This window comes from Camelus bactrianus, chromosome 9 (genome assembly GCF_048773025.1).
Source record: "Camelus bactrianus isolate YW-2024 breed Bactrian camel chromosome 9, ASM4877302v1, whole genome shotgun sequence".
Classification (NCBI taxonomy): Eukaryota; Metazoa; Chordata; class Mammalia; order Artiodactyla; family Camelidae; genus Camelus; species Camelus bactrianus.
In genome coordinates, this window is record NC_133547.1 from 16,872,490 (window position 1) to 16,994,385 (window position 121,896).

Genomic DNA, 121,896 nt, shown 5'->3' on the forward strand with positions numbered 1-121,896 from the left:
CCCGATCTCCGCCTGCGACCTCAGAGGCCACAGCACCTTCTCCGTGTCTCCCAGTCAGTTGAGGTGGCCTCATCTCCTTGAGCCAGGCTGGACTGTTTGGGGACTTCGCCAAAGACCCGAATTCTAGTCTACTGAGCCCCGACTCTGACTTGTGGCCAGGCACCTATGGATGAAAGTTGCCAGACCCAGTCCAGAGTCCAGCTGGGCAGAGGGCTGAGGAAGGTGGGGTTTTGAGCAGAACCCCTTCTAGGACCCTCACAAGGCATTGGGGCCCCGCTGGATAAGGGTTAGGGGCTCCAGAGTCTTCACCCCGACCCTGTCTCCCCAAACTTTTGATGGTGGGAACTTAAGAGTCCCTTGACCCCTCAGAGGGGATCCTGGACACAGCCCCCACCCTCCTAGAGCTATACGTCACACCCCACCATCAGTCACACCCCACCATCAGCGTCTGGAAGCCAAGGAGGCATCAGAAAGGCTTTGCCCTTGGGGCCTGCCTCTTGCTCCATACTCTTCTGTACTATCCCTGGGGCCTTCTACCTGTAGAATGGACCCAACCTCCACCCCTCTCCCCGCACACACGCACTTGCAGTCTGTGCCATGATTTAAGGAGGATGGAAGCCCTGGCGCACAGTGGGTCTCAATACACAGACGGCTATTATTTTTGCTAGCTTCCTAGTCTCCTTGTGGGGAGGGACAGTCTTGTCTTTGAGCTCTGCTCCCCACCCCACCCCTAGAAAGGGATGTAACTCAGGCAGCAGGAGGGCCCTCTTCCTAGGCATTCTTTGGTCAGGGAAATTCTTCCTAGGCCTGCCCCAAGTCCTCGTCTTCCTTCCAGGCTAGGGTTGGAGAGTAGGGGGGCGCTGGGGGAGTTCCCTTTAAGGAAGGTGGGGGAGGGGGCTGCCGGCCGGCCCTCCTTCCGTCCCTCCCTGGCCTCCGCCGGCCGGGGCTCAGGGCCCGGGCCCCGCGCCAGCGCATGCGCCCGCCTGTGGGCGCTGTCCCAGCTGCGAGGGCGGCGCGCATCGACAGCCGGACGGACAGACGGACTGGCGGCCGGTCGGACAGACGGGCAGCGCAGGGAGCCGGGACGCGGTGGGACAGCGACATGACCGGCCACATGCAGCAGCCGAGCGGGCGCGGGAACCCCGGCCCTGCGCCCTTGTCTTCCCCTGGCCCGGGCCCCGGCCCCGGCGCCAGCGCCTCGGAGCGGGTGGCGCTCAAGAAGGAGATCGGGCTGGTGAGCGCCTGCACGATCATCATCGGTGAGCGGGTGCCTGGGGCGGTAGGGCCGAAAGCGCACAGCGGCTCAGAAGGAGGGGCACCCATTTTGGGGCGCTCTTACCGGTCTGCGACGGTGGGACATGGAATAGGGGATGCCCTGCCCTTCCCCTCCCAGAGCACCTGTGGTGTCTCCCCTTGCACAGCAGCCACAGGGCTTCTTGTTTTCACCTCCCCATGTGCCCCGAAGTTTTGCGCTTGAGGGAGGTGCGGGTCCCATCCACCGCTAGAATCCTCGTCCTGCCCGTACTTTGTCACGGACTTCTGCTAGGCAATTACCCTCAGTTTTCTCACCTATAAAATGGAGATGACTTGTGGTCCTGCCTTGAGTGCAGGAGCCTTGCAGGTGTCGGTCAGGGCTTATCAAGCTGAACCGTGCTAAGGTCCCAAGTTCTAGGCCTTGTGGCTCAAGCTGAGTTTCTATTGTGTGCAGGGTCCAGGTGCCAAGCAGTGTGGGTAGTTCATTCTTCGAAAGCAAGAGAGACTGTGGGTAGACTGCACAGGTAGAGCCAACCCAGAGGGGATATCGGTTGGAAATATATAATTAGTGCAGAGTTTGGCAGCAGGACCCTGGGGGAGGAGGCGGAGCAGCCAGTGACTGGGGGAGGCTGAGTTGCGGTGGGCAGACCCAGCCTGCAGACAGGCCAACTGCTTCCTGGGCTGAGATCCCAACAGGCACTTGCATCCTCTCACTCTACCGCCCAGCTTCCCAACCTGAGAATGAGTCCGTGTGTCCTGGCCCCATATGGAGACGTCTGGGTAGGCAGAGGGTTCAGGGGACAGTGAGAACTGTGGTGGGATTTTCCTCCTTCTGTCCCAAGTTGTTGGCACTGACTCCTCAGAAACTGGGAACCCCAGACTTGTGCCTGTGTTCACACCGGGTGCCTCAGAGACCCACCTGGGAGGGGTCTCTTCCATCCCCTGTGTCCCAGAAGACACGGGCTGGAAGAATGAACAGCAGGGGTCTTGACTGCTCTCACTTCCCCAGCCAATGGGAGCTGCTTATGCATCCGCTGCCCCCACCCATCCTTAGACCCTTGGAGCTGGAGAATGTTGAGGGCTCAGGAAGGCAGACTAGGGTCTTCACCTCTTCCTCCTCTGCGCCCCCTACCAGGCGCTCTTGAGCCAAGGCTGGGGTCTGGCTCTTGGCCATCTCCTGCACCCACACTAAGAATTGCCCCAGAACACACCTGCCGTGCAGGCACCTCCCTGTCTCACCCAGTTGCACCTGGAATGGGACTTCCTAGGAGCTGGTCTTGATCTGGCCTGGAGAGCTTCTTGGCCTAGAGTGCCCCTGCTTGACCGCTGGGAGGAAGGGCTGGTTCCAGGGATTTGGCCAGGGTACTGGGGTTAGCTCTTTGTCCTGGCCTACACCCTCTCCAGGAGCTGTGCCCCAGGAAGGGGAAGCCCACACATCATGGATGGGCCATGAGGTCAAGAAGCTGACCATGTCTGGTGCCAGCTACAGTGCCTGGCAGGTGCAAGGAGAGATGTGGCTCTTCCTGGGCTGCCTCAGCTAAACCCACCATCCTTGAGCTGTATCCTCTTCTGCCTCCTTCACACATCCCATCCCCTTTGGGTCAGGCAGAAGCTCCTGGCTCCTCTCTCCTCCAAAGATGGCCTGGTGGTGATGGCAGGAGTGGAGGAGGCTAATTCTGCAAGAATTTTTATGCACAGCCCAGTTCTACCCTTACAGCTCCTCCAACTTTCAGGCTATTCTTTCTGCTCCAGATCCACTGCCCCCTTGGCCTCAGGCCTTGAAGATTGAGCTGGGGTTAAGGGTGACTTGGCCAAGGGTAGCAGACTCAGGAACAAAACTCAGATGACCTGACTCCAGCCCAGATCACTCAGGTCTGATAACCCTGCTTGGGGAGCAGCCTGGACTGGGCAGGAGACAGACAAGGAGCAAATGGACCTGGACCAGGAGGTGGCAGATGAGGGAGTTGCCGTTATGGGCTGCATCACTGCACTGCCCTCCCCACCCGATGGCCTGAAGGCCCCCACCTTCTCCCTATCCACTATTCTGGGGACCCTGCCTCCCACATCTTACCCCACCTTCATGCCTTAAGGAGCCTGGTCAAAGCAAAAAGTGTCTGCAACGTGTCATATTTTAGCTTTGAAAGTCTTGAGAACTTCATAATCTTTCTTGTTTGATAGCAGCTACTATCCGTTATTTCCAAAACTTCCAAATAGACCCTCCCATATCCTATAATTCTCTCCCCTTGTACCCCCTGCCCTGTCCCAGGCTGAGGAATAGGGCTCTCAGGAATGGAATGACATAAAAGGGCTTTGGGCTGGAATAAGACTGCACCTAAAACGTGTTTAGGACAGCACCCACTGGCCACAACAAGCACAACTGGGGCCAGGGGTTGGGGGGCGGCCAAGGAGATGGGCCAGCCTGGAGGAAAAAGAGCCATCTGGGGCAGGAGCTGTGCAACACATCACCACATCCAACACTATTCAGAAAAACACCCATTATTATGTTATGAAAACATCTTCTCCCTTTATTTCATTTGATTGCCCGCCTTGAGAGATGGAAATTTTTATATGCATTTTACAGATGTAGAAACTGAGGTCTGGCGTTAAATGACGCTGCTGCAAGTGGTGGGCTCAGGGTTGGGAACAAGAATGGGACTCATCTCCCAGTCCAGTGCCCTTCCTCACACTGCTCCGACGCAGGGCAAGATTGGGACCAGATTCAGAGCCCATGGTGTGGGGAAGGTTGGGGGTTGAGCTGGGAGATCAGTCAACCAGGATTTGCTGAGCTCTTCACTCTACTGTGGATGGATGAACGAACAGATGGGCAGAGAAATCACCCCTGACTCCCCCGCCTCCACCCAGTGCTGTAGGTACAGGGTCTCTTGTCCTGAATCCAGGACCTCAACCACCTCCCTCCCCGATCCACACCCAAGGAAGGGATGTGCCCAGCTCCAGCAGAGTGAGAATCACCTGGGTCTGCTGACCAGGCTGTCCTGTCCTCCACTCTCTCCCTGTGACTCAAATATCCAGCCCGTGTTTATGGATTAGGCTCAAGTATGTTCTCAGATTCAGGGGTCAGCTTCATGAACCCCATCTCCTTAGAAGCCAATCCCTGCTCATCCATCCATGGCCAAGCCCCTCCATTGTCTCCAGGACTGAAAATGTTGGGCTCCTCAGAGGATAGCCCCCTCCAGAATCCCAGTCCATCCTCACCGAGACCCTGAGGGGACATAAAACCACACAGGAGCTTGTCTGTGCCTCACCCTAGCCCCCATTTACAGATGAGGAAACTGGGGGCCTGAGGCTGCAACCAGCCCAGGGTAAAACTGGACATGCTCTGGGACACCTTTGAGGGTCAAGGCAGCTCCGGCTACAGGGGCAGGGCCTGCCAGCACTGGTCACACTCATTCATCTGTTTAACAGTTAGATCCTGGACAGTGCTGGGCACTGTTCTAGGTGCTGGAGACCCAACAGGGAACAAGACAAAAAAATCCCTGTCCTCCTGGAGCTGACATTCCAGCATGGAAGCAAAGAGCAAACAAGATGATGGGGTAATGATAAGTGCTGAGCTGAGGAAATTAAGTGGGGAAGGATTGTAGGTGGGTGAGTCCGGAGTAGAATGGGGTCCAGTCTGTGTGCGCCTTGCGGCCACGGTAAGAACTTTACCTTTTTTCCTGTGTGAGATGGGAGCCTGGGGAGGGCTTTGAGCAAAAGAGGGATGGGGTGGCATGGGATAGCATGGCATGGCATGGGATGGGATGGCCTGGGGCTCACTGGGGAGAAGAGGCTGTGGGCAGCAGGGACAGAAGCTGGAAGCGCATCAGGAGGGTACCTGAGTCACCTGGTTAAGAAACACTGGTGGTTCAGAGCAGAGCGGCAGCAGCGGAGATGCTGAGAGGAGGTTCAGTCCTGGGTGTGTTTGGAAGATGGAGCCAAAGGATTGTGATGAGCTGGTGCAAGGTGTGGGAGAAATAGAGGAGTCCGAGGTGACAGCAGGTTGGGGTCTGAGCAGCTGGGAGCATGGTTTGTCATTAATTGACCTGGGAAGACTGTGAGAGGGGCAGGTCCAGGGGAGAGAGTTCTACACTTCTGCCCATCTGTCTCTCAAAGGGTAAGTGGCTTAGGCCAAAAGTGTACACTGGCCAGTTGGCAGTTCCAGGCGTGTCCTGGAAATGTCCCCACTCACCTCCCTGGAGTTTTGCCAAAACCTCAGTGGGCACTTCCATCCGCCCAGAGAGGTGCCGGACACGTGCTCACTGTAAGGACACTGTGCTGGGAGGCACAGGCTTCACCCAGAGCAATAGCAAGGCCCTCACAGCCGGGCTGTGGGTGCTGACCCCAGGGCAATGAGGCTTCACGGGTTCAGGTCTCCCAAGGCCAGCGTGGGTGGCCTGGAGTGTCTCCAAGATAGATGACAATAGTGAGATCCATGAACACTTCCTGGGGCCTCCGATGTGCCAGGCGGAGTGGGAACAGGCCCACATCATGGTAAAATCATCCCATTTTACAGATAAGAAGACTCAGGGAAGCGAAGTACCCTGTCCACAGCGCTCCCACCATGAGGGATCTGGGATTCAAACCCAGATCTGGGGGTCCTCAACTAGTAATCACCCCTGCCCATGGCTTCAGGGGCCTTGGGACTTACCAAAGGGAACTTGGAGCTCTTTCCCCAAGGCCCCGTGTGTCATATCCTGGTGCAGAGGTGCTGGGACTCGTTGCCCAGAGTGAGGGATGGAGGCCTGGCCCACGGCCAGCCCCTGATCAGACCCAGGAGCCCCAGAGCTGCTCTCCGTCAGGCCAGCAGGCCAGTGTGGCAGGAGGAGGCCCCAACAAGGCCACGCTCGCTGAAGAGGCAGGCGTAGGCCAGGCGCGTGTAAGAAGACCTAAGCCCCAGGGGTTCCCTGTCCTTTCGGGCGGGGTCAGACCTCTCGTCTCAGCAGGGCAGGGCACAGACCCTGCCCTCTGGGAATTCAAGGCCCACCCAGGACGGCAAATAATAGAATCACTTCCTGGCTGTGCTCCAGACACCATGGGAAAGGAGCAGGGTCCAGGCGACAGGGGTCAGTGTGAGAGATCAGGGAGGGCTTCCTGGGGGTGGAGTTGCTTCTGGGAGGCCAGTGAGCTGGGGAGAGACCTGCCACAGTGGAGGACAGAGGACCCTGAGCAGCTTGTTTCCTCGGGCCCCAAGCAGATGTGCAGGATGCGTCCATCCTGCCCAGCGGTGCGTCTGCCAAAGTCAGTGCTGCACGAGCCCTCTGCTGCCCCCTAGCCCGGTGGCCCCACCTGACAGGAGGGGAAACTGAGGCCCAGAAGGGCAGCACAGGCCTGAGGTAACACTGTGGGTTCCTGAAAGTGGTTGTGCCAGCGGCCTGACCCGGCAGGACCTCCCTGACCCCTCCCCAAATCAGACTCTGCACATGCCTCACACACACGGAGGGCAGCTGGCCCTTTCCACCAACATGACGTCCGCAGTCCACCCCTGCGACCTCCACGGTCGGCCGCTGCCTCCCAGAAATAGGTCAGCACGCACCGCTGCAGCCGGGGGAAACAATGGCCCTTTCTTCGTTCCTCCCTGGAGCTGGGTAAGCCCCATCAGGCCAAACATCTTAATGTGATAAAAAACCACCCAGCGTGGGCCGAGCGAAGAGGGGCAGGAGGACACTGGAGGGGGGCCCCGTGGTGGAGGGACTCACATCCTCACCCACCTGCCCTGGAGCTCCGGCCATGCCCGGGACCTGCAGGGACCACCGAGCAGCGGTCCCATTGAGTAGATGAGAACGTGGAGGCTGTCCAGCCTGCTGTCCGTCAGACACCAGGTCAGACACCAGTCCAGGTGCTCAGAGGTCTCTCCCGGCCCCTCTCACGTTCTGTAGTTTCTGCCCTTCCTCCCCTTCCTCCAGAGCAGGATCCCCTGAGGGCTGGGCTTGTCCACTGCTGTTCCCTAATAGGGCAGAACTGACTTCTGGGCCTGAACGTGAGAACTGAGAAGGCAGGCCTGAGCCCACCACCACCAGGGGGGAGGGGCGGGCACCCCTTACCGCTCCATGGTCCCTTCTCCCCACCTCCTGTAATCATTCAGTTCTGGAGGCGCCCTCCCCTGTCCTCCTCCCTGCCCTGCACCCCTCACCCAGGCCCATGGCCCCTTTTGCTCCTTGCAGAGCCCCATCCAGCCCACATGGTGCCGAGAGCATTCAGTGGGCCTCTTGGGGTTTTCTGCCACCTTCCTGCACAAACCTGGGGCAGATGCTGGAGGTTGTCCAGGCCTGGAGGAGGAGGCTCCCGGGGGCCTCAGAGACACCTGCTGGCACACGTGTTCCTCGGAGCCACGTGGAGAGAAGTCCTGCACTATAGCCTGAGGCCGTGTGTCCAAAACAATAGTGATGCCCGCCCCCGGCCCATCCCCCAGATCCCAGCATCCGAGTCTCCAGCCGTGAACACAGACTAGTGATGCGGCCCTTTCAGAGCCCAGCCTCAGAGGACAAGGTGCCAGGTGTGGCTTCCCTGAGGGCTACACCCATGCGGCCCTGTCAGGCCGAATTGTGCAGTGGTGGGGTCCCCACAGGGTGGGTGGGTCAGGGCCCTGGATGCCCCCAGCTCCCTCCGAGGCCACCCAGCCCCCCGCTGGCTTCCAACCTCCCTAGCTTTTGGCAAAACCCACTCCACCAGGTCCTGAGAACAGAAGCTCTGCTGCCGGATAGAGCAAACTCAAAGGCTCTTTAGAAACCCAATAGCCCACCCAGGCTCTGGGCCCCATGGTAGATGAGAGCAGCCCCTCTCCCCCTGGAAGCAAGCTGAGGGCACCGCTTACCTCTGGGGGCTGGGAGACAGGAGTTCTTTCGTCCTTATCTGGATGTATTTAGGGCTCCTGGGATGTGACTGGAAAACCAAGTGGGGCATCGTGGCCGTCCAGACTGGAAATCTGTGTCGGCCGGGGGTGGGGGTAGGGGTAGCACCATGGACAAGGAGTGCATGCAGATGGGTGACCACAGCTGTGCCCTCGTCCAGACCCGCCTGTGGGCCTGGCAGGTGGAGCAGACAGGCTCTGCCCTGATGGACGTGCACTCCCCACCTGGCCCTGGCAGGTGGGGCAATCTGGTTGAGGGACCGAGCCCCAGCTGCCAGCAGTGTTCCTTTTTCATTCATGTGGCCTGGGGGGTGCTGGAATTATTTCCTCTTGGGCAGGCTGTGACCCAAATCACCAGTGATGTGACCTGATTCACTTGCACAGATGATGAGATCCAGGTAACCCAGAACATTGCCCTTTCTGCCCTTACTGTCAGGACTAAGTGGGAGCTCAGCGTTTGGCTCAACCTGGGAAACTGCCCTGCAGCCCACAGCTTGCATCTGAGCATTTCCTATTGTTCTGTTTCAAGACCTATGAGCCAGTGGAGCACCCCACACAGACACCCATCTTCCCAAGACTCAGAGTCAGCCCAGCGGCAGGCCAGGCCTTCTGCGACCCATGACCCTGCAGATTCCACTTGTGCCCAAGCCTCAGAAGCCAGCCACCCCCTCCGCTCCTCCCCACAGTTCCCTGCCTTGGGAGGACTAAGTGAAGACTGCTGCCCTCGCTTCACAGATGAGAACATCAGTCCTTCACATCAAGACACTGGTGCCTCTTTGGGCCTCAGGCCATTCACTCATCCAGTTATTTGCTGAACAGATGTGTATTGAGCACCTACTATGTGCCGGAGGCGCCAGGTGAGGTTGCAGATGGTACACACAGAATCACACAGAGATGCAAAATACATCTGGATACAACTGTGGATGAGCTGAGGCTTCCCATAGAGTATCTCTCTGAATCCTCACAATAACCCTATTGCACAGACGGGACTCGAGAAGTGACCTGAGCAGGGAGAGATCCCCCTTGTCTTCTGAGCCCCAGCTGGGGTTTCTCATCATCGTCCTGGGATTTGAGCAGTGACTCCGGTTTGCAGCCAGTGGGCTATCCCCAGGGGAGAGGCATCTCTGGACCACCCAAGAATCTTGTCAGCCTGCCATCGTCCATCCATCCCTTCCGTGACAATCGCTAAGGAGCCCCCAGCCCTGAAAATGCATCAGTTCCTCTCCCTTACCCCACTGGCCCTTGCCCAGGACTCAAAACATTTTAACGGTGCCAGGAAACGAGGTCTCTTCAGAGTCTGTGTCTGCAGCCTGGTTCCTTGGCCAGGATGGAGGCTAGGAGGCAGGCGAGGGGTTCTTTCATAGGGAAAGAGGAGATGGAAGATAAAGAAATAAAGTACAGAGCAGGGCCTGGGGAACCACGGGGCTGTGAATGGGAGGAGAAACCTTACTGGCATGATCAAGGAAGTCTTCATGGAGGAGGTGCCAGTCCCCAAACCACTCCATGAGTTTGGACGTTGGCCAATAGGAGAGTGGCAAGAGAGTGTCATGGCCAAGGTCTTGCTTTTTAAGTGGCCAGCTCTGGCCTGCAGGCTGGGAAGAAGACAGGCGCCTGGAGGCTAACAAGACAGGAGGCCTTGGCCAGGAGCAAGGGGCTGGGCCCTGGGCGGGGTAGATGCCCTGGGGAGATGCATGGGAGTGACTGCCACTTGGCCATCGCTTGTGCTTACCCCACCTCATGGGAGTAAGTAGGGGGCAGAGGAACTCAGAATAGGACCTGGCTCTGGCAGGGGAGCCTGGCTGGATGGACAGGTTCCAGTCCCCAATCCAAGGACTGGGGAGGGGAGATGAGGAGCCCAGAAGGGAACCTGCAGAGTTTGAGGGCCCGTGACATCCACATGCCTGCAGGACCACCTTCTCTTATCCTCCAAGGAGCGGCCCGGGCTCCCCTCCTCACTGTAGCATCCAGAGCTGCACAGAGAAGGCTGGCCTGCTAGGGGCATCCCAGACCTGATGCCTCCCCATCTCTCCCCCCACCGCAGGGAACATCATCGGCTCGGGCATCTTCATCTCCCCCAAGGGGGTCCTGGAGCACTCGGGCTCCGTGGGTCTGGCCCTCTTCGTCTGGGTCCTGGGTGGGGGCGTCACTGCCCTGGGCTCCCTCTGCTATGCGGAGCTGGGAGTTGCCATCCCCAAGTCTGGCGGGGACTACGCCTATGTGACCGAGATCTTCGGGGGCCTGGCTGGGTGAGTGTGGGACACTGGCAGCTGGGGTGGCGGGGACAGTCTCTCCAGAATGGATGGCCAGCTGGGCCCTGGATCTCAGTGTCCTCTTCTGCTTCTCATATCCCATGGAGGTCATGGAGGGGTGGCAATGGAGGGAAGAGGGGGTGCTAGGCAGCCTTCCTAGGCCAGGGTGGGTGGGGCCAATGCTGGACACTCCAGCTGGTCCCTTGACCTCTCTGTGCTTCCTTTTAAATGGAGCTCCTCTAAGCCCCACTCACCACCTCAGTGCCTGTGGGTGGGGAGGGCCTTACTGCTGAAACCTCTAGATAATGCCAGCATCCCCAGCAAGGACACCTTGATGCTAGTGAACCACAGACAGGGTGGGGGCCATGATATTCCTAGCAACACCTTGTCAGAGCTCCCCCTTAAATAGCTCCCCAGTGTCCCTTTATTCACCATGAACATTAGCTGAGCACCTACTGGGTGCTGAGGGCCAGGATGCCATGATAAAAAGATCCCTCCCTCTCCTCAAGTTGCTTACGGTGCAGAAGGGAAATAAGCCCGCAAATGATATGAAGACCTAGAGGACCCTTGCTTTGAATGTACACGAGAGGCGTCGGCCCAGCAGCCAAGAGAACGGGGCGCCCACCACCCAGAGAAAGCTCCCAGGAAAAGACCACATTTGTGTCAAGGCTTGGAGGAAGGGTGGGGTTTTCTTGGCTGACCAGTGAGGTGGGGGAGCACGTAGAGGGTGGTGGCCTGGGGGGCCTGGGTGGTGGTCTGCTGTGGCCAGAGGTGAGATCAGATCCGTCATGGACGCCAGGGCTTGGGGGGGATGGGGCAGCCTGCGGGTGGGCGGAGGGGCATCAAAGCCATCGTAGCCATTCAGCCTGGGCATGCCGAGGGCCTGAGCAAAGGCACAGGGAGAGTCCAGAATCACTGAGGAGTCTTAATCAGGAGGCCATGGTAGCCGGAGTGGCATGAGGGCAGATTTGGAGAGACTCCACAGAGGCCGGTTCTTGGGCTAGGGAGGGGGAGATCTGGGGCTGGGGTTTGCCACCTCATCCAGGAGATGCTCAGTTAAGCCTGGAGTCAGACATCTGGAGCACAGAGGAAGAGTCTAGGCTGAAGTTTTCAAAGTTTAGTTTTCAGGTGGTCAGGGGCCTTTACCCAGGCAGCTGTGGATGGGGCCCTGGCAGGGCATGCACACCCCTTTGGGTGTGTCCAAGGGTGTTCTCCTCTGGGAAGAGGGTCCTCCAAAGGGCCTGGAACCCAAGAAAGCAGAAGGATCATGCTGTGCAGCTGGAGAGAATATTTGAGAGGATGGGAGGAGAGGAGGGCCCAAGACCCACACCAGGGGCACTCAGCATCCAGGGTGGGCAGAGGAACGCACCCAGTAGGGGAGGAGGGCCATGGAGCTAAGATGTCCCAGAAGCCAAGGGGGTGTGATGTGCAAAGCAAGGGGTGGGAATTAGGGCTACAGAGCAGTGGGGAGGACCAAGAGGAAGCCCCAGAAGTTGCTGGTGTCTCTGGATGAGGCAGTCCCCACCCTCAAGGTGGGATGGACAGGGGGCTAAGACCACCCCCATGGACAGGAGCTCCCCTGGGTACAGACAGAGCCCCCAAGAACAGACAGGGCCTAATTCCCACACGGGTGCCCTGCAGGGTGAGATTCTGGCAGAAGGGAGGTAAACCCCTTCTACCCCGGCCAGGGCTCTTTGTAGGGTACAGTCCGCTGTACAGTAAAGGGATCACGGCTCAGAGTCGGCCATGTGCAGCCACAGGGCTTTGCTGAGAACTATGGCTGGAGCCATGACTGGAGGTCCTGGGACAGCCCACCCCAGCTCAGGAACAGTCTGTGGCCGGGGACTAGGTAACCATTAGGAAACCAGTTGGTTCCCAAGTCTCTCTTGACGCCTCCCCAAGGGCAGCCCATAGCTGTTTAACTGTGTTGAACACCGTCTCTGTTGAAACAGTTCATAAATAAAACAGAGACCCGACACGGTCAGCTCTGCCTCCTTGGACCAAAGCCGGCATCCGGTGCCCTGCCAGCCCTGGGTGCCAGGGCCCTGGGGCGCAGCCCCACTTCACACACCTAGGTTGGCTCGGCCGGGAGGGCACCAGGAGGCCTGCGCCACTCGGGCCCTTGCTCATTCCAGCTTCCTGCTGCTCTGGAGCGCCGTCCTCATCATGTACCCCACCAGCCTGGCCGTCATCTCCATGACCTTCTCCAACTACGTGCTGCAGCCCGTGTTCCCCAACTGCATCCCCCCTGCCGCTGCCTCCCGTGCACTCTCCATGGCCTGCCTGAGTGAGTGCCCAGCGGAGGCCCAGGCTGGGCCTCTGTCCCCAGAGCAGCCAGACTGCCCGGCCCACCTTGCTCCCTGCTCCTATTGCGAGGGGGGTCTTTGATGGGGGGGGTGTCACTCCAGCAGCTAGTCCCTGCAAGGTTGGCCTCAGGGGTTGGACTTCTGGCACTGTGGCTGCTTCAGGGGACGCCGTCCTCCTGCAGCCCAGGCCAGATTTGGCTGTGGCCCCCTGTGGGGGTGCTTGGCCTCAGAAGCCCACCCACCCACCCACTCTTCCTCCCCAGTGCTGCTGACGTGGGTGAACAGCTCAAGTGTGCGCTGGGCCACGCACATCCAGGACGTGTTCACCGGCGGGAAGCTGCTGGCCCTGTCGCTCATCATTGGCGTGGGCTTTGTCCAGATCTTCCAAGGTAGGGCCAGGGCAGGGCTGGGCACACGGCCGGGGAGAGGACACTGACCCCTGACCTCTGGACCCCCAGGACACTTCGAGGAGCTGAGGCCCAGCAATGCTTTCGACTTCTGGATGACGCCGTCCGTGGGTCACCTGGCCCTAGCCTTCCTCCAGGGCTCCTTTGCCTTCAGCGGCTGGAACTTCCTTAACTACGTCACAGAGGAGCTAGTGGATCCTCGAAAGTGAGGGGGGCACCCGGCCTGGCCCTGGGAAGGGGTGGGGCAAGGCAATGGGCGAGGCAGCCTCCTCACACAGACTGGCTATCACCAGTGGCTGGTCTGGTCATCTGCCTGACCACACTGCTACCCCCCAGGGACGGCTCTGGAAAGGCAGCCGGGATGCTTGTGTTCCAGCCTGGCCCTGCTCTGTGTGGCTGTGGATGAGTCACGGCTCCTTGCTGGGCCTCAGAAACACTGAGTATCATTGACCTGCTGTAAATGGATCCAGCTATTTGCATTTGGCCAAAAATTATACATGTGCACACAACATGGTCCCTACAATGAAGCCAACTGCCCTGGCTGATGGTCAGCCAGGACCTTGACAGTGAACAGTTGCAGCTGGGGCCAGGGCTGAGGGAACTCCTAGGGAGCCCTGATCCGGGGACTCAGCTCTAAGGGCACTTTGGGGATTTTCAAGGCTGATTTTCACTGTAGGCAACGTTCTTTTCACATGCAGACATTAGACCTGCCTCCCAGGGTATGAGTAGCCCCTCCCTCAACTGCCCTTCCTCCCTCCAGCTTATGCCCATGCTGGGCTGGGGAGTGGGGTGGTGACAGACAGCAGCCCTGTGCTCTTCCCTCCCCCAAGGCCCCCAGCAGACACAGGAGATAGAAAGCTGCTCCCAGTGCTGGATCCCCTGCTGCCCTCCACCCCGAGGCCCCAGCCCCCAAATCCCCCAAGGGCCGATGCCGACTCCCTCCATCACTGTCCCCAGGAACCTACCTCGTGCTATCTTCATCTCCATCCCGCTGGTGACCTTCGTGTACGCCTTCACCAACATCGCCTACTTCACTGCCATGTCCCCCCAGGAGCTGCTGGCCTCGAACGCAGTGGCAGTGGTAAGTGGGGCCCTGCTTGGTCCCCAGCTCCTGAGTGACCCCTGCCCCACCTCATGCACCACCTCTCTTCTGTGCCCACCCAGACCTTCGGGGAGAAGCTGCTGGGCTACTTTTCGTGGATCATGCCCGTCTCCGTGGCACTTTCCACTTTCGGAGGGATCAATGGCTACCTGTTCACCTCCTCCAGGTGACTGGACTGGGGAGAGGGTGGTCCAGGCAGGGCAAGGCAGGTGCCCTGGGGCACGCAAGCAGTGCTGGGGCCAAAGGAAGTGAAATCCTGCCAGGTGAGCCCACCTGAGCTGGGACAATGAACTCCTCGGTAACAGATGTCCCAATTCTGAGGAATAGAAAGCAAGAGAGAGGCAGGTTAGATGACAGGAGGAACTGCCCAGTGGGGCTGCTGCGGCCTGGAGCAGGGGGTCAGAGGTGACAGCTCAAGAGGGCCATCATGTCTAGAGCTGAGATCAGGATCTGGCCAGCGGGGATGCCCAAAGCCGGGCTCATGGGCCCATCCATCTCTGCCCCCACTCCCCAGATTGTGCTTCTCTGGAGCCCGAGAAGGGCACCTGCCTAGCCTACTGGCCATGATCCACGTCAGACACTGCACCCCTATCCCTGCCCTCCTCGTCTGTGTAAGCTGGGGGACCCAGGCTGGCAGGGAGGGGAGCCCGACCACCCAGCAATGCGGTAATAGCAGGGATGAGGCCTGGCCCTCATAGGCAGCCCACGGAGGGCGTGGGAGGGCCGGGCTCTCCCACCTCCTGGCCCGAGCGGGCAGGCCCCGGGCACCTGCAGGGCTGACGGGAGTGGGTGGGAGGCCAGCCCTCAGCCCGGTCCTCTCCCAGTGCGGGGCCACAGCGGTCATCATGCTTGTGGGAGACACGTACACGCTGATCAACTACGTGTCCTTCATCAACTACCTCTGCTACGGCGTCACCGTCCTGGGCCTGCTCGTGCTGCGTTGGAGGCGGCCAGCCCTCCCCAGGCCCATCAAGGTGAGGCCCGGGGAGACCCGGCCAGCCCACCCGCCAGAAACAGTCAGGGCCGCCCCTTCACCCGTTTGGGCACAGAGGGCGGCGATGGCAGCTACAGGGAGGGCAGCTTTGCGGTGCGCCAGGCCCTGCTCTGTGTGCACTGACGAACTTAGTCCTTAATGCAGCCCCACGAGGCGGGTGCTGTGAATCCTCCCAGTTCACAGCCCGGAAATGAGGCTAAGACCCTTGCTTGCAGTCACTCTGGGCTCCACGAGCCCACCCAAAACAGAAGGCCCAAGACCGAGCTAAAAGAAAAGTCCTCCCATTGGCATGTAAATCCTTGGACTGGAGAAGGGCTCAGTGCCTGAGATAGGAAACATCAAAAAAAAAAAAAAAATTTACCTTCAGCCAAGTGCAAGCAGCAAGCCCACGTACAGTCGTTCCGTGGGGCTCAGAGCCACTGAAATCGACAAACCCTCAACAATTTGGACAGCTGGCCAGCCACATGGGGCTGCTGGCAGAAGGGGATCCCTCAGGCCTCAGCTGGGGGTGGGAAGCGCCTCGGACCCTGGGGTGGGGGTGCAGGAGAGCCGAGGGTCCTGCACCATCGGCGCTGCCGCTCGCCGTCCCCCAGGTGAACCTGCTCGTCCCCATCGCGTACTTGGTCTTCTGGGCGTTCCTGCTAGTCTTCAGCTTCATCTCGGAGCCCATGGTGTGCGGGGTCGGCGTCATCATCATCCTCACGGGGGTGCCCATTTTCTTCCTGGGAGTGTTCTGGAGAAGCAAACCAAAGTGTGTGCACAGACTCACAGGTGAAACAGGCAGCTCCCCAAGGGGCGGGGCCTGGAGATGGGACCTTCTCAGGGGGCTCACCCTAGAGCAGGGTCTCCCGGCAGCTGTGGTGGCCACACAGGGCCCAGTTGCCACCAAATGTCTCCTCCTGGAGTGGCCCACATGTCCAGGTCCCACATGCAGGGGAAGCAGCTCCCTGAGGACCCCTGTCCCACAGGGTCAGACCCCAAGGTCCATCTGTCGGTCTGTCTGTCTGTCCTCAGAGTCAATGACACGCTGGGGCCAGGAGCTGTGTTTCGTGGTCTACCCCCAGGGCTCCCCTGAGGAGGAGAACGGCCCCTGCCAGCCCTCCCCACTGCCCGCCACGGACAAGCCCTTGAAGACACAATGAGACATTTGTGGAGCCCGAAGCAGCTGTTTCTGTTTACATGTTGTTTATTAAGGAGGTGTTTTTGCAAAAAAAAAAAAAAAAAAAATTTCCTGGAAAAAAAGAGAGCTGACTCTTAGAGGCCTGTGGTAAGGACGCCCTGAAGATGTGGACGGGGTCCCCTGTCCTCGCCGCCCTGCTAGCTTTTCCTGAAAAGGTCTGTGAATAAAACAGGGCTGGTGGTGCACCTGTCTCAGGTGAGTCCCTGGTGGGCACCACTCGGTGGGGGGCACGGCACGCACAGAGCTGGCTGGAGGAGGGGGCCTGACCAGCTCGGGAGGAGACCCTTGGCATTTGGGGGTTTCTGTCCCTTGAACCAAGCACTCCCGAAGGGACATGGACGATGGGGAAGTAGCTGGGTATGCCCCGCCCTCCCCTCCTCCCAAGGCCTGCAACACCAGCTCAGCTACTCAGGAGAGCCCAGGATCCGGGGTTCCTGCTAGAGCTGCCTTTCTTCCCATAAATCCCCTCAGAGTGTTAGGACTTCAAAGTCCACAGCCTCACTCTGGTTTATAGGTGGGGAAACTGAGGCTTTGAGACAGGATGGGATGGATTTGACTGCTGTCCGTTGGTGCTTCGGTCTCTGTCCCCTGAGAAAGCGTCAAGCAACACCTTCTGGAGTTCTCAGGTCCTGCAGGAGACCCCATGGGCTTCCTCTACGCTGTGCCCACATCTCCAGCCCTGCCTTACTACGCAGATTGACCGCTCCACCAGAGGGCAAAGGGCATCAGCCCAGCTAGGCCATGCTGACACCACAGGCATGAGGTTGGTGGCAGAAGCCTCCTGGCCCAGCTCCTCCGGGGCCTCCTGGGCGGATGGAGGAGGGAGGGCGCAGTGCCACCAGAGCACCCACCACAGACTAGGTCTGGCATGCCCATGGCCCATTCAGTCTGGGTACAACTCTGGTGCCCTACACGGTGAATGAAGGGAGAAGCCACAGAACACACTTCAGTCCTACCTGGCCCTCCTGCTTCTCTGGAAAAGATTCCCAGAATGGAGTCCAGGGACGTAGAAGCAAGCCCCAGGGTGCCTGTGTGCACGGGGGCCCCGCAGAGGGGCTGGTCACCCCGCCCTCTCCCCCTGTTCACCCCCACCCAACCAAGGGGCCGGGGTGCTGATGCTGGGCTTCTGGGTGAGCCTCCCAGTAAGAAAGAAGGACACAAAGGCAGGGTAGAAACGACTGTGTATTCCCTGGTTACAAAGCGGGGCTGTGGCAGTCACCAGCGTGTCCAGCGGGTCAGCAGACCAGCAGGGCTTCGTCGTCACTGGCCTCCAACATTGGGGAGCAAGGTGGTGGGGGGCTCCTGCAGACACCCAGTGGCTCTGGTGGGTGGGGGCCCAGGGTGCTGCTGGCAGTGGGGGCTGGGGGATGAGGGTCCTGGGCAGAGCAGGACTCCCGAGGTGTGTCCACAGGGGCTATGTTGTCCACCAGAGGGGCCCTGCTGGCCTTTCTGTCCTTGTCCACTGGCCTGCACTCTGGGTCCCGCAGGCCCGAAGGGGGCCGCACAGAAGGCCCCACTTCTGATGCATGGCTAGAGGTGCTGGAGGGCCCATCCCCAGCTGCCCCTGGGCTGCCTGTGTCCGTAAGGGGTGCCGGGGGGTCTGGGGCGGCCCCCGCTGCAGGCTGGAGGAGCCCGTCACCCAGCACCGTCTGTGAGGTGCGTGCAGCTGTCAGCAGTGGGATCTGTCCCCGTGGTGCCCGTGGCCGGTGAAAGAGCCGGTTCCAGAGGCGGCCGAGGCGGCGGCGGGAGGGCCCGCGGCGGGAGGCGTGCCGGCGCATCTGTCGCCGCATGGCCGTGCGAAGGTTCTGTAGCACCGAGGCCTGGAGGGTGGGGCGGTGGCTGAGGGGGCAGAGGTCAGCACGACCCCCAAGGGACCAGATACCCCAAGAGACCAACCTGTCCCCTCCCCTGGCCATAGCCTCCCATGTCACCCCATCCAGGCCTCATCTCCCACCTCGACCTCTGGACCAGCCTGGCCACAGGCTCTCCAACCCAGCCTCTCAGCCTCCCCATCTAGGGCGTTCTCTGAGGTCCAGCCAGGGGATGGCCTCACTCCCTCTGGCTCACCTGGGACGCACTGTAGACAGGAAAGTCCTCCACGGGCGGAATGAGGCCCTGTGCGATGAGCTGCCCATAGGATGGTGGTGCCTCCCGCCGCACAAACTCAGCCTCCAGGCGTGTCATCTGGGTCTCAAAGGCCCTGAAAGCAAGGGCAGAAGGGCAGCATGGCAGGGTTGCCAGGACCCCACACCTCCAGCCTCCCACTGGGGCGGATGCAGGGGCTCGGAAGCAGGATGTGGGACCCCGCCCTTCCATCTGGACATCCTGAGGTGCCCAGACCCTGGTGTGCACAAGAGAAGCCCCGTGTGGATGGGCCGTGCCACAGTTTCCAAACCCACTGCTGTAGGAACAGTGAGCCCTGGGCCTCCCTCCAGCGACTTGTAGAAAGCGAGGCTCTGGCCTTGACCCCAGGCCCGTCCGCCCACCTGTACTCCTGGGTGCGCAGTGAGTAGAGCTTGAAGGCACAGCCCAGGGCGATGACGAGCAGCAGGCCGCAGACCAGGCTGCCGATGAGCGCGGCAGTGATGACCTTGCGGGGCACAGCCGCCAGGCAGCCGTGCTCATCGCTGCCATCCTGGCAGTCCTCCTGGCCATCACAGCGCCACGTCTCAAAGATGCACAAATTGGTGCCACAGTGGAAGGTGCCCGGCTGGCAGGAGAAGCAGTTCTTCTCGTCGGCGCCATCAGGGCAGCTTTTCTGGTTGTTGCAGCGGTCGGCGGGTGTGTAGCACAGGCCACTGCCACCCTCACAGGGGTACTGGTCGGGGGGGCAGGCAGGGCAGCCCTGTTCGTCCCGGCCGCTGGCGCAGTGCCACCAGCCATCGCAGCGCTGCGGCTCAGAGAAGCAGCCCTGCTCGCCTGTGTCTGCCACGTCACCCTCACTGCTGCTCCCGCACGGCTGCTCCCATGGGAGGCAATAGCCCTTCACCTGGTAGGTGGCGTTGAAGCCGTGGCCAGCGCTGCGGGCGCGGGCGTGGTAGGCCACGGTGAGGCGGCCCTGGGCGGCCTCAAGGCTCACGGGCCGGTGGTTGCTGCGGTAGGAGAGCGTCTGCAGCAGGCGGTCCCCGCGCTCGCCCAGGCCCTCGTACACCTGCACGTAGTCGTCGTAGCCCAGCCGCAGCTCCAGCTGCAGCAGCACGCGCCGCGGGTCCTGCGTGTCCACCAGCCACGTGCAGTGAAGGTCCGAGGGCCCGCGGGCCGCGCCGAACAGGTCCGGGGAGGCGAAGGAGCCGTAGAAGCTGCCCAGCCGCCGGCCGCAGGCCAGGTCGGGGCAGCCGGCCTCGTCGGAGCCATCGCCACAGTCCTGTGTGCCATCGCAGCGCCGCTCGGCCGGCAGGCAGCGCGTGGAGCGCGCCCCACTGCAGGGGAAGGTGCCCCCGGGGCACAGGCTGCCCGGGGGCTCAGAGGCAGGCGCCGAGCAGTTGCCTTCATCCGAGCCGTCCCCGCACTCGTCCACGGTGTTGCACTGCCACGGGCCGGGCAGGCACTTGCCATTGTCACAGCGGAACTCGTCAGCCTGGCAGGATGCCTGGCCCAGCTTCCCTGTGGGGTGACGTGCGTGATGGAGACAGTCAGGGGAGAGCAGAGCCGCCCTCCAGCGCAGGGCCTGGGGCCAGCTGCGGGCGGGTGGTTCCCCCATACCAATGGGGCCTCTGCAGGGCCCAGGGAGAGGCAGGACCCAAGGAGAAGGGCCCCTGGACTCTCCATGGCCACCTGAGGTGCAGAGACCCCTCGAATGCCAGGGTGGGCTCAGTTCCTGACCAGAGCCAGGGGTAAGCCATGAACCTCTCACTCTGGCCAAGACTATGAAGTGAGGTCAGTGACCTCGAGGGACTCCAAGTCACCCTGAGGCAGCAACCAGACCAGTCCCTGTCCCAATACTGGGCTCCACCTGACAGGTGTGCTGGGGGAGACCCTGCAGGGAATGGGCCAGTGAAGTGTGCTGCCCAGCCCCTTGGGAGCCCAGGTGCTCACACTGAGGCGCCCTGCCCACCCTGCCGCTGGCATCACCTCGGATATACGAGAGCCGAAAGCCCTGGGCCTGGCCAGAGCTGGAGGCATCGGAGTGGAAGAAGATCCAGACGTGGTCCCGGGCGGAGATGAAGGCAGGCGGGATGGCGGAGCCGCAGAGCCGGAAGGCCTCCTGGCGGGGCGGGGCTGCTGGGCCCAGCATGAGCCAGTCCAGGGAGCACTGGTGAGACTCCTCCACATCAAAGTTGCGGAAGCTGAGGGGGCGGAGAGGACCGCAGATGTGGGTAGGCAGGCGGGGCCCACATGACCAGGGACTGGCAGGAACCTTCAAGGCTAAGCTCATGGCAAGGACGGCTAGCCCCACTGTCCCTCCTCTCCTCCACTCTCAGCCACTCCGTGGGCCCCGCAGGGGTCCGAGGGTGGCTCCATGAAGAATCAGGACAACATGGACAGCCTGGGACACATGAGCCCCAGGACAGCTCTACGAAGGCCTTCCCTCATCCCTTTTCACCCTCTGTCAGCACATGCATGGCGCCTGCACCCCAAAGCCAAAGTGGAGGGGGTGTCAGAGCCCCATCGTAGGCAATTCCCTCCCCTGACTCTCTCCCCTGAAGGGCGAGGCCCAAGGGTCCAGACCCCGGCCACGCTGGCTCTGCTGGGAAGGACCAGGCACAAACTCCCAGGCCTGTGCACTGAGGGGAGCCATGCACATGGGGCGGGCTTAGGCCAGGGCGGGGCGGCAGCTTGTCACCTGGAGAGAAACACTGGCCCTGGACCCCCTGGCCCAGGCTGTGGGATGAGCAGGCCACAGGTCTGTGGAGTAGGAAGGTCCTAGAAGTTCCCAGGAAGGGTGGAGTCTTTGAAGAGACTTCTAGTGGCCACGGGACACTGAAGGTGCCCGTTAAATCCCTGTGCTTTGGGGCTGTGGAGTGACTGGGGGCTTCTGGGCTTTGGCATTTAAGAGAGTGACTTCCCAGCCAACAATCCCCATGACCATTCCAGTCCAGGGGTCCAGCCTCAGCTCCATCATCTGATCACCTCACCCCGTTTCTCTCTGCACATCCCCGCAGCTCCAGCACCTGGGCTCCTGCCTGGTCCCCTCTCCTGCCGAGACTGCCCCAAGGCCCCTGGGGAAACCCTGCTCTGGGTTCGGTGCTAGCCTGGCCTCGAGCCACCCCTGCAGGACAGACAGGACACCTGCGCCTCCTCAGAGACAGCTGGACCATGCCCATCAGTCCCCAGGGCTCCCCTCCCTGGCAGGCCTGAGGTGACAGACAGCCCCACAAGCCCGTGAGAGAGGCCCAGGGCAGGACGAGGCCCAGGTCTGGGCAGCCAGCCACAGAGGCCCCCACGCACATGCTCACATTTACACAACTCACACATGTTCACACGCAGACTCATGCACATGCTCCACACATGAACTGCACGCACACATGCTCCCACGTGCCCTCCACACCTACCCAGACGTGGGCTCGCACATGCACCATCACATTCACACACACACACATTCAGCAGGTGGAGGCCCACATCAGTCCCCTCTGACACCCCCAGGGCTCCCATACCTGATGGTGATCATGTCCCCTCGGTCGCCCTGAATGTACCAGCTGCAGTTGGTGCCCGGAGGGTAGTTGAGGGGCCAGGCAGGGCTGTAGATGACACCGCGTCGCTCTGTGTGCTGCTCCAGTTTCCCGCTGCAGGCGGCTGTCAGGAGAGGAGGCTGAGACAGGCTGGCCTCACCTTTGAGTGGAAGGCAGGTGAGGGAGTGGGGCCCCTGAGCCCCCCACAGCTTGAGCACAGGCCTTCCCCAGGGTGGGATCACGAATGGCCAAGGGCAAGGCCACAACTCGAGACTTCATGGAAGTGATGCGTATGGAGGGAGTGCAAGGAGGCCCCACATGGACACAGGGCAGCTCACCCTGTGCCCCAGAGTCTAGGTCTTATCCCCCATCCTGGGCAGGGCTGGGAGCGAGCCCACTAACCTCCCTTGGCACCTCGCAGGTGCGGCCTCTTGGCCTCAATTCAGTGGAGAATTCTGCAGCCATAGACCCGTTGGCCCCACACAGGTAGTCCCACTGTGGTTCCCCGTCTGTCCCCCTCCTCCCACCCCAGGGCTGGCCAGATGCAGCCCCAGAGGGGAGGCGCTTTGCTAACCCAACACATATTTACTGAGGACCTACTATGTGGCAAGCATGCTAGTAAGACAGGCAAAAACCCCGCTCTGTGGAGCCTGCAGGCCGGGGAGGGAGCAGACATTCTGCAGATTATAAAACAGGCCTGGACAAGAGGGGCCGAAGTCCTATTGTGGCTGGAAACGCAGGCTGGGTCTGATTGAACCTTGTGTGGCATTTGGGTTTTATCTTGAGTGTAAGTGGGAAGCCACCAGGGTTGGATGTCATAACCAGATGAGGAAACAGAGGCTCAGAGAGGGTAAGTGAGCTGCCCATGGCCACACAGAAGGTAAATGGCAGAGTCAGGACCCACCCTGGTCCTCTAGCGGGCTCGGCTCCTCACTGCCAGCCATGAGTCAATGCAGTGATGAAGTGTAGACCGTACACTGTGGTCAGGGACGAATACAGAGCATCATGCCAGCCAGCACAGGTGACCAGGCCATGCTTAACCCACTTCATTACACGTGCCCTCTGCTTCCCAGCTGAGGCCACCCAGCCTGAAGGTGACAAACCCTGCCCCGGTGTGCCCTGGCCTTCCCAGGACCAGGCAAGGCCCTGCACTTAGCTGCAGCCACCCCTCACAGCCCCTGCACCCCTCCACCACACTTCATCTGATCTTCATGATAGACTGGCACAAGCAGAGCCCATTATACAGACGGAGAAACTGAGGCTCGGGGAGACAAACGATGACTTTTGCCGAACCCAGTGATTCCACCTCCTCACTCTCCAGCTGTCTGGTCCCCTCCACTGTTGCCCTGGAAGAAGGGGTCTCTCTCTGCTGATTCACAAGACTCTTTGGAACCTCAAAGGGCTTGGCTGCGTAAAGGAGAGTGAAAGTCCTCCGGCTGCCTCCTAAGCTCTCAGGACTGTGCCCGTGGAGGTCTGGGTGATCCAACACTGTGACTAATGGTGACTTAACCCCCAGTAATGGCTCACAGGAGCATCAGAGGACTAGAAAAGAAACACCCACCCACCCCCGACCCTTTTAAAGCAAGGCTGACCACCCTCCGGTCACCATCAGAGCCTCAGCAGTCCCAGGTCAGCGAGGCTCCAGCCAGGCCTGTCCACTTGGCACTCACTGCGGCCTGGGAGGCCAGTCTCCCCGAGCCTCAGCCTTCTCGCAGCCCAGGAAGGTAAGGACTACACAGAGTGGCGGCCAGGGGCCTGAGCAATGTGTTCCCTCTGACAGGTGAGGCCACTGGCTCTTGTGGGCCTCACAGAGACCCTGGGTGCTGACCTGGGGACACCCTGGGAGGAGTGAGGTTGTGAAACCCAAAAGAGGCTTCTCCTCCCACGAGGTGCTGGGTGGGAGGTGCGCAGGCATGGCTGGGAGCACATCTGCCCCCCACATCAAGTCTCTAAAGCAAATGCTAAACCTGGAACCAGAGGTTCCATCAGCCAGTGTGAGAGTCAGCCCCGGTCCCCCTGTACCCTTGGCCGCAGAACAGGGCCTGGGGCAAAGCCATACCTACTGTGGCCTGGAGGCTTTCCCTACTGGACAGAGCACTCACGGAGGCCAGGTTTCTCTCCACACTGGCTGGGGAAAGCCATGCCCACGATAACCTGTGTCTGGCCCTTCTTTCACGAGTAGGGACGCCTGTCTCCCTGGACCACCAACCTAGTCAGGAGCAGACGACTGGACAGCCCCGCTCTGTCTCTCAACAAAGCCCCTGACAACACGTCCCCCCGAACAGCCTCACCCTTGAGCGCCCCAGAAATTCCCACATAGGGGGCAGCAATGTCAGGCAGTCACTCTTCACTCTTCTCCCATTTGCCCACTTAACCTTGATAACCACAGTCTCTGCAGCCACCAGCCTGGTCCAGGCAGAGTGACCTTGGAGCAGGAGGGAGGCCGGGGTCTTAGTAAGGAACTGGGAGCTCTGGGCAGGGCCTCTGACCGGATGCTGCTTGGCTGTGGGCCTGGAGGACATCACCAGCTCAGACAACCAGCCCCAGGCCTCTCTAGGATGGCAGGCCTCACCCCGACTCCAACATCACCCCAGGCCCCAGGCACAGACGGGGGAAAGGGCCTCATGAATCCAGTCCTGGAGTCCACACTGCCAGATACACCGTTGCACCCTAGGCCTCACCTTGCCCATCAGTGAAATGAAGTCAGTAGGGGGCTGCTTGTCTCAGAGGGTGGCTGGGAAGTCTGGGAAGTGGCAGTCTCCAGGCAGACATTCATGCACTGGGGTGAGTTGAGGGGTATGCCTGTGGGAGGTTAGGGTAGTGATGGGGTGATGATGGCAGGCAGTGAGGGGAGCTGGGACACACTGTGGGGGAGTCAGACAGACTGATCTTAATTAGAGGCGATCTGTGTTCACTCAGACAGAAGATTCCTTGGCCCTTGGGTCAAGGTGGCCAGTTCAAGGGGACAAGTGATGATGACATTTTTCGACCAGCATCCTTCTGGTCCAAAGAGTCACCCAAGCGAGGCCTGAGGGAGCACAGAGTGCAGATCTGGTCTCCAGAGATTATCAGTACTCCAGACAACCTGCCTGGTGTGACCGATGGCAGGGAGCTGGGAGCCCCGCCCAAAGCTCTTGTGTGAAGCTGCCAGGTGAGCTGAGAACACCCTGAAGACTCTGGCCAGGCTCACCTCCCGGGCCACGGTGGCTGCGGGGCAGGGCCGAGTCCCGGTTGCAGGAGGTGGGTCATGTGACCCAGTGAGTGCCTGACAACCTGGGGCAGGATGGGGCTGAGAGGCAAAAACCTGTGAGTTCCTTGGGCAGCCCAGCTGGGCCCTCCCAAGGGTCCGAGTCCAGTGAGGGCTGGGAAGGGGCAGGCGAGACAGTTTTGATCCAGGCTCTTCACAGCAGGAGTCGCGGGGGGAGCCCTGCAACTGCAGAGTCACGGAGCTTTGTGTCCCGGGAGGCACCCCCTGGCCACCCAAAGCTGGTCTCCTCTTCTCTGAGCAATGCTAGAGGGGTCAGACCCTGGCAGCCCCAGACCACCACCAGTGGCCACTCAGGCTGTGCCTGCAGCTCGGGACACCAGGGGGCGCCATGCACAGGCAACCTGGACCCTGCTGGCAGCCAAAGACCTGCATGGACCTGGATGGCTGTGCTTTTCTCCCCGGCTCTAGGAGTGGACCTTGTCCCTGGAGATCTCTTTTCTAAACCTGGGGCAGATATGTTTGGAGTCACGTGCCCACCCACCACACCAGTAGGAGGGCTGGCCTGGGGCTCACGTTTGTAAGAACTGACACCCCCATGTTTCCTCCCTCTCTGCTTCTGCCCCCACCCATGGCCACAGACACCTGACCCAGGTGAGGCCAGTCAGTCTTCTCCTGGAAATTGGAATGGGGGGACTGGGTGGTTAGCTGAGGGAGCCGGATGCCAGGCAGGGCTGGGGCTGGCTCAGTGCTGAGCAAGGCAGGGCCCTGGGCCAGTGGAGTCAGCAGAGGCGGCCAGGCTGCCGGAAGCAGGAGCTGGTGGGCAGGGAGAATCGGAAGGGAGACTGGGGATGCGTCTGAGACAGGCCCATGAGAGCAGCTTCTGCAGACCCCGGGCCTACCCATCCCAGGGACCCCAGCCAGCAGAGATCCAGCTCCCTGAGCCAGCTTCGGTGGGTTTCTGCTGCAAGATGAGCTCTGAGCAGAACTAGAAATCTTAGGTACAAAGTCCTGCCAACTCTGCAGCTCAGCAGACATCAGACAAGTCCAAGGCCCCTAGACTGGGGACTGCACATCCGCCCCCGCTCACAAGGCCCTTCACAGCTGTCTCCTGGAGGCACCAAGGGCCACAGGGGCCTAGGCCTATGCATTTGCCAATCCCTGGCACCACCCTCAACAAAGGGCAAATGCCCCTAATGGCCTCAGCTGCCCACCCACTCCGGAAGTCTTTGCTGTGTCCGGCACTAGGCCCAAACACAAAGATGGCTGGCGGATAGACGGACCCACTCTGACAGGCAGGAGGCAGTGGTGGAGTTCTGTGTTTTCTTAGATCCCATGTGTTTGTTTGGCATCTACTAATCACAGGGCCAAACTGTCGGCCAAAGTGTTTACCTCCCTCCTGCAAACCAGCTTGCCTGGAACTGGCCTTTCCTGGGCAGACCGGCTGGTCCAAGGCTGAGCCCCCACCCACTTTCTTATCTAACTCACACACACGCCAACATTTCGTCCCAGGGCCAAGTACCCGGCACCTAGACACCACCCCTATAGCCCAGAGCCCTCCGGAATTATTTAAACTAGCCAATCCTAAGCTGTCTCCCCTGCCCTGCTTTCTTTCCCACCCAAACTCCAATCAAGGCTCTGGCCTAGGCCTTCTCCTCACTCCTGCATCTGCCTGACAAACCTGGTATTTCCCCTGTGGTCCTGTGTGGCATGGTGTGTTCCCTCCCACAAAGACACATAAACAACAAATTCCTCCGTCAATGGCTTTGGCCTCTCTGTGTTGTCACTCAGCCATTATCTTTATAAACTAAATCCCAGGTCTAATTTTAAAGCAGGCAGGCATCTCATGGTGCCCCTATGGCCCTCTGGGAACCCCACCGCCTACAGGAAGCACAGTCTGTCAATTGTGTGGGCTGTGACAGTTTGCTAGTGGTATTAGGCCACCATGTGCCAATGCTGTGCTGAGCACCTAACCCCATTTGCTCACTTAGCCTTAACAACCAGGCTTTGGGGTAGGTCCTGTTATTGCACCCATTTTACAGAAGAGGAAACTGAGACTCAGAGAGGTGTAAGTGTGCCCAATGTCAAACAGCTCCTTTGTGATAAAGAAAAGATGCCCAAGGACTGTGGTAGAAAGAGGCCAGGTGACCTCAGGGGTGGAGCCAGGATCCTGAAGGCTAGTACTCAGAGGTCACTAAACTAGAAGGTCAGGGAGGAAGGAGAGAAGCATCTTACTCACCTAAAGCAGGAACCGCACTGCTGAGCCGCCCGGTGAGAACAATATTCACTGTGAGAGACACAAAGAGGGTTCAGTGGAGCAGGGGATAGTGGTGTAGGGGAGCAGGATGGCTCTTGAGATCCAGGCTCCTGGGGCCCATGACAACACATCCCAAACTCCAAGCAAGTTCTCTTCATCTCTGAGGGTAAGGCCCAGAGCACTGCCACAGAGACTTTTGCTCCCACCCGAGATCTGCTGGATGAGCAGAAGCAAGAACCCCAGAGGATCTTAGGACCCACTCTGAACAGCCACAGCCAAAGAGAGCAGGGCGCAAGCCTGGCTGCCCCAGACATCTCCTGCCACTCCCCAGGCCTGGGAATTCTAACTCACTTGGGAGGGGCTGTGTTTCTGTCTCCTCTCAGGCTTGGGAACCTCCGGCCTGAACCATCCTTCAGAAAGAGGCCCTTGCTCAACCCCATCTTGTAGAGCTTCCTCTTTCTGAAGGGCCTTGCCAGCCAGAGAGGGTGGGAAACAGTTCTGGTTACCCCCATTTTACAGGCACTCACAGCTAGGAGGGTTCAAGGTCCTCCTAACTGTGCCATGCTGACCTTGAGAAAGGAGGCAAAGAAGTTGCCCACCACCCACATCTTTCAAGTACCCACCACCGTGGGATTTGCCCTTTGCTTTCACCTACTGCTTTCCTGCAGGAGTTATGGGAGCAGACAGAGGATATGGACAACCCCAACTTCCCAGGGTTTAGGGGAACATCAAGGATGCCAAGGAAAGCAGAGAGCATCTCTGCAGGGGTCGGCCCTCACCTGGTGAGGAAGCAAGGCCAGCTGCCCTCTGGCAGGACACCCATGCTTCATCTGGGCAGGGAGGGCCTTGGGGAAGCCAAAGGGCCTGCCCCCTGCCCTGCTCCCCCTGGGAAGCCCAGCACCCAGCAGCACATGACCACTGACGGATTGGGAAGTGGGCACTTACTGAGACCGGCTCACATAGCCAAGACATAGGCCTCCCCAAGCTCCCTGATTCTTAAGGGCAGAGGAGGGTGCAGCCTAAAACAAACAGGCATCTTTTTAACTTGGTCATTTCAGGGGCTTCAACAAACCTTTTGGGGTTACAGAGCCTTCACTGATGACACCATAGGGTGTCCCCTAATGACCCCGGGCTTAGATAATGGCCTCCCTCCTTCATCATGGTAAATAAAGGAGCCATGTGGCTTGAGGATTTAACTCCTTCCTTCCCCTCTCTCCCACATAGGGCCTTGGAAAGGTGGACAGCAAAACTCCTGGGTAGGGCTAGAGGGGTGCCAGGGCTGGACGGGTCCCGGGGCCATCCATCCCTCTCGCACACCACCCTGGGCTAATGAGGCCTGCCCTGCTGGGTCTGAGAAGACACAAAGAAAAGACAGAAGTCTTTCTAGCAGCCCCCTCCTGCTGGGCATCCAGATCCGGCTCCTGCTAGCACCCGCCCCCACCCCAATTCCGGGCAGGAAATAGTTCCTTCTTCTTCAGGGGGTGGCCGGCCCCAGCCCCGCCGGCCTCGCCTTTGTCCGCAGCTCCGGAGGCCCGGATCCCCCATCGCCGCCAGGCTAAGCGCGGGCAGGCCAGACGGAAAACCACGGCTTGCCAACCCCAGGCGCCCGCACAACGGGCCACCCTGCGTACCGCTCACCCGGGTTGCCGGGCGCTGCTCCGAGCCGGGTGGGAGTCGGGGCTCCGCGGCCGGAGTCGCCCTCCCAGGCCTAAGACCCCAACAGGCCGGGGTTGTGGGAGCCTCCGTCTCTGCGGCCTCCGGCGGGAGCCCGCGCAATGCCCGCACCAGGAGCCCCCGCCGCAACCAGAGGAGCAGGGCGGGCCGGGGTCCGGCCAAGGCGCGGCGTGGAGCTGCGAGGCAGAGGACCAGACCCCTCCGGGTCCGAGCGGCCCACTCACCCAGGCAGACGACGGCGAGCTGCGCCCGGGCGCCCGGCGCCCCCTCCGGCCCAGCAAACGCCCTCTTCTCCATGCCGGGGCCGGCCGCCCGCGGGCGCCGCCTCCTGCCCCACGCCTGCGGCTCGGGCTCCGGCTCCGGCTCGGGGTCGGGCTCCCGCGGCGGCTGCGGCCAGTGTGCGGGCGGCGGCTCCGGTGGCGTCTTTGTGAGGCGGCGGTGCAGGCCCGCAGCGCGTGCGGGGCCACATCGGCCGCGGCGTCACGGGCCTCGCGGGGGCTCAGCGGCGGCCGCCAGGGAGGACCCCCGCCCGCCGCTGCCCCGGCGCCCTAGGCGCCGCGGCGCCGCCGCCGGCCTGTGCCCCGGGGCCCCCGGCGCGCCCATGCCCCGCGCTGCGCCCAGCCCGCCCGGCCCCGGCGCCCCCCAGCCGCCCCGCGCTGCGCCCAGCCCGCCGGGCCCGTGCCGCCGGTGGAGCGTCCGCGGGTCTGTGGGTCCTCCCGCCCGGTCCCTCGCCCGCCCGAGCCCGGAGGCCGCGCCGCGCCAGCCACGTGACGCGCCCGCCGAGCCGCAGTGGCGCTGGCAGGGCGTGTGCGGGCGGCAGGGGCGGGCCGGGGGCGCGCGCCCCGCCTCGGGTGCTGGACAGCTCCGCGCAGGCGGCCCCGGGCCAGTACGCGCCCTTCTGCCCCTGAGCCTGGCTCTCCAGGCGGGCCTCCTCCCAGCCCGCGACCCGTTCTCTCCCGGAGCCGGCTGTGCTGGGAAGGGAGGGGAGGGAGGATGAGTACAAGGTGGCCGAGAGAGGGGCTACGCAAGGCTTCTGAGGGGACTCGAGGACAGGACAGTGCGTGATGGCACAGGGCTAACGCTTGTGTTCTGCGTGAGGTTCCTGCCCCTCCGATCTGCCCTGCTGGTTTGCCACAGCCCAAGTAGCCCTGCCATGTCCCTGAGAAGAATCTCTCTAAGCGGTCAAGGCCTGTGAGGGGACACTGGTGACCACTCTAAGAGGCTTCTAGAAACCCACACTTCCCAGGGACCTCTGAGCGCACCCAGTCATCCTGACCAGCACTGGGAAATGGAGAGGAGGCCTGTTTTCCAAGCTTGGGGCCCCTGTCTGGGAGAGCTATCAGCCAAGGGGCTGGGCCCAGTAGAAACAGAATGGCTGAGGATGCCATTTAGGGTCAAGTAGGGCCAACCCTCCTTCCTTGAGACTGATGTGACATCAAAGGTCCCTAAAGGTTCCCTGGCATGGAGGCTTGTTATGGCCTGCCTGCCTGCCTGCCTGCCCTGAGCTGAGGCTCAGGACCCCTCTCCAAACCCCTCTACCCCTTGATTTTCCCTGTCTAGGAGAGAAGGCAGAGAGAAACTAAAATTACATTAGTGGGCACTGTAGACAGAGTAATGCAACTAACTCACTTTCACTGTGCAGGCTGACTGGATTTTAATTAAAAATTTGGGGAAAAAAACATCTTTTAGCTTTTCTGGCCTCCCTTGTTCTCTCTCTTCTAATTCCTCTGGTGATTTTTCCAAAGCAGGCTTCTTGAGAAATGTATTAAAGGATTTAAAAATCAAATAACAAGAGAAATGACTCATTTATGGTAAAGATCACTAGCATACTATAATTTGGTTTCAGAATATCCTCAGGCTGCTGACTGCCCTTGTAATGGGCGTTTATGCTTGGCAAAAATGTTCAGCAGAGGTAGGGGCACTGACAGGGAGGGTCTGAGGTTTTCTTTCCTTTTGAGGATGCCTTCTACTTCAATGTGTGTTTTGCAATCTACATAAGGAATCCGGCATTGAGACCAATGCCCTGAGGAATCTTATTGGAGCCTGTGGCAAAAGGCAAAATGTGAGCTCCTATATTACACTTATCAAAATATCCTCCAGTATGTCAAACCAAGTGGGAAAACATGACTATATATAAAGCTCCACATTGCCCAATCTGTTCACATCCCATTGTCAACCCTCATAAACCCGTGTGGCAAGGAACAGACATCTGAGCTACCCAGGAATCTCAGGCTGGTAAGAAGACACAACTTCTCCCATTGTCCAGTAGTGCAAGGCCATGAAACAAACAACCTAATTTGATTTCAACTTTTGATAATTTGTTCAGCATGGATTTTTTTCCCACTTATTTAGATTTTTTTTTTTTTTTTTTTTTTTTTTTTTAGTATGACTTATCTTGATTACTGAGTTTGGGGGCACAAACTTAGTCCATATTGAGACTTTAGCTGATACCCCTTTTTGGTTTAGTCTCACGGTGGTCTAGTGCCCTCCAGAGGCTGCAACCCCTGGGAGTAGCGGGGCTGCTCATTAGTGGTTCCCAGCATATCCCTGGCCCAGTCCTCTCCCCCAACCTGTCTCACCACTTCTAGAGCAGATCCTGGCAGCCCAGTCTGTGCTTCAGGACCCCCTGGCTGCAGTCACCAGATACTCCCCACCCCTGCAACTTAACAAACATCCCACCTTGTCTTGGTTGTATTCAGGAGGTTTCTGTCCCTCACAATGCAAAATCTTCCAACTAGTGTAGAATTTAGTTCTGGGAAGACGGTGATGTAAGTAACAGACCCTGAGAATGTGCAGACTGGCTAGGGCAGATGAGGGAGTAGCGGGGTGGAGGGACTCAGGCAGGGGATAAAGTCCTCCTGGCAGGAAGCTGGCCTTCCAAGTTAAGAGGAGGCAAAGCTGCTGTCACTTATACATGTCTCGTGAGATTCAGACTGTGGGACACTACGGCCTTCAGCCACCTGCTCCCAGAGTGAGAAGAAGAGGGCACACAGAGAGGAGAGGGAGGGAGAGAGGAGCTGTTCCACATAAAATCCCCGTCTGTAACAATCAGGTCACCGCCAAGGCCCACTCACCAACATGCAGGCACACACTCAAGCCCACTTTTATCCAATTAGTTGCTGGATACTATAGAGAGGACACCAAGTTGGAGGGTAATTATCTTCCTTGATCTCAAATAGTTAGAATTCCTTTGTGGATCGAAGGCCACATGTGGCTTTGGCAAATAAAACTGAAAAAGGCCTTTTGACCACCTGCTCTAAGTTTTCTGCAGGTACCTTCTCTGCAGGGGCAAACCCTTCATTGTCCTTATACCTCCCACTCTGTAGTCTGCACCTTCCTGGTGTGACCAGCTCAGTTCATGGCCACATCATTTACTAAGCCAGTCATTTCTACTCCAATCCCCCCATGCCAATCCATCACTAAGTCCTGATAGCTAGTCCCTACAATGTGTCTCAAATGTGCCCACTTCTCCTCATTACCATGGCCACCTCCCTGGACCCAGCCACCATCTCTTCTTTCTTGGACCTTCACAGAAGCTTCCTACATGGTCCTCTGCTTCTCAATCAACAGCTCACATTTTTTAACATGCAAAGTGAACCATGCCCCCCAGCAGAAAATGTTCCAGAACAGACTTCAAAGTTGTTAACCTAAGCTTTGTAGTCCTGTGGGACTAGCCCTGCCTACCATCCTCACCAAGCCCCCACCCTCCATCCAACTCACTCTGGCCTCTTCCTCCACTCTTCCCAGAGCTAATTCCTATGCTTTGTTCTTGGCTAGGAGAACAGCCGGAGGGCATTTGGAGAGATGTCCTCAGCCCTGTGAGCAGCTCCTCCATTATATGGAAGTACTGACTGATTCCCAGGTGTCTGGGGCCCCCTTGGAGAGAAGTTCTCGAAGTACGCAAGGCCAGCCACTTACTCAAGCCAGTGGTGCAAGGATAGTTCTATCTGCATCTAAGAAAAAATCTTTCCTTGGGCAGAAACCATCCTTGGATGCTTTATAGGACCCCTCTGGGACCCAGCAGAGGTGCCTCACAGATCAGTGCCTTCTATATGGCTATTTGCACTCATATACATTAAAATGCATGTTTCTCCAAATATATGCATGTGTATGCATGACTGGGACATTATGCTGTACACCAGAAATTGACACATTGTAATTGATGGTAGCTCAATCAATCAATCAATAAAAATAAAGATCTTACAATGTACAAATTCTGACTCAGAATTCCTACTTTTTTAGAAATTAATTCAGGGAACATAAATCAGTTGTGTAATAAAAAAAAATCCGTGTTTCTCAAATGACATTTTAAAATCTCAGCCATTTAGGTAGAAACTAACATGAAAACCTGCAACCATGGGATTTCTGAACGGCAGCTAATGTTGTACAACTCTGAAAGAAGATGGTGGAAGGACAGGACAGGAGGAAAGAAGAGAAAAAATAGCTTTAAAGGAAGGGAGTTAAGGTTTATTTGCATTAAAAATACTAAAAATATCAAAACCACCATGAGGTACCACTTTACATCCATTAGGATGGCTATAATAGAAAGAAGAAAAGAAAGAGAAAGAAAACAACAAGTGTTGGTGAGAATGTGGAGAAATTGGAACCCTTGTGCATTGCTGATGGGAATGTAAAATGGTGCAGCTGCTGTGGGAAATACTTTGGCAGTTTCTCAAAAAGTTAAATATAGAACTACCATATGACCCAGCCATTCCACCTCTGGTTATACACCCAAAAGAACTGAGAGCAGGAACTCCAGGAGATGCTTGTACACTCATGTTCACGGCAGCATTATTCATAATAATCAACAGGGAGAAACAATATAAATGTCCATCAATAAATGAATAGGTAAACAAAATGTAATCTCTATAAAGAGATATAGAGATATTTAATGGAATGTTACTCAGCCTTAAAAAGGAAGGACATTCTGACACATGCTTCAACCTCCAGAATGTTATGTTGAGTGAAATAAGCCAGTCACAAAAGGACAAATACTGTGTGATTCCACTTATATGAGGGACCTAGAGTCACTGGATTCATACAGACAGAAAGTAGAAAGGTGGTTGCCAAGGGCTAGGGGAAGGGACCAATAGGGAGTCATGGATTAACAGGTACTGAGTTTCAGGCTGGGAAAATGAAAGAGTTCTGGAAATGGATGTTGGTGGATGGTTGCACAACAATGAGAATGGACTTCATGCCACTGAACTATACACTTAAACATGCTTAAAATGGTAAATTTTGTGTCATATGTAGTTTGCCACAATTAAAAAAATATTCTAAACATAAACTGGCAAAATTCAGGATTGTGACCATATTGCCACCTGAGCTCTGTGGGGTGAAGCGGCCAGTCTGAGTGGCAGCTTGGATTTAGTGCTGCTTTCTAGTATCTCTGCCATCCCAGAACCTTGGTCTGCCTGCCAGGGGTGGTGGAGGAAGAACAAAGCTGGGAGCCGAGCACGGGCTCTGCCCGGTGTGATCCCAGTGACCCGGCCCTACCGCATCCACAGGCACATCCCGTGATGGACTCGGCGTGGCCAAGCCCATCCAGTCACAGACACTCTCCAAGCCATTGCTGGTTCTTACAACTTTAATAGACCAGCAGCAGTAAAACCATTTCACCTTCAGTATTGAGCAGTAACTTTCAAATTACAAGTCTGGAATGGTGATAGTAAGTACGTCATAAAAGCACCATTCCAAAAACAGAGAGGAAAAAAAAAGGCTTTTACTGTAATAAAAATGTTAGTGCCAGGTCACCCTCTTGGTTTACATAACCCTCTCCACAGTAATTTGGAGTGATGACTGCGGTCCAATTTTCAATCAAAAAGCTCCCCTCAGCCTTGCTGAACCACTGAAAACTGCCCTGAAATAATAATCATTTGGATATTGATTTGGGGGAGAATCAATCCAATTCAGTCCACCTCACTGAATTATTAATGGAGCAAAGTACATCAGAACCCTGCGGTGGGTTTACAGATACTGTGTGTTCTTTAACTCTGTTGCTGCCACTGGGATAAAGGTGGCAGGTTGAGAGAGCCTGAGTCCAGGGGCACATGTGCAGACCTGGGAAACCCAAGGCAGGAGAATGGATTATGAAAGCCATGGGGACAAGCCCTCACATCCGAAGTGCCTCCTTCACAGTCAAGTGATCAGAGAGGTGAGGCCAAGCTCACTCCCGGCACACGTGGGAGAGGAAAGCAGCCGGCTGAGGGGCTCCAGGTGGCTCCGAGGGAGGTCCCATGCCCCTGCTAGAGCTCCTAGGACCCCTGGGGGGACACATGGTGAGACTAGCGCCATGCTACCCATTCACCAGGGCTCGAAGGGCCCTTCCTCTACCATGGTGGACAGCGAGCCTTTACTGTGCACTTAATGGTTGTATTTTTTTAATTTTTTTAAATATATATTTTTATTGAAGTATAGTCATTTTTCAATGTTGTGTCAATTTCTGGTGTACAGCACAATACTTCAGTCTTACTTGAACATACATATATTCATTTTCATATTCTCTTTCGCCATAAGTTACTACAAGATATTGAATATAGTTCTCTGTGCTATACAGTAGAAACTTGTTATTTATCTATTTTACATGTATTAGTATTTGCAAATCTCAAACTCCCAATTTAATGGTTGTATTCAACTCATTCTTATTTATGTCTGCTTCAAAAAGACATGTTATATCGTCACCTTGAATGGAAATCCAGACCTCTAGTCATAACTGGGTAAACATAAGCACGACCCAGTGCACATTTTGTTGCCCGCATCCCTGCCTTTTCTGTCTCTGTCTCTCTGTTAATCTCCACCAGGGAGAGTTAGGAAGTAGTCTAGGGTGTTCAAGGCACCATAGCTTCCAAGTGGAGACTTTCTCCTCAACTGAATGAGAAATGCTGAAGGAGAACTGGGGTGAGAGTAGCATCCTGGTATCCATCAGTAGTATTTATGGCAAGATGCGACGGCCCTGATGCAGACCACCCCTGTTCCTCTGGGAGTCACCCCATGCAGCCCACAGGCAGGAAGGCCGGCATAATTAAGCACAGAGGCTTTGGAGTCAACTTGTGGAAGATTCAGCCTGGCTCCCCTCCACTCCCTGTGTGAGCAGGTTTAATTTGTATGCACCCTGGTTTCCTCATCTGTAAATTGGACCACGACCTACTTCACTAAGACATGGTAAGAGCTAAAAGCATTAATACCTGTAAGGCACTTATTGCAGACTCAGTACACAGTAAACACTGGGTGAATACTAGCCATTATCCAACTGCTCCCTTTCAGGAAGAACTCCTATTCAGTCTTCAGAACCCAGGCCAGCTATCCTCTCTCTGCTCTCCAAGAGGAAGATAAAACTTTCTCCCACCTCACTGCTTCTTCTGTACCTTGAAAGGGTACAGCAAAGGGTCCAAAGGGATCCAGCCAGGTCTTCAAGATGGGTGCCTGGAGGTATGGTTTCCGAGCAAAAGGGAGCAGGGTAAACGCTGAAGCATGTCGCCAGATTGTACCTGGAAGGTGGGATGTAAAAAGTGCTCATTTGCTTAGCAACTTGGGATTATCACCAGCCTTTATATATTTTCTTATGTGGCTGAGGAAAAACAACTCGCCACTTCAATTTGCATTTATTCGACTGAACATCTATTCAGATGTTTCTTTTGGCCATTTGCCTTTCTTCTTTTGTGAATTGCCTATTCCTACCTTTCGCGAGTTTTTTCAAGGGGGAATAAGAGTATTCGGAGATAGAGAGGTATGTAGGCTACCTTTAGGAAGAAGACCAAGTAAAATTGTGCCTCCGTAAGCCTCTCAGAAGGGCACATTTGTCAACACAATGAACGTGCTTCAAAATTCCTTCTTTAGCAGGTTTCCAGGATATTTTATTCCTTCAATATGTGAAACATTAGCATCACAGCAGCCGAAGTAATCAGTGCCAAGAAGTTATAGGTCTCCTTCCAGCTCCTAAATCTCAGATGACAAAGAAAAATAGCAAGTTTTCTGGCATTGAAAATACACGTTTACACTCTCAGGTGGCTGAGGCCAAGTGCAACTTAACGCCACCCCTGGCACCCAGTGACTGGAGGTCACCGAGATCCGTGGGGCTGGTTTTTGTCCACTTGAATCCCCATACTGTCCACAAAGGAAATTGTGCAAAAAATAAGGGAATAATGTGGTTTTTAAAATATTTTTTATTGAAGTACAGTCAGTTTACAATGTTGTGTCAATTTCTGGTGTACAGCACAATGCTTCAGTCACACAGGAACATACACACATTCATTCTCATATTCTTCTTCACCATAAGTTACTATAAGATATTGAATATAGTTCCCTGTGCTATACAGTATAAGCTTGTTGTTTATCTATTTCACATATATTAGTTAGTATCTGCAAATCTCAAACTCCCAATTTATCCCTTTCCATTCCCTTCCCCTGTTGGTAACCATTTCTATGTCTGTGAATCTGTTTCTGTTTTGTAAATAAGTTCATTTGTCTTTTTTTTTCTTTTTTTAGATTCCACATATAAGTGATATCATATGGTATTTTTCTTTCTCTGTCTGGCTTACTTCACTTAGAATGACAATCTCCAGGTCCATCCATGTTGCTGCAAATGGCATTATTTTATTCTTTTTTATGGCTGAGTAGTATTTCATCGTATAAATATACCACTGCTTCTTTATCCAGTCATCTGTCAATGGGCATTTAGGTTGTTTCTATGTCTTGGCTATTGTAAATAGTGCTGCAATGAACACTGAGGTACATGTGTCTTTTTGAATTAAGGTTCCCTCTGGATATATGCCCAAGAGTGGGAGTGCTGGATCATATGGTAAGTCTATTTTTAGTTTTTTGAGGAATCTCCATACTGTTTTCCATAACAGCTGCACCAACCTACATTCCCACTAATCCAGCAACATATTAAAAGGATAATGCATCACAACTAAAATGGAATGCAAGGTTGATTCAACACTGGAATATCAATGTATGTAATTTGTCAAAAATCCATAGATCTCTGTACACCACAAAGAGTAAATTTTATTGTATACAGATTTTTAGAAATCACCCAGAATGTCAGCCAAATCCAAGCTAAAATGAGCACTGTGACATGTGAATCTGCTTACAAATGGACAGTTAACCACACTGAAACTGATGAGGAAGAAAGGAGCTAAGACAGTGTATTAACTAGAGACTATAAGACTAAAGGAAAAAAGAACTGTATGTAAACTATGCTCTAGTTGGCAGATTTGTTTCTTAAACAGATACAGGCTGAGTTCTGAAACCATTTTACATGTATAGTAGAGTTGAAAAATTAAGTAAATGTATTGGAGATAGAGAGAGACAGATTTTTCATTGACTGAGAAAGACGTTACAAAAAAAGCCAAAAAAGGGGGGATGGGAGGAATGCTAGAATGAACACTGTAGTATTGGATTGGAGTCAGAAATATCAGTATGAACTTGTGTTAAAGTATGTGCACTGGCAGAAAATAGGTATGTGTATATGCATCTTTAGAATTTCCTTAGCTCTGCCTGCTGAGAGGGCCCAGAAGCAGTGACACCTCAGTAGCAATGAGCACACCCAGCGCCCAGACTTTGGTTTCTAAACACTGTTCTCTAATATAGGGAACTAAGGGTCCTTGGAGAAGAGGCTGATTCCAAGGATGGAACAGAAAGTACACAGATGAGCTTGCAAAGCCAGAAAATAATAAAGAATACTGTATGGTATCCACCCCCAAATCCATAATCTCAGTCCAATTATGAGAAAACATCAGACAAATCTGAATTGAGGGACATTCCACAAAATACCTGGCCAGTACTCTTCAAAAGCATCAAAGTTATGAAGACTGAGGAACTGTCACTTACTGGAAGAGACTAAGGAGATGGCAGATTACACACTGTGTGGGATCCCTGGTTGGATCCTGGAACCAAAAACGGACCTTAGTGCAAAACTAGGGAAATCTGAATATAGTCTGCAGTTTAGTTAATGGTGTTGCACCAACATGAATTCCTTTGTTTTGATAAACACACCATAATTATATAATGTGTTACTATTGGGGATATGACAGCAGAGTACATGGGAACTCTGTACTATTTTTGCAACTCTTCTGTAAATCTAAAATTCTTTCAAAATAAAAAAAAAATTTTTAACTACAAAGGGAAACCACTACATACTTATGGGAAAGGTTAAAATAAAAACATTGGTGGCACCAAGTGCTGGTGACATGGCAGAGTTTGAACTTGAATTCTCATACATTGCTGATAGGAATGCAAAATGGTATAGGCATTATGGAAAAGAGTGCAGTTTCCTATAAAGATAAGCATGCAGTTCCCTATGACCCCAGTTCTACATGCAGGTGTTTACCCTAGAGAAGTGAAACGTTACCTTCACATGAAGCTGTACTTGAATATTTATAGCAACTTTATTCATAATGGCCCCAAAATAGAAATAACCCAAATCTCCTTCAACAAGATAAACAAAACGTAGTATGTTCAGACAATGGAATGTCACTTAGCAGAAAACCAGGAACAAACTATTGATACACACAACAATGTGGGCGAAGGAAACCAGACTGAAAAGGCTGCATACTGTATGATTCCATTTATATGACACTCTCTAACAGGCAAAACTCTAGGGTTTGAGAGCAGATCAGTGGTTTCCAGACGCTGGGATCTGTGGAGGGGTTAACAACTAAGGGGTTAACTACAAGGGATATTTGGGGGGTGGTGAAACTTCTTGATCATGATTATGGTGGGAGTTACATGACTTTATGCATTGGTTAAAAATTCAAAACCATACACCAAAAATATGCAAATTATTATTTAATTATATATAAATTATGGTTAAATTTTAAAATTTCACTTAGTCCAGTATATATAAAGTCAAAGTCCTCATTCAAGTCTCCTCCTCATCTTTGCAGAGGTAACCACTGAAATGAATTTAATATGTATCCTTCAGACCCTAAAAAAATTTTTTTACATATGTCTATGTGTATGTGCCCTAGTAAATGTAACATTTGCGTTTGGGTTCATTTTTTAAGCATAATAAACACTGTCACACTGCATGTATCTTCTTTCCTCTGATTTTTTTTCCCCCCCTTCAGAAGGCATCCTGAGTCATTCAGGAGCAGTGGTGACGTGTCTCCAAGACCACAAGGGGACACGGTGGGATGCGCCCACCCAGCCCTCCCTCCTTTCCTCCCGGTGACAGCATCTCTAGTTGTCTCTGGGTCCTCACGGCCCTTGTGCCCAGACCAGGGGGTGAGTGGAGTGATCACCCCCAGTCTCAGGGACCAGCCTGTGTGTGACCCAGAACTGCACCAATCATTGTACATTTTATATCCCTGCCCCTGGTCTCAGACCTCACACCCAGGGAAAGGCCTGAGGTTCAACTCTGGCTCAAGAGGCCCCCTGAAGAGTTTGGGGCCCTGGAAACTCTACTCTGAGCTGGCGGGGCAACGGGATGTCCATCTGGAGCTGCAGACACCTAACTCCCCGTCCGCCTGGACTGGAGGCAACCTCAACAGAAGCAGAGCCAAGGGATGGAGAAAGAGCAGGTCCTGAGGCATTAGGGAGAGCCTGGCCCCCCCCCCCACCAGAAGCCAGCACCACCCTAGGACTTCCTAAGGTCAGGAGCCAACAGAGGTTTCTTTTTCTTTAGTGGAAGGAGTCGTCCAGGCACCCTCTGCTGAGCCCAGGACCAGGTGTTTACTGCAGGTCACCGGCTCCCACCTGAGAGGTCACCTCCCTTCCCATCAGGGATTTGGTCCTGTGAGCGGCCGCACAGGCTGCCCTGGTGCCCTCCGTGTGCCTGGACACCCTTTCCTTCTGTTGGACCTGCCTCCAAAAGTCACTGATGAAAATGCCAGGAGACAAAACCCAGCCAGCAGTGCATCCTTAGTTCACACCCACTTTACCTGCTGGAATCCTTTGGCCCCTTTGTCAAACACTGCTACCTGCATTTGCGTGTTCTGTGCCACCATGATGCATGTTCAGCGTTTTGGTGGTGGATGTAGTTTTAAAGACTTACGCTACTATTTTTAAATTGTTGCAAAAATTATAAATTATAAGATGCGACAATAAACGTGGTTGGTTGTGAATATAAAATCCAGCATTCTCTCAAAATTACTGGGAGAAATTGGGCATGTTTACATAGCTACTAGATCACTACCACTAATTACAAACTTATTCATTTTAGAAAAAGAATATGAAAAGAAATATATGTACATGTGTAACTGAAACATGATGCTGTATGCCAGAAATTGACACAACACTGTAAACAACTATACTTCAATTAAAAAACAATTTGTTCATTTTAGAATGTAAGGAAAAACAACTATAATAATCATAATCGCAGGTCTCTTCATTTGTTTACCTCCAATCTCATTGTGAAATGCTGTGATCTAGAATAAATTCTTAGCTCCATCATATTTTATACACCTAGAAAACGTGGCCTAGAAATATTTGTTAGATGAAATGGATTTATGTAATTATATTTCTGCACTGTAAGTTATGGCGATTCAAACAAAAATTCAAACTGTTGTGCATTCAAAAGAGCTTTGGGTTTCACTGAAAGAGGGAAATCAGGGGTGCAAGTCCCATCCTGAAACTGTTCAGCCGGGCCTTCTCCAGGGCTTGATTCTCACAGGTGTGGATTTACTGAGAGTCACTGGCTTGGCAGCCAACCCAGGGGTCCGCCCCCACCCACAAGGACACCCTTAGCTGTGTGCCCTTGGGGTGGACCCCCAGAAGCTCTGCTGAGGCATTCAGCAGCAGAGGGCTTCATCCGGCCTCCAGCACTCTCCTTAAAGCAAGGTTCCCAAGCTCCCTGATGCAACTCAGTCCCAGATGCACACAGGCACCCAGCTCATCTGCCCCACACAGCGGACAAGCACAGCTAGTGGCTGCCTTAGTACCATTTTATTGTTTAAAATAATGGCTTGCAACAGCCTTCTAAGAAGCCACTCTCAGTTCAGAGGGAGGTGACAGAGCATCTCAGGGGGTGCAGACCAGTAAGGAACCAAAACACGAGAGCTGGAAACCAGTCCACCCTAATTCCTCATTCCCCATCTTAATGGCCCACCAGCGTGAATTAAGTGACCCTCCCCAACCTTTGAACCTCATGTTTACAGCGCCCAGAGCACACAGTGAATCATCCTATACCTACTAGACACTCCATGTTTTCTAAGTTAACTTTTGATGAGTTTTTGTATCAAAGTATGATCTAGTTAATTATAAGAAATAGAATGTGGTATGAACCGTGTTTCCATATTAGTTAACTATTAAAGTAAATAATAAAATCTTATAAATATCATTTGTACAAATAAATTCAACATTACAGTTTGATTTATAAAAATAACCACATGAATGAACAGAGATGGGGTGAGGGAAATTGATGACTAATTTTGTCAAAGAGGAAAGGGCAGGGGAGGGGTAAATTAGGAGTTTGGGATTAACAGCTATACATTATTATATATAAAACAGATAAACAACAAGGACCTACTGCTTACCACAAGGAACTATATTTAACTTCTTGTAATAACATAGAAAAGAATCTGAAAAGAAAAAATATATATGTATGTATACGTATAACTGAATTGCTTTGCTGTATACCTGAAACTAACATTGTAAATCACTTACACTTCAATAAAAAAATAAAATTTAAAAAATATATACCTTCTTTTGATTCATGTAACAGCCACAGCCAACCCAAGAACACTGCAGAGAGGTAAATGAGAATATAAGGAATTTAGGGGCACCTACCTGGGAAGACTTTTAAGATGAATATGTTGATCATTTATGTTAAAAATACATGTACATGAGATGTGTCCCAGAATGCAAGGTTGGTTTAACCTGTGAAAATGAATTAACATAATACATCATATCAAGAGAATACAAAACAAAAACCACATAATTATCTCCAAGGATGCAGAAAAAGCATTTGACAAAACCCAACACCTTTTCATGATAAACACACTCAACAAACTAGAACTAGAATAGAACTTCTTCAACTTTATAAAATGGGTCTGTGAAAAATCCACAGGTAACACCATACTTACTGGTGAACGACTGGATGCTTTGCCCCTAAGATCAGGAAAAAGACAAAGATGTGTGCCCTTACCGCTTCTATTCAAATTGTACTAGAGGTTCTAGCCAAAGCAATTAGGCACAAAAATGAAACAAAAGATATCCAGAATGGAAAAAAAGAAGTAAAACTATCTGCAGAATACATAATTTGTATACAGATAATCCTAAGGAACTCACTAAAAAATATTAGAACTAATAAGTGAGTTCAGCAAGGCTTCAGGATATAAGATTAAGAAACAAAATTACTTGCAATGAACAACCGGAAAATTCAATCAGGAAAGCAATTCCATTTACAATAACATCAAAAAGAAGAAAATACTTACAAATAAATTTAACCAAAAAAGTGCAGAATTTATACCCTGAAAACTTTTCTTAAAAAAGTTTGAAAGAAATTAAAGAAGACCTGAATAAGAAAAGGCCATGACATATTCATGAATTGGGAGACTTACTATTGTTAAGGTGTCAGTACTTACCAAAATGATTTACAGATTTAAGGTAATCCCTATCAAAATCCCAGCTGGCTTCTTTGCAGAAACTGACAAACATTCTAAAATACATATGGAAATTCAAAGGACACAGAATAACCAAAACAATCTTGAAGAAGAGTTAAACTGGAAGACTCAAGCTTCCCAGTTTCAAAACTTACTACAAAACTGCAATTATCAAGACAGTGTGGTACTAACGTAACGATAGACATACAGATCAATGGAATAGGACTGAGAATCCAGAAAAATGCCCTCATCTTTACAGTCAATTGATTTTCAACAAATGGGGCTGAGACAACTGGATAAACCACGTGTGAAACAATGAAGCTGGACCCTTACTTCACATCATATACAAAATTAACTCAAAATGAATCAGAGACCCAAACGGAAAAGCAAGACCTTTAAAACCCTTAGGGAAAAAATAACTCAATTATAAAACTTCATGACCTTGGATTTAGCAATGGAATCGTAGATGGAATTTTGGAATTTTGTTGCATAAGCAATAAAAGGAAAAAAATAGATAAATTTGACTTGGTCAAAATTACAAGTTTTAGAACTTCAAATGACAGTATGAAGAAAGTGAAGAGAAAACTCACAGAATGGGATGGAATACGTGTAAATCATATATCTGATAAGAGACTCGCACGTAAGGTATATAAAGAATAATTACAGTGCAATAGTAAAAAGACAAATAACCCATTTTTTTAAATGTGCAAAGGCTGTGAATAGACATTTCTCCAAAGAAAATATACAAATGACCAATAAGCACATGAAAAGATGCTCAGCATCATTAGTCATTAGGAAAATGCAATCAAAATCGTAGTGAGATACCACTTCATACCTACTAGGATGGCTATAAAAAGACAGATAATAACAAGTGTTGTCAAGGTTGGGGAGAAATTAGAACCCTCATAATTAAAGGATATGGGTTTTTTCTTGGAAGCGGTTGGTTAATTTCAAGTGTCAACTTGACTGGGTCACCAGGGTGCCCAGACAATTGATCGAACATTATTCTGGGTGTGCCTGTGAGGGTGTTTCTAGGTGAAGTTAATGTTTGAATTGGTAGACAGAGTAAAGCAGATTACTGAGTAAATTAATTACTGAGTAATTACTGAGTAAATGATTACTAAGTAAATTAATTATTGGGTAATTATTGAGTAATTATTAAGTAAAGCATATTAACTGAGTAAAGCAAATTACTCCCACTATGGGTGGGCCTCATTCAAGCAACTGAAGACCTAACAGTAACCCCCTATGTGGCACTTCCTCTATGTGATCTATGGGTGAAAATAATTCATTTAGTCCTTAGGATAACCAAATGAGGTAATTATTATTGTTTTTCCCATTTTACGTGTGTCAAAACTGAGTCACAGAAAGAATAAGAAATGTGCCCAATATTTGTCACTGGCAACAAATACCGTTTTTGGCCACAAACATACACAGCTAGGCAAAGCAGCCTGGTTCCAGAGTTTGTGTTCTTACCCATCACACTACACTGCTTCTCAAATATTTTGGTCTATATGCTTCTTATTTGAACTTTGATCATGAGGATGTATTGGTATGATTTTAAAACTAAATTTAAATCATTATTTTGTGATCTAATCAAGATAATTCGCTCAACTTTATCAAAAGAGTTATCAATGAAAATGGAGCTGTCACTACATTCCAACCCAGTCACCATAATTCAAAGAAGTTGTCCCACTAAGGAATAAACGTAACCCCCTCAACACATCCCAGCACTCTCACTGATTCTGCCTCTCCTAAAACCCTTCAAGGCGCCAAAAGTTTTTGCATTAAAACAATGGTTCTCAATCTTTTTGATCTTGAGATCTCTTTGCCCTGTGATAAATTATGGAGGATCCCAAATAAGTTTTTGTTTATTGGGGATATGTCTATCAATATTTGAGATATTAGAAATTAAAACTGAGAAAAATTGACAAATACTTGTTAATTGATTTTAAAATAACAATAAGAAACCCATTACATGTTAACATAAGTAACATTTTTATGAAACTATTTCCAAAAGAAAACAAAATTGAGTGAGAAGGATGGCACTGTTTCACAGTTTTGCAAATCTTTTATGTTGGGTTTAATAAAAGGCAGCTGAACTGTCATATGAGCTCCTGCCTGCAGTCTGTTGCAATGTGTTATTTTGGTTGAAGTAGAAGAAAGTATGTCTTCAAACAGATATGTACATGGAAAAGGGAGGAGTTTTTGAACAGCCTTTTCCAGAAAATTGTGGACATTCTTCTTTTATACTCCTGAAGAAATGGCAGTGTGGAATCTGAAACCATACCAATGAACTTTAAAACATGTAGTGCACTTTGTTCTTTAAATGGAGCATGCATTGGTCATTTGGAAAATAGTGGTTCGTCAAATGATAAACATCTTCCAAATGGTCCCAAAATATTAAAATGGTGTTTGCTCCAAATGTTAAGATTTAATAAAATCAATAATGCTTACAGCTTTATAAGGACATCGTTAAGTGAAATTGGCCTTTTTTTTCCCCTGTAACAGTGTGGTAGTGAAGATTAAGTATCATGACAGCCAGAGCCCTGTGGTGCCACTGCCTTGATTCCTGCTCAGGGGCCAGCAGTTTTACAAACCACTATAGCTTTAGCACATCGATGCAAATGTCCACACAGTGGAAACGTGACATAACACCTTAGTATAATTATGAAAATAGATTTCAGCACCTAAAAGTCTTAGGGACCCCTAGGGGTCCATGAACCACATTTGGAGGACTGCTGTTTTATAACATTTGAAAATACGGACTAGTTGTCAAAAAAAAAAATCTCAAAATGCATAATCCACTCAAGCTAATATGATCAATTTTGAAAATTCATGCATCCACAAATGCCCATTATGTTCCAAGCACTATTAGGTAAACAGACATATGTGGCTCCTCACCCTTTGGGGCTTCACTGTCTTTGAGGAAACAGACAGGAGACAAACAAGATGATTTCAGGCTGAGAAAAGACTGTAAAAGAGATAAGCAAGATGAGGTACTGGAAGCAGGCCTGGGGGAGGCAGAGACTCCTGTCTAGAACATGGCCAGGGGAGGCCTCCCAGAGAGATGACACAGTTACTGAAGGCCAGAAGATGAGAAAGATACATTTGTGCAAAGTGCCCAGAAAACAGCATTCCAAGCATAGGGCGTAGCAAGCACAAAGGCCCTGAGGCAGTAATAGCATGGCATTTTTAAAGAACAGAAGGAGGGGTGGACTCAACCCTGGGCCTATTTCTCTTTTCAGGCTTTGCTCACTGCCCAGGGTGCTCACCCCATCCAGTGGCTTCAAAGTTGATGGCCCACAAAAGCTTTTCTCCAGCTGACCCTCCCCAGGACCCAGACTCACACCCCCCCAAACAACATTGCACCTTGGCCATCTAATTGGCAAATCCTCAAAACTGATGAAGTATTTCAGGCTAGAGGATGCGCCAGAAAAAAAAAAAAAAAAAAAAAAAAACCACCACCACCATGACTCAAGCCCTGTTACCAATAAACTCGCCTCTAACTGAATTAGGAGAATGCTATCAGAACTGCAAAGCCTCAAAGTAGCCCTACAAGTTTTCCTTTGCAATGGCAATCAAAAGCAACCAAGCTGCAAAGGGCAAAAGTTGACCCCCAAACAAGAGGAAAAAAGCCAGACAATCAACTCAGACCCATGAGAGAGGCGGAGAGACCAGGAGCTGCTTCTAGAGCAGTAGATCTGACTACTGGAAACAGGCTGATGCCATTTCTGCCGCTCGTTGAGACTGTCCTGTTGCATCTGACATGAATTCTGTTCAGCCTGACATGAGAATTCCTGGGTAACTTGCTTTCAATTCCAATGCCTCACTGCACCCCCAGAGACTCCGATGCACTTGCTCTGGGTCAGGCCCCACAACCCCACAATTTGTGCAGCCTCGCTGCTGGCCTCTGGAGAAGCCGGCTCTAAACTTGGCACGGGGAGTCCTATTTGAGTTTCCCTCCCTAGAGTGTTCATACTTTGATCAGCCTGAGGATCACCCTGGCAGGGTTCAATCCTCTGCTCTCCCGGGCGCCCGTGACCTTAGGTCTCACTTGACCTCACCAAGCCCCAGTCTTCAGTCTGGGAAATGGTGACCTGGACGGCAAGGCTGGAGAGAGAGGAGTTAAGTCAGCAGGCCTGTGTGAGAGGCGCCGGCGTCCGGTCGGCCTACACCTGGAGAAATCCACGGAGAAGTGCCCGGGCTCGGCCTCCCAAGGCAGCCGCTGGGGCACGTGCGCTCATCCCTCCACGTGCGGGCGTCTCCAACACGCAGTAGCAAGCAGCGTGCGCCACCGCAGAAGTGTTCCCACGGTAACCGGGGAGTTCCGCGCCGCCTCCAGAGGGCGTCCCCTCTGCTTCGGAGCCTGAGCCAAGTACCCACCGCTAGTCGCGTAAACCAGAAGAGCAGACTCCGAGGTGGGCCGGGACCCTACCCCGCCGCAGGCCGGGGCGGCTAAAACGGAATCAAGCTCGCCCTCACACCCTCAAAGTGAGGAGGAACTGGGTTGGGGCGCAGACCGGAAAATGGGCAGGGCATGGGTAAAAAGAGAGCCGGGACGCTCGGTTGAGGCACCGCTGGGATTCGAACCCAGGATCTCCTGTTTACTAGACAGGCGCTTTAACCAACTAAGCCACGGCGCCACCCGCACTAGTACGGCGAGCCTCTGTTCCTCATCACCATTTACTCCATCGGCCGCGCGCACGCGTACAGAGCCCCTCGGTGGCAGGCGCATGCGCGGTATAAGATCCCGCTCACGCCAGCAGTTTAGGCTTATAAACTGGCCGCTGAGGCTGGAATCTCCGACAGCGTGCAGAAGCTGGGGCGCAGGAGGGCGAGTCGTCCGGGTGCTGTAGTTTCCGCTCCCTCTCTTGAAGCCAGGGTGCCCACCTTTGGGGCATGCTCGCGCGAGGTCCGGTCTTCAGCCCTCCAGAACTGGCTCAGGGAAGCCACCCAAACTCCGGCGAGGCCGAGTCCCCGCGGGGCTCCGGAGAGCCCCGCCCCGCCGGCAGGGCCGGGCTGCCCGCTCGCCGGCGTCCGGTCAGGGCTCACACCCGCCGCGGTCCCGCGGTGACCACGCGTCCGACCCATAGCACTGGCGCCCTCAGCCTGGCAGGCCGGTTGCCTTCCTCGGCCGCACTCTGACCATCGGGGTCACCGGCCTGCTGGCTCTGGGGGCTCGTCCCCCCGCGGACCCTGAGCAAGGGAAGAGACCGAGGACACAGAGGGGACCCAGAGCAGGCACTGAAGGATCGAGAGCTTCAGGGGGGCCCAGGCTGCTGGCCGTGGGGCATCAGAACAGTACGTGGAAGTTTTCCGCTGCCAGAGAAAGGCAAAGCCCTCCTCACTCAGGCTTCTCACTTGCTCCTTCTGGGGCTCCTCACTCAGGCACCTCAGCTACTTCGTCCCAGCACTTTTTAGAGGGCTTTTGGAAAACAACAAAACCAAAATCTGCTAATCCATTGACCCAGCAATTTGTCCAGTGAGAGAGTCTCATCCACAGAAATATAAGTCTCTGCAAACATTTGCACACAAGGTTCACTCCAGTATTGTTTGTAAAAGCAAAAAACGAGAGTGCCCGTCGATGGGGTCAGTGTTGGTAACAAGCAGGCCAGACATCCTCTACAGCAGTGGGAAAGAATACTATGCATATGTGCGGGAGAAAGGATAAAACGGCTCTTCCAAAGACATCCCATTTCCTGGGAGGGTGTGAAACGGAGTTTTGACATGTTCATCCATCATTCATGTAAATTAATGGATAAATACTGAACAGCTTCCTTGAAGATGGGAAGTCACCTTGGTTGTGACAGAGGAGGGTGGTGGCACCAAGCATGTGAGCCATCCAAACAATTCAGCTCACTGGCAGAATTACTGGGTGCTAGTCAATTAACACTAATTAGTTAAAAATGGACCAAGGGGCATACTAATGATATCTGATGGAAATCCTGTGAGCCATACCAAATGGAAAAGGGAGCCCTTCTATTTAACTGAAAAACTTCACTCTTTGTGAACTAATTGATTTACATTGTATGCAATGCTGTGGAAACAGGAAGGCTGTGCACACACATGGGCATTCTGGAAAATGAAGAGACCGGAGTGGAGAGCATGAAACATTCTGTGGTGGAAATGACCACCACCTGCCTGCCTAACCAGACCTTCCTCAGCTCTGGGCAGGTGGCCATCTGGGAGCATCAGCCAGGGAGGCCCCCACAGTGTCCCCTCCACAGCAGTGGCTTCACATCTTCCTCTTCTTTCGACAAACCCTTCCTTGGGTGCTGCTGGTGCCAGCACCAAAGGGCTGCTTTACAGGGCAAATCCAGAGACCAGAATGTGTGCCAAAAGTGAGACAGGATGAACACCAGGACATAAAGCTTAGGAGTAGCCAAAGTGTTTCTAGAATTCACATGCACACTTTTTTTTCCCCAAAAGAATCTAGATTTATTCTGCATGAAAATTAAAAACAAAGTGATCCCGAAGGTGCAGTGGAGCTGAGGAGGTGGCACAGTGGTGGGAGCCCAGCCAGATCTCAGCCCCTGCCCCAGTCTGACGGGCCCACCTGGCTGGGGAGGGGGCCCCTAGAGAAAAGTCTCTGTAGAGCCCTGAAATCTACATGACAGGTGATCTGTGCTCAAGTCACCCAGAGGGCCCAGTGGCCATCAGCCATCCTCCCCCTGGCTGCACTCCCTTGCCAGTGAGTCCTCCCCTTCTGATGATGGTGAGGCCTCTGCTGACAAGTCTTTTACATCCATCCGGCAGAACACACATTTAGTGACTGTTTCAGGAAAGATGTCATTTCCGTAGATGGAGAAAGGCCTGTCACATTCTTCACACTGACATGAAATATTTTAAAAGAACGGAAAGGAGGTACTGGTCAGAGGGGATCAAGGCGGACAGTGAGAATTCTCCCACCTGATCCAACCACGCTGGATACGGCCAAGGCAAGAGCTGCCTCTCCCCTCTGGGGTCTGGAAGCCCACAAGGGTGGAAATTGTTGGCCACTGAAGAGAATGAGCACAGGCCTCTCCCTCTCTTCCCCAACAAAAGCTATGCGGGTCCTGCTGGCTCATGTCCCCTGCTATGGGGTCCTGGGGGCAGGAGTGGAGAGCCACTTGATGGTGACGAGGACAGGGGATGGGTGTCCAACCCCCTCCTCTGCTCTGTGCAGAGCAAAACTGGGGGCTCTCCTAACTCCTTGACATCCTGGAGACACCTAACTTTTGGAGAATCAAGTAGTCAAAACTTCTGAACAAAGCAGGAATTTTTACTAGATGGTGAAGGTGCTGAGCATCCTTCTCTATCTCTGAGCCTGTTTCTGGCCAAAGCACACAGAGGACAGTAGATACAGCGGCACAGCTCACTTGCCACATCTGCTCCCCACCCAGAGAGCAACACCACAGGGTGGGCTCTCAGGCCATAGGCAGAGTACTCTCAGAGGGTCCCACCACAGCTCAGTCCCACTGAGACAAGCCTGCAGGTCGCATGCCCGTGCCCTGGCACTCCAAGCCCCTGTGCTTTGCCACCCTTCCCGGCCCCATAGCACCAAAGCCTGCAGGAGGGGCAGGGCACACCTGGCCCAGGGCAGGCCCTCTAGGAAATCTGGCCTCTGAAGTTTCTCATATTGATTCAGAGCAAGTCAAATGCAGAGGGCTTGTCTTTGCTACAGCTTCAGGGAGATCTCTTTCTTTTCTTTCTTTTGCAAGAAAGAAATTAGGTCCTTTGCCTACCTTATTCTACTGCATAATTTCCCACAACCTAAGCCCTGAACAGCTGGGCTCAGAGGAGGCAGCTCCCCGGCCCTGCCCCGATGGCAGGCTGAGGACACAAGCACTGCTCTGTAGCCAGTCAGCTTCCAGGGCCTAAGGACCAGCATAGCCACGAAGGCCATGAGGACCAGCTAGCCACAAAGACGCAGTCCACGTGGGTCCCACCCCTCACTGCCCCGCCCCCAGTGTCGTTCCCCACTTAGCCATCCACACAAGTGGTGGCTCCCAGCCGGGCCTTCTGAGAGGACACCAGCCTAGGGGGCTCCAGGATTCAACAGGGCCCAGCAGGGACTCCACCTCTCAAGGTAGCAGCCAGGTTCTGGCACTTCGAGGCCCCAGCAGGGACTGGCCTCCGCTGCCCAAGGGTGGCCTTTGTAGCCAGCCACAGCAGAGGGTGTGCCCACCCTCCTACCAAGATCTCCCACCAGAAAACTGGCACCTGAGCCCCTTCCATGGGAAACAGGGCACTGGGGTCCTGGGGTCCTGGCCGGGGTTCTGCTGCAGGAGTGTACGAGGCTCACACAGGTCCACTATGTGCCCGGCAGTACCTCCAGGTCTTCCTCCGGCCTTATCTCCTCCCACACCCCCTGCTCACTCCTCTCTTCAAACCCCAGGCTCACTCCTGCCTCAGGGTCTCTGCATGGGCTGTTCCCTCTGCTGGGAAGCTCTTCCCCTAAACAGCTGTGGCTCACTCCCTCACCATCTTCAAGTCTTAAAACAAATGTCACCTTCTCAATGAGACTCATCCTGATCACTCTTTAAAATGCTGCAACCACCAGTCCTCCCATTCCCCCTCTTCCTAGGTCACTTTTCTTCAAATTACAACATATTTTTCTTATTTCTTTATTCATGGTTTTTCTCCCCTTTTAGAGTGTAAGCTCCCTTGAGGCAAAATTTTCAATCTATTTTTTTTCATAGTTTTATCCCCAGTTGCCCAATAAATGTTTGTTCAAAGAACAGATTAATTTGTAGAGGGAACTAATCAAAGTCTTCATTTGGCTTAATTTTACCCAGTACCAACCTGTTTCACCTTTAAGCCCAGCGCCTTTTTGTACTCAATTACCAAAGGAATTTGGTCCATTTCTTCAATATTCCATAGTCTCAGGGTCTTATCCTAAAACAAGTTAAACAGCAAACCAGCAGTCACAAAACGGGCTCGTTAAGCTGGGGGGACCCAGGGCGGGGCATCACGTCCAGGTTACCTATGGAGGACCTGGGCCTGCAAAGGAGCAGTTAGGTGACCCACTGTCCGAGTTTCTCCAGCACCATCCCAGCCTTAGCACTGGAAATCCCTGCATACCCCTTTCAAGGTGCAAAAAGCTTCATTTTTCAGCAATGGGTGTAGAAGTTTGGGGGGAATACAAAACCCATATAGTGGCCCCCAAATAGCTGAAAATGAAACTATTTTTAATGCTAAATGAATATGCCTAGACGATCCACCTCCTGTAGCTGCCATCACTGTTTTCCACAATCCCTGTATCACTTCAAGTGATGAGACCCAAGTATTCAGCCTCACTGCGTTGTAACTGTAAGTGTTAACAGTCTGCCTTTGATTTCTACCTGGGGATCAACTGTTGTGCTTTGTTTCAGGAGAGTGTTAAGTAGAATTTTTAACATTGTGAGTATTGTGTTCATATTTTCTAAGGGATCAGATAATGGAAATGAGAACAATTACAAGATCAATGCCAGCATGACCCAGACATCACCAAAAAGGGAGGCTAAACAACTGTGTTTAAAGACAGGGGGACAGATGGGGGTGGTAAGTAACCAGAACGTAATGCACAATATGCAGAAAGGGAATTGGGGGTCAGGGATCACAAATCTGAGATGAGACAAGCAAGTTTTCTAAGTGAAACAAAAGGTTTTTTTCATCTCCCCAAAAGATACTAATGTGAAAGAAAACGGTACCGGAGGACTCACACTCTGTATTGTAAAACTTACTACAAAGCTACAGTTATCAAGGCAGTGTGGTATAGGCGTAAGGATAGACATGTAGATCAATAGAACAGAATTAAGAGTCCAGAAATAAACCTAAACAACTCTTAGAATAAAACAAAACATAGGGATAAATCTTTGTGACCTTGGGTTAGGCAATGGCTTCTTAGATCTGATGCCAAAAGCACAAGCACCAAAAGAAAAAATAGATAAGCTGGACTTCATCAAAATGAAATTCTTTTCTGCCTCAAAGGACATGCATCAGAAAGTGAAGATAAGGGGAGAGGGTATAGCTCAGTGGTAGAGTGCATGCATGCATGAGGTCCTGGGTTCAATTCCCAGTAACTCTGTTAAATAAATAAACCTAATTACTTCCCCATTATTAAAAAAAACACACACACAAAAAAAGAAAGTGAAAATATACAAGTGGTCAATGAGCATATGAAAAGATGCTCAACACCACTGGCCACCAGGAAAATGCAAATCAAAACTACAAGACACCAGCTCACAACCAATAGATAGGATGACTACTATCAAGACGGTGAGAATGTGGAGAAACTGGAACCCTCCTACACTGCTGGTGGGAAAGTAAAAGGGTTCAGCACTTTAGGAGTTACTCAAATGGTTAAGTATATAGAGTTACATGTGTTAAAAATACAGAATTAAATATAGCAGTTCCATTCCTGGGTGTATACCCAAAAGAATAAAAAACCAGTGTTCAAACAAAACCTTGTTCATGAATTTTCATAGAAGTATTATTCATAATAGCCAAAAGGTGGAAATAATTCCAAATCAACTGGTGAATGAATAAATGAAATGTGGTATATTTATATAATGGAATATTATTCACCAGCAAAGAGAAATGAAGTATTGATACATGTTGCAACATGAATAAACCTTGAAAACGTATGTGAAATAAGCCAGTCACAAAGTACCACATATTGTATGATTATATTTATAAGAAGTGTTCAGAATAATAGAAACAAAAAATAGATTAGCAGTCCTAGCTAGTGCAAGGAAATACACACCAAAAGGGAAAAAATGGTATACAGATTGAGAAAGAAGAAATAAACCTTCTTTGTTCACAGATGACATGATGGTCTAGAAAACCTGAAAGAATCAACAACAACAAAAAACTCTTGAATTAGTAAGTGACACAGAATGATTGCAGGATTCTAGGTTAATACAAAAGTCAATTGCTTTCCTATATATCAGAAACGAACAAGTGGAATTTTAAATTAAAAGCCCAATAGCATTTACATTTGCATCCCAATAAACAAAATGCTTTGGTATAAATCTAACAAAATATGACAATATGGGAGGAAAATGCTGATGAATGAAAGCAAAGAAGAAATAAATAAATAGAGAGATAGTCCATGTTCATGAATAGGGAGACTCAATATTGTCATGTCAGTTCTTCCCAACTTGATCTATAGATTCAATGCAATCCCAATCAAATCCCAGCAAGTTATTCTGTGAATATTGAGAGACTGATACCAAAGTTTATATGGAAAAGCAAAAGATCCAGAAAAGCCAACATAATAATGAAGGAGAGGAACAAAGTTGGGGAAATGACACCCCCCAACTTCAATACTTACTATAAAGCTATAGAAATCAAGATAGTGTGGTAATGAAATGCTCTAAAATTGATTATAGTGATAAATGCACAACTCTGTGAATATAATAAAAAACTATTGAATTGTACACCATAAATGAGTGAATTGTACAGTAAGTGAACACTATCTCAATGAAGCTGTATAAAAAAGATCAGCCATAAAAAAGAATGAAATCTTGCCATTGGCAACAACATGGATGGACCTTGAGAGCATTATGCTAAGACAGAGAAAGACAAATATCATATGATTTCACTTAAATGTGGAATCTAACAAACAAAACAAAAACAAATAAATGACAACAACAACAAAAACTCTGAGCTCATAGATACAGAGAACAGATAGATGTTGCCAGAGGCAAGAGGTGGGGTGGACCAAATGGGTGAAAAGAGTCAAAGGTATAAATTTCCATTATAAATTAAGTAAGTGGTGGGGATGTAATGTACAGCATGGTGACTATAATTAATAATACTGTACTGTATATTTGAAAGTTGCTAAGAGAATAGTTCTTAAAAGTTCTATCACAAGAAAAAAAAATCTATGTATGGCGATTAGACTTACCGTGGTCATCATCTCATGATATATACAAATATCAAGTCATTATGTTGTACACCTGAAACTAATATGTTGTGCCATGTCAATTATACCTTAATAAAATAACTAACTAAATAAATAAAAGACACTTTGGCAGTTTCTTACAAAGTGAAACATAGTCTTACCACACAACCCAACAATCACTCCTTAATTTTTACCTAAATGTCTTGAAAACTCATATCCACACAAAAAGCTGCACACAGATGTTTATGGCAGCTTTATTCAGAATAACCTCCAAACTGGAGGTAACCAAGATGTCCTTGAGATACCCCCATGTTCATACCAGCACTATTTACATTAGACAAGACATGAAAGCAACCTAAATGTCCATTGACAGATGATTGCATAAAGAAGTTGTGGTATATTTATACAATGGAATACTACTCAGCCATAAAAAAGAATAAAATAATGCCATTTGTAGCAACATGAATGGACCTGGAGATTGTCATTCTAAGTGAAATAAGCCAGAAAGAAAAAGAAAATACCATATGGTATCACTTATATGTGGAATCTAAAAAAAAAACAAAAGACAAATGAACTTATTTACAAAACAGAAATAGACTCACAGACATAGAAAACAAACTTATGGTTACCAGTGAGGGAAGGAGGTGGGAAGGGCTAAATTGGGAGATCAAGATTTGCAGATACTAGCTACTATATATAAAATAGATCAACAACAAATTTCTTCTGTATAGCACAGGGAACTATATTCAATATCTTGTAGTAACCTATAATGAAAAAGAATATGAAAACAAATATATGTGTGTGTGTATATATACATATACATATATATATGACTGAACTATTAATGCTGTTCTGATTATACTTTAATTTAAAAAAAAAACATTGTAAACTCACTATATTTTAATTTTTTTAAATAGATGTCCTTGAATAAGAGAATAGATAAACTATGGTACATCCATGTAATAGAATATTATTCAGTAATTTAAAAAAAAAGAAATGAGCTATTAAGACACACACACACAAAAGACATCAAGGAGCCTTAAATACATATTTCTAAGTGAAAGAAGACAATCTGAAAAGGCTACACACTGTATGATTCCAACTATATGACATTATGGGAAAGGTATATGAACTTAAGGATCAACTTTCCCCTTACAGTGAAAAAGGTTGTTGGTATTTTGATAAGGATTGTATTGAATCTGTAGATTGTTCTGGGTAGTAATGACATCTTAACAATGTTGTATCTTCCTGCTCATGAACTTAGGATATCTTTCCATGTTTATGGATCAGAAAAATTAATATTGTTAAAATGTCCATACCACCCAAAGCCATCTATGGATTTAATGAAATCTCAGTGGCATTTTTCACAGAAATGGAAAAACAACCCTAAAATTTGTGTGGAACCACAAAATACCTCAAATAGCCAAAGCAATCCTGAGAAAGAACAAAACTGAGGGCATCACACGTCCTGATTTCAACCTAAACTACAAAGCTATAGTAGTCAAAACAGTATGGTACTGGCAGAGATAAGCCCTCACACATACAGCGAACTAATTTGACAAGGGAGCCAAGAATACTCAATGGGGAAAGATTAGTCTCTTCAGTAAGTGGCACTGGGAAAACTGGATAACCACATAGAGAAGAATGAAATTGGGCCCCTGTCTTACACAACTCACAAAAAGTTAACTCAAATGGATTAAAGATTTAAAGGTAAGACCTGAAACCATAAAGAGAAAATATTTGTAAGTCATATATCTGATAAGAGTCAAATTTCCAAAATAAATAAAGAATTCATATAATTCAATAGAAAAAAAGACAAAGGAACTGAATCAACATTTTTCCAAAGAAGACATACAAATGACCAACAGGTACATGAAAAGATGCTCAACATTACTATTCATTAAGGAAATGCAAATCAAAACCACAATGAGATATCACCTCACTCTGTTAGAGTGTCTGTTATCAAAAAGATGAAGTAAGTGTTGATGAGAATGTGGAGAAAAGGGAACCCTTGTGAACTGTTGGTAGGAACATAAATTGGTACAGCCACTAAGGAAAACAAATTGGAGGTGTCTCAAAAAACTGCGAATAGAGCTGTCATATGATCCAGGAATCCCACTTCTGGGTATATACCCAGAAGAAATAAAAACAGGATCTCAAAGAGATATCTGCATCCGCATGTTCACTGCAGCATTATTCACAATAACCAAGGTATAGAAACAACCTAAGTGTCCATCAGCGGATGAATGGATAAAGCAGATGTAGGATGTATATATACAATGAAATATTATTCAGCCATAAAAAAGGACACCCTGCAGTTTACGGCAACATGGACAAAATCTTCAGGGCATTATGCTAAGTGAAATAAATCAGACAGAAAAAGACACATACTCTATGATTTCACTTATATGTGAAGTCTAAAAAAGCCAAACTCATGAAAACAGAGAGTGGTGGTTACCAGACACTGGAGGGAGTGGGGGAAACTGGGAGATATTGGGTCAAAGGGTGCAAAATTCCAGCTATAAGATTAACAAGTTCTGGGGGTCTAATGTATAGCATGGTGATTATAATTAATAATACTGCATAATATACTTGAAAGTTGCTAAGAGAGTAGATCTTAAATGTTCTCACCACAAAAGAGAAATGCTAATTTTGTGATGTGGTGGAGGTGTTAGCTAAGGCTACGGTGGTAATTGTTTTGCAATATATAAGCGTATCAGATCAACACCTTGTACACCTTAAACTTACACAACGTTATATGTCAATTATACTTCAATAAAGCTGGGGAAAAAAATAAATACATAAATATTTGTTTAACCAATCTTATTGTATTTATATTCTCTTTCTTTTAAAAAGCCTTACATTTATGTATCTTAAGAATATACCATAATATAGTCTATAAAATTTAAATAACCTATAAGGGCTTTTTTTGAGTCAAAATAAATTGCTAAATCAAAGGACAGAAAGATTATAAAATATTCTTGTATTTTTCTTATCCATATTTGCTTAATTATCCTAATATCCATGATTACTATTTGCTGTTATTAACTAGTCCTGTTGTTTTGTTTAAATAATAGCATTTATGTAACAGAAAAGTCAATAAGACATAATTTTATATAAACACTTATTTTTGATACTTTGTCTTGTATTTTCACTCTTTTCCAGCTTTACTGAGATATCATTGGCATAACCATTTTTTCATATTTTTATGTTAAAGTAGTAACACAATGGCATATAATTTTTATGATGTGTTACATTATTATTCTTGTTATTTTGTCCAGGGTGGTGGTGTCTCACATTGGCTCTCTGAAAAGTTGATCATGGCAGGCAGTCTTGCCCACATTTTCATATACCTTGAAACCCCCAGCCTGGAGAACGAGATGGCTCTAGTAAAGGTTGGGGGACAAAATGGGACCCCACTTCTCTGGTGCTCACACGTGGAGGACAGTCCTCTGGATTTCCTGGGCTAGCTGTTGTGTGCCGGTAGCTTGGAAATCCCAGGCTGTAGTGAGTAGTGAGGGAAGACCCACCTGGAATCTCAGGGTGGTAACTTGTCCGTGACCCGACCCCTTCCCCTCCAAGGGCCCCTGTTGGCTCCATCACTCACCAGTCTGGGCAGACCCTTGCTCCAACAAAGCTCAAACGACATTGGTGCAGACAAGGAAATACCTGGCAACTTCCCACATGAGCAAATGGAATGACCCACTTCCCACATTCCCAGGCAGCTCCCTGGATGGGGAAGGCCTGGCCGGCTGCGGCCTTCAAATGGAGCTGCCCGGGGGTTTTACTCGGCAGTACACTTCTGCTACCACCAATTCTCACAAACAGGACAGAGATTTTTAAGTCACTCAGAGGTTGTCCACTTTTACCTTTGAAGCAGACAGGATCCATTTCTTGTTGTTACTAACGGCAACATCCATCACCCAGTCATTATGGCCCTGAAGGAAAATAGAATTTTAACAGGGATCTAGAGAAAAAGCGTTTGAAAGAACCACAAAAACAAAACAAGAAAAACAAACAAACAAACAAAGTCAGCAATTCAATGTTGCTTACATTTAGGGGCAACTAATTGTGCTTCCCTGGTTTCACCGACATTTAAGGTAGAGAACCAAGTGTAAAGGCGTGGGATGCACGTGTATATCGCAGCACCATACGTGTTTTTTAAAAATAGTACCCTGGTGCTTAGCAGGATGGGGGAAAAAATTGATTACATTCCCATCTGGTCCCAGAGCACCTCTTGCAGGTTTTTGTTTGCATTCTTTGTTCTAGGAAATACCACTCAGCAGTCTTGTTGGTAAGGGAGCTTTTTGGCTTCAAATAACTGCAAACCTACCCACGTGAGTAAATGGGAGGGGTGGTGACTTCCTCAGGTAAAAGGAGCTCAGAGGAGATAGACAACTATTGCTGGTTCAGACACTAAATGAGGTCGGAGCTCTGTGTCAGCATCTTTTTCGTTCTTTGGCCTTTTCCTAACGGAAAGAGGTGGACACTGAGGTGCAGTGGGAGGAAAGGGAGCAAGAGTGGGGCTGAAGTGCTGTGCGTAACAAAAGCACAGGAATCTGAAGGGGAGAGAGAGAGAAGAGAAGAGAGAAGAGAATGACCTGATGCAGGGACAAAGGGATTTTTAAAGACAGGATCTCAAGGAGAAATCCGCACCCCCATATTCACTGCAGCATTCAGTTTTCAGTGAGGTTGAACATTCTCTTTTAAGTTGTTTATTTGCTAGGATGTGAACTCCTTTTGCCTCTCCAAACCCACAGAGAAGAGGCTCAGGCAGAACAACCCTGGGAGCCTGAATGTTGTCGTGACCAAAGGGACACAGTCTACATTTGGCTCACAGAGAATGGAGAGACTCAGAGTCATGGAGGCAAGCCTTCACGGCCAAAGGCGGCCATGAGGTCCCAAGACTAAGGACTATGCAGAAACCTTGGGGTGGGGACACCTGGAACAGAGGCACTGAAGCAGCCAGTCCTGGGACTGCCTAACCTCTGGATGCTTGGCTGTGTTAGAGGATCCAGCTCCTTGTCATGGAGCTGCTTTGAGTTGAGTTTCCTCTAACTTGCAGCCAAAAGCACTCAGTTGACGCCCACCATTTTGGAGCCCCACAGCTTTCTGTGCGCACCTCCTGATGGCATTCACCCTTCTGCACAGTGATTTCCCACCTCCGGTTTTTGCATTTGCTGCTCCATCTGCCTGGCATGGCCTTCCCCAGGATCCTCACTCATCCAGTCCTTCCTTGCCATCCAGTTCTCAGCTCAAATGCCACCTTCTCCAAGAGGCCCTCCCGGCCCACTCATTGTGGATTAGACCCTGGAATCTATTTCGAACACTCTGTTGTGGGTTTTCTGTGTCACTCATCACTGTTGAGGATTTGTTTGTTGGCTTCTTTTTTATTTAGGGGGGACAGGTTCGGGGGGAGTAATTAGGTTTTATTTATTTACTTTTTTAATGGAAGTGCTGGGGAGTGAACCTAGGAGCTCCTGCATGCAAAGCAGGCACTCTACCCACTGAGCTATATCTTCCCCACTGTGGTTTCTTGTCTGCACTTCCCCACAAAGGTCGTCAGCTCCATAGGGAACATTTAGGTCTGTCTCACCCACTGTTATATCCCCAGCACCCGGCACCCAGCATGGAATGACCAAGGAATGAACTTCAGATCCTCTGTCTGATGCTGGCATTGGTACCTTCAAGGAGAGCTTCCGGTAGCCTTCTCCTACATCCCAGACAGCCACAGTCCTGTCGAACCCTCCAGACACGAGAAAAGAGGCTGAAAAACGAAAAGAGGGTCACCGTCTCCAGCCAACTGCTTCCTCCTCTGGTGAGACCAAGAAGGCTGAGGATGCTTTTGTGAGGTGCCATCATGGCTCACTCTGATGACACTCAAGCCCCTTCCTGGTGTGACTCAACAACCCCCAGCCAATTACCCTCACTATGCATGGTAGTTATGTTCTATAAAGTCAGAACGAGTGATGATGGAGCCATGGCTCCTCGGGGAAATACAGGGTCAGGTTCCCGTGAGCCTCTGGCCACAACATTTTCATCGCCCAATCAATACCTGACTTTGTCTTCAGTCTGTTTGTTTAAAGACACCTTATTTGATATAGAGTGCTCATTCACTAACATTGAATTCACGGCCATCAGCGCTATAACTTAGGCCCAGATGATGCTTATCGAGCATGTGTTTGCCCCGTAAGGCACATCACAGCCTTCCTGGACTTAGGAACATTGGACGGCACTGCAACTCTATGCCTGGGGCCACTTTAAACAGCAAAGTCATCAACAAAAAGCACAAAACGCAAAAAACATGGGACTAAATAGATCACAAGAAGGACACCTTTTGATAAGAGAACTGAAACAAGAAGGCAGTGGCCCCCTCGCCTCCGGCTGGGAGTGCGGGCCCGCGGACCACCTGTCACTGCCCGGCACATAGCCCTAGGTGGTGCAAAAGTGCTGTGGGCACTGACTTCAAGATTCCAAATAAACTTTACTCAGGAAGTGAACTGACAAATACGAAATCTTCAAATAGTGAGGATTGACTTTACCCAACTCTGAAACCTATAAAGCTGAGGACAGAAGCTGGTGGGGCGCCCCCTGGTGGAGTCTGACTTACACAGCGGCTGCTTCGGAAGAGGGAAGCATTTTTCAAGCCAGGCCCTGACTATGTGTGTATTGGCTGCCTACCTCCTCCCCTACACCCCTTCACCCCCACCTCGGACACAAAGAGCAAGCGCCACTCCGCACGAGGACTGGGAGGAGTATAACATTGGGCTTCTGGGTGTCAGGAGCAGTCACTGTCCTCACTGGGGCCAGCTGCCCCCGACAGTTTCCTGTCACTGCTCCTGGTCACATCCATGCCCCTTCATCTGGAAACAGCTCCCCGATTTCCCATGGGGAAACACTTCCCCCATATTCTCAGTCCTTCTGTTTCAGAAGGTACAGGTTTCGATCTCTAATTCTAAGCATGGGCAAGTCATTCAGACCTGGCCCATCAGAACCTTTCGTCCCCTGCTGAAGTGCCTGGTTCAGAGACAGGCATGTGTCCCCAGCTGAGCCAATGCAAGTCTTCTCAGGAACTTGAGCTAGCACCACCAGAGAGAGGGTCTCTCTTTCTCTAGGATTGCCAGTGGTCAGAACCACTGTTAGCCTGGACCAGCAGAAGTCATCTTTGCCTCCTTGAGGAGAAAGGTCTGTATGAGAGAGAAGCTGAGCTGAGGGACAGAGTAGAAGAGTTGGCTTCCTGAGAGCATGGTCCAAGTGTCCCAACCCAGCCCCTCCCAAAGGGAGACTGGCTCCTGGACTTGCCCATTATGGAAGTCAATAAATTTATTTTGTTGCTTAAGCCACATCAAGCTGAGTTTCTGTCATCTGCAAACTTGCTCAAATGAATCTCCCTCTTGGCTTTTTTTTTGTTGTTGTTCTCATGGAAAATAAATCCACCCCCACTGCTGGCATCATTGGAAAGTCTCTCTGTACCAAGTGCATGTGAATGGACCACGAGGAACTCTGCCCCGGGCCTCCCGTGGGTGTAGACTCCTTTGACGAGTTAGTTACTCACTGTCTCTGGCAAAGTGGCAGGAGCTCACAGAACCTTCGTGGCCCTGCATCAGAGTCACACAGGCTCCCCGGTTTCGAAACTCCCCGGTATGGACGTTCCATATTTTTAAGGTTTTATCCCAAGAGCTTGTACACAGGAAATGGCCGCTGAAGGTAAAGCAGCAGTTTGAGATTGCATTGGTATGCGCCCTGAAACACACGTGGCAGGGTGTACACATTAGCACTTCCCTCCTGGAGGATCTGAGGACACACTTAAAAGGGAGGTGAGTGGAGGGGGCAGTGGACCTGATGGGCATCATTCCTTTGATCACTGCCTACCACGGTCTAAATATTCATTACTCTCACTGTGTCACACTATTCCAGGATTTCCCAATAATGGCAATATTGATCTTTTTTTGCTGGATAATTCTTTGCAGTAGGGGGCTGTCCGATGCATTGTAGGAAATTTAGCAGCCCTCTTGGGCTCTACTCACTAGTTGCTAGTGGCCTCCACACCCAGTTGTGACAACCAAAAAATGTCCCCAGGCATTGCCAGATGTCCTCTAGGGGACAAAACTGCCCCGGGTTGAGAACCACTGCATATTCAGAGCTGCTTTGAGGTTTGAGGGGAAAGAGCAGCTGGAAGAGTGGTCGGTGATGGGGAAGGGACTAACAGCCTGTCTGGTTGGGTGCTGCACTGCACTTACTGCGGGTCTCTCCTGCTCACACACCCCTCCTTGCCCTCCAACACATGGGGGCATGGCTTCTTCCCCTTACCACCCTCTCCCATCCTGCTCTCCCTCACTCTCCCAACTTTTCCTCACCCCAAATGCTCTCTCTCTTTTTTTCTCCCTCTCTCCTCAACTGTCCGCAGTGTCATTAGAGCACATTTTAGTATTGTGCATGTAATTCATAAACTTTCTCACTTTTTAAATGTCTTTTTTTTAAAAGAAAAAACATTGTCAGAATTTTGTTGTTTTTTATTTTGTTTGTGATCCTCAAAGTGTTTACCCTGTGATTCTCATCTCCTGTTAGAAGCAGAGTTTTCTAGCAAACCTATAAACATCTCTGAATAGCCTGGATCATAAAATCAATTCATTCAACCTGAAGAAAAGGCTGAACAAATCTGTTTTCTAGAGCTCAAGTCAGTTTTGGGTTCTTTTCTGGTTCTTTGAAATGCACAAACTGAGTGAGATCAAAGGAGAAGAAATGTCAACCTCCCAAGCGTGTCCAGGGTTAAAATGTCCAAACCCTAGTGCCTGGTTGGGTAAGACCCATCCCAGCATATACTGGAGGTGAATAACAAGCCCTCCCCAGAATCCAGAAGCTGTCACTGGGGGTTAGACCAGGGCCCCTCTGTTTTCCAGGATGGGGCTCTCATTTCAGATACATTCCACTTACCATAAGAGACCATTTTACTTAGTATAAAAGTTTGGGAAAAGTGCTTGTGTTGCATTTGTGCCTCTGGAAAAGGTGGAGCCAATCAATGCCTTTATCCCTAATCCTCCTGCTAAGTACAGCTAACAACCCTGGGCATTTATAAAGCAAGCAGAAGACTATGAAGGGTGAAGAAGAGAAGGCAGGCCAGCTAGGGATCTGGGACCCAGGATGGCATGCTGCTGAGTCTCTGCAGTTTTCTTTTTGCTTCTTATATCTTAGATGGGTACTGGGAAAGTCTACAACCCACAAAATAATGGGGACTGGACAGAAGGCCCCCAAGAAAAGCCTTTTCTCTTAACCAAAGAGATAGCCTAGTAAGACAGAAAACCTTTAAACAATACCTGCCTTATTCTAGACAAAAATCTTAGGGAAAGCTGCAATCCCACCACTGTCAGCAAAGGCTAAGAGAGGAGCCTCAAACTCTTACTGTGCTCTAATGAGGTGGCCTGATAATACAGAAGATTTAAATAAGACATAGGGTCTCACAGTGTAATACTCAAAATGTCCAAGATGCAGCTGAAATTCACTCATCATACTGAGAGCCAGGAAAATCTCAACAGGAATGAGAAAGAAAGTCAATAGATGCTAACACTGAGATAAGAAACAGATGCTAGAATTATCTGACAAGGATTTTTAAGCAGCCACCATAAAAAAGCTTTGATGGAAAATTATAATCATGCTTGAAATAATAAAAAAGGTAGAAAGCCACAACAAAAAAATAGAAGATATAAAGAATGACCAAGTGGAAATTTTAGAGCTGAAAAACACAATAACCAAAAAAAAATCAATTTAGAAGATAAAGAATCAGTAAATATAAAGACAGACAATGTAAACTAACTAATCCAAAAAACAGACTGGAAAAAACCAGAGCCTCAGGAACCTGCGAGACTATAACAAAATATCTAACATTTGGATCATCAGCATCTCAAAGGGAAAGGAAAAAGAAGACAGAGCTGAAAAAAAAATCAAAGAAATTACATCTGAAATTTTACCAAATTTGGCAAAAGACAGATTTAAAAAGCTAAGTGAATCCCAAGTAGGATTAAACCCAAAGAAATCTATACCCAAACACGTCGTAATTAAACTTTTGGTAAGTAGAGAGAAAGGAAAAATCTTGAAAGCCGTGAAAGAGAAATGATACCTTAGTTAGAGGGGGGAAAAGCAATCTGAATGACAGTGGGTTCCTCATCAGAAACCACAGAGGTCAGAAAAAAAGTGACATGACAGTTTTCAAATGATGAAAGAAAAAAACCGTCAACCCAGATTCCTATATCCAGCAAAAATATCCTTCAGGAATGAAGAGGGAACCAAGACATTTCAGTTGAAGGAAAACTAACAGAATTTGGTACCCTCAGACCTACCATAAAAGAATGGCTAAAGGAAATTTTTCTAAACAGAAAGAAGATCGTGAAAGAAGGAAACTTGGAACATCAGAAAAGAAAACAGAACAGCATAAGCAAAAGTACAGGTAAACACAACAGAATCTCCTTCTCCTCCTGAGTTTTCTAAATTATATTTGACAACATAAAAAAAGTTATAACAAAATACTTATGTTTATTCCTTGCAAGCTTCAAGATCAGTTGAGATTGTGAATTTTCAAAATTCTCTCACATGACCAGCTGTATCATTTGCAAGGCCCAGTGCAAAAGTAAAATGCAAGGTCCAAGTTCCTCAAAGAGCTATACACAGTATTACCACGTGATCCAGAAAATCCTCTCCTAGGTATGGAGCCAAAAGAATTGAAAGCAATGACTTGAACAAATACTTATGCCATTGTTAACTGCAGCATTGTTCACAATAGCTAGGAGACAGAAGTAACTCAAGTGTTCCTCGACAGAAAAACAGATAAACAAAATGTGGTAGATACATAAAATAGAACATTGTTTAGTCATAAAAAGAAATGAAATTCTAACACATGCTATAACACAAAAGAACCTTAAAAACATGCTAAATGAAATAAGCTGGACACTAAAGGCCACATAATATATGATTCCATTTATATGAAATACCCAGTATAAGCAAAGTTGTAGAGGTAGGAAATAGAATAGTGGTTACTAGGGGCTAGGGTTGAAGTGGGTGGGGAATTATGGTTTAATGGGTACAGAATTTCTGTTTGGGTGATGAAAGGGTTTTGGAAATAGATCGTGGTGATGGCTGCACAATATCATAAATGTAGTCAAGGTCAGGGAAATAACTTCAAAATGGTTAAAATAAAAATTTTGCCCTACATATTTTACCACAATTCAAAAAATAATAATATCCCCCAAACCACCAAACGGTAGACTTAAAATCGGTGACTTGCATGATATGTGTGAATTACATCTCAATAAAGCTATTGAGGCGGGAAGCCCCATAAAAAGACTGGCAGGACCCCTAGGCAGGGCTGCTGCTCTCCTCCCACTAGCCTCCAGTTCCCTGACCCAGAGTCTCTATCTCACTTTCTGCCTCTAAAGCAGCTAACTTACACCTAGAATTCTATTGGTTCCCTGAGCTCAATTCTGGTTGGTTATTTCCTTCACTCCTGATTGGTTACTACTCTCACTCCTGATTGGTTACTACTCTCACTTCTGATTGGTCCACTTCCCTAACTTCTGATTGGTCCATTTGTAGTACTTCATTCGCATGGAGCTCACTCCTGATTGGTCTATTTCTACAAAGCTTGTTTCTGGTTGGTCAACTTCTGTTGTATTTTATTTGTATATGATGTTGCAAAGTGTAAAACTGGCAGCCTATAAAAGGCCTGTGTAAACCTACAGACGAGGTCCAGAGCTTGGAGTGTTAACTCCTCTGGGCCTGCCGTGGTAATAAACTTGAGTTCTCCAACCCTGCAAGTGCTGCTTGATCTCGCTGGGATCCAGGTTGCTGTTGCTGTCATAACTGAGCTGTAGCACATTTTTCCACAACACTTAAGAAAGAAAGGCAGCCGGCAGGAAGGAAGCGGGGAAAGTGGTGGCTTCTGGGGAAACAATGGTTGTAAGACAGGTGAGAGATTTTTCACTATATATCCTCTCGCACCTTTTAAATTTTGTACTGGGTTGCAGGTTTTACATTTTCCAAAAGTGAATTACATATTTTTGAAATAAAAACACTCAAGGTACCTGGCTCAAAAAGGAAGAATTTCAAGACCTCGACAGCAGAGCATTGAATCAAGTGTGAGCCCTTCTCTGTGCGGGGGGCGGGGGGGGGGGTCTGTGTAAATTCAGAGTTTGCATGTCAGGAAGCCAGCCCTGTCCTGTAGCGCCAAGAATCCTTGCCTCCCTATCTCCTTGCTAAAAGTTACATTTCCAGAAAATTCATAAATGTGGGTCAATCAATTATACCATCAGATGTTTCCGTGAGTTCCCTTTCCGTCCTCACCAGGAAAACAAAATGCAGAGGGCTGGAGCTGCCCTCACCCTCCTCACTGCCACCCCCGAGCAGAGCCAAGGGGCGGGGCAGGCGTCCTGCAGCCCCTCCCGACCCCGGTGTCCACGGGAATCCCTCTCCATAGCAGACCTGTGCTGAGAGACCACCACGCAGCCTGTGCTAAGGACCTTTGTGTGCCATCTCGTTCAGACCTCACCTGGGCTCAGTTTGCAGGTGAGGAAATTAAGGTCCGAGATCACACAGGATAGGACCTTGCACACTCTTAACCCTCGGCCAGACCTCCACCCCCACCCTACCCCTGGCCAGGCCAAAAAGCAAGGTGGCAGGGCATATACACGTTCTGGAATCCTGACTCCATGGCCCCCTAGAGAGGGCTGGCCACCCACCTGGTGCCACCAGCAAAGTGACCCTTGTGGGCCCTGGATTATCAGATCTTCCCTTTTCACAGGAGATACAGGAAATCCACATTTGGGGAGAGGGTGGGCTCTGCACAGTATTTTCCAGTGTTGGCTCACGTTGAAACAAATGCATCTGAGGCCCGTCCCCACCCACAGGCCACAGCTGGAGGTTTTCCCCGGCATGGCTGTCTCCTTCCCTTTCTCCACCTCCAGCCTCCTCGTCGCACCAGCTGACCACAGTTGAAGATGCCCCATGTGGAAACTGGCTGGAGAGACGAAGGTGTGTGGGCCAAATCCAGAAGGGTGTGATGGGGACCCCTGCCCCCCTCCCTGCTGCAGGATGCTGCCTGGCCCCCCAGGGCCTCCTCACTTGGTGATGGTGAGCAGCGTGGCCTGGGATGTAACGTCCCATATCTTGATGCTCCTGTCCAACGAGACAGAAGCCACCCTCTGGCTGTCGGGGTCAAAGCAGCATGAGGTAACCGACATCCTGTGATGATCTGAGGCACAGAGAAAGGGACTTTCATTACCGTGCTTTCCACATTCTGGGCCACATGCTCCATGGGGCACAGAGGCTCACACCACTTTCCCAGACAGGGACAATATTACAGAAACTCAGCTCTGGCTTTCACAAAGGACTGTGCACTCATGCAAACATTTCCCGAGTGCCTGCTGTGTACCAGGCTTTGAACAAGGAGCATTGCCCCTTGCCTCCTGCGCCCCCACAGAGCTTCCAGGTGGATGGGGAGACACCCTTAAGCAGGCAATGACTCGAGGCACCCATCACAGCTCCCAGCCAGCAGAAGGAAGCCTGGTACAGCTCTGAGAGGTCGAAGAAGGGACCTAAAAGTTATCAGGGGAAGCAGGAAAGGAAGAGTGCTGCAGGCAGCAAGAACAGCATGTGCAAAGGCCCAGAGCAGGGACAGAGCATGGAGATGCATGGTGTGCACCTAGAACTCGGAGCATGAGCAGTAGACTGTGAGGTGATACGTTAAGGGGAAAATGCAAGCCGTGGGGCAGTGCCCATATCACGGTTTCATGTTGATAAAAATAAACATACAATATGTATGGGAAGTAGTGCTGTGTGTATGCAAACTCACACACACACACACACAGAGAAAGGCCATCTGGCAATGTATCATTAATAGGTACCTCTGGGGAGGAGACAGGACAGGTACAGTGGCCTGGCACTTTTTATTTTATACCTTTACCAAATTTTTTTTTACAATGATTATTTTTTTTAACTATTTATTTATTTATTCCCCTTAATAGAGGCACCGGCGATAGAACCCAGGACCTCGTGCATGCCGCACACGCCAAGCACACGCTCTACCACTGAGCTATATTGCCCACCCCCAACTTTTTATTTTTAGGTAACTGTCAACTCACATGCAGTTGTAAGGAATAATACAGAGAGATCCTGTCTGCCAGTCACCCAGTTTCCCCGGTAACATCTTGCATAATGATTGCACAGGGTCACAACCTGGAAATTGACATCTGATTTTTTTTTCGTAGATGCCGTTTTAGTCTTTTTAATTATCTAACTTTTTTCTTTCTACAAAACAATTAATCATGATAATATTGCTCATCATCAGTATGTGGAAAACACTAAAATAAATATGTGCATTATTCACAATCATCAGCATTATTTTTATTTAAAAATACAGATAAAAATGTTAAGAACTCAATAAAGACTGGGCTTTAAATGCCCATGTGAGGCTGGCGCAGAACACTGTTTCATTTATTACAAGCACAAGACTGACCGGAAAAGCCTTAACCAGTCTTGGTTTTAACTGCCTGTGCTTTTACCAATCAGTGTCTTTAATGATGTGGTTCATAGCACTGCACGGTCACCAAATAAAGCAACTGAAAGTCACTGTCAGCAAGTGACAAGTGGCTGTTCCTCTAACAGGCAGAACAGAGCAGGGAGCCCACGCGATCTTACCTTTGATGTGGGACACGGTGGTGGTGTCTTCCGCATCTGTTATACAGATTCCACGATCCACATCCAAGCCTGAGACCACATATTTACCATCAGGGGAGAACTTACAGGAAACTACGAAGGTTTCATGACTGAGCTTCCACTGAAACAGAGCAACAGTGAAGAAGTTTTTTCTCCAGCCCAGCATTCCAGCAGAACTTTCTAAAATGTTCTATCTATGCGCTGCCCAATATGCTAGCCACTGGCCACACGTGGTCATTGAGTACTTGTAACAGGCTTGTGCAAATAAGGAACTGAATTTTTGTTCATTTAGTTTTAATGAATTACTGTAATTAATAAGTGCAATTAACTGTGTGTCCAGGACAGATGAACAAGGATAGAGAGCACTTAGCAGGGCTGATAAGCAAGGTTCTAGTCATAGCCAACTTTATTGCTGTTCAGTTTGGTAAACTAGTGTTTATTGAGCATCCAACCTGTGGACGAGTCCCTGCAGCCCCAGTCCCTCGGCCATCTCACAGTCCCCTGTGGAGGCTGGCACCAAACCATAAGAAGGGGACAGAGAGTTACTCAGCATTCCAGGAAAGGAAGATCGCTCTGCATGTTGGAAACTATGGAATCGCCATTGTGACAGTTGGTAAACATGCCCACCAATTCTTTGACAGTGTTCGTGACCCATGACCCCACAAGAGACCTGTGCCAGAACCATCTGCTCCTAGATTTCTGTCAGAATCTGTGTGAGACAATACACGCTCATTGTTTGAAACTAAGTTTTGGGGAAATTTGTCAAGCATCAGTGGACAACTAACTTGGCCCTATGGTTGGCAAGTGGCATGGATGGCTTGTGCAACAATAATACATAAAAGTACTAAAAAGGAAAGTTTAAGGAAGAGAAGGAAAAGCATCTCAAAGAGAAAAACCAACTAGAGACAAGAGCAGGACATTCACATGAGAAGAAATAAGCATTTGGGAAAATGCTCAAAGTCAGACATAATCGATGCTAGTATATAATGACACTGTATTGTAAATAGAACATCCTTGGCTGTGTTCATATGTAACCTGTGTTCAGGAAAAGAGACACGAAAATCTTAACTGCAATCTCTAGGCATTGTTTTACATGTTTTGTTTCTGTTTGTTTTTTTTTTTTAACTTGGCAGGAGAGGGAGGGGGTCCTGGGCCAGTTTGGATGGATGGATGGTGGTCCCTCCAAGATGGAGAAAAGATAGGGGAGAGCCCTGAAGCCTCGTGCTTTGGTCCCACGTGGCCTTGGTCCCATGGCTTCAGCTCTACTTCCTGCTGCATCAAAGGCAAGCATCCCACAGGGGAGGGTCTCTTTTCCCACGCAGCTCCCTCAGCCTGGAATGCCATGCTCCCTACCCCCCAACTCCACCTCTTTCCATATATCCATCCTTCCCATCCTTCAGGCAGAGCCCTCCTTCTGCCAACTCCAGGAAGTTTGCCTTCCTTGAAGCCCATCCTCCATCACTTTGGGTCCCTGAGAAAACTCTCCTTTCCTGGGAGACTGGCTTCTCTTCCCCCTCCACTCCCAGCTCAAGACCACCTAATGCCCAGTCAAGACCCTGTGCTGTGACGTCTCCACTGGGGCAGAGCGTACATACCAGCAGCTTGCCTGTTTCCAGGTCCCAAGCCCTCACTGTTTTGTCATAGGATGCTGCAACAATTCTGGAAAGAAAATGACAAACATAGGGTCTTAATGACCCACCCAATTATGCCAGTGGCTTCTATTTTAAAAATCATAGAAAAAAATTCTTCATAGAAAATTTCTATAGTTTAAGGACCAAGATTGCAAATAACACCCGAATCTTTCTAAAGATGCCCCATGAGCTCCCTCCCTGGAGAATAGGGGGTTCTCACTGAGAAAGCCTAACACAGAAGGCACCATAGCGCTGTTCTCTTCCTTAATCCCTCAGCCATCCAAATGTACTTTTTTATATCCAGAGCATTAAAGGCATCATTTCTTCTGTTCTGTAATTGACTATCTCCTATAATTGACTGCAGAAGTATATCAACAACTCATAAGGATCCATCACTTCTTCCCCTGCTCACATGTCTAGATTTTTACAGGAAAAGACCTTCAAAGCTCATTTCATTCGGAAATGTTTTCTTGTACATTTCGTAAAATAATATAAGTTGTGTTCTTATAGGGCGTGTTTCTGTGGCGATCTTTGTCGTCTATATAAGATGAATTCCCACGAAACGTGAATTCCCACACTAGTTTTCACTAGGACCCTGATTTTGTAGCTGTGGGTAAAAGTAAATCCATTTTAAAGCAAATGCCCTATCTTTTAAAGGCCCGTCTCGCATCACTTTGAAGGGCAAATTCAAATATATCCTGGAGGCTCATGTGTCTGCCTGTCCTGCCTCCCAGCCCTGACCCGCCCCCAGGACCCCAGGTGACGCCTCTGCTTCCTGGGCCTTGGCTTCCCCTGTGAAATGAGGGCCTGGACTGAATTGCTAAGGTGTGACTGCAGGAAGAAAACTCTGAAGAACATTCAGACTGGCTTTGCATCAACCACAATAAATTCTGTCTTTCTAGCATTTTAAATTCTCAAAGAGCTGTCATGTCTACTTGATTCTCACCACGAGAGATGGAAACCATGAGATCAGTATATGGGAATAAGGTCGGGTATTTGCTTAGAGACCACTACGCTGTCCCCGGCGTGCCGCACACCAGCCTGCCCTGCCCGCTCACCTTCCTGAGCAGAGTAAAATGAGGGAGAGTCACCTTCTGCTGTCAGCCGTGACACTGCACTCTAAAACAGGAGCTCCAGGCTCGGGCTCAAAATTCCGAACGACGGATCCATCCACAGCATCCTCAAGTCAGCAGGAGAGAAGGGGAGAGAGACACAGGTCACTGAGGCATTGGTTGAAGCTGTGAACTGAGTTCCGCATCAGCCCTGGGCGTGTCTACAACAGCAAAGGATGAGAACCCACGGTCCTGCAATTCTCACCCAGCTCAGAGGGGCGAAAGGACTTCCCCAGCACTCCCAGAGCTAGGAGGATGCCCTCACCATCCATAGCATCCCAGGAAACTCCCCCTCAGTCCCACAGTGGCCGATGAAACAGGCCACTCTGGGGGCAGAGCTGCAAACAGATCATTTTCTTGTTCTTTACTGGCCAACGAGGCTTCGTGGAAGCTAGCAATATCTTTCAAGAACTTTTAAAAAGTTCACACTGTTTGATCCGAGCAAGTTGACTCAGAGGAGTCTCTCCTAAGGAAATCATCGGAATTGTGAAAAGGTTTGTCATGTGTTACAGGGGACAGAACAGCAAACACACAAGCAACAATCTCCGTCCACCGGAAGGGGGCAGTTACAATGAATTCTAGCACATCCAATAGCAGGGCCTGAGCAACTGTTATCACTCTGAAGGGTAATAACTAGAGAATATGATGAGAACAAAACAGGGTACTAACTGAGAAGGTGATGGGAACAGAGCAGGGTAATAACTAGACAATATCATGGGAACAGAGCAGGGTACCAAAGTGAAGTGCCTGCTGTGGCCGAGACGAAATACTTTCAGTAAGAAATATACCCACAGCTTTTCAGGATAAGCAGGGGTGGAAAGTCCCTTTGAAACAAATGTTATTGGTAAGAAAACAAATTCCTAGAGAGGTCTTGTGTTGTTATGTGAAATTATAGTGCACAGTTAGGGGAGTGTTTGGCCTGACCAGGGCCAGTTTGGGACAACTCTCCCTGCTACGCAGGGACCACTTTGCCTTAAGACTCCAAGCCTGCTGGGAGGCAGAGGGCCCTGGGTCAGGGGTCCCCAAGACCACCCTCAGGACTGGGGATTCTCCAGGACTCACAGGACTCCACATATAGTCTTACAGCTAAGATTTATTACCACCAACGGACACAAAAGCAAAATCAGCAAAGGGTGAGGTCTGGAGGAAACCAGGCGTCGCTTCCAAGAGTCTCTCCCTGTGGTCACACGGGACATGCTTATTCCTCCAGCAACCAGCTGTAACAATGCCTGCAATGTGTTGTCCACAAGGGAGGTGGGCCTGAGTCCCAGGACCCAGGTTTTTATGGGGGCTGGTCACACAGGCACTCTCCAACATGTACCAAAATCCCAGACTTCCAGAAGGACAGCAGGTGTTCAGCACCAACCACACGGTTTCCATGAACAGCCTAGGCACAGCGAGCCCCGCTTATCACCCAGGGAACGTTTCATATGACTGTAGGACACTATTTACCAGTCAAGTTCCCAGATGCCAGCCAAGGCCAGCCTTGCCAGTGGGCCTTCCCAAGGACAGCAGTCCAGGCCCACTATGTGAACTCTTTTCTGCACAGACCCAATCCCCCAATCCCTGCTCCATAGACTTGGAACAGCGGGGTCATACTTGGGTGAACCCAGTAGGCCCTAATCAAAGCCCATGGGCAGGAAGAGATCCCAAAGAGGAACTCATCGGGGTAGGACACATCCAGGCTGGACGGCCGGCTTTTGAGCCTAATGGTTTGGGAAGAAAGGGCTGGTTCTGATGGCCTGTGAGCCAGCCTCCCTGGCTGGTGTGTTGCTCTAGGACAAACATGTGAGTGGGAGCTAAGAACACAACCATGGTGGGGCCTGGGGCTGAGGCCCACTGCAGTCTGTGCAGGGCCCAGGGTAAGTGATGGGCCGCACTAGAATGGACAGGTGTCCATGGGACTGTGGGGGTTCAGTGTTCAACAGTGACACCATATGGCCAAGAGAAGGAACAGCAACCATGGACAGGTGACCCTCCTGGAAAATGTGTGCAGACCGTGAATCCTTTGGCAGGAGGAATACTGTGACAGGAGAAGGTGACGTGTAGGGTAATGGCTTGGTCATCTCGGAAGGGAGCGCTGGTGCCCTGAGAGCTGCAGCTGGTGCAGGGAAAGCCACAGGAGGAGCCCAGAACACAGAGAAAGACGGGGAAAGGGCGCCAGGAGGAGGAAAGAGGACTCCAGGAGGGGGAGGTCCATGGGGCCAGCCCAGGCAGAGAGACCAGAGAACTGGCAATTCAGCAAAGAGAAGGAGCAACCTGGAGAAAATGGCAGAAGGGCGTAGGGCTGGGAGTGAGTCAGGTATTGAGGACCCTTGGGCAGGCTGAAGTGACTGCATCCTGGACATGACATGGAATCTGCAGGGAGCAAGGGCAGTGAGGCTGCTGTCGGGAACCAAGGGTGTCTCGATGGATGGTCCCTAATCTTGGGACGACAAGAGAAAACGGAGATTTCCACTTAGAGAGACAGGAGCCCTTTGGCCAAGACAGACAGAAACCCCTGTGAGCCCTTGCACTGACTCAGAAGGTGAGAACGTGGGAAGGATCTGAAGATGGCAAAGCAAAACGCACCCTGGGAAAGTCACCATCCCCCCTTGCCCTGGGTTATGACAACCAGCAGAGACCCTCCCTCATCCCTGGGCCTTCTCAGTCATCCTAGACGCCATGGAAAGGGCTTAAGGCTCCCAGAGCTTTCCCAACAAGAAGATCATGGGGGGCAGGGTTGGATTTTAGAAGGGCCACCAAAAAGGTGGGAGTGGATGTCTGTCAGGACCTGGTATGGGCCGGGCAGGCCCTGGGGAAGCCCCAGCACGCAGCTGATCCTATGGGGCACGGGGAAGTTCAGGGAGGCCCAGGAGGACATTAACCACCCAGAGTCACACAGCTGGTAGGTTCCTAGTGTGGGGCCTGAACCACCTGGACAGTCCCCAAACCCTCCTGCCTAGCCTGCCTGGGTGGTACCCACTGATGACATAGAAGACACGCCTTCAAAGTTGCCTGGAGGGTGAGGAGCTATCCTCCACCTGATTACCTGACCCAGAACCCAGGAACCAGCCTGACTCGCTCCACCCTGTCCCCCTCCTGTCCTCGAAGTTAGAGGAGACAGCAAAACTTAGAACTGACTGTCCTCCCCAGTGGGCCCAGCCCCAACCAGACGGTCATCTGTCGCATGGCCCCTGATGGCCATTGCCACCTCCCAGCCCTGCTCCTGCCTTACCTCCTCCTGACTGACCAGCAGTGCCCCCAAACAGAACTGCCAGAGCCTGCTGGCTGTGCCCAGAAGACTTTCGAGAAGTTTTGGTGGCCACTTTGCTGTGCCTTCATCTGGCCATGACACCCCTGTTCTTTGTGCCCTGCTTCCTTGCAACTTGGGGCACTGGTCTGCGCTCAGGCCTGCCTCTCCCGGTCACCCCTCATGGACAGGTCCGAAGTCTGGCCACTTGTCTGTCCTCTGTGATCACCCATCTCTGTGGATGGAACTGAACTTTCCAAAGAAGAAGACCCAGCTCAGAGACCCCAGATAGGCCCCCGGCGAGCTCCCAGTCCAGTGGTCTCCTGTTCCTGCTGTTTCCAAATCAACAGGCTGATAGCAGCTACACTAACCTCATCTCTCTCCGGTGGCTTGACACTAGGGTGAGCCCTCACTTTGCTTCTTCTTGCACTTTACTCAGAAAGACCCCTCCAAATCTTTGGGATCCTTGAATGTCTGGAAACTCAGTACTGGGGAACTCTCCACAAGAGGTGACATAAGCTTACAGGATGTTTTGGTTCCAGCTAACACCAGGCCACCTACCCACAGCTTCACGGTGCAGTCATAGGAGCCACTGAGGAGCTTTGTGTCATCCACACAAAAGTGACAGGAACTCACAATGTGCTGGTGTCCCTTCATAATTTTAAACGGGACCTGAAAAAGGAATAGACTGAATAAGTCCAGCAGATGACAGAATACCAGGTTGATGTCTTAAAAGTCAATAATATTTCTATACAATTGGAATGAACAATCCAGAAAAAAAATTAAGAAAAAAAAACCGTGCATTTATAAAAGCATAGGAATAAATTTAGCAAAAAAGCATAAAACTTATACTCTGAAAATTAGCAAACGTTGTTAAAATAAATTTTAAAAGACTTAAATAAATGGAAAGGCATCCCATGTTCATGGATTAGCAGACTTACTATTCTTATGAAACTACCCTCCAAAATGATCTAAAGATTCAACACTATCCCTTCAAAATCCCAACAGACTTCTTTTCCAAAACTGACAAGCTGATCCTAAAATGTATATGGAAACTCAAGGAAAGCAGAATAGCCAAAACAATCTTGAAAAAGAACGAAGGTAGAGGACTCACAATTCCCAATTTTAAAACAATTTTCAAAACATACAAAGAGACAGTAATCAAGACTGTGTAGTACTGACATAAGGATAGACATATAGATCGATGGAATAGGATTGAGAATCTAGAAATAAGCACTCACATTTTTGATCACCTGATTTTCAACAAGAGTGCCAAGATAATTAAAAAGGGAAAGAAAAATCTTTTCAACAAGGCGTGCTGGGACAAGTGAATATCCACATGCAAAAGAATGAAGTGGGACCCTTCCCTCATACCACACACAAAAATTAACTCAAAAATGGATCAAAGACCTAAGTGTGAGAGTCAAAACGACAAGACCCTTAGAAGAAAACACGGGTGTAGATCTTTGTGAGTTTGCACTAAGCAGTGGCTTCTGAGATGTGACAACAGAGGTACTAGAGCAGCAAGAACAGCAACAGCAGCAGTGACACACTGAACATTATCAAAATTAAAACCTTTTGTGCTTCAAAGGACGCCATCGAGAAAGTGAAAAAACAACCGGCCCAATGCAAGAAGAATGTTGCATATCATATATCAGGTAAGGGACTCGTATCTAGAATATATTTTAAAAACTCTTAAAACTCAACAATAAAGAAACAAACAACCCAATTTAAAAGTAAGCAAAAGATGATGTGACATTCACAATCCAAAGGCACAGGTTCACCAAAAGATGGAGACCTAATCATACGAATGCTACAGGATGCTTCTCCTCCTCCTGCACCTTACGATCACATTACTAAAGGCTGATTTACAGCAGATCCTTTTAGCCAGTACATTACATCTGGCTTTCAAGAAAAAAATTACAAGAAATTCTAAGAAGCAGAAAACACACTTTGAAGAGGCAGCACAAACATAACATCAAAACCAGGCTCAGATATGGCTGGGATGCTGGAATTATCAGACCAGGAATTTTTAAACAACCATGATTAATAGGCTAAGGGCTCTAATGAATGAAGTAGGCAGTTATGCAAGAACTCATGGGCAATATCAGCAGAGGGGTGAAAATTCTAAGAAGGAATCAAAAAGACATGCTAAGGATCAAAAACACTGTGACAGAAATGAAGAATATCTTTCATGGGCTTATTATTAAACTAAACATGGCTGAGGAAAGAATCTCTGAGATTGAGGATGTATCAATAGAAAACTTTAAAAACTTAAAAGCAAGCAGAAATAAGACTGGAAAAAAAAAAAAACCAGAACAGAATATCCAAGAACTATGGGACAACTATAGAAGTACTCATATGTGTGTGGGGGTTGGGGGTATAGCTCAAGTGGTAGAGCGCATGCTTAGCATGCATGAGGTCTTGGGTTCAATCCCCAGTAGCTCTGTTAAAAAGCAAATAAACCTAGTTATCTCCCCTCTTGGCCAAAATAAAATAATACAATAATAAATAAAATTTTTTTAAAGTACACACATGCATAATGAGAATACTGGAAGAAGAGGAAAAGGAATGGGAAAAAATATTTGAAACAATAATGATTGAGAGTGGGAGGGTATAGCTCAGTGGTAGAGTGCATGCCTAGCATGCACAAGGTGCTGGGTTCAATCCCCAGATCCTTCACTAAAAATAAATAAATAAACCTAATTACTCTCAACACCAAAAATAAAAGTTTTTTTTAAAGCTTTAAAAAAGATAAAATTTAAAGAAATACTAAAAAAAAAAAAAAAAAAAAGATTGCCAACTTTCTCCAAATTAATTTCAAATACTAAACCATAGGTCCAGGAAGTTCAGAGAACACCAAACAGGATATAAGCAAAAAATTTTAAATCTACACATTTTTAGGGATATCATTTTAAAGCTACAGAAAGTCAAAGAAGCCAAGAGGGAAAAACACCTTACCTACTGAGGAGCAAAGATAAGCCTGGCATCCAACTTCTCCTCAGAAACCAGATAAGTAAGAAGCGACTGAAATAATTTAAGAATTGAGAGGAAAAAATTACCAACCTAGAAATGTGTACCTTATGAAATTATCCATCAAAAGTGAAGGAGAAATAAAGAATTTCTCAAATGAAAATGGACGAAACTTGTTACCAGTAGCCCTGCACTGTAATAAATCCTAAAAGTTCTTTGGAGAGAAGGGAAATCATATAGGTTAGAAAATCAGAACTACATTAAGAAAGGAAGAACACCAAAACAGAAACAAAACTTTGAATCATTCTTATTCTTAACTGATCTAACAGAAAACATTTCAAAATAATAATAGCAAATACATACATATGTGTGTGTGTGTGTGTGTGTGTGTGTGTGTGTGTGTGTGTGTGTGTGTATGGCAGCAATAATACAAGGGACAGGAGGGAGGTATTAGAAATATTTTGTTATTTAAGGTATGACACTACCCATTAAGACGCCGTGTAGGGCTATTTGAAAGTGGACTTGAATTAACTATAAATGCATATTGCAAACTCTTGGGCAACCATTTTAAAAAGTAAAAAAAGAGGTACATTTGATACACTAAGAAAGGAGAGAAAATGGGATCACATAGAATTCTCAATTAAAACTGCAAAAGGCAGAAGGAGACTAGAAGACAAAATAGGAACAAAAAACAGTGGCAAATAGAAAACAGTAACAAACATGGTAGATATTAATCCAACTATATCAATGATAGCTTTGAATGGTCTAAATGTATCAATTAAAATACAGAGATTGTCAAGAGTGGATCAAAAAACAAGATCCACATATGAGTACTTCTGTAGTTGTCCAATAGTTCTTGGATATTCTGTTCTGGATTTGGTTTTTTTTTTTTTTTCAGTCTTATTTCTGCTTGCTTTTCAGTTTTGAAGTTTTCTATTGATACATCCTCAATCTCAGAGAGTCTTTCCTCAGCCATGTTTAGTTTAATAATAAGCCGATTGTGTGAGCAGACATTGTATGATTTCTGTTCTTTTAAATTTGTTAGGTGTATTTTATAGCCTAGAATGTGGTCTGTATTGGTGAATGTTCCATATGAGTTTGAGAAGAGTATGTATTCTGCTCTTGTTGGATGAAATAGTCCGTAGACGTCCGTTATATCCTGTTGATTGATGATGCTGTTGAGTTCCACTATATTCTTACTAAATTTCTGTCTGTTGCATCTGTCCATTTCCCATAGAGGGTGTTAAAGTCTCCAACTATGATAGTGGACTCATCTAATTCTCTTTACAATTTTGTTAGTTTTTGTCTCATGTAGTTTGATGTTCTGGTGTTCTACACATACGCGTTAAGGATTATTATGTCTTCTTGGACCGCTGCCCTTCTTATCATAATGTAATTTCCCTCTTTAGCCTTGATAAGTTTTCTTGCTGTGAAGTCGACTCTGTCTGAAATTAATATAGCTACTGTTGCATTCTTTTGATAGTGTTAGTAGGGTGTATTCTTCTTCATCCATTTACTTTCTAAAATAATTTTTAACTGAAGTATAGTTGATTGACAATGTTGTGTTAGTTTCTGGTGTACAGCAAAGTGATTCTGTTTTATGTATATTTATATATTCTTTTGTATATTCTTTTCCATTATGATGTATTACAGGATTTTGAACATAGTTCCCTGTGCTATAGAGTAGGACTTTGTTATTTCATCTATTTACTTTTTTTGTCTGTTTGTTTTTTTTTAAATTGAAGCATAGTCAGTTTACAATGTTGTGTTAATTCTTCCATTTACTTTTTTTTATTATTAAAGTACAGTCAATTACAATTTGCCAATTTCTGGTGTACAGCACAATGTCCCTTTTCCATTTACTTTTAATCTGTATGTGCCTTTATGTCTGGTTCTTTGAAAAGATCAATAAAATTGATAAGCCTCTAGCCAGGCTAACCAAGAAAGAGAGAGGAGACAGATTATTAACATTAACAGATTATTAACCAGCGGTGGGAGGGGTCCAGGATGTAGGTGTGCTGTCAAGAAAAAAGAATGTTGCCTGCTATCCCAGTTCTACAAGGATCAAGACTTTAACCACAGCAGCCGCTGACTGACAGTGCGCCTGAGGGGAATTCAGGATGGAGAAAAACAGGGAGCATTCTGAGCTTTGAACATAGTGACCTCTAGATAGTCAAGATATACAGCAATGGAAAATTTCAATGACCCCAGGTTCCTGCATCTTCCCATATATAGAAAAGCACTAAAATCATTAACTTGAGATGTCTATTCTTTGTAATTTTTTTTTTTATGTTAACTATACATTTTTCCTAGAAGAAAAGTTCATGTAAATCCTGGCTCCTCCCTTAACTCTTAGAAGCAGTTCTTCAGAGCTATTCTGAGAGCCTGTCTCCCAAGCTACAGTCCAAGTAAGGTCCCAGAATAAAACTTTCAACTCTTACGTTGTCCTTTTTTTTTTTCCCAGTTGACATTGCTGGATTGTGGGAATGTGAGGGGATGTGGGACAGAGAAACGCAGGGTTTGGGACTCTGCTGCCAGACAGTGGCCCCACAGATGCGGGAACTCTGTATGCAGTGACCAGGTGGGGTAAGGCGCGCTCAGCAGGAGGTACAGGGATGAGAGGAGGTGGAGGTCCAGTGTGGAAGGGTGGCTGCGGGTTGTGGCGACCGCTGGGGTGTGCGAGCTCACACAGGTGTGAGGATGCGGGATGTGATAGAGTGTCCGCCTCCAGGGAGCTCGGAGAGGTGGGACCGGGACTAGGCCGACTCTACGCAGGAGGCGGAGCACAGGGCTGCTAGGGGGCGCCGGCAAACCGAGCCAGACGCGGGGCGGGGCCTGGCGGCAAGCGGCCGGGGTGGGGGGCACCCCGCGGTTCCCAGGACAGGACCGAAGCGGCGGTCCGTGTCGCGCTCCACAGGCAAAGCCCGTGCCCTGGTGCCGGGGCAGCTACCTCCGCCTCTAGGCAAAACTCTCCGGCTTTCGTTCTCCTTGTCATCACAAAAGCAGAACTATATTATGGGAAAACGAGCAGCAAGAGCAGGGAATCCCACCACCCGCTTCAGGACCTTTCTAGGTCCTCCTTTCAGATTTTCTGCGCAGAGTACTTTCGGGGTCCATTCGGGAGAGAGACCCCCAACTAGGAGCCGTGGAGAGAAGTTCCACATACAGTATATCCTCCGAGACCCTGACAAAAATGGCATATATCGGACAGTCAGTTATTTATTTATTTATTTATTTATTTATTTATTTATTTATTTTTGAGAATAGTAAAGGAGTGTATTAGGTTACACTGCCAAAGACAACAGCGGGTCACACAGAGGAGAGGTGCCTCCGTGAGCCCGCAGCCCTACTTTTGTAAACAAAACAAAACAAAACAGCGAGCTCTTTTAAAGCTATCTGTAGTGTACCACTTGTTCTACAAGTGTGCCCGAGCGCCTCCCTGGCCGGGCTTGATCGAGGCGCTGCGGTGCAGCGGGAACCCGGAGCACAGACAGACTCCAGCCCCGGAGGGCGCCAGGCGGGCGGGCGGGACCGCGGGGCATGAACTGGCTCCTGCCTGCAGGGGGGCGAGGGTGGGAGGTGCGCCCGGCCACCCACAGGCGGCACGAGGTGCCAGGTCAGGGCCAGAGCCGTGGAAGAGCCAGGTGAGCGCTGCTTTAGACGGAGGGCAAGGAGACCCCCACCCCGCACCCCGCTGGGTGGGGAACAATGAGGACCCCGGAGACCAGACAGGATTGAAGGCCAGCAAGTCAGAGGGAAGAGGAGAGAGAGACAAGCCAGAGCCGAAGTGGCCTGGAGGGTCATGGTCAGGTCTCCGGACTTCCTCTTCAAGGTGCCAGGAAGCCAGGGAGAGGTTTTGAGCCCATTATTTTAAAACACATTCTTGTGCGTGTGCATTATTTAACACCAAGGACAAAGCTTATCATTTAGCAAAGCATCTCAAAGATTGTGATGAAGTCATCTGGAACATTATTATTCTTGCATTGTGCACCTTCATTTCAAACGATCATTTGTTAACATGTTCTACACCGCGTTAACTTTACTGTACAAACATCTCCAAAGTGGACTGTTTTCAACCACAGCTTCCCTCTGTTTATTCTAAATTGCTTTCTCTTACTGAATTTCTTATTTTTAGAATCCTTAATTCTGATTTTTTGTTGTTTGCCAGAGTGCTCCCTTCTCTCTCTCTCTCTCTCTCTCTCTCTCTCTCTCTCTCTCTCTCTCTCTCTCTCTTTTTTTTATGAGGGGGAGGTAATTGAGTTTATTTATTTATATTTGGAGGCAGTACTGATTGAACCCAGGACCTTGATGCATGCTAAGCATGCCCTCTAGCGCTTGAGCTATACCCTCTCCCACCAGGTTGCTCCCTTGAGTAACTTTTTCCTCAAAGAGAGGCATCCTTTCTGAGTCTTTGCAGCTCTTTAGAAAATGTCTTTCTATTGGCTTTATTAGGGACCAGCAGTTTGAACAGGTAGACAACACTTAGGTCACACCCTTTCCTCCCAGAAAAAAAACCTTCTCAACTTCTGCCAACCTCATGGATCATAAAAACCTCAGGCCAGCGCAGGAGGAGATAGCTCAGTGGTAGACTGTATACTTAGCATGCATAAGGTACTGTGTTGAATCCCCAGTACTTCAATTAAATAAATAAATAAATAAATAAATAAATAAATAAATAAATAAATAAATAAATAAATAAATAAATAAACCTAGTTACCTCCCCATCCCTGGAAAAAAAAAAAACTGAGGCCAAAAAAAATCGTAAGTCACCTTAATGTCCATGTGTCAGAGACTGGTTAAATACACCCTGGGGGGATGACCAGCCAGTGGAATGCTCTCCGTAAAAAAGAACAAGAAAGCTGCTTCTTTACTGATTCGGAAAGATCTTCAAAATAAGTTAAAAAATTAAAAACCAGGTGCAGAAAAGGTCTAAGGTATGCTTCCATTTGTATATAAAAAAGGGAGGGGGTAGAATTTACATGTATGCACTGATACGTGCATAAAGTATCTCTAAGGATATAGAAGAAACTAGAAACATTTGTTGCTTCTGTAGAAGGAAAGGGGGTTGCTGGGGGGGGCGCAGGAGTGCTAGGGAGACTCTTACTTGTAAAAACAAACCTTTTTTTGTAAAAACAAACAAAACTAACAAATCTATTGAATTTGGATCTTGGGGGTGTTCTATGGAGAATGGAAATAAAATACAACTCCTATGCTCTTATTCAATTTTACTTAAAAATCAGAATAAATATCACCAATAAAAGCAAGCCAAGAGCTGACACACACTGCTTTCTCTTCAAACAGATTTCCCCGTGGAGAACCCAATGTCCTCCTGCAGGGGCTGGCAGCCACAGTCCCAGTTGTGGACTCTGTTCCGAGGTCCTCTGGCAGCTGGAGAAGCCACCATCGCGTTCTGATCCCAGGCTTTTCCATCTGCACTGGGGACAGCCTCGCTCCTCTCCTTGCAGTGCAGGTATTCACCACCTGCAGGTTCTGTTTCCCTCCAGTCTGGCATTGAACTTGACCATCTCTTTCCATATGAGCCCAGGGAGATTTTCTTGTTTCCTTCCTCCCCCTGCTCCCTCTCTTTCCCTCTCCAACACTTCTCATATGTATTTTGGTTCTTCTGGATCTTCCCTACATCCCCCTTTTCTCTCATAATTATTGTTCCTTTATATTTTTTTCTCTGAGTTATCAAAGAATCCCATAAACTTGTTTCTAATTTTAAAACCTCCATGGAGGACTTTGGTTTGAAAATTCTCTTTTCATTCCCAACAATTCTCTCTGTTCACAGGTTATTTGCTCTTCCCAGCCACCAGCCTTCGTTTTATCTCAAATATCACTGAGAATGCAATAGTGTTGTTAGGTTTTTATTTTTGTATTTTATGACTGTTATTCTAGGTTTTCTGTTGCTTCTGGTGCTCTGCCTCACGGGCGACAGGGCTCCTTCGCTGACGCTGGGGCATGTACTTGGGAGTGTAACCACGGGGACGTCTGGGAGGCTCATCCAGGGCCCACAGGGTCTGGGTTGGGACAGGGTCCCTACTGAAAACGCCATCCTCCTCACCAAGGATGGTTTCCCCAGAGACTATAGCGAGGACCCGAGGCCACTTGGCCTCTCCTCCAGCTGCCCCTACCCCTGCAGCCACTTTGCTCACTAGGTGTGCCTCAGGCAGGGGACTGGGCCCAGGTCCTAGCAAGCCAGATGGTTCCCTCCCAGGTCCCCCACTGGCTCTTGAGCCATCCCCACGTTTTGGAAACAAGCCCCACCCCCTCCCCTTGGAGGCGGTTCTGACCTTGGAGAGGGGCTCGTGGTCACCCCAAGACGTCTTCTCACCCTGGAGCTTCTCCGACATAGCTTGATTTTCAGGCTGTGCTGAGTCACTGCCCAAGGCCAGGGGGTTAAGTGAGGCCAGCTGCCGGCCCCGCTTCGCCTCCGAGAGCGACAGCTTGAAGTGGCCATAGGCCCTGACCAGGGTCACCCAGGGCACCTTGCGGGGCTGATGCACGCCGTCGCGGGTAAGGACGAAGGACAGCTGCACGTCACTTCTCTGGAGCACTGTCTTCCCGCCCTCATTCTGGGCTTTTGCGGAGCTGGGGGTGTCCTGCGGCTGGGAGGCCATCTCAGATCCCCTGCCTGCCCCTGAACGGTGAAGCCGCGTGCCCACGCCCCTGCGCCCCCGTGCCGCGCCTTGGGACGCATGCGCCCTGCCTGGGCCTGGCGATCTCCTCTCAATGCGCAGCGCCGTTACCCACCGGAAATGTGGGCTTCGAGTTCAAGGCACAAAAGGAATGAGGCCAAGAGTGTGAAACTGGCGGCGCATCCCCTAGTCTTCCTGGCTCCCCTTCCTAGGACGATCTGTGTGTCCTCTACCTGTGTAGGGGCTCCTGGCCAACCCACTTCATGTCCACCGCGGAGAAGTGGTCCACAAGTTATAGAATGTGCCCTGGGTTAATTAAGATGCAGCTGTTAGGGGCTGGGACACACAATACTTAAGAGCATGAGGGAAATATCTGTCACAGCGCCAATGAGAATATCAGAGAGCAAAATGTCACCTCCGGTTGCGTAGCAGCTCCAATGCTAGAAAGACTGCATGGAATTATTCCCAAGTAGCAAAGGTTGTCATCTCCACGTGGTGGAAGTAGAAGTGATTTTCTTCCTTCTCATTTAATTCCTTCCTTCCTTCCTTCATAATTTAAATGGATATACCCACTTTGGGAAACAATTTGGTAGTATTTATTCATTCTAAATGTTCATTCCCTACAGATTTATGCTATATAAAATTGTGTTATTTATAATTAAAATGTGAAACAAAACGTGTGTGTACCTGTGTGTGTGTGTGTGGTTGGGCAAAAAAGTCTTGAAAGTTACAAAGCGACTGACGCCAGAGGTTACTGTGGAGATAAGAGAGGTTTGGGGAACTGGTCAAGGGCCACTTTCAGCTTTATCTTTCTATGATGTTAGTTTGATAATGTAAAAAAAACCCCTGCACTTCACTTTTTCCAAAGGTCTCCTCAGTGCAGATGAGGCAGCCTCAGGGCAGGAACCCAGAGCTGCAGAGCAGGGACCCAGGGCTGCAGAGCGGGCCCAAACTCCTGCTCTTGGTCTCTGTGCTTTTCTCAGACACTTTGGTGACATCTACCCTGAGAGGCTGGGGCTGCCTGCCAGGATCCTGGTGCCACACGGGGCTCCAGGTCACCAGCATCAACCACCAGAGGGAGGAACCATGCACCCCAGGAAAACGGCAGGAGTGGGAAAGCGGCCACCTCCGTCTCACTCAAGTCCTCAAGTAAGTCCGACTGTCCTTATCTGGACTCAGCTTTCTTCACAACAGAACCCAAGAAAAGCCTTCACTTTTCTTTTTTAAAGTTTCAGGAAATGAAAAATCAAGAAGAAAATGAAAAATTCCATTTTAATTAAACTGTACAGTCTGAATTTTTTCCTCTGACACTAACTGAGGTTAAAAATAGAAATCAATTTCTGCAACCTTCCAAGGCAGGCTTTGAAATGTCAAGGTTTTAAAAAATTGTTTTACAGCATGAATTTACATATAAATATAATCTGTACAATGTATTAACTGAGCAGTCAATGAGCTTCCATCCTGGAGGAGATCTGGTATCGGCACAGGCCAGGGTAGAATTCAATTACTGCCTCCTAAGTGGGAGATGCTTCAGCCTGGAAAAGAAAATAAGAGAAGGAAAGTTAAACGCAAACTGGAAAACCAGACAGCTTGGTTAGGGCCAAGAATGCTAGGCCTCTCCCTGCGCCAAAGTGCCACAAAATACAGAGAGGATGACCACACACCATGAAAGAAAGCACCATTTAATCTGCATTCTTAAAATTCTGTTCCCCTCAAAACACACATAGAGACTCACTCACATCTCATATTAAGACCCATTTATAAAAAAAAAGCAAGTTCTAGTCCTGGTTTCACTCACCTATCTCATGTATACCTTTGGGAAGGTATACGTGAAAAAAAAAAAGAAAAAAAAAAAAAAAAAAAAACAAAGAGCATGTTTCCTCCAGGACCAAAAGCTCCCAAGCTGTCAGTCTGCAGTCTCAGCTTTGTGCACACAAGAATGTTCATGGCGCCTCCACTCATCAGGTACGGCTGGGTCAACTGGCTCTAGACCCTTGCCCTAAGGCCCCAGAGTGGAAAAACAAATGCCTCCAACTACGGAATAAATGAATACTCTGTGGTGTATCCCACAAAGGAATTCTCCACGGCAATGAGGAGGAACCAGGGGCTGCTGCTATGACAGTACGGAGGAATCTCACAAGCCAGATGCAGCAGAGTTCATGGTACATGGTTCCTTTAAATAAATCCCAAACACAGGCAACAATAATCAGCGGTGAGGGAAGCCAGAGAGTGGTTGCCTCTGGGGGTGGAGGTGGGGGTAGGGATGGTAAGTGGGAGGAGGCTTCTGGGGTGCTGGTTTATTCCTTGATCTAGTATATTCAGGTAGCGAGACTGCATGGGGCCATGAACTTACGATGGGAGTGCACTAAAGAGTGTGCTAACTGTATGCCTCCACGTCTGTGAAACTCTAGAATGGGCAAAGCTAACTTACAGGGACAAGATGCAGACCAGTGTCTCCTGGGGAGGGGCTGGAGGGGGCAGGCTGCAGTTCCAACCAGAACCAGGTTGTACTGTCACTGAAACAAAGCATCAGGGGCCCTGGCCAAGAGTAAGATCCAGCCAGGTGCTTCTGTTCAACAAAGACCGTTAAAAACCATACGACAGGTAATAGGCTAAAACACAAAAGATAAATGTACAGAATTATTATTGTTTTAATTCTTAAAAATCAGTAAAACAGTACCTAAAAACCAGTGAAACAACCTCACAGAAAACAAGACATGTGCAAAGGACATGAGCACATTATTCACAAAAAAAGACCCTGGCAAAGGCTGAGATACACAGGCCGCTCAGCCTCATTCCTGACCTGGGAAACACCACGAAGACGAGATGCCATCTTCACCTGTCACGCTGACAAACATCTCTGTACTGTGTGCAACTGATAATAAAGTGCTTTCAGAATTTTTGTTTGTTTAGAGTTTCTTTTTTCTTTTTTTTCCCCTTAATGGAGGCACTAGGGATGGAACCCAGCACCTCGTGCATATCAAGCACACACTCTAGCACTGAGCTATAACCACCATTCCCTTTCATAATTTAAATGGATATACCCATTTTGGGAAACAATTTGGTAGTATTTATTCATTCTAAATGTTCATTCCCTACAGGTTTATGCTACATAAAATTGTATTATTTATAATTAAAATGTGAAACAAAATTGTGTGTGTGTGCAAAAAAAAATCTTGAAAGTTACAAAGCAACTGATGCCAGAGGTTACTGTGGAGAGAAGAGGGGTCTGGGGAACTGGTCAAGGGCCACTTTCAGCTTTATCTGTAAGATTTGATTTTTCACAGTAATATATTTACGTATTACTTATGCAATCTAAAGTTAACTTTTAAAGAAGCTGAGTTAATACACAAATGTATCGTTTCTGACATTTGCCTCTAAGCAAACACATCAAGATTTCAGGGAGCCTCTGAGAGGTTTCTGAAAGCCCGCTGTCTCCCGTCGCCTTACCGTCTCAGCAGCTCCTGGGGTGACAGGTCTGCAGTCCCTTCCCCCTCACTCTCGCTGTCACTGCTGTCCGTGCTCTCAGAACTACTGCTTTTCTCTGACTTTCTGCTCTTTTGCTTGCTTTTGTGTTTGTGCTTCCGGTGTTTCTTTTTCTGAAAATAAATGAATAAACACACAAATAAATAAGGGGAACAAATGGGTGGCTCCCTCCCTAATTCAGCACAATGACAGGCTACTGAGGCATTTGGTGGCTGGAGTCTTTCCAAAACAAAAACGGAGAAGCCCACTGGGGGGAGCTTTAGCCCAGCATGGGACAGACCAGGACACACGGCTGTGCGCACACTCCACTGTGCCCACGCTCACAGAACTCATCCTCCAGCGACGGACACAGCAGAACCAAGCAGGCGTAGGCAGGACCCCACTGGGACACCTCATCCAGGGTGACCCTGCCACCTCCCACAAATCTGCTTGCTCCATTTTGTTGGGTGTGTGTGATAAACAACATACGAGGATGGCCAGCTCCTTGGAAAAGCACAAGGAAGAAACTGGTAAAAGGTCAGAGAACAGCACACATGCTGGTGAGAAACAAATGAGTGTGGTTTTCAAACCTGTCAGCACCGGTTTTCTCCCTTTCCCTGCAGGAGAACTTCCCTCATCTTCCATCCCCAAGAATCCTTTTTCTGGTAGCCAAAAATGGAGCTGTTTCTAATCAACTCTACCGGGTTCCCAGCACTAACATTCACCGAATTAAAAGCCGGTGCCATAGAAGAAGACATGGATGTGGAGACGGGATGGCAACAGTGTCCCTCAAGCGTCCATCACTTCGAATGGCAAGTTACGGACCCAAATCTCTATTTGTAATGGTGCCAAAGTAGTTGAGAAATGTTCCAACTAATACCTTCATTTAATACTGAATGATAATTGATACTGTTTTATTATTTAATAACCATTACTCTAAAATATTTAAATGTCCTTTTCCCCTACTTTATAATGTTCACAAAAAATGTTTAAAGAACAACTGAATAAATTAAAATATTCTGTCTGAAAGAAGGTGGTTTTTCTGAAAATCGAGGGGTTTACATTGAATATCAACATTTCTGTCAAGGTGTAGAGAGACCTGTGTGTCCCATCCTGGCCACAAGATACTCTTCCACTGGCTTCGTCAGCCACTCCTGGGGACTTGTCTGGATGACAGAAGCAGGGGCAGCGGACCCCACACACCGATCCCCGCACACCCAGAAGTTACTCACCTTCTCTTTCTTCCGTCTGTGCTCTTTCTTGGTCTTGTGTTTTTCTTTGTTCTTTTTATGTTTCTCTTTTTGGGGTACCTCAGGTTTCTGGCGAGCATCTGAAACACAAATGTAATCAAGACGTGAACTGGAGACCACAGGGGAAAAGAAAGGCTAAGTTACTGAACCAGGAATCTGACGTTTACCATTAAAGCAGAACTCCTGCTCTGCCTCACTGATCAACAAGCAGATTAGCACTGTCACTGTGCAGCTCTATATTTAGAAACTGCCAGAAACCTCAACCTAAGACCTGTGTGATCCAACTGGTATCTGGCCAAAATCTTATCTGTCAGATGAAGATAGAGCCAGAGCAGAATGCCTACAAGCCTTTTGAAATTTAACATCCTCAGGTAAACGCAGAGACAGACCAGGACTGTCACCAGCTCTGTGATCTTTTGCATGCTGCTAACCCTCTCTACGTCTGCTTTCCCGTCTAAAACATGGGGACAGAGAGAACCCCTATCCTCTTAGGGACCCAGAGAGGATGAGCTGGGACTCTACACATGAATCCCACAGCCCAGAATCTGGCACAGAAATATCAGCTCCTCTCACACTGTCCTCTCTTTACACAAGTACATTTTACATGCATTTTCCTTACAAGTGGAAACACTAAAAATACTAGCGTCAAAACAACATACTGTAGGTAATCCTTAAAAATGACTAAGCAAGTTGCATGTGTCTAAATTCTCTACCTCCAAATTCTGACCAAGACATTTTCACAGGTCATTAATTTCCAGGTAGTGAAACCAGCAAAAAAAAGTCATTTATAGTAGAAATAGTGTTAAATCCTTAAATCAACTTTTTTCTACCTAAAGAAAAATTCCAAGGTTTTCGGAAGTGTGGATTATTTTCCAAACCCAGTTAACAGATGACTGCAATTTTCTAGCCCTATTGTTTGGTCAGATATTTCAAAATTTGACCCTCCTCAAAGTTGGTTTTGTTTTTTTTAAATGCTTGTTTTTGGAAAACGATTTCCCTTTAATAACCCACAGACCAAATTAAGTTATTAACTATTACAAAGGTATCGAGGACGGTCTGGGAAATGGGCATAAATAACAGCTTTCAAGGGCTGACACACTTATTTTAAACTAAAGGTCTAAAGCAAATGAGAAATACATTCACTGCAATTTTTCAAAACTTACTACTTTTTACTCTTCTCTGCTTTTTATCCATTTCTTTGAAGGTTGGGCTAATTAACCAAACCAATATTTATATGTGGTCACTACGGGAAACTTTAGAGTAGATAAGAGAATTTTATGTCATTTATATATCTGGGCCATGTTATTAGATATTTGTTAACTCAGCTTTCAAAGAGATAATAAACCAGTCTAAATGTTTTAACATGAAATGACAATTTAAACTGGCACTGAACGATATGTTACCTGAAAAAATATAAAACATATTATGAAAGGAAAAAAGTTATTAACAGATATTGGGGGAGGAGGATGAGCTGTATTTACTTCTGAAACGATTAGTTTTATTTTATTTGCTATGTGAGCCAAATATAGGAAAGTCTCAGGATAGCCTTCTCCCTACAATTCCTGCCCCATCTTTGTGTCTTAGATTTTTACTTTTTTATTTCTGTAAGTGACAAAATCTGAGATACTCAGGACCCTATCTGTTAAAAAGAAAAAAAAAATTAAAGGTCTCTCAGGCTGTAAAGCAACAATTATCATTTAGGTATGAGGTGGAAGCAATGATTTTTCAAATGTGTCTGAGAACAGGTAAGCTAGGATATATTTGGTCGGCCTCGTGTTGGATTATGTCTGTGGACAGAATGACCCAGTTCGGGCTGTCTTATCTCAGGGGAGACTGGTGCCCACACAAACGGACGACGCAAGGAGCTCTGGACTCACTGGGGCAGAAGACGGGAGGCAGCCGCGGGCCAAACTCTTCTGCATCGACCTGCATCTTCTGAATCGGGAAGAAAGGCGCGGGCTCCTGGGGAGCTGGCTCAGTAGCTGAAAGACACCAGGGTACTGATTTTATCTATGTGCCAGACGTGAATGTGTTGGAGTCTTCAGTTAATGTCTGTGGCCACCAGATAGCGTGTGCTTTTCTTCACCATTTTGCTTAACTAGCTCACGACCTGACTGCCAATCTCAGAGACATCTGAGCTGGGAAGTCAGTCACACAAGGGCACTGGGGACTGTCCCCGGGGGGTGGCACACACTCCGCATCACCTGAGGCCTAAAAGGTTGAAACGCATCTTCGAGGAAGGGCCGTCTGAAGAGAATAGAGACTTACAAACAAGCAGGATGTATGTAAGACTATGTCCTAGCTCAGAAGGCTTCACTTCACTCAAAATGAATTATCAAAGAGGGAAAAAATAGAATATATGTAAACAAATGATCATATTCACATTAATAATCTCCTTTTTTAAAATAAATGATTAGGTCTTCAGATAGAAGAGATAAAGTCTGGGAAAATATGCACTAAAAGCATTAACGGTGGTTATCTCTGGGACGTGGGATTCAGAAAGTCTTAAGTTTTCTATATTTCTGTATTTTTAAACTTTTCAAGTAATTATATGACTTTGTAATGAAAAACAGGTTGTGTTTTTTCCCCCATGGAGAAGAGAAATAGGCTGATATTTGCCATCACTGAAAAACAAACAATACTTTATACATCTATGTAAGGCCCTCAAAAGTTATAGCCAAGTCCACCACTGACCACTGACTAACAGGGGCAGGCAGAACATTCTAAGACTGAGATGGGAAATTCTGTCCTCCCACCCAAGCATCTGAAAAGTCTCCCACCCTTGCAAGCTCCAGACCGCCTCTCCTTTCCTTGTGCCAAAACTCCTGGCTGGGGTAAACAGAACAAGTGGGACAGACTACTAATCAAGTGTTAGGGTCACTGTGAGGACAGACCCTATCTACCAAGCGCTACTTATGTGCCAGGCAATGCCCATCTCACGGCTGATTCAGAGCATGCAATGTGCCCTCCAAGCGGAAGGCAGGAAGCACCCTGTATACCTCATGACCAAGTGTTTTCCACTCACCGTGGTACCTCATCACCAACCAGGTTTAAAAAAAAAAAAAAAAGTTAGTTTTTAATGAAATTTTCACTATTTTAAAATTCTTCTCAACTAGGATAAGTAGGAAAATCAATATTACCAAACACAGCTATCCTAAAAATATACCAGGGATTTATGCCAGATAGAAAAAAAAAAAAAAAAAAAAGAACTCTGCTCCACTCTAATTAAAAATACAAAAGATTATAAATCAAACAACATTTTTTTGGATCTGTCTACTACAGCAAAGGAAACAAAATCAAAATAAACAAATGAGACCTAATTAAACTAAAAAGGTTTTGCACGGCAAAGGAAACCATCAACATAATGAAAAGACAACTCAATAGGAAGAAAAATTTGCAAATGATATGACTAATAAGGGGTTAATATCCAAAATACATAAATAGCACACACAACTCAATATCAAAAAAAAAACAAAAACCCTATTAAAAAATAGGCAGAAGACTTAAATAGACATTTTTCAAAGACTTTCCGATGGCCAACAGGCATATGAAAAGATGCTCAACATCGCTATCCGCAGAGAAATACAAATCAAAACCACAGTGAGATATCACCTCACTTCTGTCAGAAGTGCTATCATCAAAGAGACCACAAATAACAAATGTGGGCAAGGATGGAGAGAAAAGGGAACCCTTATACACTGCTGGTGGGAATGTAAATTGGTGCAGCCACTGTGCAAAACAGTATGGAAGTTCCTCAAAAAACTAAAAATAAAACTAACATATGATCCAACAATCCAGTTCCAGCGATCTGGTTTTTTTCCAGAAAAAAACCCCCAAAAAACCCCTCTAATTCAAAAAGACACACAAGAGGGTAGGAAAGTATAGTTCAGTGGTACAGTGCATGCTTAGCATGTACAAAGTCCTGGGTTCAATCCCTGGTACCTCCACCAAAAACAATAACTAAGTAAACCTAATTACCTCTCCCCCCAAATAAAAATTAATTAATTACTTAATCAATCAATTAACAAAAAGAAAAAATACATGTACCCCAATGTTCACAGCAGCATTATTTACAATAGCCAAGATATGGAAGCAACCTAGGTGTCCATCAACAGATAAATGGATAAAGAAGATATAAAATGGAATGGAATTAACTTAGCCATAAAAATAAATGAAATTTTGCCTTCTGCAACAACATGGATGGACTTGGAGGGTATTATGCATACAGAAATAAGTCAGACAGAGAAAGACAAATATTGTATGTTGTCACATATACAGAATCTAAAAAATAAAACAAATGAATGAACACAACAAAAGAGAAACAGACTCACAGATATAGAAAACAAACTAGTGGTCACCAGTGGGGAGAGAGAAGCGGGGAGGGGCAAGAGAGGGGTAAAGATTAAGGGGTATAAACTATTATGTGTAAAATAAATTAGCTGTAAAGATATATTATACAGCACAGGGAATATAGCCAATATTTCATAACAACTTTAAATGGGGTATAATATATAAAAATTTTGGATCACTATGTTGTACACCTGAAACTACTATAATATTGTAAATCAACTATACATAAATAAAACTTTTCTAAATTAAAAAAATACAAAAGATTAAAGCATCATCAATTGCTAATTATCCTGGCTTAAAGTTACACATTAAAGGAAGCAGCAGCTTCTCTAGAGACATCATCGTTTTCTTTTTTAGATCCCAAAGTCTGAAATATATGACATGCCTTGTGCCACAGGTGATGTCTCCACCAGGTCAGTCTCCCGGGAATTTTGGAAGTCGGCCTCCCTGGTACCTTCCTGATCATCCTCACTGTCGCCTTGCTCATCCTCAGAAGACGAAGACTTTTCATCTGAGGAGCTGGCAAAGATGGCTTTGAATAAGTCCATGGATGGGCGGCTGCCTTCTCCTTCAGTCTGTGAATCCACGCCTTTGTTTACCACCTGTATTAACAGTGAAATAAGAGTCAGGAGTGAAGAAGCAAGGGTGAAAGGAGCCAAATGTTCTAGAACATGGCACGCACACAGACACGCGTGCACATGTACTTATGTGTATGCTCATGTACATGGGTCTCCCCACACACACACTGCCTCACTAAACACTGATCACTAGCATGGCATTTGATTTTGTGGCATTTCTGATTCAACAACTGTAGACCGTGCTGACTCTTAGAAGGGGCTGAATTGACACAACATTGTAAAATGACTATAACTCAATAAAAAAAAAAAGAAAAAGAAGAAGAAGGAGCTGAAGCCTCTCATGGAGGTAGGCCATTAATCCAGAAAAATGCAGTAGGGACTAGCACAGAGCTTCTGTCCTGTTTTCAGAAGCCTGTCTGATGATAACATCATTATCAAACAGCTAAAAACCAGAGACGAGGTGAAAATCTTCCAGGGAAGTCACGTCATTACAAGGCGAGGAACAACAGTGAGAATGACTGTAGGTTTCTCATCAGGAACCATGAGGCCATAAGGAAGCGGCACAACATTGTTGAAGAACTAAAAAACTGGCCCAGAATTCTAAACCCAGCAAAAACATCCTTCAGGGATGAAGATGAAATACAAGACATGCTCAGATGAAGGAAAATTGTGAGACTTCTTTGTTAAAACTGCTCTAAAAGAGAGTGCTACAGGAAGTTCCTCAGACAGAAGGAAATGACAGGAGAGGGAAACGTGGGACTTCAGGAGTGACAGTAGAAATGGTCAAAATAGGGGGAGGGCATATAGCTCAAGTGGCAGAGCACATGCTTAGCAGGTACAAGGTCCTGGGTTCAATCCCCAATACCGCCTCTAAAAATAAATAAAGAGACCTAATTACCTCCCCCACCAAAAAAAATTTAAAAAATAAAGAAATGGTCAAAAGAACAATAGAAATGGTATATATCCAAGCAAGTCAAACAGAGTATTATCTCCTCATCAGTTCTCTAAAATATGTGTAACAATTGAAAGCCAAAAAAAAAAAAAACAACCAATTGAAAGCAAAAATTAAAATACTGTCTGATGAGGTTTTCAGTGTACATATATATGTGACATATAAGACAACAACATACAGCAGGCAGAGTAAAGGGATGGTGAAGACTGTACATTCCACCTGAAGTGGTAAAATATCAATTCTAAACATACGGTGAAAGGGTTAAGTATGTGTACTGTAATCCCCAGAGCAATCACTAAAAATACAGAGTAAAAAATGTAATCGATAAATTAAAATGGAATACTAAAAATTATTCAAGTAATACAAAAGAAGGTGGGAAAGGAGAAAGAGGGGAACAAAAAAGAGAGGGGACAGAAAACATAATAAAACTGTAGACCAAAATCCAAATATATCAACAAATTACATTAAATGCAACAGTCAAAACACACAAATTAGAACACACAGATTATGTTTTTCATATTGCCTTCATATTCCTTTCACACTTAACCGCAAAGCTGAAGAGTTGTGACATGGTATGGTGCACAAAGCCTAAAATATTTAATATCTGGCCTCTCACAGGAAAAGTCTGCTGACCGCTGCTACTGAATTACAACAAAGCATCGCCACAGAGAAAGGCAAAGGCTACAGTCAGCCTGGCAAAGAGAATCTGAAAGCCCCCAGTACCTTATCTGGGAGGGATTCCGTCACGTGCTCTTCCTCTTCGTTTACTGATGGACCGGACTCTTGTTTAGGCGGACCAACTTTTGATCTAGCCAAACTTAAAAATTCACTAATGGAATCTTCCTTCTTTTCTTGTTTAGATGTATCCCACCTGGATGGTTTTCTTGACTCTGAAAGGTAAAGACATTGACCTACCATCAGAATTAGGAAGCAAAAGGCAAGCTCTGCATTTGGCTCTTTAATTCATTCCAAGAACGTCAGCGAACCTCCTATGGGCCAGGCACTGTGCAAGGTGTTGGGAACGCGGCAGATGCTAAAACAGAATTCCAACCCCTAAAAGTGTACCTGTGGACCATTTCAGCATGAGCTCATGTATTCACATGAACAGTTCTCTGAAAGGAGGGGAAGTACACACTACTTGTACCCTTAGGACTAGATGATCCTTTACTTCGGTCTTCCCGACAGGCGAGGGGTTGAGACCACGGTCACCACTCAGACCTGGGGAAGCCCTACTCACTGTCGGAACCTTGGCGCTGCGGAACTTTTTCACTTGATGCTTGAGCTGCAGGTGAGGAAGCTGTCTCTGGGATCGTCAGAAAGTTGAAGACCGAGTATTTGTCACGTTTCACTCTCGGTAAGCCAACTAAAGTTGAACTAGGGGTAGAAGAGAAAACAAACACATAATTTTTTTTTCATGCAACTATTTATTTCTGATGACAAGACTCCCATCTAAAGTTTTTCTCTTGCCTGATCATTTCACCTGTGGCTGAAGAGTTTTAGAGAAACTTCTGCTCTTGTTAAGGAAATAAGAATCCAAATTCAGTGACTGAAAACAAATACATAATTTTAATAACTGTAAGGATAAAATCCAGTTCCTATAAAGCTGTCCATCTCCTATTTTTCACCAGTAGCTCTTCTACTTGGCCAAAAAGGTCCCTTAAAATATTTTTGCTTCTCTAAGGAAAAAAAAAAAAGTTTTTGCTTCTCAAATCAATTTAAGAATTTGGAATGTCTGACTTCAGGAGCCATGAGTTTTTTCTGATGATAGGAAGAGCTAGAATGTAACTCTGAAAATGGATTTTCCTGTGAAGGAAAAGTTCCACTGCTAAAAATATACCTCAATTTTCTGACAAAGTCTCTGATTCAACTGTGTATGCTTTCTTGCAGTATTTATAATCCAATAAGGAGGGGTTGAACTCGTATAAAGCATCAGAAAACATAAATCTCACTTTAAATTTAGACTCTATGTGCATCATTAAAAAGGTGGCAAATTAGACAGGCATTGAGTTTTTGTAACTTGACATATCTGAGTTTCATTATCTTCAATACGGAATGAAGTTTGCAACTGGGTGTCTGGTTATTTTTTTTTTTTAGTAATAAATTAATAGAAGTTAAAGCTGCCAAGTTTGCTGCTGTGAGCATTTACAAGTAAGTTCGTCAAGAAAAAGGGAATTTAAATGAGTATGTACAGGGAAAGTTGGCTTTAATATGGGGAAAGGAGTACTGATATAACGGCAGGTTTATCCAACTTACTCTGGATAAGGGTCAGGGACATTAAACCTCTTACACAGAAGCTTGTCAGGGTGCCACTCAAACGTGTCTCGGGTAAGCTTCCCAAACATCTTCATCTTCACAGCCGACTGCTTGTCATTGACATCATTCTGGGGAAAGACAGGATCTGATTCATCAAGTGGTCACACAACTGATCTGTCTACTTTTCCATTTAGAAGTTTTCACACCATCTTCCAATATGTCAAAACAGTTAATCCTACATTTTTGCTGAAGTACACCGCAAGCGAAAAGCATAGGGCCATCTCTTATTCTACAGTGCCATGTATATTCCGATCTTTTCGCTGAGGGACTTAACGTATGTGGCTATACGGTATTTTAATTCTAAAATTCACCATGGAGAGAAGGGTGGCCACAGACCTCTTGGTCCCGAGGGACTTCCACCTGCTCTGAATCGTCTTCCTCCTTGGCGTGAGTGAACCTGGAGGACAAGGTCGAATGGGAAGACGCGTACAGCACGGCTGCCCGGGCAAACTCATCCCGCTCGCGGCCTCGCTCCCACTCTGTCATACTGGGATCCAGACAACGTTCCAGAGCATCTATGACAGAGAGCAAGAAACTGCTTCACTCCTAGGAAGAACAGGGAACTTAAAGGAGACCATCTAGTGGGCACCACTGTATCCCTGCAGATTTCACCAGGGGAAACACAAATCCTTATCCTATTCTTTTTATAAAGCTTATTATTTTTTCCGAAGGAGGTAATGGGGATTGAATCCAGGACCTCGTGCATGCTAAGCATGTGCTCTACCCCTGAGCTCTACCCCCACCCCCCCTTACCCTGGTTTTGAAGAGCACAGTGGGGAGGTACCTTGGCAGGTAATATTGCTCTCTCCCTCAAAACGATGCTTTTATTGAATTCTGTCTACTGCACATAACAAAGAAAAATATTGGGGCACTAATGCTTGCTTACACCTTCAAAGCAAGTAATTTCATCCCAGACAGTGAAAATTGATCCCAACTATATTCCTAAGCTTGAACAGAAAACACTCCTTTCTCTCTCTTTTTCATATTTAACAAGTAAACATTAGGGGTGCGGATTGTTAGTAAAAAGTTAAGGCACAGTATATAAAGATCTGCTTTTGAAAATAGACCCCTCTAATTGGCTGACAAGCTCTCACAAGGAGTACGGTGCATAAGAGCAATCTCTTGCCTCAATCTGGCCATGTTTACTTCATATATCACAGAGCAACTTTTTCCTCATGTAAGGTTCAACAGCTAACTATCTTTGTAAGTCAAATTTTAGACTGTGATTTAGAGCTAGATGGTTAGGCTCTTAAGGTGGAGTGGGAAATGGCCTTGTTCTCTTGACTTGAAATGCAACCTTTACACAGAAGTCAAGCATTTGCAAACAGTAAATGGTCTGTAATCTAGCATTAGCCGCTGCCAAGGCACGTTCTCTACTTAAACAGCTATCTCTGGGGCCTGAGATACAGAGAAACACAAGCTAATTGTTCTTGCTTTTCTACAGTCAAGAGCCAGGGCCTGAAATCTTTACACTGTTCACAGCAGGACAGAGTGAAACTGCCAGAGCAGGACACCTTAATTCTAACTCCAGGTCTAGGGCCAGAACAGCAAGAACACTTCCCCAGTGAGATGTGGGAGGCCCAGGACTAGCACCCACCTCTCTGACCCCGTTTCATATTTACTAAAAAGGCTTCATATCGTTTTTGCTTTTCTGGATCTTTTGCGAAAGGTTTGAAGTCGCTGGCTCTTGTGGCGGCCGTCCCAGCACTCAACACCATGTGCCAAGAGCGGTGTCCGACGTCCGGAGGGGAGGGCTGAGGTCTGCTGCTCGAGGCACTCTGGGCCAGACTCCTGGCCTTCAGTTGAGCTGCTTTGAGCTCAGTTGCCTGCTTCATTTCTTTGAGTCTCTCTTTATCTTTTTGGGATAGAAATTCTAACACTGAAGTAGTTGCACCTAAATAAAACCAGTAACAGGAAGAGATGAAAAGGATCATAAGACAGCTGTATTTACATTTCTCTCTACACACATTTTCAGTGTCATAAATGTATGTCATCGGAGGTGTTCACATTTGGTGTTTCATCTGTACTCATATTATCCCTGTGAACTAGACAGTAACAAAATAATGACTCCCCTGTTTCGCAGTAGGCAAAAGTGGAGGTTAATCCGTGGATGTTTATCAGGCCAGTGAGTGGTCCTAAAATAAGGAACCTGACATTGTGGACTCCAGACCTCCAGTCTGCGGCAGCCACCACGTCCACAGTCCCGCCCAGGACCCGCCCTGGTTCCAAGCACGGCTACACATCACTCACTCACTCGTGTCCCAGATGCTCACTGAGCACCCACTCTGCCAGGCCTGGGCCTAAGAGAACAACACAGATGAGGTCCTGCTCTCACTAGTAAGGGAGACGGACATTAAAGAAACCAAAAATCAACACCAGAGGACTGCCAAAAAAAAAAAAAAATCACACGTTCCCAGGCTGTGCAGGAAAAGTGAATGTACACATGGCCTTGGTCTTCACCTCATTCCTGGATAATTATTGAAAGTCTGAAAACTGCTGCACTCAAGACAGGGGTTATAATTTTAATGACACAATTCAAACTGATGGTGGGAAAGCAAGTCTGAAGTAAAGGATTCATACACTGTTGAGTATGCCATTCACAACAAACAATTTTATTCCCACAGTTTGGGAATATAAAACTATGTAAACAATTTCAATGGGAAAACGACTTTCCATTTTGATTTGGATAACTCAGAGTATTATAAATGCAATGATTTTAATCTTTTCCATGGCACGTACCTTGAGTAGGTGTTTCTCCGAGCAACTCTCCCCGCTTGGAGGCATTCAGTTGGTGCCTACTATGTGTCCCGTGGTCATGCACTGGCTTTCCAGCTGACTCTGATAATACCTGAAGTAAGTGGGAGTTCTCAGAGGTTGCAGCCACCACAGGTCTGAAATAATGCACTGGTCGATAGTCTCTTGGCAGTTCGGGTGGTGGATAAATCTTGAACAAAACAAAACAAAACTCAGAAAATGCAGGCTGCAAGGGGATCATGTTTGACTTAACCAAGAAAACCCATTACCTCTGAGCATTGTTAACCCCACCTTTTCCCAGGCTAACACTCAGCAGGTAGGCAGCACTGGGAACAGTCTGCCCAGGTGCCCAGGCAACATCCTTTCTGGATCTGGGGACAATCACCAGAACTGCACTGTTCTCATAGCCAGACCCTTTAAATAGCACCCCTAGCCACTCCACATCGAGATGCTTATATGCATGTCTTATATGAGAAGAACAATAATAACGATTATAGTTAATACTGCTGGCCCACTGTGAGTCAGAAAATTTAGAAAACTGTAATTCAAGGCTTAGGAAAAAAAATAATAACTTTAAATAAGTTACTTTTAAATTCAGAGTTCTTTTTCTGGTTATGTTTCAGTTCCCATTTGGAGTTTCAGGACTTACTTTTTGATTCAAGGTATTTTTAATTCACAAGTTGACTGAACTGGGTAGGGAGGGTATAGCTCAAGTGGCAGAGCACATGCTTAGCATGCGTGAGGTCCTGGGTTCAATCCCCAGTATCCCCATTAAAAATAAGTAAATAAACCTAATTATCTACCCCCCTCAGAAAAAAACAGCAATGACAAAAGCTGACTCAACTGAAATTGAAATATATTTGGGAAATTCAGGCATTAATCATGGCAGAACAGGTAAGCTAAAGAAGTATCAGATACTTTAAAATTACTGCTGTAAATGGTCTCCCTTGCTCTTGGTCTAACAAACACATTTATGGATAGTCCTATTTAAGCCATTTTCTGGATTTTTCAGCTACCTAAAATTCTGAGCCCTGTAACCAGTGAAGCACTGAATGCTCTCCAGCGGTGGTTCAGCCCCAGCTGCAGGCTGGGTTCACCTGAGGGGCTTAGCAATACTAATGCCTGTGTCTCACCCCACAAAAGGGTCAGCTGTGGTTGGAGTTTTCCAAGCTTTCCAGGTGGCTGTGCAGCCTGGGGTGAGCATCTGGTACAATGACAGCCTGTGAGAGAGTGCTATTACCATTGCTAGGATATCTCTCTCCTTTTTTCTTTTTATCATCTTGGCCCTACTCCAGCGAGGAGCACCTCAGGACCCGCCAGCACCCATCTCTCCATTACGGCACTCTGCCCGCGACAGTGGGCGGTCGGTCTGTCTGGCACCCTCCCTAAACAGGAGCTTCTTGGGGGGCCAAGTCTTAGTCCTATTTATCCTTGAACCCTAAGTTGAATGAGTACTTAACTATGTTTATGCTCCCTTTTCATGCATGTAAAAAAAGTCACATTCTCCTTTGACATTACAGGACATTTCTGGTAATAATAACTGCATACTATGTGCCCCTCGCTGTTACAACACATTAACCATCATGACTAAACAAAGAGGTACTTAACAAATGTTTGCTGGGTGGAAAACAAAAAGCCCATTAAAGCATGGAATAATCTAAAAAAACGACGTCAACAAACGGCCAGCTGCCCCTCCTGAACTACCATACTGACCCGTGAGCGCGTGGCTGTGATGATATGAAAGAGCACCTCCTGGCCTCGGCTGTGAGCACGCTCACGGAAACAGGACTATCCGGAGAGGCATGCAGAGGTGTGTGGAGCTCTTCCCAAGACCTGACCCACATGCTCCCGGCTTCTCTCTGTTGCTATGCACAGGAGCCCAGGGAACCTTGCCTACAGCAGTTAATGTGCTCCACAGCGTTCAGGAGGAGTCAGGATGGGGGGCTGTTACAGGTCTTTGGAATTTCCTGCTTTTCTTTAAGTTAAACTGTCCCTGGGATTATATCAATTCCACTCCCCCACCAGCTTCTAATGTAATTCTTTTTTTTTTTAAAGTTTTGTGTGTGTGTGTTGTGAGGGAGGTAATTAGATTTACTTATTTATTTTTGAAGGCGGTACCGGGGGGTTGAACCTAGGGCCTTGTGCATGCAAAGCATGCCCTCTACCACTTGAGCTACACCCTCCCCACTAGTGTAATTCTTTCTTATTGGAAATAACTATTCACTTAAAGTTCAGATTTAAAAGATCAGCAGTTAGATGTTTTGGGACACAGTATGGCTACTGACTGACATTTCCAATGCAGAATGTTTTCCTGGACAATCACCAGTAACCAGGCTATTGTTTTTTAAAAACAGAATTTGCTTCTCTTTTCAATTATTAACACAATAACTTAGGTTACACAGCAGCAAATATTTAAAGTACTAAACCAGTTTAAAAAAAAAGTCTTACTTTCTTAGAAGATAAAGGTTTAGAAGCCAAGGAAAATCCATCCAAAATTCTGCCAACATAGCGAAGATCTTTCTCTGTTTCTACAAAATTATGTATTTTGATTAATTCCAGAAGCACAGAAGATTAGCATAGGACAAAAGACCTCAGTTTTTTATCTCCAAGACCATACACACTACATATCATACGTGTTATCAGTAAAAGGGAGGAAAGAATGGCACATAAAGCCCTCACACCTCTGCTGACTCAGTGACTGGCGGCCCAGCCCACACCGCCCTCAGATGATTAGGCAATTGAGGTAACTATGGCACCTCAGCATCATTATTTAAAAGAAGTACGTCTGGTCCCAAGCTAAGGGGCACCAAAGAATAGACTCTGTGGAGTAAAAGATATCAAGAAAAACCATCAAACAAGAAGTATGGATAAAAATTAAAATAATGGATTAGTGGATTTTTAATCTATATCCATATTTTTATCCATAAGTTCTTCCAGAAACCAGTCCTTTCAGTAAAGTACTCCTTTTTCTCAAAAAAAAAAATATATATATACATGTGTATGGATATGAATAAAATAGTATAGAGAAAAATAAAAATAATGGTGAGACCCACAAGCAAAATCACTACAAAATATAGCCAAGGACCACCCATGCCCACACTCCTATCATTCTCACATTCAAGGCAGTCTGACAGTAATTCCACTTACCCAAAACATAGTAACCTACACATAAAGGATGCAAAGGTTTATGCTTATAAAATGATTACCATTTTATAAAGGATGTTAATGGTCTCGTGAAAAATGAAATAATGGTGAAAGACTCATTTCTAAAACTAGGTGAAGAACCATGAGGAGACCACCTCCCAATTTCCTTAGCAACCATCTAAATAAGGCATAAAAGCCAACACAACCAGGTCAGCCTGTAACAGAACCTCAGGACAGATTAAAAGGTGCTTTTTGTCTTTTTCTCAAGTGAAATTCTAACAGGAGATAAAGATCAATAATTCAGGGTATGGAATGACCAATGCCCTCTGACTTGCAGCCGGCGATGGTCTATTGGTCATGGAGACAACCTCTTTGATTCTCAAGGATTTTTCTACACGTGACTGATATGTCAAAAATACATATGCATGAACTGCATTTTCTGTAGCCGAAAGCCCCTTCTACATGACCACCGGCACTTACACAAGCTGGGTGTTGAACCCTGAAGTGGTCAAGGCAGCACCAAGGTTTTCAGCCGCTTATGATGCAACACTGCCCTATAACTACCCTTCCCTGTAAACTCATTCTTTGTACTTCAACTGATGTAGAACTTTTGTACCAGCTTCTGGAAGTCCCTAAAATTCTGTAGGGTAATTCAGGATTACATTTTACATTCTTGGAACTTTGTACTATTTTAAAACCCAGCAATTTACGTTTATGAATTCGTTCTGAAGAAATAAACAAATGTCTATAAAGAAAGAGCCACTGTCAAATGTCTATAAAGAGAAAGAGTAACACAGCCCTACTAATCATGAAAAGAAAAAAAAAAGAACAGTTTAAAAATCAGCCATGGAGAGTGGCTAAATATAGATTCACTCGGGGAAAAACCATAAGGTCAAAACTATAGATGTTGTGACCCTAAGGGTAGGAGAGGGGACCGCGGCAGAGAGGAGATAAGGGGAGGTTCGGGAGCTCAGAAGGAGGAACTGGTTTAGGCTTGATGTGGGGAGGGGTGGGAATGGCCCAGCCAGGACAAAGGTGTTGTGTAGAGGGAAAGCCAAAGACTTGGCTCAGAAGGCAGATTTAAACATGCATATCTATTACAGAGTTAATAATTATTATATGATTAACATAGTATATTAATATTAGTAATACAGTATATGTGTTTAATATGTTGATATAGTTGATATAATTAATAACTAGCATATGTTAACATAAGCTACAACATTAACTGATTAGTAGATTATAACATGAATAAAATATCATATATCTTCTCTTAAGTTATAAAAACAACACACAGTCTTAGTAGAAAAATCTGAAATTTTAGGTGCGCAAAAGAAAGAAAATAAAAGTAGCCTAATTCCTACCTGGAGGTAACACCTAATAACTTCCGGGTGCACACCCAGCCAGCATCTTGTATAAAACCCTGGGTTCTTTGCGTGGCAATGACGACAGAGGCCCCTCATGCTTGCAGGGCGCTTGCTGGGTGCCAGGCACATTCTAAGCCGTTTATGCACGTTAACTCTCCGGGGTTAGATATGCCACTGCCGTGCCCACCTGCTGAGGCACACAGAGCTGAAGCAGCCTGCCCAGGGTCACAGCTGATAAAGGGGCAGAGCCAGCACGGGAGGCCAGGCAGCCCGTCCTCAGACTTTGTGTTCACAACCATGAAGCAAACTACCTCTAAAGATTGTCTTTGCACCTGCTTTTTTCTCTTCTAGAAATGTAAAGCCAGCACTACTGGGGGGAGCGACATTTAGATTATTCAGATTATTTCAACATGTTATGTTTTAGGTATAATTTGTAAGAGTATAGGTCGAACTTGATCTGACTACAGCTAAAAATGCCTGAATAGATTGTTTTATCTTGACTCTCACCTCCCCACTTTATTTAAGTGGTTGTTTTAGTAGGCGCCACTTATTCAGTCTTTGGGACAGGTACTATGCCAAACCTGTGATGCCCTTTAATCCTCACAATGACCCCTAGAGTGGATTTTATCCTCACTTTACAAATGATGCCCAGGGAGGTTACAAACCTTGCCCACAGTCACCCAGCTGGGTAGCAGAGAGCTGGGATTAAAATCCAAGTCTGACTGAATCCAAATCATATGCCATTAATATCTACTGACTCCTCCCTACACCTTTTCTGGAAAGAAAAACTGAAATACTACTTAGAACCCTAGGATCTGAATCACTATAGACTCTGACTTGAAATTCAAGGTGCATTAAGATGTCCATCTCCAGGCTCAACAAGAGCTCCTCAGGAGCCAGGTACTCAAGGGAGGAGATTGGCTGGGCACCAGTTCCATCTTGCTGCAGGCTCTCTGTACCCACCACCCGGTCCCCACACCTGGCTTCCTGACCTGCTGCTTGAGTCAGCTTCCTTTGGCCATCTGCCCAGTTCCTTGAGCTGGGAGTGCTTCCCTCTGACCTGCAGCATAAGCAATCACCTGATATCCCGACACTTGGTCCCCACCGTCAGTTGCGGATCTACAGAATTACCTTTCTGACTTTTATACTGCCTGGGTGCTGTCCAGCCATAGAGTCCATCTCCAGGCTCCTCGTCCTTCAAAACGGTGTCATACTTGGATAGAGTTTCTGTGGCATAGATATCATCATCTTCCTCTTCCAGGGCACCTACACCAAAAGCCTTCAAAGACAAGATTTCACACTCAGCATAACAGGTTTTAGCATACGTCTGCGTTAAAGCACACGGCTACTACAAGGATGTGACTGATCCCACCACGTTAGCACTTCACCATCACCAAGAGAGAAGCGAAAGGGAGCCCCAGATTAATACATGGATCCAAGTCATTTGGAAAACAGTGACCAGAAGTGAACGGCATGCCTCCAGCGCTGGAGCTGTCCTCTAGGCTCAGACGCAGCCACGGGGCTGTGTCCTAGTGCAGGAAGAGGACTGGAGAGCGCACCCAAGCAGCACTGCAGAGGGAGAAATGGGGCCTCCAACGGGAGAAAGGCAGAATGTTTGATCAGTGTGTGTGTGGGCTACTCTAATAGCTGCTATCAGAACTCCTAATCTTTGTGGGAAATGGCCAAGAACAAGTATCATTTTTTTTGTTAAAAGGACGGGGGGTAAAAAATGTATAGGAAAGAAAAGGTAATTATGAAATGATAAAGTAACCATTTTCTAAATGAATTTTAAGAAAGAACCTCTGACTCAATTTGAGAGGACAATCAGGAAAAGCTCTACATCTCCTCAAAGGTGAAAAGCAAGTCTCCTAGTAAAACACACTCCCAGGTCCTGACTTAGGACTTGCAGGGCTAGGAAACAGTCGGAGAGGTAGTAAAACTTGGACCTGAGCTTGGCAGACTGTAATTCAACTACTAACTAAATCAAAGAGGTAAGTGTGGTTTTCTGCTCAGCCCCACAGGGGTGTGCTCCTGGGAACAGACAAACTCCAACCAGAACACTAGGTCACAGGGTCTCAGGAGCACATATTCAAATCAGGAAGGTGTGCTCTACATGCCTTTGGACAAGCACCTAAGGAAAATACAATCACTTTAAGGTCTTCATTTAGTCAACGAATAATGAGTGCCTACTATGGAGCAAACATAACATGGCAAGAATTCTCATTTGTTGATGTTTCCATGTTCTTAAAACAGAAATGGTTTTACCTGGCCTGAAATTCCCAATTTTCTTCCTTTATTCACTCCAATATCTCCAAGAAGGTTGTTGGCTCCCTCGGGTCCCCCACTGAATAGATTAAAATGTTCTCCCGAAGTTCCAAACAGTGCTTGGTGGGGATCCAGGCCCTTGTAAGCCAGTCCATGTACATTATCTTTAGGTGTGAAATCCACGGGTGTGACGTCTTTGGGTGCAAAGGTCACATTTTCTGGCAAGTAGTCATCATCTTCCTCCTATTTCCAATGTTTAAAAAGTGGAATGAAGGTGAGTCACTGCCTGGCATAAAGCTTATAAAATACTATTTTCAAATGCAGTGATTAATTCCAAACAGGACAATTATCAAACTTTCATTTCTGCTGTTACAAAAGACTAAATCAAGTCCCTGAACAAATGGTACCGACACAAACAACTCCATTTGAAGAATCTGAATAGACTTGGGGCATCTATGGGGCTGGCATGTTGCTGAATACATTATCTGACAGAATGCGGGTAATTTTAGGGTATGGGCATTTCCCTACAAGGGGATCTGACTGATTTCTAAAATTGTTTCTGACCCTAAAATTTCACATTCATAAAGTAACAGATGCCACTGTACCAAACTAAAGGTCAGACATCCCACGTAATACCTCAGATCCTTCAGAGCCTCCAGGGGGTAATGCACAGCCGTAGATTTTTACTCCAGGATCTATAAAAAGAGATTCCAAATACATTAGTCAGGGGGGACTAACAATATAGAAACCTGACTCACTGACACACTTCAGAGGTAGATGGCTGAGCTCGTAAAAGGTGTTCACTGATCACTCGGGGACCAGCCCCAGCCCCACTCACACTCTGGCAATAATGCACACAGTGAGTAACCACCACTGCCCAGAATCATGGGGAATCTAAAAGTACTCCTGCCTCCAAGAGTTCACAGTCTGGCTGGGGAGACCAAAGGCCAGGAATAAAGAAAATAATCATGTTAAGTTGTAACACAATTTTGGCAAGGGCAGGAAACTAGACCTTTCACATGCTCGTGGTGGGAATGTAAACCAGTACAATTCTTCCAGAAAGTTATTGTGCATTACACACACACACACACACAAAACTTAAACTATGTGCATACTGCTTGACCCAGCAATTTTATTTCCAGAAACATGTAACCATTAAAAAGTATGCTATAAAAAAAAAAAGTATGCTGTGGACAATCCCACTCCTGGGCATATATCCAGAAAACATGAAAACTCTAATTCTAAAAGATACATGCACCCAATGTTCACAGCAGCACTCTTTACAATAGCCAAGACTTGGAAGCAACCTAAGTGTCCATCAACAGATGAATGAGTAAAGATGTGGTGTGTATGTATATATATATATACACACACACAAAGAAATGTTACTTGGCCATAAAGAAGAATGAAACATTGGCATTTGTAGCAACATGGATGGACCTAGTGATAATCATACTAAGTGAAGTAAGTCAGAGAAAGACAAATATCATATGATATCACTTATATGTAAAAATCTTTAAAAAATGATATAAATAAACTTATTTATAAAACAGAAACAGATACAGACATAGAAAACACACTTATGGTTACCAAAGGAGAAACGGGGGAGAGGGAAAAATCAGGAGCTTGGGATTAACAGACACACACAACTATATATAAAATAGATAAACAACAACGACCTACTATATAGCACAGGGAACTATATTCAATATCTTGTAATTATCTATAACGGAAAAGAATACACACACACACATATCTGAATCACTTTGCCATACACCTGAAACTAATACATTGTAAGTCAACTATACTTCAATAAAAAACAGATTAATAATAAATACATAAAGTATACTGTAGAATTCATGACAATCAATACACATACCAGGTTTCTGTCGGCGTGGTCTTCTCTTTACTCGAGGACCAATTCCTTGTCCTTCCTTCCAACCCATTTTTCTTAGCAATTCAAAACCAACAGACAATCTAGGATATCAAAGTACTGAAAATGAACTTCTTTTTAAAATGCTAGAGAACAGTAGGAAATAACCAACTCACACAGCTGTTGCGCCTGAGCCCTTTCCCCGATCTGTGCCAGAACTGCACGGCCCTGCTATTCCCGCCCCAGCTGACGGGACTTGGGGTACACGTCTGACCTGGGGAAGTCGACCAGATGCCCCTTCCCCCAGGCCTTTGGGATGGGCACATAGGTCATCTAGATGGTCCCCGTCAAGCAGGTGACCTGGGAAAGCATGACAGTGTGAGGCTGCTACATCAGGCCACATGCCCTGGAGCAGAACAAGGAGGTATGCAGAAAGAAAGGGTCGAAGGAGGGCGACAGGAGACAGTCCTTAAGGTCTGAGAGGCAGGAGGCAGGAGGGAAGCCACCCCAGTTCCTAATGGCTCTCCAGCCTCTATGAGCCCAGTAGCCTAACCAGTGGCTGGAGCTCCAGAACACTCCATGTAGTAACAGTGTGAGGTCCTTTCGGCAAAACCCTCTTGTGCACTCCAGCCAGGCTAAGAAGGCTTCCCTACCTGTAACCAAACTATCCCTAAGTAAGATCATCATACATATGCAAGGCAGTAATGCCAAGACCGGAAAAGTCAGAGTTAAATTCTTCTTACTTTGTTGGTGTTATGAGGTCATCCAGCAGAGTGGCTCCAGGAATAGGGGCAGTAGCAGCTGCTAACTGTCTGGCCTTTTCTCGTATTCTGTCTTTGGTTTTAGAAGCAAAATCATCTGTGGTAACAATCGCTTTAGGTGCTATCCCAAATTCACTAAGATCCTTAAAAAAATTCAAACAGTATTACTTACGGTATTCAGAAAGTCATTAAACATGATGTATCACATAGCTTTGTTTCTTAAAAAAAAAAATACAGTTAAAACTATGAAATTGAGTTAGGGGTCAACAGAGCAGCTGATTTACACGCTGACTTTGGATAAGCTAAGGCCAGTGTCCGAGGACAGAGGCATGACAGCGGCCAGTGAATCTACACAGGCCCTGACAAGCTAGGAAGACAGGAAGGGCTGTGTTCTTCATTCTTCTTGGGCAGTATCTCAAAGGTCAGTGTGAAGAGGTCACATCTTAGAGTTATAGCCTGCAAGCATTTGTGAGCACCTACATGCCAGGCCTGGAGTTAAGTGCTTCTGCATTTACTGGAGCATTACCGTCCACTCCCTGTCCAACAACCACTGCCCCTTCCTCTTTCCCCACAGAGCCCAGATGTTATCCGGCATAGGTCTTGCTCTGAGCCACCATGCACTCCAGGAATGGTGTCCGTGGGCTGTGTGTGTTCGGGCAGGGATGAGGTTAGGGAGTAGGGGTTCATGTCTTATCCAAGCCAGTCATTCTGATCCCATTTCCCTCCCCAGGGACTGCTTTAACAATGGGCATGTAAAACAGTGCCCTGGGGCAGATGTGAGGGAAAATGCATCATTGGATTTATATGAATAGTTTCTTTGCTCTCAAAAAAAGATTCCAGGAAAAAAGTCCTCCTTCCCTTGGATAATATCCCAGATGTACCACCTGGAGCTACTGCAGCCACCTTGCACCTATGAGAAGAGCTCGTGTAAGAACAAGCTAATATGCAGAAGATGACTGAGAATCTGGGGCCTCGCTGACATCTAGACTTCTTGTTCCATGAGATATGTTTCCTTACAGATTATGCTAGTCACCCAGGAAGGGGACCTCCCCTTGCCTCTTACCTGCAGCCTAAAGCATGCCCATATAAGTATTTTACTTCATCTTTATCACAAAGGAACCCATGACTAGGTTCTAAGGTAACAGAGGTTTAATTTTACAACAAAACGGAGCCCACCCTGCAGACTGGTAGGACCACTTTAGAACCCCTCACCACTCCCAGGTACCCCTAAGAAGTTGGTGGTCAAGGTCACCTTAACAAGGTGACCAGATGCCTGCACAGGGCTTCTTTCATTCCTTTCTCCAGTCTAGTCACCCACTGTCCCTTTAACTGCAGTGCATGTAAAAGTCACTGTGGAAAGCTGTGGACTCAGCTCTGCGGACACTACACTTTCAGGGCAATTGGGGCTTTTTCAAGTAAACCTGCCTGTACATGACTTTCCCCTTATACTGCTGGCTTTAGAAGCTGGCACCAGCATGAGGCCTTACGCCAACGAACAAGAATTCATGGATGTAGAGGCACTGTGAGGTATAAGTACTGAAAGGATAATCTTACAAAGAAGAAATCATACACTGAACTTTCTGGGGAAAGAGACAGCGCTACAACCACCAACTGCCCACATCCCACCGGTAAACTGGCAGTTGAAGTTCTGCACACCCACCTCTTCATCCATAAAATCTTCAGGACCAAGAACAGATCTGTCTGCTCTGTTCTGTCGTGAAGACACGAAGGAAGAGGGTGTCCATCCTTGAAAGAAAAGAGTTTAGAACATTATAATCCTAGATAGTATTTTGGTTTATAACCAAATAATGAAATAACACATACGGACTTGAAACCTCCAATAACCACAATCTCTTAGCTACTTCCCATCTCACTGCACACAATGACATAACTGTTCCACATAAACCTTTTATTAATCCTCATCTCTCCTATTGTCAGCACTTATTGGCTACAGTGAGGTTTCCCCATAAGAATTTGCAACCAAGAAAAATCAAATTATACATTGAAAATTAAACTCTGAAAGGAACACAAGCAGATCTGAGCAGAAAGAGGCAAGGTCCCCTTAAAAGGTAGGACCACTCAGACCACAGGAAGAGCTATATACACTAACACACTAACGTATCAAAGAAACACTACCTCATGGTGTTAGTCAGCTAGGAAAGAATTCAACCTGGCTGGTCTAAGAGCAGGCCTTGGCCATACCAGGCCCCCAATCCCATCAAACACCCAAGTCCCATAACAAGCACCCCTGTCCCCCATCCACAGTTATCAAGCATATGATGTGCTTATACGGGAAAGATGCACTTGGAGGTGAAATGTATCTGTTACCTTCTAAGACAAACTTTCTTTTAGTTTTCTCTAAGAGTGACACACCTCCTTTCTGACTTCCCATAAGAGTCTTGGGGAGCTGAGGAGTATGGGGCGGGCCTATTTTTGGTAGGTGGGTGGAGGAGGTTTCTGGGCCAACCTGGGAGAAACCCCAGGAGAGTGAAGATCAACTCTCCCAGGCAATACCCTGGGCCCAGCACCTTCCTCTACTTTGGATTTCCATAGTCTTCGCCCTGTGTCTGCACTGTCCTTGAATCTGTCACTGTCAGGTAAGGAGATGATCCAGTGTGTTACCGTATCACAGTCTACCGGTGATGACTGATCATTTGAGCTAATCTTACTTTTAAATTATAATATACAGCACAGCCATAATTATAACAATCAGCAACGTATTCGTGTACTTCTTTCTTTACAAACTCTACTGCCATTTTTAACGTTTTAATAAGTGTGCTACTTAAAAGTGCCTTAATTATCTTGTTTTGCTTTTCTTAATAATAAGGCTGAATATTCCACATAGCATTTCTATCTGCTCTGGAGTAAAGTGTTCAGACACTTTGATCATTTTCTTATTGTACTGATCTTTATACCTTGTGTATATTGAACTTTAACCATCTTATTTACCCAAACTATTTTCCTTAAATGGCATTTTTTCTCCTTTTCTTGCATTGTTTTTCATCTTTATTTTACTATTGTTATTATATATGAGTTGTTTTTTTTTTTTAATATATAGGAAAGATCTGGCCTATCTTGTTCTTAATAATTGCTACATGAGTTAATCAGTTCATCTTCCACTCATATCTGCAATACATAAGCCATTTTCTTCCAGTTTCTTTACTTGAAACATTTATAAAAATATACATAACTTTAAACAACACAGAAGTTATTATATTGCATAATGGGGAGATTCTGATTTTCCTCCAGGTCGAGAACGTGTACAGACAAGTGATGCTGTGGTCCCTGATATCGGGGAGAGAGCAGCTCTGACCCTTAGTGTCCTCATCTACAAAACAGCTGTCACTCCCAGTCACTGAGTAGTGTGAGATGACGATTACCTGAGTAAATTGGTGTGAGAGCACTTCATGCTTGGCAAGATACAATATAAAACGGAAGTCACTATCACCATATAATCATCTGGTTAGGATGTATCTTTTTTTTTTTTTTTTTTTTTAAGTGAAAGAAACTCTTTCACCTTCAAGTCGTAATCAAAGAAAACACACTCTGGAAAGAGTCCAAACATTCAAAGAACACAAAAGACTACAGTGTGAGGACTAAAATGTTCAAAGACATTTTTTAAAAAGGGAGAGGTGGGGGAGAGGAGCAAAAATCTTATGAGACTTCAACCATTTGCCTGAGCCATAAAGTAGCTTTACGTAGGAAAATCCTACCTTCTTTTGAGCCAACAGTGTTGAAGTAACCAGCAGAGAAACCTCCACTAAAGGCTCCATGAAACCGTTTATACCTTCCTTTTTCATCTCTGACGGTCTGATCTTGAAGAGGAATTGGTTTCTTTGGTCTCTCACCTAAAAAAGAATATTTTGAATGAGAGAGAAGAGAATGGTGAGTTAGAAAGAATTTAGGGAAAAGATCATTTCTTAAACATAGCTTGTTCACTTCTTCTAACTTCAAGTATAACAATTTTGTTTTTATTGTTCTTTTGGAGGGGGGAGGTAATTAGGTTTGTTTATGTATTTTTAATGTATTTTTTAATTAATATTTTATTTTTTAATGGAGGTACTGGGGATTGAACCCAGGACCTTGTGCGTGCTAAGCACACACTCTACAGCTGAGCTATACCCTCCCCCTCAAATACAACAACTTTAATTTGCTATTCCTAGCCCTTAACTGCTTATATAATTCAGAACACCATATTTTATCAAGCTTCTTTATAGTTCTAAGACAATTATAGATTATCTCTTATTTATGTTAGAAATATGTTTTAGCATAAATGGCCTGCCTTTCCCACTAAGTTCCATTATGAAAACTGAATTACATTGGGGGGAGGGTTCAAACAGACAGAGGTGAAATCTGCTGGCAGTAAAGAAGGTAAGTTGCTGGGGTGGCACATGGCATCCAGAGGTTTTCAATATCTCTTCTAGAACTTCATAGCATCCCCAACTCCAGAATTTTTCCATTGGTACTATCCAATTTCCCCAAATCTTAAGAGTGTTCTTATTTCTGGGACTCTCCTGATTCCACAGTTACTGTTCTTTAAACTTACTCCTTTTCCTCTCCTGCTGAAAAGGGCTGGGTTGCAACATCACACAAGTGAAAAGGAACTCAAAACATCTTAGCCTCACCTAAAAATTCCTTAGGTTTAAAGTTTCAGGTACCATGAAACAAATTACTGCCTCATTTTATCAACTCCAATTCAAAATTCTGAATCTACTTAAAATTAAAAGTAACCATCAAGTTATTTTCAAATATTCAATACTGAAAGCAAGTTCCACATTGTGCTGTACACCAGAAATTGACACATTGTAACTGAATGTACTTCAATTAAAAACAAAAAAGAAAGAATGTTAGTTCCACAACAGTTAAGCACGTGGGGTTGAGAGACACAGCATTCTGCATTTTAAAGCCAAATCCACCTTTACTAGCATCAGGGCTTTGGTCATCATAACTTCTCTGTTCCTCAATTTCCTCTTCTGCAAAATGGGGATGACACTAACAGTAATATCTATTTCATAGAGCTGTTATGCAAATTGGATCAGATAATGCCTGGAAAGTGCTTAGCAAGAAGAGGGATACACAATAAATACCCTTCAAGTACTAGCTGTTGTTGTTGTTATTATTATTATTATTACCATTACTATTACTATTACTATTATTATTACATACAGTAGGTAAGATGTGTCCTAAAGCCCATATATATCTGTCGCTTCAATAAATAAGCCAGTTACTACTTCTGGATGATGAAAAAAAAGTAAAGAAACTTCTAGCCTCATAGTCCTAAATTTTTACTTGTAGCTTATGGAGTCTTTGGGTCATTTTTAGAATATAACCCACAGCAGGGCAGTCAAGAGCTTAGGTTCTGAAGACAGGAGATCTGGGTTCAAATCCCCCTACCCTACTACTTGCTAGCTTTTTGATCTTGGACAAGTTACTTGATCTCTCTAAGCCTCAGCCTCTACAACTGTAAAATCAGGGTAATACGGGACCCACCTTGTAGGATGGTGCTGAGGATTAAAAACCACATGCAGAGAGTTGAGCACAGTGCCTGGCCAGAGCAAAGCTCAGTTAATATCAGCTACAGTTTCATTTTACTCTAAGGAACTGAATTACAACTTGGGTCCCACAATCCAAGATTTTCACCATTTCTTAAAAATACAGAACACACACTCCACTCCTGCATGTGCACCTGGCCTGACTCATGGCTGAGGTGGGGTTACCTCAATCTCAACCTCAGCACTGTTGACACTTTGTGCTGGCTAATTCTTAGTTGTGGGGGACTGTCTTGTACACCATACGATGCTTAGCAGCACCCCCAGCCTGGAACACTAGATGCAATAACATCCTTCTCCCAAAAAAGCATGACAACCAAAAATGTCTCTATACATTGCCAAATGTCGGGGGGGGGGGCAGCAAAATCATCCCTGGTTGAGAACCACCAGGCTGAGGTGACAGAGGATAGTTCCTGCCAATGCTAGGTTCTGCTCTTGCTCTGTTCTCCAGATGCCCCTGATCTGGAAGCAAGATCTGCAGACAACTAAGTACAACCTGACAGCAGATGATGAGGGCCACTCAGGGTGGCTGGCTAGGTCCCACAGGCCTCCTGAAGAGGAGGGGCCACCTCTAATCACAGCACAGGAAAACTCCAGGGAGGAGGTGACATTTCAGCCTGGCCCTGTTATAATTATTGTTACTAATAACAGCTAATCCTTTCCTTTCACACCTGTTGTCTCATTTGTCATACTCTGATAAGGATGCTCTGATTAAGTAACTGCCCTAAGGTCCACACCTAATAAGCAGAAGTCAGATCTCAACTCTGCCCCTAAGCCAAGAATGCAACTCATTCTGTCCTCAACTTGTTCCCCACCAAAAGTTTACTGAGGGCCTTACTGTGGAAGCAGCCCTGTTCTAGACACTGGGTGTGGAAAAGTAAACACAACTCCATCACTGCCCCAGGGCGCTCAGAGCCCAGAAGAGGAGACCTGCATGTACAGGAATTCTTCTGACAATGTGCAAGAACCACAACACCAGAGTCACCCGAGGCATGAGCAGAATTTGACAGCTGCAGATAGAGACACAATTCCCCACAGAGGCGTTAACTCCATCAGTAAACAGGAGGTCTAAAAGGGTAGGTCAGATGTTTTGAGAAAGTAGTCTAGTCTGACTGACAGAAAATGGAACGGGAGGGGCAGATAGTGTACAGGGCCTTGAACGTGGTACTGCGGGGGTCTGTGGTATGTCCTGTGGGGGAAGGGAGCCACAGACAGCTTTATATGGGAGAATCACAGCAACAAGGAAGAGGAAAATGGACCAAAATTAATCTGAGGGCAGGATGAACTGAAGATGAGGAGAGTTCTACAGCCAAGTGAACTTGTCTAAGGAAAGAGTAAATACACACTGTTGTCCCTTCCTTCCAGGCTGGAGGGCCTCTGTGTCTACGTGTGACAGTTCGGCCACTGTCTCTTAACCAATAAACCATTCAGTGAGAGCCAGCAACTTTAATTAAGTAATGGAGTCTCTCCTCTACCAGTGTTTGTCTAACCTGTCACTAAAACTTCAAAGCAGGAAGTAAAGGTGGTTATTGGTCTAGTATGTTATATTGTAAAATGTAGTCAGAGTGCATTTAAACTTCAAAGGGCTTAGGGAACAACCAATCAATCCTCAAAAACTCCTAGTACTGAGAAGTTAAAGGACAATTTTAGGCCAGGAGGAAAAAAAAAGTCCCTTCCTTCCACTTCAAAAGTCTGGCTAGACCATTAGGCTTTGTTTTAGGTTTTGTACACCATCAAAACAGGAAGAATTTGCTCTACACTGGAATTTGACACAACATTGTAAAATGATTATAAATCAATAAAAAAAAATGTTAAAAACTTTTAAATTTTTTTTAAAAAAACAGGAAGAATTAGAAAAATACAGGTCAAATAGTTGATGAATTACAGTATGTCACTTCACAAGGAAACAATCTCCAGACCAGAAATATAGGAATGACACAAACTCCTGCCTAACATGGCTGTCATACTCTCCACCCATGCATGTTTAACCCTGTCCTCTTCCTGCATACCTAAATTCTAACCAGTTTAAGGGATCCCATCCTGCTTTCTTAGGTTTCCCTGTTAGCTTGAGGAGGTTATTTCCTGTCTACATCACACACTTTATCACTTGTGAACCTTGTAATTTTGTTCTCAACTAGATTTGAAACTCCTTAAATTAAGGATCCTTGTCAACAAATTTCTTGAGATCATGGGGTGACGTGTTTGCCAATAAAGTGAACGTGATCTTATTGCATTAAAGAAATACAGTCTAAAATGATGGACGTATCAGTGATGGCTCTGCTCTACCCACACTCTGGTCCCATACTTGGAGAAAGGCTTTGACAAATTAGGGTTGAGGGGACTCTAAACTGAAAGAGAACTGAGGATGTTGAGTGCAGTACAGAGATGTCTTAGAGGAAATGCAAGGGGTGTTGTTTTATTTGGTTTTGTTTTAAGGGTGTTTTTAAACACATAAGCAGCTTTCAGGAGACAAGCATTTCTCTGTCTTTTGTAACCAGAGGGCAGAAACAAGGGCAGCATCTTGCAGAAGCTTCTAATGATTAGACCTGTTTGCAGGGAATAAAAGGTAATCAGCAATGTCCCAGAAATACAACTACACTGACATGATGGGGAAAGGGGAGAGTCTGCAAAAACTCCTAGCTCACCGTATTTCCTCTGCCTTTCCTGCAGGGCTAGCAGTGCCATCAGTCTTTACTGGCCAGTCAATCCATACTTCACTGAACAAATCAAGTCGTTAAGTGGATAAGATCAGAAACATGCCCTCACCCCTACATTCACCTTGCCCTCACCCCTACATTCCACCAGCAAGTCCGGTCAGCTCTGCTTTCAAACTACATCTCAACCCAGAGTACTACCGTCCATCGCCACGGCCAACACTCCAGTGCAAGTCACCATCCTTGCCAGGCCTCTTTGTGCTAATCTCCCTACTTCACTCTTGCCCACCCCTAACCTGCCTACCCTCAAAATCGAGGTCATAATCTTTAACACATACATCCCTCCCTGTGTAAACTGCCCCGTCCCCACGACTTTTCTACACTTAGTATAAAATACAAACTCCCTGACCACACCAAGTGAGATCCAACCCTCTGATACCATCTTCTACCAGCCGCCCCCTGGTGCTGTTTGCTCCACCCATATCAGGCCTGCTTGTCCCTCAATTTGCCAAAACAGCTCCGACTTTAGAGCCTTTGCACTTGTTCGCTCTGCCCAAATTGTTCGTCCCCCAGATCTTCACACGGTAGGTTCCTTCTTTGTTTCAAGTCTGAGCTCAAATGTCCTCTCCTAAGAAAGACACTGCCTGCCCACCACCCCCGCGCCCCGCTCTCACACGTTTGTCATCTTTCTATTTCCCATCCCGCCGGGCCTCCCATCCGTCCCTCCAAAACGTGAGCACCGGGAAAGCACAGCGCCCGCCGCTCCGGTCGCTGTACGCAGGGCCCGCAGCAGAAGAGACTTTTCCCCAGGCTAGACAAGGTATGGAACAGGATTGTGCGTTTCTGCCCAAATTTTAGACCCCCTGGCCTGTTTTCCACAGACCCCGGCGTCCAATCTGGCCCGCACCTTCTTCCAGGGGCTCCAGGCCTGTCCCATAGCTGACCAAATCCTCATCGCTGTCGCTGTCCAGCGCCGCCATCCTGCTCCCTTCCGGGCCCCGCCCCCTCGCTACGGAGGCCTCAGCGGGCCAAATCTCTTTCGCTCTTTCTTCTCCGCGAACCGAAGACGCTCTAAGCGTGAGATTTCGGAACACGCTCACCTAGCCCGGCAAGCCTCTCGCCTCGGTTCTGCGCCTGGAGGTTCTCAAACTCGTCTTATGGAAGGCGAACCTGGGCAGGAGCGCGCGCGCGCGCATACACACGCGCCCGCGCACACACACACACACTCTGTATATATCACCCTTAGGTTTACATAAGCGGAGTCCCCTTCCAGACCTCTGAAAGGATTATTCACAGACACGAGAACCCTGATGGCCATGGTGAAGGCAGCTTGGGACAACACTTGATCAAGGAGAAAAATAAAGGAAGAAGAGATTAAAAGAAAAGGAGGGGAGAAAGGGGTTGGGGGAGCGAGAGGAAAACAGGAATACAGAGAAAAACGGAAAGAAAATTGGAAAGAGAAAGAAAAAGAGAAAAAGCAAGCAGAAAAGCAAAAAGTGAAGTGAGGTGGGGTTAGTGACGCTGAGGGCCGCCTTATTGAACCTAAAGAAACAAACTTCTGTCAAATGGGGCGCCGTTATCCTACCCCAAACCTCCTTCTTAGAGAAGAGAGAAATGAAACTCAGCTAGTAAGAGGTGAGGCTGAAATGAAAACCAGACCCTAAGCCCAGGTTTTCAAAACGTGAGTTAGAAGTCTGCGTGAGGATGTTGTTAAAACGGCCCTCTTACCCATCCCCCAGGCCTCCTGAATCAGAATCAAGCACACTCTGGCCTCAGGGCCTTTGCATTCACTGCTCCCTCTGCTTGAAATGTTTCTCTCCCACACACCCCCCCCTCCCAGATACCACGCGCTTGACTCATTGCCTCACCTCTTTCATGTCTCTGTTCAAAGGTTACTTTCTTAGTGAAGACTTCTCTAACTCTATTTTTAAAACAACCCTTAAGATCCGTGCGCTGGGCCCTGGAGCGGGACCCGGCGGGGGAGGGGTGGGGCCAGAGGGTGGGAGGGATGGGCGGGGACCGGGCGGGGGTCCAGGCCCAAGCGCTGGAGACCCCAGTCCCCGGAAGGAGGGATCCCTGACCCGCCTGGGCTCCGCTTCCAGACGAGAGGGTCCGGAGCGCCCAGCTCCCCGGGGCTTCGCCGGCCGGGGGCTCTGGGCTGCGACGCGGCGCCGCATCACTGGCGAGGCCTCGGGTGCCCGCTGACCCTGAGCGGCTCCTCCAGCGATGTGACTCAGCCAAGTGCCCTTGGCTCTCCGGGCCCACCTTCTCTCTGTAAAACCGCGGAGCGGTCTGGACCACGTCCCTGCTCCCTCCTCCAGGCTAGGCTGTTTTCGCTCTGCCTGTGACCGACATGGGGCCTTTGTAGCCCGAGGCCTTCTTAGGAGGCCTTAGCTCTGCCAGGCCCACACCCACAGAATGCATTAATAAACACTCACAAAGGTATTTACCATTTTGCTTGTGAAAAGAAGGGGAAAAAAAAAAAAAAGAAAAAAACCAACCCTTACTCTACTATATATTTTATATGTTAAAATGTGTATTTTAAATTTTTGTTTTATGTATTTCATATTACCCTAAGATACATTTTCTGCAACACTGAACACCTTCCATAATTTGGTTTACTTATTAGGTCTATTGTCTTTCCCCATTGGAATGTAAGCTCCAAGTAGACAGATTTGGAGTTTTTTTTCTTTTTTTGCTGTATCAGAGCTTAGAACAGTGCTTGGAATGTAGTAAGCACTCAAATAATTTTGAAGAAAAGAATGAATAACTGATTGAGTAAGTCATTGTCCATGACTTTAAAAAAAAAAAAAAGTTATTTTAAAAACACAGCCTAGAAGCT

The 121,896-nt window shown here is 47.7% G+C and overlaps 4 protein-coding genes and 1 non-coding gene across 8 annotated transcripts; 1 reads left to right on the top strand and 4 right to left on the bottom strand.

The window, feature by feature from the left end:
* The first annotated feature begins 1,031 nt into the window (after positions 1-1,031).
* On the top strand, positions 1,032-17,370 carry SLC7A10 (solute carrier family 7 member 10). Of its 2 annotated transcripts, XM_074369842.1 has the most exons (11): positions 1,032-1,259; positions 10,140-10,344; positions 12,483-12,634; positions 12,917-13,042; positions 13,112-13,265; positions 14,018-14,141; positions 14,225-14,328; positions 14,677-14,773; positions 14,987-15,136; positions 15,750-15,927; positions 16,171-17,370. In XM_074369842.1, the coding sequence occupies exons 1-11, from the start codon at positions 1,103-1,105 to the stop codon at positions 16,296-16,298; spliced, it is 1,575 nt and encodes a 524-aa protein (XP_074225943.1). In that variant the 5' UTR covers positions 1,032-1,102; the 3' UTR covers positions 16,299-17,370. The 2 variants fall into 2 exon arrangements, with proteins under 2 accessions (XP_074225943.1, XP_074225942.1); XM_074369841.1 differs by having other exon boundaries at positions 15,750-17,370.
* A 135-nt stretch (positions 17,371-17,505) lies between these two features.
* LRP3 (LDL receptor related protein 3) lies at positions 17,506-29,703 on the bottom strand. Of its 2 annotated transcripts, none has more exons than XM_074369839.1 (7): positions 29,306-29,698; positions 27,390-27,437; positions 21,931-22,069; positions 20,408-20,622; positions 18,823-19,939; positions 18,404-18,536; positions 17,506-18,156 (listed from the first exon to the last, which is right to left on the bottom strand). In XM_074369839.1, exons 1-7 carry the CDS (start codon positions 29,376-29,378, stop codon positions 17,572-17,574), a joined length of 2,310 nt encoding a protein of 769 aa, XP_074225940.1. In that variant the 5' UTR covers positions 29,379-29,698; the 3' UTR covers positions 17,506-17,571. The 2 variants fall into 2 exon arrangements, with proteins under 2 accessions (XP_074225940.1, XP_074225941.1); XM_074369840.1 differs by having other exon boundaries at positions 17,827-18,175; positions 29,306-29,703.
* An 18,490-nt stretch (positions 29,704-48,193) lies between these two features.
* On the bottom strand, positions 48,194-48,267 carry TRNAT-AGU (transfer RNA threonine (anticodon AGU)). Its single transcript has one exon. It is a non-coding gene; the product is annotated as a tRNA-Thr (tRNA).
* Positions 48,268-50,280: 2,013 nt separating this feature from the next.
* WDR88 (WD repeat domain 88) lies at positions 50,281-85,893 on the bottom strand. The gene is made up of 11 exons (XM_010950145.3): positions 85,435-85,893; positions 76,730-76,840; positions 72,916-73,004; positions 71,789-71,852; positions 70,176-70,314; positions 68,601-68,730; positions 63,049-63,236; positions 61,178-61,260; positions 59,363-59,431; positions 52,409-52,501; positions 50,281-50,454 (listed from the first exon to the last, which is right to left on the bottom strand). Exons 1-11 carry the CDS (start codon positions 85,759-85,761, stop codon positions 50,281-50,283), a joined length of 1,467 nt encoding a protein of 488 aa, XP_010948447.1. The 5' UTR covers positions 85,762-85,893.
* A 1,139-nt stretch (positions 85,894-87,032) lies between these two features.
* GPATCH1 (G-patch domain containing 1) lies at positions 87,033-120,082 on the bottom strand. Of its 2 annotated transcripts, none has more exons than XM_010950044.3 (20): positions 119,962-120,082; positions 114,565-114,699; positions 112,512-112,597; positions 110,834-110,994; positions 110,097-110,194; positions 108,854-108,912; positions 108,218-108,460; positions 107,084-107,231; positions 103,890-103,969; positions 101,427-101,631; positions 100,285-100,581; positions 99,024-99,202; positions 98,628-98,755; positions 97,612-97,748; positions 97,098-97,264; positions 95,230-95,446; positions 92,372-92,476; positions 90,477-90,574; positions 89,230-89,378; positions 87,033-87,314 (listed from the first exon to the last, which is right to left on the bottom strand). In XM_010950044.3, the coding sequence occupies exons 1-20, from the start codon at positions 120,032-120,034 to the stop codon at positions 87,284-87,286; spliced, it is 2,796 nt and encodes a 931-aa protein (XP_010948346.2). In that variant the 5' UTR covers positions 120,035-120,082; the 3' UTR covers positions 87,033-87,283. The 2 variants fall into 2 exon arrangements, with proteins under 2 accessions (XP_010948346.2, XP_010948345.2); XM_010950043.3 differs by having other exon boundaries at positions 108,851-108,912.
* Between the last annotated feature and the right edge of the window lie 1,814 nt (positions 120,083-121,896).

What these genes read in the sequence shown, in the direction of transcription:
- LRP3 (XM_074369839.1), bottom strand. Translation starts at nt 29,378, where the DNA reads ATGGAGAAGAGGGCGTTTGCTGGGCCGGAGGGGGCGCCGGGCGCCCGG. An exon ending in GCTCGCCGTCGTCTGCCTGG is followed by an intron (nt 27,438 to 29,305) that starts GTGAGTGGGCCG and finishes TGTCTCTCACAG; the next exon opens with TGAATATTGTTCTCACCGGG. An exon ending in CTGTCTACAGTGCGTCCCAG is followed by an intron (nt 18,157 to 18,403) that starts GTGAGCCAGAGG and finishes CCCACCCTCCAG; the next exon opens with GCCTCGGTGCTACAGAACCT.
- GPATCH1 (XM_010950043.3), bottom strand. Translation starts at nt 120,034, where the DNA reads ATGGCGGCGCTGGACAGCGACAGCGATGAGGATTTGGTCAGCTATGGG. An exon ending in CGGAGAAACACCTACTCAAG is followed by an intron (nt 100,582 to 101,426) that starts GTACGTGCCATG and finishes GGTTTTATTTAG; the next exon opens with GTGCAACTACTTCAGTGTTA. An exon ending in GCAGCGCCAAGGTTCCGACA is followed by an intron (nt 97,265 to 97,611) that starts GTGAGTAGGGCT and finishes TTTACCTTTCAG; the next exon opens with AGTCAAGAAAACCATCCAGG.
- WDR88 (XM_010950145.3), bottom strand. Translation starts at nt 85,761, where the DNA reads ATGGCCTCCCAGCCGCAGGACACCCCCAGCTCCGCAAAAGCCCAGAAT. An exon ending in CTGCCACTTTGCCAGAGACA is followed by an intron (nt 61,261 to 63,048) that starts GTGAGTAACTAA and finishes TTCGTTTTTCAG; the next exon opens with CCTCTTTTCTCGTGTCTGGA. An exon ending in TGGGCTTAAAGGTGAAACAG is followed by an intron (nt 50,455 to 52,408) that starts GTTGGTACTGGG and finishes ATTTCATGTCAG; the next exon opens with TGTGAAGAATGTGACAGGCC.
- SLC7A10 (XM_074369841.1), top strand. Translation starts at nt 1,103, where the DNA reads ATGACCGGCCACATGCAGCAGCCGAGCGGGCGCGGGAACCCCGGCCCT. An exon ending in GAGCTAGTGGATCCTCGAAA is followed by an intron (nt 13,266 to 14,017) that starts GTGAGGGGGGCA and finishes CACTGTCCCCAG; the next exon opens with GAACCTACCTCGTGCTATCT. An exon ending in CCTCGAACGCAGTGGCAGTG is followed by an intron (nt 14,142 to 14,224) that starts GTAAGTGGGGCC and finishes GTGCCCACCCAG; the next exon opens with ACCTTCGGGGAGAAGCTGCT.